Genomic DNA, 109,478 nt, shown 5'->3' on the forward strand with positions numbered 1-109,478 from the left:
TGCGATTCGTGTCTCGTGGTGAGTGTCAAAGCAAAGAATTCCAGTTTAGGGTGAAGAGGGAATGGGGACATCGTTTGCTAATAGCTCTGTGCGTTGGCTGACGGCTGCTGCCCAACCTCCCCGTGGCTCTGGGAGCCGACAGACTCGTGCTCTACCCCTCGTGAGTGGAGAAGGAGAAAAACTACTGTACAGTAAGACTAAGAAATTTCCTTACTTATTTAACAGGAGCACGGACCGAACACCCCTTCTGCGCTGCCTGCTGAGGGCTCTCACCAGGAACCTTTATCTCTGGGGGAACTGGCAGCAGAACTGTTCCTGGAAAGATGGGAGCTGTAAAAAGCTGATTTTCATTCGTGGGATCAAAACATAGAGGTCCAGAGGGGTCACATAGCATGTGGGCCACTGTTTTCCACCTAAAATCTGTTACCAGCCCCTCTGCTTGTGCATCCAGAGCCTTTTGCACAAGAGCATCGGGACTCTCGCATCCCTCCTGTGCTGTCATGAGCCTGCGATGATGGATTTTGCTTCCTGCCCTGGCTGGAGGTGTGGCTGTGATCTGGCACACAGGCATCCTCCTCCTGTCTGTCCTCCCAGCCCAACTTTAACATGTCCACATAATCTTGGCCGGGTTTTGCCGCGAGGTCGGTGCAGGGTGACCTCAATAAGTGCTTTGACGTTACAAATCTCCCCGACATGTTCTGTACTTGTATAGGCAGCCCCAAACCAGAAATAGCTAATAAAGGCTGTATTCTGTGTTTCGGGGGACTTTTAGCTGGTGGACATGCACCTCAGATACGGCTGCATTAGATGGCAGGGAAAAAAAGATTGATAGATTAATTTTGTGTTTTCATTTAAAATATCTGCAGGAATGAGGAAAGATTATAACAGCCGCAGTTGACTCACTGCACTCTCCCATTGAAGGAGGCTCGTAAGATGCTGGGAGGAAAAGCATGTGGTTTTTTTAAAGAGGTTGGTTTTTTTTTTCTCTCCTGGTATTCGGAGGCATGAAGAGCCTTTCCTTAAACGAGAGCTGTGATTTCAGTTTTGCTTGTGTGCCCTGCATCCCTCTACGAGTAGATACTAGAGACCATTTTGTGTATTGTATTTCCAGCCGACAAGCAGAGCTACATAAATAACCCAGCTGCTGCTACCGGGTGTCATGCATGACTTCCAGGAAAGGGCTGACAATGCCCCTTCCCGAAGGAAAGCTGGCAAGTGCGAACCGAAACGGTGGGAAAACCCCTTGGGAAGAGGCTGCCCAGCTGGCTCGGCGCTGCGTTTCTCGGGGAACGGGAAAACCAGCCGCCCATCAAACCGAGTGACCTTAGGTGACAGCGACAAGCGTACGCGCCCCGTGGGATTTAACCGCCCCTCTCGGATCGCATGTGGGTGGTGAGGCAGACTCCGTCTTTGGGGTGAAACACAAAAAGATATGACCGTGTGGTTAAAGAACCGGCGGCACCATTTCCCAGCACGCCCGTTAGCCGTTTGCCAGCTGATTGAACGCTGGGAAGCTTTCTGTGCCAGTGCACCGGGTATTTTAATGTCTCTGCTGCTGTATTGCTATTACTGCTACTAATGATAATCAATAAATTAAGGCCTGTGGGATTCCCCACTGAGACATCGCTCCGTTGCGCCTAGCACTTTACAAACGCCCGCTGGGAAAGCCGTTCCCTCAAATCGCTGTCACGCCAGCTGGGACAGCCCTCGGGGTGGGTAGAAAGTTGTAAATCATGGTCTTGTAGAGGCTGGTGTGGGTTTAGTGCAAGGGATAAAGAGCCCACAAAGGCTTTTGTCCGCTGAGCTGGATTGACACAATTCCTGCCCATGCCCAGGGATGAGAAATCGGGGCTGCCGCCCCTATTGAATTGGGATTTTTTATCTTGTGAAAGACGCGGGTTTGATCTTTGAACTTGGCCCATGGTGCATATGACTACATGGTGAGGTTGGCAAAGGTGAAACCATCTGAAATAATCCTCAGCCCAAGTGCTTCGCGCTTGTCCTGCAGCATCGACCAGCAGTTCTCCCAGCAGTGATTTGGGAAGGAAACCAACGGGCGCTGCTGAACGAGGCTGCGGTGATGCAAGACCTGAAGTTTCTTGAGTCATGTAGAAGTCAGCTCCAGCAAAGCCCAACCCCTCCAACGCTCAGCGTTGAGACCAGCCAAAAATCAGATTTTGGGCCGCTTTTTCCTAAGACACAGGGCCAAAGCACAGCTTACAGGGGGCCTCAGCAGCCGGCTGTGCGTAACGTCAATGCCGTGTCTTCCCCGTAAGCTCTTCACGGCTGGGTCTTACTTCTAGATGCTTTCCCTTCAGTCTCTTAAGACTCTTTAGCTCATGAAACACAATGAAGGTTGCTCGATGGCGTTGGAACAGAGTTTCTCTGAAGCCTGCCTGCCAGCTCTGATTTTCGGTGGAGATTTCCCCAGCTGTTAAGCAACACACTGCAGCATTTCACTTCCCAGCTGTAACTGTCCTAGAGGTAGGGAGAGAAGAGTTTATTAGTAAACCAAGAGTTACGGCTGGTTACGCCTCTGTGCTTTCCCAAGCTGCGTATTTCACAAGAATAATTGGGAACGGGGAAGCTCTCAGCAGCTTTCCTTCCCAAGGCTGGGTTTTAGGCTCTGCTTGTTGTTTCGTAAATGAGTGGGTTTGGTTTTGGTTTTTTTGTTTTTGCTTCCAGATGCAAAAATGCCACATGCCGAAGGGCAGCGAACTGACCGAATACAACAATTTTTCCCTACGTGTGCCCTTCCAAATCTCTGTAATCATGTATTTGATTTGCAAAGGATCCTTTTGCTAGTGGCTTCAAAGCTGACCCGCTTAGAGCAAGCCATAAAACGAACCGTATTCCTCTAATTCGTCTCGGTAACAGAGGTACGCAGCGGCTCGCGAGCCCTGAATGCTGCCACACAGCGATGCTTGCTGAGCGCATCCCAGCCGGCCTACGGTGCGTGCCCAGTAGATCACCAGGATCCGTGCCGAACATCAAATCCATGAATAAACGGCTCAAGGGAGGACAATGCGTTCGTCCCCATCCATCACTGAACAAAACGTGGGAGCTGGGCCCGGAGCGGTGCTTCGGCTGCTGGCATTGTCCCACCCACAGGTCCCCGCCGGTTCCCACGGCTGGTCGGCCAGACAAGCTCAGCCTTCCTCCCTCTGGACCGAGGCAGGATGGAAAAGGAGTGCTGCTGGTTTTAATTATATCACCTTTGTTTTCACAGATGAGCGAAAATGAGTTTAATTTATCACGGAGGGCGAAGGCGATCGCCGTTCGCTGTTTGCTGATCAGACTCTTGGCTTTCCGCTGGGCAAGCCAAATCAGAAAAACATCTCTTCCCAAATGATCTCATTGCTGTTTCCTTCCCCTGGATCCAACAAGCAGAGCGCACGGCAAAGTGGTCAGCAAGGTAACCGCTTCACCGAATTGCTGGGAAGCTCTGCAGGAGGTCCTGGTCAGGAGCTGCATTTTGCCAGAAAAGAGGTTCAAAAGGAGGTGGAAAGGCAGCGGTGACTCTGTGGGATGGAAATTAGTGATGGAGTCTGAGGATGTAAATGTCCTTCTCTGGAGAAGAAGGAGGAAAGGGTTAAGAGGAGTTAGGTCCCCGTTCCCACTGTGCCGTTGGTGGTTCCCTCCTCTCGCAAAGGAGGTGGGCAGCACTGGAGTGAGCGTGGGTGGGTGGGAAGCCACTGAAGACATTGGCATTGGCAGCATGAATATCTCACTTAAATGAAATGTTGGCAAAAGGAGATGAAAAGCTTAGGTGGATTTTCCCTTCCTGACATCCCTGGCCTTGTCAGCTCACAACCTTTCTGAGCCAGAAACCGTTGGAAGTTGGAACCAGGGAGTCCAAGAGAGCAAAACTCCAGATAAACAGAAATTCTGGCAGTTTTCTGGGAAAAGTGGTGGGCGCGAGAGGAAGGACAATGGTCTCAGAGAGAGAAACAGCTTCTGGCAGTCTATTTAGGAGAGGAAAACTGAGAGGAGAGGTACACCAGCACAGCATGGCTCATTCATATCTTCATAGAGCCTCTAAATTTTTCCAGTGTGATGCAAAGGAGGTAAAGTGAATATAAGCATGCTAACAAATTTGCTTTCTTAGTCACCTTCTGTGGGCCCCTTAGTAGGAGCCCAGAGCTCCCAACGACCACCAGCTGAGGAGCAATGCCGAATGTGGAGAGGCTCAGAGATGCTCTTTGACTACACATCGAGCCCTTGAAGACATTGCGTCGCCTGAAGTTGCAGCCTCTCACCAGCTTGATGGTGGAGGCTGACAGGTAGAGACTTGAGAGCGAGCTGGAGAGCTGTAAAATCAGATTCTGTTGGCTTAAATCATGTTTCAAGAAGTGTATCCCCAGGCAGCGTTGAGAGGAGGCTCCTGGAAGGGCGAAGCACAGTGAAGGGAGGGATTTGAGCCCCAGAGGAAGTGGGATGGGAGAGGTGGGAAGCTGTTCCTGGAGATAACGAGATGCAGGGGAGGCCACACAGCAAGCGCTGTAGGTCCTGGCTTCCTCCGTGCATCAGAGGCTGAAATTGCTTTATCAAAGGGAGGGAAAAAGGATGGGTGTAGGGCTGATCGCCTCCAAGAGCTGGTGGCCACCCAACAAGAGGACAGCTGTAGTGCTGAGGGTGGGTAGGTGGTGGCTCTGGGCAAGCACTTGGAGGGGAGCAGGTCCTTGGGAAAGCTTTAGGGTTTGGGGTACAGGGCCCAGGGAGGTTGCACTGTCTCCATCCTTGGAGGACCCTGAGCAACCTGGTCTGACCTCATCGCTGACCCTGCTTTGAGCAGAAGGTTGGAGTAGACACCTCCTGAGGTCCCTTCCAACCTGAATTTCCCTATGATCCTAAAACATATCCAGACTGTTCCCCAAACAGAACAAAGAGACCATCTGCAAACAGAACATCTAATAAACCTCTTCAAGTTCATAGTTACCCTCAGCCTCATCTCTCTCTTACCCAAACTCTTCATTTACAAAGGGCAGTAGCTATAAGAAAAAAAGTCTGGGTAACTTTGGGTCAGCACTGCTATTTTTGCGATACGTTTCTTGTGCTTGCAGGATCTCGGTGTGTCGTGTCTCCATCACCTCCTGCATCTCCACCCCGTGTTTCATGGGTGCACAGTGCCAGATTCACGGTGGTGTAAGCGTGCAGATCTCAGCTTGCTGGAGAACTAACTCGCCTTTTTATTTTCTTTGACTTTGAGGCTGCCTTTTGCCAGGAGAATAAAACAATAATTTATGGGTAGAGGAAATCTTAATATCTCTCCTCCCAAAATAGCACTTGAGAAGAACGAAGATCTTTTAGCCTGAAGAACTCAGATAAATGGAGTAGGAGGGGTTTTATTGCCATCCAGGTTTATTTTTTAATTTTCCCTCCCGAGGTAAAAAGTGGGAAACTTTTGTTAAGGTCTTGTTTTATCCCTGTCTGGTGCTATTCATAAATTTTTCATGAAGAGCTCTGCAGGCAGCAAGTTTGTTCTTGGTATGAACATCCGCTGCTCTCAGGACGCTGCCTGGAGGGTGGACTCTGCTGAAGCATTTATGGAATCCCATAAACACAACAGGATCCCATAAATCTGAGCAGAAGGGAGAAGAAACAATCCTTACGAGAAACAGCAGGTAACTACCTCGTTTGTCTACCGCGCAAGTACGGCAATGCTTTGTTTTTTCTCTCTAAGAGTCTGAATTATTTCCTTGAAAGTGCTGTTGCGGCGGGAAAATGGCTCGTTGTATTCTTGATGCTGCATGGGGATAAGAAAAAAAAGAATTGAAAGCCCCAGAAGATGGATCCTTGGCTCATAGGAAGCTGACAGTGGGATTTGTGTAAGCCATAACGCTTTTCTGTTTGTTTTTATTTGTAGCCGTTGTGCTGTCACTGCTGCCAGTTACCAGCTGCATCTCAGCTGTGCCTGGCACCATCACGAGAACCAGAGCTGGAGCTGTGACCTCTCGTTTCATTTCTGGGGTTGCCTCTGCCCGGTTGACCGTGAGGGATGGAGACAGGTCTTCCTGCTGGTAAACTGGGGTTCCACCATGCTAGAAGGTCCTCTAGGATGGCTCGTGCATGGCTCCTCGGCATACACCAGGTCATCAAAGCCTTCCCGCAGCCGACAAACCCAGCAGCCCATCGCCTTTCGCGAGGAAGGGTCATGCACGTGCCGGTAGCGTGGGACGTATGCATTAATTTTTTAATAAAACACGGCCTCCAGCCTCCCGAGTAGCTGCCAACCCAGAGTGAGAAGTTTAGGTGTCCCACGTGGGAAGGGGAATGGTGGAGCTCTCCAGGTGCACGTCTCGGGGTGAATAACATTTATTTTTGGCTTCTGTGTATCCAACATTGTTTTCTCCATCGGTGCAGCAGGGATTTACTAAAAATAAAAAGGTATTCATGGGAGAGGGTGCGAAGGCAGCTGTCTCCACAGGCAGATGCCAATGTTGAGGTACCCAAGCTGAAAGCACAGCGAGAGAGAGCCCTATCAGGTCAAGCGAACAGAGACTTAACCCAGATTTGATGGTTTACCGTTGGACAAGATCTAGGTCAGGAGGACCCACCAAGAAACATCAGCAGCAGCTTCCCCCCTTTTCCAAAGCACTCTGCTTTCCTTTTCCTTTCTTTGGCAATTGTTATGGATTTTATTCAGCTTTTGCAGCCTTCAAAACGTGGAACAATAGTGGGACAGCGAAGCTCAGGAAGCCGGGGAGCAGGAACAACAGTTGACGTGTCCTTTCCCAGCCATGCTGCCAGACATCCCTTCTCCTTCCCTCCTTCTCCAGGAAGTCTGACCTCTCTGTTGGGTCTTTTCCAGGCTGTTGATCTGCTTTTTCATCGCCCTGCACCCAAGGGAAATGCAAGTCTGCAGGTAACAGCCTGGCGTGGTGCACCAGTGGTGTAAAATGTCTTCCTTGTTGGCTGAAAGAAGCGCCCTGGGAGCAAATTTGCATTAACCTCGGTCCTGAGAAGATCCCTTTCCCCTCTCCTTTCCTCTCTCACCATCGCCTTGCTGTGTTTCTGGGGCTCCGGAGCTCTGCAGGCACATGAACACCCCTGTCATGGTGGATCATGGCCATCAGGGTCTTGGTTCCATGCCAAGGAGAAGATGGAAGGAGCCAACACACCACCCAAATGTTAAGGACGGTGCTTGTTGCAGGGAAAGGACAGCAGGTATGCGCTGTTAGGACACATCCCCTTCCCTACGTGAGCAATGGATGTGGAGGGAGCCTGGGAAAGCCTTTCAGAGGCTGGTGGTCCATGGACTAGGATGGGAACAACCGGCAAGAGCTCTGCAGGAGACTGCTCCTTCCAGCATACAAGAAGAGAGGCAGGAGGGATGCGTTTTAGGGGTTTTCTGGAGGGAAGCCAAGGGTTTTTTTGACAATGCTGACAAACACCAAAGGTGTCTGCTTTTCCTTTCGGTGCTTCACATCCCACCGCTGATGCTGCCTTAGCAAGCTCATTTCAAAGCATATCCAAGGGCTTGAAAAATAGGGAAAGCTCAGGACTGAGTTGGTGCCACCTCCCCGCCAGCACACGGGACGGGGCTGGGTGGTGTGACCCGTGGCTTAGGGACATCTGTACATCGAACCCATCTGAGCCAGCTAAAATGCCTCCCAGTTGCCCCAGGACAGCTGGGTCATGGCCCAGCATATTTATCTTGTCTTCTCTGCTCTGCGGCACTGAGCAAAGTCCAATTTGGTTTTTTGGAAACAAAAAAAACCAAACCACCAAAAGAAATAACACTTTGGAACGTGTTCTCACCTGCACTGAGCTAAGAGCGAGGTGTCCGTGGGGTGCGGAGCCCTCCATCGCTCCCCGCGTGCCCCCCCCGTTTGCACTGGGGTCCATTGCAAAGCAAAGAGGGGTTTGCTCGTAGCAGCCCCCGTCTCCGTCGCACCCAGAGGCTGCAGGTTTAGGGCTCCACGCTGCTCTTGGCAAATACTAGCATAATTAAAGTAGATGCAGATGAGCGGTCTTATCTCTCTCTCCAGGAGGGATGAGGAACCGGGGTGATTAAAGGGGACGGTAACGAGGGCAGAGAGCTCTGCCGTCACAAATTAACGTTGGGCTTTCTGGGGGGGGGGCGGGGGGAAGCACCACATGGAGGGGGATGAGAGCGGCGACAGCAAATTCGGATTTCCTTAATGCTTACTCAACCGCTCGTCATGCCATGGGCAGCTTTCCTTTCACCCGGGGGGTGATGACGAGGCAGGAGGAGGAAGAGGAGGAGGAGGAGGAAGAGGAGGAGGAGGAGGATCCCCCACAGCCAGGGGATGAGTGATTAACGGGTTTCAAGCCATGTGCCCCTGCGTGGATTGCTAAACCCCAGCTCCAGAGCTTTCCTTGCATCCTGTCGACCTCAGTCCTTTAATTTTAGATACTGGGAGGTGTTCGTGCGCGGGACCTAAAATCCCTGCTCTGGCATCGTGGTGCTGGAAGCTGGGTCTGCTGGCTTATTTTTTATTTTTTTATTTTTGCAGTGATGCCCAAGGGGATGGCAGAAAGACGCAGTAACAGTAAAATGGGAAAGACTGGGCGAGTCGGAGGCCAGAGGCTGGCACCCACAAACTGGGCAGGACGGAGGAGGCGAAACTGGGCTCTGTTTGCTGGGGGGGCCGGGGGCTCTGCTCTCCTCGCACCCCGAATTTCTGGTGTAAAGCGAATAAAAGGTGTCCGTGAGGGGGGCTGTGCTGGTACCAGGACACCGGGCAATGCACAGACGGGTGCTGCTTGGAAAGTGGGGGTGGTTTTTTTTTTTTTTGGGGGGGGGGGTGTAAGGAGAGAGGGGCATGGGAGATAGTGGGGGTGCTGGTGCCTCGGCCCAGAGGGGTGCCCGGACGGGGCTGCCCTGGTTTTGGGGCATGGCGGTGTGGGGAATGGTAATTCGGGAGGGGTTTACGTGGGGGGTTCAATGCTGGGGGAGCATGGGGGGGCCGGGGCGTGTTCACGTGCTGCAGGGCGTTTGGGGAGGGGTAATGCTTCGGGGGAGGCCGGGGCACATCGCACCCGTGTCACACCGCCCCGCGGGGTTCAGGGTTCCGTGGGGGCCGTGTCACACCGCCCCGCGGGGTTCAGGGTTCTGGGGGGGCCCGTGTCACACCGGCCCGGGGGGTTCAGGGTTCCGTGGGGCCCGTGTCACACCGGCCCGGGGGGTTCAGGGTTCCGTGGGGCCCGTGTCACACCGCCCCGCGAGGCTCCGGGGGGGATCAGACGAACCCACGCCACGGCGGAGGGGGCTGTGGTGGGGGTTGGACGCGCCCATGAGCGGCGGGGGAGGGGGGAGCGCTGCGCCGGGGGTGTGTGCACGGGGGGCAGGAGTTGGACGAGCCCATGGCTCGCGGAGGGGGGAGATACCCGTATCCCCCTCTGTGTTTGCTCCCAGCTGTTGTCGGCGGTAGAAGCCTTTCCGGCCCCGCTCCGTGTGAGACTCAGAGAAGCTGCAGGCTGAATTCTGCACGGCCGGCAAGGCGGAGAGCGCAGGCAGCAGTGCTGCCGTGCCGCTACCCCCCCCCCTGCGGCGGGGAGCGCGGTGGTACGTGCGGCGCGGCGCGGCGCGGGGCGGGGCGAGGCGGGGCGGGGCGGGGCGCAGCGGCCGCAGTGTTACCGGCTCCCTCCTCCCGTCGCCGCATCGCCGTCGCTATGGCGCTGTGCGGCCGCTCCGCGCTCCTCCTGCCGGCTCCGCGCCCCTCGCCGCGCCGCCCCCGGGCCGCCGAGGCCTTCGTCAGGTAACAGGGGGCGGTGGGGAGCCGCCGGGGAAGGGCGTTGGCGGTGTGAGTTGGGGGTGGGGGGGCGCTGAGGAGCTGACAGGGAAGGGCCGGGCAGGGGTTTGAGCTGCACTGAGGGGGCTCGTGGGGTGGGGCCGGGCTGGGTGTTGAGGGGGTACTGAGGGGCCAGGGGTGTGAAGGAGACTGGGGGCATTGAAGGGGCTGAATCGAGCGGGACTGGGGTATTAAGGGAGCTGGGGGCACCGAGGAAGGTGATGCAGAGGTTTTGGGGGAGCTGATGGGGAGGCGTTGGGGGCGTTAAGGGGTTTGGTGGGGGAGAAGCTGGGGTGTTTAGAGGAGCTGTGGGCACTAATGGTGGTGATTGGGAAGAAAATAGGATGTGGAGGGCGTTGGGTTGGGCTGGTAGGAAGGATGGGGGGCTTAAAGGCTTTGTAGGTGCTGAGGTAGGCTAGGGTAGAGGGGTTGGGGACATTAAGGAGAGGTTTTGTGCTGTGCAGGGAGCATTAAGGAGTTTGGGGGGGATTTGGAGTCATTAAGGAGATTGGGGTGGTTATGGGGGGCTGGAGCATTAGGAGCAGTATTTGAGGGGCTGGGGCTATGGGGAGAAGGGATGGGGCATCATGGGGGGCAGACTAAGTTTGCAGGCGGCTACTGGGAGAGAAGCGTTGATGGCCTTGACAGCATGGCAGGCAGGGGCCTGACTTGATCTTGCGGGTGTAGGGATTGGCGAGTCCCGCTGGAGGAGGGGGTGTGGGAGGCTGCGATGGACTGGGGGCAGGGGGACAGAAAGGGAGGTTTGGGGACCTTGGGGATGGGCTGGTCTGGGGAGAGTGGGCTTGGGGTGGTGCTACTGTGGGGAGCCAAGCCTGGGTCTGGTTTGGGGGGGATGGGTGTGGGGATTTCTTGGAAGTAGGGAAAAGGGCTTGTGAAAGGTAGGAAAAGTGAATTGGGGTAGGGGTAGCAGAGTTTTGGGAGGGGTTGAGGGATTGTGGAGAGGAAGGAGATTGGGTATTTGCGTGGGCACCTGCTGGGTGGCTTGTGGGGAACTTGAGGGTATGAAGGCAGTAACATTCTTTGAGTTTCAGAAATATGGAGGATAGACCTTGACAAGCGATGGGGCGTGGGGACTTGCTAGGTGATAGTGTTGGCTCTACAGAAGCTCGGGTGTCAGCTCAGGTATTGGTAGGTTGCTAGAGCTCTGTTTCCCTTTAAAGACTTAAGGTGCACCCGTGTATATGTGTGTGTATTAGGCTACAGTGCGTTATCTGAAGTGTCTGATTATCACAAAGAACAACTCAGGAACTGAAGTGCTTGATGCATTCAATAGTTATAGCACAATACATGGAAGCATTCACCAGCATGAAGTCAGATAATAGGGTAACTGGGACATTGCACGTAAATTGCAGAATTGCACATAAATCGCAAACAAACAGTTCGCCAAGCTACTTGGGTATTAAAGTGCTTATATGTTTGCTATAGTTTTTACATTTAAAAAAAAGGGATTTGATATTTTGTTCAAGGAGCGAAGAAAAGCATTTTTACTTTTCAGACAATATGCCTGTGAAATGAGAAATTCTGCACTGTGAGAGAGAAATGGAGATCGTTCTGTTTGCTTGAAACACATGAACATGGCTGTTCTGTGCTGGTTATGTTCCCTCTCTGCCTGCGGTTAGAAATTGAATTGGTCATAAGAGGGGAGGAAAAGTGACCTTTTCAAATATTTTTTTTCACTGAATAAATGAATCTTACTTGTTTAGAAAGAGCTTAGTAATTGTTTATAGCTGGAAGGAATCTAAAAATCCATGGTCAGTAACAAAATACCAAGATGGTAAAAAAAAGCTGAAAGAGAAAATGGTTTCCACTCAAGCCCTTCTCTTTATGAGTGATTTTTGTAATCTGAGATCCTGTTTTAGAGTTGTCATGAGAACATCGAGACTCTCTGTGAACATCTGCAAGCTTTTGAGCTCCACTGGGAGATCCAGACAGCATCTGTAATTTGGCGTGTTTGTAGGAGGCATGTCATCCGTTAATTTTTTTCCTCCTCAACATTCGTTCTTGTACATTTTTTTTTTCCAGGCCAGATGGAAGCAGGGAGGCCAGTGTTTGCAATAAATTTCCCAAGCACTCAGCAGATACCAGGCAGTTAATAAAAATAACTTAAAACAAAACAATCCGTTACCCTCCTCCCCCTGCCCCCAAGTCCCAAACAGGAATGGAAAAATTCTTAAGACTATATAAAGAATAGAGAAATGGCCAGAGATAATTCTTGGAGTTCTTCCACATGCTTCGGAGTTTTAGTCTGCTGTATGGTGTGTTGGGAGCTGGTGTTTACCAGAGCAACCCTTGGTGTTGTAACAACAAAAGCAAGTAAAGAATTGTTTTGTAAATAAAAATAAAAAATCCCTTAACTAAGAGATGAGTATTGCCCAAAAAAGGGTATGCCTTTTTTAGAAGGTGATGTCATGCTTCATGTGTCTGTGTTTAGTGGTGAAGAAGTGTTTTCCTTCAGAGTACATGCATTTCTGAACAAAATTTCTTTTAAATGCTTTTGTTAAATATCACCATCTAAAATCAGTGTGAATTTGTTCTATTTGGTAGGGCTCTAGACCCACCAATTTTGCATTACCTTTATGTAAAATAGAGCAGGCAAATCCTTGTTACTAATTATGCATAATTCAGATTAGTTCTTGCTGTGTCTGTGTGGGGAAATGCAAAATGAGTACTTGGGTTCATTTTTACATTGTCTCTGCCTATATGCGTAATATTATCATCCTTTGAACCGTTCTGGTTTTAATCACATAGCGGTTAACTATGTGGCTTTTTTCCTACAGCTTCAGAGGAGCAGCCAGTGGGGTGTTTGGGAGCGTGGTGCTGCAGGGATGCGAGTTGTGGTTTCCCAACCAGTTTTAGCAGGGGACGTATCTGTGTTGAAAGATTAACAGTTTGTATCCATGTGTTCCTTATGTAATTATGCCGAGGTTCAGGATTTTGTAATAGCACTGTTTCACCAAAAATTCTTTAAGGAATGCACTGTATTTTAGCTATGCAGAGAGAGAGCTAATTTAACTTGCTGGAGTAAAAAAAAAAAAAAAAAAAAAGAAAAAAAAGAAAATAGAGAAACAAAGCCTGTTCCTTGAACATGGATTGGTTTCTACCATGTTAGGAAAGTAAGACAGCTTAGGGTCTATTGAGTGCTAGGCTGTGGCCAACAGTAAGAGGGAAGTGGGACTACGTGGTTGATATGAGTAGAAAGGTGGAATAAGTACTTGGGAAGGAAAAGTTGCCAAGGAGAGGAGCAGAGCTGTTGGGTTAACTCAGTGGCCTGTGGAGCTTCAGACGAAGTTACCCCTTTGCGATCGTTCAGCTTGAACTGATGGCAAAAGCATCTGGCTTCGCACAGCCGTCTGGCTGCCGTGGTTGTGGCCCAGTAATGGGCTCTGAAAGTAAATTCAGTCTTAAGGCACTGTAGCTTAACATCTGATTTATGCTGAAGTGCCGGACGCTTGCCTTGTCTTTCTGATCAGAGATTGACTGATGGCAGAATATTTATGCTCAAGCTGCTAGTCTTTCCTCCTCCTTCAAATATTGTCATTTTATCAGGTGATAATGTTTTTTTTTTTGGGGGGGTGGAATAGTAGGCGTCCTCAACAACATGCTGCAATTTAAGAAAGTGAAAATACAGAGCTGGTGTTTGTAAATCAGCCTGTTAAACAGAGAATGCATCAAGACTGCAGGTCAAACTGGCACGTATGTGTGTAGGTGATGGGCAACCTGTCATTTGATTGCACCCATGGAAGAACTTCACTTCGTTTCAAGCCCATTAGCTCATGCTGAGGTCCAGTCTGTGAGTTGCTTACAGTAAACAAGTATGCCAAAGGACTGCACCATCCCACATGGTTATGGAAAATACCAGTATGAATATTGATGTGCATTCGTAATAAATAGTGCTACTGTTCAGATGTGCTGGAGTGCCAAAGATCCTGAACAAGCTTGTAATTTGGAAACGGCACCAGGTAGTCCCCAACGTTTAGTAAGGAGAGATTCATGCATGTTCCTACGTGCTTTGAGGTCTCTGAATTGCAGAACTGAATATTACTGTGCATTTAAAGTCAAGAAGCAAAGAATTTGGTCCTGTAAAATGCACCCAGAGTTAAAATTTCTTCCTTTACGTCCAGTTTTAATATTTACTACTTACTGTTGCTAAACATGCTAAGTGTTCTTAACATTGCAAGATGTCCTATTTCCAGTCAAGTTCCCTATGTTCATTGTAGCGAAACTTTCAAAATAGCTGGAAAACTGTCATGTATTTTAAGGTGGGTGAATGCCATTGCCCTTTGTGAGTGCCAAGCAGTAAAACTGTTTTTTATTTTGGTGAGCTAAGAAAAAAAAACAACAAACTGAGCATGTTATTGTTCAAATTCAAATAAACTGCTTTTGAAATTCTGAGAATCTTTAACTCAGTCTGACTTCTGGTTTCTGTTTTCACAAATATGTTAAGATGGTGATAATGTCAGACTGTGGGAAATCCAGAGAAATCCCGTACTGTAATATAAGCAGATGATAAAATGTTTTTGGTAGGAATTGTGAGGTCAACAAAAGGGCTATGAAAAATAAACTTGATTTTTAGGGGTAGAGTGGAAACATGGTAGCAGCAGCAAGTTAACAAGAAGCAAAATTTGGAAAAAAACCCCACTTTTATTTTTCCATTTTATTTATTTATTAAAAATCAAGCACTTAACATTAAACCCAATGTCTGTCATAGGTAGACAGCATGAGTCTATACTCAAGTCATTCCCTGAAGATGAACGTTGTTGACGTGAGGATTTGCAGGAGCTTGCCAGGGGTGTCTCAGATTGTTCCCCATGTTCACTGCTATCTATTAAAGCTTTACCACGTGTGGGTTTTTAAGACTGCCTAGCCTTTGTGGGGGTGGAGCATAGCATCTGCCAATATGAAGCAAAACATACTCAACACAGTGAAATCATATCCTTTGTCCGCTGAATTGCATGTTAACCCAGACGTTATAGTAAGCCAGCCCATGGGAATCAATCAGGGATCAATGCTAATATCATCACTGAGTTAGTACCACTGGATTACAACGTCAAGAACAGGAAGCTTGCACACAGATTAAATTCAGCTAGCAGCAAGGGATGCAGAAAAAAGTAACACATTGTGGAAACATGAATTACATAAAAATTAAAATACTGTGTGGCATCATTTTTAAAAAAATGCATTTCTTCTTCCTGATTGAGAAAGGCACAATTGTTAATACTTTCTTTATTTGCCAGCATACACGGCTTGCAGCACTGTGTCTGTTACTAAGTTGTGACAGGATAGACTGTTGTAAAGCAAGGTACTTTGCATAATTAGTATGAAGACGTGAACAGATGAGCACTAATTCTTAGAAGTTAATGACTGTCAATTATCTTCCCCCTTTATTTGGATCTAGTCCAAGATTAGCAGAATATCAAGTACCTCAACGTATAGTTTCTTAATTGGCCCAAGAATACTTTCTTGCCAGATGCCACCCCAAAATGTGACTTTGCCTTCTGACCCGCTTTCATCAGCAGTCAGATCAGCGTTATTTTTTTTTAATTCCTGGGCTAGAGTTTGTTTGGATCCGTAAGCTGATCTGACTTGACACATGGCTTCAAGATTGTTAGTGCAGATACAAACAAAGGCAGCGAGAAGGGCGAGACAGCCCCTTGCAGCACCGTAGGCTCTTCTACTGGCTTCAGCCAATGCAGAAATCACAGCTACTGTTGGAAAAATTCTCACTTCACCTACTTCAACTCTATCTGCTTCTAAAGCAATCTGGTTGTCTGTGGTTATCTCATTCAATATGGTTGGAATAGACCTAGTTTAAGTAGCTTGCAGCTCACGTCTTGTCCAAGTCTCATTGAAGTCCAGGAATTTGGGGTTCTTTAGAAGGGCTTCATGTAATTGTGTTTGTGAACATACCTAATACTGATTTTTCAGGATCAAGCTGCTGTAAAATTTAGTTGTAGTTACGTATGTGGGTGGATCCAGAGCTACATCTTCCAGGAAAGTGTCCTGAAACCCAGAGTGTTACGCTGTTGTGTGGAGCTTGTTCTTCGCTGCTTCTGTTTGAAACTGTGTTACTGTGGAGAAATGAAAAGGAGTAAAAGTCAGTGCCCTTGCTAGAGCATTTGCTTTGGAGGCGGGAAAAGTCATGGAATTTTGTTCCCAGGACGGTTTCTTTGGTTGTCAGATGACTGTTTAATGCAAAATGCACTAAAATGCCATCTTTTTTTCCCTGACTTTATACCCAGTTTAGCCTGCATTGTTTAAAAGCATGTAGTAAGAATTCTAATTATTCTCTTCACTATTTCTGAATAACGTCTTTCTTCAGACACAGAAGTCTTCTGTTTTTAATGTCAGCCTTTGAATGTAATGATTTATACACACTTGAAACGATGTTGAAAATAAACTACTTCTTTAAATAAGGCAAGGAAAAATACTCTGCTGAAGGCTGTTTAATATTAAGATTGAAATATCTCATACATCTCATTGTGAAATAATGAACCTTGAATCAAAACTTGAGGGGAAAAAATACCCAACCCAGAACAAACATGTAATTACTTTCCTCCTCCGTTTCCTCTTCCCCTTTTCGCCCCACCACAGTTTACTTGAACAGATCAAAAAATACTTTCACAGAGCTCAGGAAGCACAAAAATGTTGTGTATTTTGCTTTGTTCTGCTCTGGTCCTGTTGCACAGGCTCTTTATGTTTTCAGGTGATCAATGTATTTGATCAGGTCTCCCTTTTGTCAAAGTCTTGAATGTGAAGTTGAAATTTAAAGATCTTAGGAATAACTCACCTTATATCATAGAGTATTTTTTAATAAATAGGAGTATCTTCCCCCACGGTTTCTTACAAGGAGTTTCTGTACTTTGTCAAATCTATTTGCAACTGTTCCTTTCTCTTAAAAGTGATCTGTATAGGGGAAAAAATTGATAGCAAAACCAAGATATGTATTCACGCTGTGTTTATAGTGCATAAGAGGTTTTAAAAATGTTTTACAATCCAGACAAAACTGTCTTTGGCTGGAGAATTACTTAAATTTGCCATGAGAGCAGAAGTTGAACACTAGTAATAGAGGGGGTTTTGCATCTTGTTTCTGAGAGTTTATTGAAAAATTTACCTCTTGTGCCTTCAGTTTGGAAGCATTCTTAATTTTTTTCTGATGACAGTTTCTTTTCCCACTCTGAGCAGAAGTTGGAAGATGCATCCTCTGATATGGTAAATGTTTTATTAAAAGTCAGTCTGGAAGCTGCTTGTCGTGTCACTGCAGAAGTCCTCAGGCACAGTCCTTTGAGTCTGTCCTTTGGATCGTCTCAGGAAGCAAAAGTTTCTCTTAAACAGTAGATAAGTTGCGAAGCATTTTTGTTTTCATGCAGGCTTTGTCTGTACATAAAGTTGCTTCCATTTTCTTGTGTTTCACAGAAGCTCCAGCAATTCTACTTGCCTGCAGCTGGTCCTTAAATAAATGTAGTCAAATTTGTTTGTACCCATGGTGAAAAACAGTCTAGCAATTTTTTCTACTCTTGATCCTATGACATGGGAAGTATAAAAACACGAGCAGTGTATAGCTTGCCATAGAGTATTCCTCATCTCTCACCTACCTAGTCCAGGGTCCTGTTTAACGATGGGATGAAAATCTTCCAGAATAAGGTATAAAATTCTTAAGATTGGATAGCTGTGAAATTCAGTTTTAGGTTAGGTTTTAAAGAACTAATAATTAAAGTTGCTAAAATGGGCAGCATAAAGTTCAATGTTTCTTTCACAGACTCCATAGCATCACCTACATGGGCAACAACATGTGATTAGGTGTCTTTTTGCTGTCATCAGTGGCTTTAATTTCTGTTTCTCTATCTAAGACTAGATCAAAATATCTGTTCGTGCATACAGTAGACTGTGATACAGTGCAGCGTATAATATGAATTGGGAAGTTTCAGGCAAAAAGAATAATTGAGGTATTCAGAACTCAAATAGGCAACCTAAAACCAGCAAAAAATAAAACTAGAGTGTTTTGCACTGATTTTGTACTTGCTATGAAAGTATCTTCAGATGTTGTCTGTCTTCTGTAGTGGATGTTCGAATTGCACTTAGATTAGCTATAATGTAAACCTTTTGCATTCATTCTCTTTCAGAGAAAGTAGAGCATGGTAATTGTAGCATTACTGAAAAGATCTATTTGCTTTCTACTTTGCTTAAGTAACTATGAAAATAGGAATTCTTGTTTATTTGAGCAGATCATAAATTTATCTCTGTTGCAGTGTTGCTGTAAGAGACATTTGTTTCCTAGAGCCGAACAGCTCATAGCTATATAAACAAGACTATAAACAAGCAAACACATTCAGTAATACCAGCAGTGAAATGTCTTGCCTTCTATCTGTGTTAAACCAAGCTCACCAAATGTTGCCTAGAAGCAAAATTATGTTGCTCTCTGTGGCTATTGTAGCCGAGTTTTTTTTGCCTGACTTAAAGGTGCATATGGGACAACTAAATTAAACTTTGTATAATAAACAATTCATTTTGATTATGAAAATCTTGGCAAGACTTGGTATTGTTTCATTTCTTTTTCATGCAGACTATCAAAGATTATACTTTAGGTTTATAGTTTTCCCTAACTGTTCATTTTAGAAGAAAATCATAGGCTTAATGTAGAAGTCATGAGAGAGGTAACATGCATTAAAAGGATCTAGGTATTTCTTTGGGTATAGAGGGGAAATAGTTCCTGCTCTTATGATTCGCATTAAATATTATACACTTAGTTGTTTTGAGCTATGGTTTACTTTCTGACTGGAAACCCACGAGTATAAGTTCAATTTGTTAGTTTGTCTTGCAGAAAAAAAAATCTTTGTTAAAAAGTGACACTCTTCTGGAGTGCAGCTTTTGTTATGCTAAATGAGAGTATTTGCTATATATTTTTCCTTTATGGACTAAGTAAAATTCTGGAGAGTGATGCCAGATGCATGGAAGAACTGGAGTACCTGAAGCTTAAATTACAAGAGAAGATCTTCTGGTCAGGAGCTGTCTATCTCAGAGTGCTCACTAAAATTGTTTTTTCTGTTCAAAATTTCCCTCAGTTCCACATTTATGCTTATTATGTGCTTGTTTTAATGACAGGGTGACCCACTTGAGTCTTTGTGATACTGGTAAGCAAAAGCATCACTGGGATACTGCAGATAACATGACATTGATGCTTTATTAACTGAGGACATCATAGAATCATAGAATGGTTTGGGTGGGAAGGGACCTGAAAGCCCATCTAGTTCCACCCCCCTGCCATGGGCAGGGACACCCTCCACTAGCCCAGGCTGCCCAAAGCCCCATCCAACCTGGCCTTGAACACTGCCAGGGAGCCAGGGGCAGCCACAGCTTCTCTGGGCAACCTGGGCCAGGGCCTCAGCACCCTCACAGGGAAGAATTTCTGCCTCACATCTCATCTCCATCTCCCCTCCTGCAGCTTCAGGCCATTCCCCTTGGCCTGTCACTCCCTGCCCTTGTCACCAGCCCCTCTCCAGCTTTCCAGACGTGGATGAGACCCTGCAGGTTTACAAGAGGAGACAGAGTTCTCTGCGCCTTCCCTGCTTCTTCCCTACATGAATATCATGCTTTTCACTTTGATCTTGTAAGAGGCCTGGGATGTGTCCGTATTACGTCGTTACAAAGGGTAGAAGTGGTCTGATGGTGCTGCAAACTCCTTTTGGGGTGTAGAAGCTCCTGCAGTCCCTTCCCTTGTCAGCTTTCTACTTGGACATTGCCTGCCTCGTGTTGCTTTGCTCTCTACTTCTCTGGCAGAGAAGGCAGTGTTGCTGGCTTGGTGAGAGCAAACTTGAACAGCAGTTTTTGCTAGAGGTTAGAGATTAACAGGGCACTTGGTTAGAAGGGACAGTTATCAGTTCTAGTCTTCTCTCAGGGCTTTGTACTTCATCTTTTAGTGGGCAAAAATAAATAATCTGGGGATGGTTTGATATGAAGTCTAAATGTATCTCAAAGAAAAGATACCAATGTTGAAGTGTGTCCACTTAGTTTATATAATAAAGAAAAAAAGCTAGGTCAACTCTTTAGCCTGCCAAATTTGAGTGCTTCAAAACACTGACCTTAAGGACAAATTCTCTTTCTTTTGCAGCTGCAGCCGCCTTCGAAACATTCAGAGTATCCTGACACAGAGCAGCAAATCTCAACCTGATGGAATCCTTTGCATTTTGGGTTAGTTCTACTTCTCCTTCCCCCCTCCTTTTGTTCTCACTGTACTGATAAAGATACCATGAGTTTCATAAAAATGAAGATCATCTCCTTCCTGCCCTACGCCCCAGCCCTGTTTCTCAGGGAATGGACAGCTCTCTGATGGTTACACTCTTTTCTCCCTAAATAATTCTTAAGCCTGTTTACCAATTTCAGGCAAACTTACTACAACAGTAATAATATCAACAATCTTGCAAGCTTTATGAAAATTCAATGGCTGGAGGGAACAGAGAATCTTTGTTAATGCCCAAATTGAAGGAAAGATGGAGAGTATTTAATCTATGTCTATTTGGAGTAAACATTCAGCTGGCTAGGCAATGTTGGCTTTCTAGCTGGTGCTTGGTAGAAAAGCTCAAGGCTGAAGGCATGTGTGTTGCAGCTCATTTCCCCATGGAGATGGGGAAGTGGAAGGGATTAGAAGGTGCTGAGATGGAGTGGAGAAGAGCAGAGGAGTACCAAGGCTAGGGATCGTGATATGCAGAGGGGTTGAGCCCAGGGTTGGCCTTTAAGATATGCAGGGAAGGAGGGGAATGTCTGTTAGTTTTCTGATTTAATAAAACCTGAATTTAGGGGGAGGGAGGTCTTGCCTCAGGAGAAGAAATCAAAATGCATTTACAGAGTCACATGAGAAACCTGGGAAGCAGTTACAAGCTAAATGGTGGCATATAAACAGCATGTGGTTTCAGTGCTTTATTTCTTTTGGGGTTGGGAGAAAAGGGCAATATGAAATAAAGCTGCATGTGCAGGTATACTGTGGGAAGGTAACAGGATTTTTGTACTGCTTTAATATAATTTCTGTATGTAATATTGACTCTTGCTTCTTATTCTGTAATCAGTATCAAGATATTGAAGGAAAAAAATCAGAAATGATTATTGAAATTCCTTAGAGAAAAGGACCTAAGGAGCGATTGTTTAAATGATGTATTACAGTTAAAGATGGAGAAATCTAATGTAGCCCTAAAGAAGCTATGTGTAGTAACGGGCTTGCATTAAGTAATGATACAACAGCCTGTTTTTTTAGGGCTTTTTTGTTTGTTTTAAACGATGTAGCAAGAAAACTTGAAGAAGCTCATTTATTGAACCACAAAAACATTGTAAATGTGTGTAGCCTAGTTCTCTCTTGGTCGATGCTAACTGTGTAACATGACTCTTCTTATCCTACATTCTCTAGGGTAAGAGTTTAAGAAATCTCTGGCTAAGTAGTAACTTTACAGCTAGAAGGTCTATAAGGTCACCGCGTCAACCCTCCAATGAAACTTAATCATCCAGGATAATGTGCTTGCTTTTTGCCTTTGCTAGTGTAATTTCATAAAATACGTCAAGTTGTGCCATCTCGCCATTGACGCCGTAGTATTTTGTGACTATTGTTAACTCTGAAGCTGCGGTAAGTCCCAAGCAAAACATAGTCACTCAAAATGTTGTACAGCTTTAGGGAAAACATTACAGGCAAAGGAATTGCTTTGTGTAATCCTCAGCGTAATGTGGAGTATTTAAGTCCATGCATAAGACCATACCTCTTAATAAATAAGAATTTCTGTTATGGAAATATAGGAAGTGTGTTTTGTTATTAGACTTGTGCTTTGCACTAATCTCTTTCTGCACCCATAATGGCACTGTTGTTGTCTAATGTGACCTGTCGAATGTAGCCTGCCAAATTTCTCACATAACTTCTGATTAAGCAGGCATGTCATTCTGTTATAAATGCATTAAATCTGTCTTTAACTACAAGGTTCAGATGACAAAAAATATGTAGTCTTACATTGAGTCCTGTTGACTTGTATGGAAAGCAGATACTCTTATGGTTTGGTTTTTTTTTTTTTTTTTTACAGTTGGTGCATATTATATTTCACTTGGCTTTAATGACCTGGAGTTAATCATTTCCCTCACCCCGACTTTAATTTTACATACTGGGCTGTGAGATAAAAACAACATAAACTTTCATAGCTTTGCTTGAAATAGATTAATATTTATACTGAAATAAAAACAGTTTTGTGAGATTCCAGAGAGAGATGAGAACTGACTAATTATCAATACAATTATTTAATGTAGTTACAGCTGATTTTTTTAAAAGAATCCCTTCATCTTATTTTAACGTGGTTGAATTATAGCATTCCTGTGTTCTTTGCCAGGGAGAAGAGACATCACAACTGACAGGAAAAAAAATTTGGAGGTTGCAGTGTCAGATGTCTTTAAAAAGCTATGATGTCTCAGCTGGAGTGTGTTGCTGTTAAAGTTGCTAAGAAAACTGTATATCAAACTACCTAAATGATACTGTAAACTATTTTATTTTATTTTAACACTGGTGATTCTTGCATCTTACCTTTCAACAGAGATTTTCAGCTCATGGTTAAGTTGATCTGATTTCTGAGGATACATATTTAGTTTCAGTAGGGTGTGTCTATAAATCTGACTGTAGTTGTAGCTGTTCTGATGGTAGATCAAACTGTTTCACAGTTATGCATAGCTAGGCTAAATTTTTATACCTTGATATTTACTTTTTATCCTCCTTGAAGAAGACAGGAATACTTCAGAAGCTGTGCCAGGGAATCTTTATTTCATCTTGGTTTTGTTCAAGTATTACTACTTTTCTAGATCTCTCCCCCCCCCGCCCCCTCCATTATACCTGTCCTACACAGAGCTTTTGCTCTTAGGATGTGACCAGTACATTGCACTGGTTGTTCATCCCAGTCCCTTTCCAAACAGAGACTGTTTTAGTGATTATCGTGCCACTTGTATTAGATGGCAGTTCCACAAGTGCATGTTGGTTTTGGGCAGCTGTCTAAAGGTAATCTGGCCATTCTCTCCAGCCTCACCTTCCTGCCACCTACTTGGTGTCCCTGGAGCTCACAGGGCTGTTTAATGTGTTATGGGACAACTATTCTTTGCTTTGATACTCGGGGGTGTGTCAGAACTGCACGGCTGGGACAAAGAAAGCGGGACTTTTTTTACCTGTAGGCTATGTTTGTGTCAGCTTAGCAACTGTGAACTCACAGATACGAGAGATGGCTGAGCTCAATGCTTTTGGCAGCACAAAAGGGGAGTCTCAGCCTGTCCCTAGACTGCTCCTTTTCCCTTTCCTCTGCTTCCTCCCACATGCATTTTGCATCGGTGCTGGTGGTTGGTTGATATCTTACACCTGCTTCATCTTACTGAGCAGACAGATTATTTTTTTTCCCCTGCCCCGTGTTTGGCCAGACTAGTTTTCTGCCAATTTAGCAAACTGAATCAGCTCGCTGAGAGGTCAGATAAGCTCTGACTGCAGGAGAAGGAGCAGGAATGGCTCCTTGGGCAGCAGCGAGCTGTTGGACTAAGTCATTGTCTAACTGCACCCTTGTGATGAGTTGGGAAAAGGCCGGGAGTTACTAAACTCAGCTGGAGACAGGCTGGGGGTTTCCTAATTAACAGCCGTCCCCATTGTTCTGTTGAGGACTCCTGATAGCTTTCTGGAGGTATCTTATCTTTGTCATTGTTTCATTTCCTGTTTATCTTCCGCTAACTGTGTCTGTTCGTTTAACTCCATATGTTTCTGTAGAATTGTATTAAAGCCTCAGTATAAAAGCTCCTGTCTGTACTGGATACTTAAAAAACCCAAACCACAAACCCCAAGTATTCTGCAGAGTTAATGGTTTTATGGTAAGCTAATGCCTTCCCTGCTAGCCTGTCAGCATTCTGCAAGCAATACATTCACCCATGTTCTCTATTATAAGAGTTAAGCTTATCAGCTGCCCTCCTTGTTAACATCTTTTTGTCTTCTCTTTCCCTCCTTCTGTCATTAACTGAAAAAGCCTGGTTTTGGTGTTTGGCTTTGACGATCATCTCTGCTTCAAGCCTGAAGAGCTGGTGCACCCAGATAAAACCTCAAACTGTTCAAGTGTTGGCAGCATCTTAACTCTTTTTTCTTTGAGAACAATTTCTCATTTTTCTTCTGATCTTCCACACTTTATAATCATCTGTTCCTTTTTCTGCTTTGCTATCTGTTATTCTGTTAGCCTGTCTCTGAGCACACCACCTTGGCTATTTGGGCTTTGGAAACCCTAGCAATGAGCCTGATAAGAAAAAAGTCCAAATGCGAGCTGTTTGGCCTGTAGTTGAGGGTGATTTATTAGATTAATATTTGATATGAGAGGTGATGTTTGCTTGGGAAACATAAGGAATGCTGCTTGCAGAACAACTGATCTAACAGCTTGCTGCCACTGAAAGGAACTATCCTAACTCCTACCTTGTTCCAGATTATTGCTCATCTGATTGCCTTCAGAAGTTGCCTCAGGCGAGTAATCAGTAAGGCAGATTATCTTCAGGACATTGTGTGTGCTAGCTTTCTAAGGCTATAGCTGATTTCAGGGAGACTGACTACATTTAAACGGACTTTCCTACAACAATGGGGTGGTTGCTTCCCGGAAGAACGGTGTCTCCACACTTGATTGTAGTTAAAATCCCACCTAAAGACAGGGGCTTTGGCACTAATATTAGTATGTTGAGTCCCATTGAATTCTAGATTACATTGGTATGCCTGCTTTCATGGGGCTGGGAATGTAAATAAAATAAAAAGAGACAGTGTGTTCTCCCTCTCCTCCCTCGTTTTCTCCCTGTCTCTCTCTCTGAGTTCCCAGATTCAGAGCAGTTTGGTTATGCAGAAAATTATTGGCACAGCAAAGCCGGAGCATTGCAACGGGAGAAAAATGAGTGACTGGGTCTGAGCTTTCTTTAGCTGAGTCTTATCGATGCCATGACCCAAGTTATGGATTGGCTGCTGAGGCTCTTGATGCTCCCTTTGTCAAGGGATGTCTCCTAACATGCAGAATGGTGACTCATTTTAAAAAGAGCATGCTCCAAGGACATGTATATGAATGGGAGATCAGTGCTAGAAGGTAGATAGCAGAGGAATGAGGATTCATCCATTGTGACTGGAAAGATTTTTGAGTGCTGAGAAAGCTGGGGCAGGTGTGGTGCAGCATCCCCCTTTCCCAACACAGTTCAAGGAATGCAATGCTGTATGCTATCTATAATGTATTATTGGTGCTAATAACCATGAAGCCATGAGTGGGGAGCAGTATTACAGAGGTTCATAGCTTCAGCACAATTTGAAGTGATTGAATTTGTCTCTTCTGTAGCCTTACACCAAATATCTGATACCTTGGAATACATGTGAGCTATCCAAAGGCCAATTACTAATCAAACAAGGGAGTTTATTAAGATGTGGGATTCAGTAGCTGGATGCAGATATGTCATCTGGTTAGCACTTTAAAGCTGAAGCATGGCTTAAAAAAAGGGACATAATTAGGAGACCCTAGGGTTTATTCCGATTTCTGGTATGTTCAGGTGACTCCTGAGTAGTTTGATTTCCAGTGCAGGTCCTGAAACCCAGACATCCAGGCTGTGTTATTGCATTATCAGTGTACTGATCTCGCCTTTGGACAGTGGTAACAAATCTTTATTTGTTGGCCACCATCCAGCTGTATTCTAATATAACTTGGTAGGAAAACTTGAGATTAGTGTTTGAGGAATTTTGTAGCGGTTGAGGCTGGTGACCTCTGTCAAGTGTGGACATCAAGGATGTTGTTTTGTGCCGTTTTGCTTGTGGAGAAAACTTGATTTATTACAGTAGAATTAGAAATTATGACTATGACTGTAAGATGAAAACTCTTCCTAAATCTGTGGCCTGTTTCCTTTTTTCTTGTATTAATCTTAGATCTCTTCATGCTCCAGATCTTCAATTGTTTTAATTTTATTTTTCCAAGGACCAGAAAAGGCTTTCCTTGGAAGCTGTTTGTTTACCATATGTTTTGTCAGAGTATCTTTTCATGATTTGTTAGAAGTCCGTGTTGGCTTTCTGGTGACTCAGGGATTGCACTATAATACTGGTAAGATAATGTTTAATCATGTATTCTAAAGCAGGAGATTGAGGTCACAGGATTAGTTTGTTAGGAGGCTTCAATCAAGAACATATTAATTAGAATGCATTCTGCACACAGACAGATGTTTAAATTTGAATTACTAGATAAAAATTGAACATTTGATGATGCAGAGCACTACAGAAAACTAGAATTATTTTTTTTCTTTTTTTTAAGCAATGCCTGTGGATTTAGGTCAAGAGTAGAATGTCAGCACATGGCAACGAACTTGCAAAAATTTCTTTTTCCCTACCCTGTTTGCCCAGTATGTTTAACAGGCGTAAGTGCCCACTGACCATGTAAAGGAGTTAAGAAAACTTTAAAAAAGCAGTATTATTAGGGAAGAAAAAATTTTCTCAGGTGTACAATGTTAGAACATATAACACTTCTCATATGGTTTTGCTTTTGCAGGAATAGATAGCCGATACAATGAAGGTTGCAGGGAACTGGCAAACTATCTGCTTTTTGGCTTGTATAACCAGAGTAATAACGACTTTGAAAGAACTGGGTTTCCTGAAGAAGTTCTTGATGGTGAGTAACACAGTCAACATTTGAACCTATTCTTCAGGCTTTCTGGAGGGTGAGTCAGAAAAAGGGGTATACCTCAAAAAAAAAACAAAAGTAAATCTCTAATTGTGTTAATACACCTGAAAACCTGTTCTTAAAAATAGTGCTGAAGAATTTTTGTTCTTTAACACGTACCCTCTCCATACATTCCCCTGAGTGTTCTAAACCTAGACAAATACAGCCCTTATGAGGAGTCCTAGTTCAGTCTTGGTATGTATGTACATGTGTTATCAATTATTGTGTATATCAAGCCTCTGGAGTTCTAAAGTACTGGGGCTCTTTTTTACTTTAATGTATTAACTCACTTTTGTAATATTTGAAAGGTGACCAGTCACCATGATCATAGCTTATTATTCCCTTATTTGCATGAAACTTTGAATATCTAGCCCATAGGCTGTAGTGCTAGTTTTTAGTTGGAGCAACCTTCTGATGTAATATCAGGCAACAGCAACTATAGTTTACAGTTTTGTAAGTGCTCTGTGAAGACTCATCACTGACACTCTTGACTTTTCAAAGGACAGGCTGATGCAAGTTCTGTGCAAGACTTCAGAATAAACCCACAATTGTTCTGAACAGTAAGAAGTACTATTGTACTTGGAGCTGTGTATGGCTGCCAACTGTTTCTTTTTTAAAGAAGTGGGGAATGATTGTGTGTTCAAATAGTTAATTGATTTTCTTTTAATGACGTACATTATAGGAAAAATGTTTTCTGTTCAGTTTCTGTGGGAGTTTTCTTGTGCCCATATAATTCTTCTGTGCATAGAGTCTTGATGCTGGAATAATATATGTTCTGCTTGTTGCAGATATAATCATATTAATAAAACCTGACAGTGTCCATCTGTACTGTAACCCTGTGAATTATAATCATCTTTTGCCATATGTGGCATACTGGAGGAACTTGCATTTTCACTGTCTAACTGAAAATGAGGTAAGTGGAAAAGGAATGCAGATGAGAATTGCTCATGAGCTTGCTAATGAACTGATATTCAAAGTGGAACTTCTTTTTAACATTCCTTCCGGAAGTCTTTTTTCTTTTTCCTACTCAGCAGGGGAGTGATCTGCGCATATATGTGGGCATTAATCATTTTGATAATGTGTGCAACAAGAATATGTTTCTAATACTTTGTAGTTGTTGGAGCATGAAGATAAATTGCTCCCCTCTCCCACTGATTATTGTTGTTTTGACATGAGTCAGTGATCTTTTAATGAGGAAAAACATGTCGGTTGTGAGAAATGCAGAATCTGAATCAAGTACTACAGTCAACACTGAGATTTCCAATGATGGCCTTATTTGCTGCCAAAGCAGTGTTTTAATGTGGGGTTTGCCAATAGTCTGGAATATTAGAAGTTTGGCTTAGTAAGCCATTTAAAATCAGGAAACTTTATTATGTATTTTCATTTTAACTTTCAACTCTTTGTTTCAAGAGCTAGCAACCTCACTTTCATTGGACCATGTGAGTGATGTGAGTTTCATTTTGCGTTTAAAAATCCAGATATTCTTAGAAAAGCTATGTTTATCATAGTGAAGTATGATTAGGGGCGTAAAAAAATGAAGATGCCTTTTGTCTAGGTGTAGAATAAGAACCTTTTTATTCCAGTTGAGACTGGAAATGTTTCCTCCTAAATGCCATCACGGGAAGCTTTCCCCCCTGTTCAGTTCTGTGTAGTTCCTTTTCTAAACTAGGATTGTAGTGAAATCTGAAGGGAGTGTGTTAGGAGCCTGAAATGTCAATGGGTGAAGCTGGTGGAAGAATGAACGAGGAGGTCAGGGAGAGAAACCCCTTTGTTCCCTTGAGTTTCCAGCTTGAAAGTGATGGGACTTATGATAGATTGATTATGTTTTTATGTGGCTGTTTGATAGTTTAGATCACAGAATTATGAAATAACTCAGGTTAGAAGGGACCTCTGGAGATCATGATGTCCAACCTCCTGCTTAAGGCAGGGTTAGTGATGAGATCAGATCAGGTTACTCAAGTTTTTGCAGTTGGATGTTGAAAGTGTCCAACTGCAGAACTTCTCTTGGGTGTCTGCTCCATTACCTGACTGTTCTAATAGTGAAAAAATGTTTCCTTTTATTCAATCTGAACCTCTCGTTTTAAATCATGCCCTTTGGTCTGCTGCTGCAGACCACTGCAAAGAGCCTGGCTTCATCATCTCAATAACTTTTTTGTGGCTGTTGAAAGGCAGTGATGAGGTCCAGCCACTGCCTCCTCTAGGCTGAACAAGCCTGGGTCTCTCCTTGTAGGACAAGTGCTCCAACCCACTGACTATCATGGTGGCCCTCCACTGAACTTGCTCCACTTTGTCAATGTCTTTCTTGTACGTAGGTCCTAAAACTGTGTGCAATGTTCTAGATACAGTCCCATGAGTACTGCGTAGAGGGGGGTAATTACTTCTTGTTAAGATGCAAACAGCTGAGCTACAGGTTAAAGCATGCTATAGGAAAATCTAAAGCCTGGCTTCGTAAGGTTTTTCTGTTGCCAGAATCCCTACTGAAAGGGCAAATCTTGAAGCGTACCTGACAGTGGTAAAACCCATGCATTTTGGAATCAAGAATGGAGCAGTTCTTAACACTCTGTTGCTAGCACCACTGCAGTCTCTACTATTGAATTTTAAGCTGCATCTGCTTATGGGCTTTTATATGATTTATCGTGGTAAGTAGAAACCTTAATCACACAGTACTGGCTTGAAATAATGGCGTAACTAGAAAAGTAAACCGTATGCCTTGCTATTTCTGGAAATGAATGGACAAGTTTTGATTTCTGAAGTTGAAAATACAAGGTTTATTTTCATTGCTGTTTTGTGTGAATGAGCTGAGTGATGCATTTCCAGTCATGTTTCTAATGTATAAGAATTGCCAGTTTCCTAGATTACTTTTGAAAAAGAAACAAAAAAATGTTGCTGTGTCAGGCTTTAAGTGCATCCTGTTTACAGGAGGATTGCCTCTAGTGCCTTTTCAGCATTTTTTTTTCCATGATAGAAATAACTTGTGCTCGCTTTTATAACAATGAAACCAAAAAAGCTCAAGAGCTTTAGAAATAAAGCGAGCAGTGCTGTACCTGGCTCTGTGCAGCTCTTGATGAATCTGGCAAAACCTATAGCCTCTCCTTTCTTCCTTCCTGCTTGCCTTTAACTAGACCATAGGAATTTAAGTGAATATAGTAGTTATGGGAAGAAAAAAAGATATTATTAAAGAATACTCATTTTTAAAATGGCCAAATAAGATAAAGTACTGAAATTGGATGCATCCTGTATAAACTTTCTGGGTGTCATGACTGTTCTGTTTGTGGAACGGGCTGTATTTATACCTGCAAGAGCAGATAGTGAGCAAGCCTTTAGCACCCTGCCAAAAACCAAGTTCTTGTTCTAACGGCATTTTAAGTCTTGAGAAACTGGCAGTTGTTTGGGGCTTGGCTTTCATCTGAAACTTTGATCTGGCTTCCTGGGATTGAAGAAAGAACATGTTATGGAGGAACTTGGGCTGCATCTTAAATTCAGGCTTGTCTTAAAAGAACTTGTTCTTAAAATAAATTTGTTGGGTGTACCCTGAAGCTCACAAAAGTTATATACAAAAAAATCATAATCATGTAATTTACGTTGATATTAAGTTCAGAGCACTGTACATAAAAAAATGATAATGAAAAATAGACAAAACACCACTGCCTTCTGATCTTGCTCCAGAAAGCAAGTGACTCTTGAAGTACCCAATGGGGCTAGGCCTGTTGGTTTCAGACTTGCTGCTAAACCGTGCCTTTTCAGCTAAAATTCGGAGAGCATTTTTAGATTTTTAGCCTGTTATAAAAATGATTTTTGTGTGATTTGTCTCTTCAGTCTAGTTTTTATGCTTTTCTGAGCCATAAGTATGATATTTGTTCTTCGCTCCTGCTCTTCAGTCTGCTGAAGTCTTCAGACGACTTCAGTCTGCTGCTAGTGTGAAACAGCAAGAGAGCGTTGCATGGTGGTGTCTCCTTTTCACATCAGTTAGTATTCTCAAAATATCTGTTATTGTTTAAAAATTGTCCAGAATCTACTAGATGATGTTGAAAGACTTCACTGAAAGCTGATAATAAAGTATATAATTATGCCTTCATATTACCTTATTAAAAACCTTGCTCTGAAGTTTGATTTTTAAAGAACAATTTCCATTGGCTGCCATGATTGAGTTTCCAAAAGATAGAGACTAAAGAGGTTCTTTAGCTTCTGGAAGCTGTAGGTGTTATTTTAATGGATTATATGACATTTGCTATGGAATTAAAGCAGTAGAATACATATTCTCTTTAGTGCAAAACTAACAATCAAATTAGGCATGCCTAATCAAATTTTATTTTAAATGACTTCTTTCAGTATGAAGATGAAGAAGCTGCAGAGGAATTCAAAATTTCCAGCTTTGTAGACATGGTTCGAGATTGCAGTCGCATTGGTATTCCATACAGCTGCCAAGGTGGGTTAGCTTCTTGTATGCTTATAGTGTAAGTGTTTTGCAGCATGCAAGTTGTGCAGTTCAGGGAATGAAGATTTCCTTGTCTTGGGTGAGAAATAAGGATTAATATGTCAATAGTTTCCTTTTAGCCTCTTTTTATTTAAGAGTTGGATTTCTTTCTGAAAAATGTAAGCCCTTAGACTTCATTTGACGAGTGAATGCTCACAGCATGAGGCAAAGAAATAATTTGCATTCAGAGAAGTGTGTTCTGCCGCTACAGAAGTTCTCTGTTCAGATGGAAGCTCCAGATAAATACTTCTTTATGTAAGGAAAGAATAAACATTTCGTTATGCAAGTTTCCTTTTTTTAGCGCTGAAAAAACTGGAGTGCACGACTTCCTGTTATGATCTGTAGCCAGCCTTGCAGCCTGAACACTGTAATCTTACATTGTTCAGTACAGTGTACTTTGCAGTATCCCGAACAGTGAATAATGCAGAAGCGATACAGTGTATGTACTTCACTGCAGCATGAGCGTGCAGGGTTTTTGATCCATAGTACAGTAGGTGAGAGGCAAACAGCAAAGAAAGCAATTTTCTTTTTTTTTAATTCTGAACCATGTGAGTTCAAACCAAGCTAATTCAGTTTGGGGTGTTGGTTTTTTATTGTTCCTAATTCTTTGTTATTTCTCTTGAGGAAAGGATGATGTGCTTATTAATGGGTCAGAGCAGGGGGAAGGTTGGTGGTTCTTTGTTAGGAAGTATCTAAGGAAGACGTGCAGCTTAAGGATGAGAATTACTCTTCACTTCAGATGGCGTATAGCTTCACCAAGGAGTATCAGGCTCCGATGAATACCTCTCCTCTAACTTAAAATTCTGATTACCATGGGGATGATGTCAATGGTAGTTTACTTAAGGCCAAATATTTGAAGAAATTGGAGTAAGCAAAGCTCCCTGTTTATTATCTTGAATTTTAATGGACACAGTTTTGCTACTGGTCTTGGAATGAAACTTCTGAGGAGAGAGACATAATATCCTTTGCTAGACTGATAGCTGGAAAGAATTAGGGGTGTAGAGAGAAAGGAGTTTCCAAAGGCTGCTGTCTTCAGAAAAAAACATTTTTCAGTGACAGATTTTAAGTTGTACAAAGACAGGATAATTGAGATCCTTTATTAGAATCTCAGAACAACTCTTAAGATCTCACAGAAAGTTAAACTGCCAGTATTTGTGAGAGAATGTTTCTGTGAAACATTTCTTTTGCAGGTCATCTACAGATATTTGATATGTTTGTTGTTGAAAAGTGGCCAATAGTGCAGGCTTTTGCCCTGGAAGGAATTGGGGGTGATGGATTCTTTACGATGAAATATGAAGTAAGTAGTTATGTTTTTCTTCCATTTCCGTTCTGAAGCAGAAATTGAACCATGGAATTATTTCAGTTGGAAAGTACCTTTTGAGATCATCTAGTCCTGACTCATCACTCAAGTGAGCTTCTAAGTTCGATGAAGTTTTTCAGGATCTTAGGAAGCTAAGCTTTGATCATGCAAGGATGGGGACACCACAGTCTTGCTTGAGAGACTGTTATGAGCTATGCAGCACTCTGTCCTGGATAAACCATGATTGTTTGGTCCCCCCCAGCCTCCTTGTTTTGATTTACAACTTTTTTTCCTTCTTTTCTAGAGCTTCCTCTAGCAATCACAGAAAACACTTTTTTTAACTCTGCTAGATGGGTATAGAGAGAGTGCAAGAGAAGCTGGTGGGTGACAAATGCCTTGAAATGAACTGAGAAAATCAGAAGTGACTGTATTTCTTGGGTCACTGGTTTTGACACAAGAGATGCATCTACTTTTCTCACCAACATTATATATTCTTGGGTCATTGTAGCCTGCTGAATAGGGCAACAGTCAAGATTTTGGATGATGCTCCTAATTTTAATAATGATTTGCTGTTCCACTCTGAGCAACTTGTGTCATTTGATTTGCTTATTTATTAAATATACTCTAACAGCATCTTCAGAGGACAGCTTTGTATTTATGTACTTGTTTGAAGCTTCTTTTATTTAATTTTCTTGGACCTCTGCCACAGAAATGCAGATGTCCTATTTTTCTTGTCACTCCTGCATTTTTACAGCCAGAATGTTCTTTGTCTGACTTCTGACAACTGGAAAAACCCCAAGGAATTAACAGTACCATTGTTAAAGTCTCATCACATGTAGTACTGTACATGCTTGTTCAAAAATCTATTATGTGAGCTCAAGCGTGCCTTTCTCTGAGCACTGTACTCTTTCCATCGATACCTTTCTTCATGCTTTTTTTTTTTTCCCTCTTCGTTCCATCACTAGTACTGTAATCATCTTGTTGTGTGAGCCTGTCAAAATCATTAAATACAAAGTGCAAATAGAGGAGCATCTGTGTGGAGTTCTGCCTAAGGATCAATAGCCCCTCTTGATGCTTGAAATCAGTCAATGAAAATTTGCCCGTGAATTCAGGAGTTGTTTGGGTCTTTAATTACCCTTGCCAATTAATTTCATGAATCCGTAGAGGCTTTGAGGCAATGTGTAGACACAGTGTGGCAATCACCTTTTGAGGACAGAGCCTCTCCTGTTCCGTTGTGGGAGTTGATGCTGATTTTACAACACTATTGCAGTCTTGAAAAGGAGCAATGCAAATTCTCGGTATCTGTTTTTAAGAGTAGGCACGTTAGCTCTGGTGGTTCAGCCAGTTCCAGCTTGAGTTCTTGCTTTCTTCCTCCTCAAAGTCCTAAGAGGATTTCAAGTGGGAAGTGGCATTCTTAACTTTTTATGTAACTGTTATGCATGGTTGCCTGTTAGGCAGCTGCTGTATGTCACAGATGGGGAGGAAAAACCAATCAATGGGAGGTGGTACATTTGGGATCACCGTTAATGATCTATAGGTGAATACTTCTGTTATTAAAAGGGAGTGTTCATGGTGCATTTTTAGCTCCTCAAACTGACTTTCCCTCTGCTGTGCGTTCTATATACTGTTAGATTTGAAGATAATCAAATGATGATAACTTTATTAATATTTTTGTCAGTGTTTTAAGGGCAGTTGCTCTCTTACTACAGAGTTCCCAGTTGCTCAAGATGCTGTAATTCAGAGAATTTACTGTACCAATATATCAATGGAAGTGATGTCTGGGAAAACATTATTGCCATATCTAATAATATGAGTAACTGGAATAACTGTAAAGTAGTGGTTTAAGAAAATTCCAGTCAGAGTTGCATTTTTAATTAAGTAGGTGGTAGGGAACCCTGTAAATGCAGAAATTATTCAGATAAAAGTGTCCCTTAAGAATATATTTTCGAATAACATTCTCATAGGTATCATCTTACTACTTGGAAGAAGGTATTACTAATTGCCAAGCTAAACGAGCTTAGCCTAAATTTACATTACGCTTACAGCAAGAATTGGCTGGTGTGTAGGACGAGTAACCTTGGAATGTGCTTCTTGTCTGTCTTGTCTCCAGAAAACTGATTTTTTGGTTGCACTAGCTGATACTATTCTTTGCTATTAACTCAGTTTTTCAAAACTTTATTAAATGATTTGTTTAAAAGATGCAAGTAAAACTTTGCATGTACTTTCAACCCTCACTTGAGCAGATGTGTCTCTGAAGCACCCAGAACACTTGCATCTGGATTACAATTATTTTGTAACCAGTAGCATAAAAATATTTCCAAATTCAGCATTAAGGAGGACCGTTAGACTAGGCGGTGTGCTGCAAGTCTGTTTTAGTGTGGCTTAAACCTGAATCTGTGGCATTCTTCATGGTGTTTTTCATAGAATTGTGTTTAAAATCTTTTCCAGTTAATGGATGTCAGTGTTGATTTGTGGAAGACGTACAGTAAAATGGATCCTGTTTCCTTGGAGGACTTGCTCTTTGAGGTAATGCAGGTGAAATACTCTGAATCAACTACTGGTCTGTTAGTGTAGCCACAGAGCAAAATTGTTGTTATTTTGGTTGTTTTTAATAGTGCTTGTATGCTTAATCTACCAGCTCTGCAGACTGTAGCTTGCAGGGTCTCTTTCCTTGCTTCAGATCTACTGCAAAGTCTGCAAAACTTTAAAAGAACTTGTTTTGAATGTCTTGAATTTCTTAATTTGCCTGAAATTCTCCTGAAAGTTTATCTAAATGTATACGACTATTTTTCAGGTCGTAGGACTATGTACAAAGCACAGCAAGTTGGTATGTTTATGTGTGTTAATCCTCCTTTTGCAGCAAGGGGAGGAAAAATCCACTCTAACATACAACCATTCCTCCAAAATAAACCACTTTATGCGGGTAACAGTGACACACAGTGGCTGCTCTGATGCTTTGTGAAATACAAACAGTGTAAAGTGATTCCTCATTTTAATGCGGTGGTCTGATCTCAGCGCTAAAGAAGCAAGCAACATATGAGGATCGGTATACATTATTTTGTTGTTAATTTTTTCATCAGTTTCTAGTTTGGCAGCAAAGTAGGCTTTTAATATGTAGCAACTTCAGCAGAAAGTATCTTTTATTAATAAAAATATTGGTAGTTCACACCAATTCAGTTTTTTAATCAACTGCTGTAATGAAAATTAAAATGGCTTACAGTTTTCAAGACTGTCAGTCTAAATAGTCACTCTCTGATACTTCACTTCCCCTTTTCCTGTGGAAGTGAGATAAATGTTTGGGACTTTTCTTGTACTTGATAAGTCTGCCCTGAAACAGACTTATCTATCCTATTTTGAAGTTTTCAACCTGAAAGCTGTTGTTAAATTGACTTCCAGTTTTCTGAGAAAAATAATTGAGTGGGTTTTTTCATACAACTCTGGTTTCATAGAAATTGGTTATTTTAAAAATGATTCATTCCCTCAGTGAGAATGAGGTTAGGTGATCTTAAAGAGCATTTGAAGCTGGTATATGTTTATACTTTTTTTTGTTAACACAGCTTTGATTTTCAAAAAGTTCCGATTTGAAATCTCCTTGGGTTTTGAAAGAATGTTCTGTACAACATTGGCATGTTCCAAAAAACTGACAAAAGCACTTTTTAGTTTTTAGTTTCTATGAAAAGCTTATTTGAGACTGCAATATTCTCCAAGGATAGTTTCTCCTTCTAAATGTAAACCTTCATTTTAAACCTCTAGTATAGCCTTTATTATTATTTTGGCAGGTTTGTAAGATTTCATCGACATTCACTCTCTAAGTTTCATTCACTGCTGCATTAATGAAGTGGCTGAAGTAAAATACTGTCTCATACACTTATACCACTGCTAAAACCATAGTTCTGGTTTTGCCTGTTATATATATCTGAAAAACTACACTTTCTAAAATCAGGGTGTCTCTCAGCTTCCAAGTTAGTAAGTGACAAGGAACTGAAAGTAATCTTGAAGGGATTTTAGAATTGCCTAGTTCTTTAAGGTTCCTGCTTTATCAGCATGACACACTTTATTGATTTTTTTTTTTTTTTTTTTAGTTAATTTGAATGTAACACTTAAACTGTAGTCATCTTCCTTTTTTATTCTGCTTTAGTGGTATTTCCTTTTCCATTTACCTTTTTTTATTTTTACAAATGCAGATAAAGAAATGACTGTCTGCCACTTGCACATCATAAGTTTCCAGAATTCCCCACCCTGTTCCTCATTTTCTGTCTGTAAGCTTACTTAATGTCAGATACAAATTACTGCAGAACCATACACAGATTTAAAAATGGAAAATAAAATCTGTCCGAGCATTCAGTTTGGAAGTTTTATGGGAATTATGAGGTCTGAGTGATCTCAAAACAGATTGCTTCCTTAGGTTAAAAGCAGATAGCGAAAGGACCAGAGCCCTGCACTCTCCTGCCTCTTCTCCCTCCAAAAAAAAAAACCCCAAACAAAAAAGCCCCCACCCAAAAAAACTCCCCTGAACCCCAGCAGAAAGTCCTTATCTTTTTAGGTGATTTTTATTTTCTCGTACTTATTGTTTCATTGGGCAGGCTGTATTCCATACTGCATAGTCAAGTGTAATCTATGTTGTTGTGAAGTAATTTGGATTCATTCAGTAAAATCTGTGACTTCCTTTCTCTGGTATAACATTTGCCTTACTAAGTAATGTTGAATATTTTTCTTCTAGGATTTAATGATTTTTGAACACCAGTGGACCAACTTTTTTGCTAATTTTGGTACTGAAATTCCCTTCATTCTGGAACTGTCAGAATCTCAGGCGGGGGAGGTATGCCTGCTTCAGTAATCCTTTGAAATGCTGGTTTGAGGAGGAGAAACCTATTGATTTTGGGTGGGTTTTTTAAAGTTCACCACCCACCTCACCTATCTGTGGTATGATGGCTTAGGACTGCCTGGGGTAATTCACAGTTGAGTGTTTGTGCACTGATAATTGAACTTATTTCTGCACAACAGATCCCTATTTGTAGGTAGATTGACTTTAATTTTGGTGGAAGCTCTGGTATGTGCATTGCTGAACAAGTTGAGGTTGTACATGTCAAGTCTCAAACATAACTCATGGTAACATCCAGCGTGGGTAAACGCGGCACAGTGTATTTTGGTTTTTAAGCGTATATGAGGCTTAATGATGTTTGGGCTTGTTTATGATGGAGGTTGGAAGTATTTTTTGAGGGGTCAGGAGTTTTCTTTGAGAAGGGTAATTTAGGTTTGTTTTTAATGATAGTGAGGATATATCATTTTCTGGTCATTTATTTCTTAATCAGATTTTTTTTTCTTCTCAGCCTTTCAGAAGTTACTTCAGTCACGGAATGATCTCAAGCCATATAACAGATAACAGGTATTACTCATTATTCCCTGTGAAATTGTGGTGTCACTAGTACCTCGATACGTTATTTCCATATCTCTGATGCCATAATGCTTATAATTCCTTTTAAGACCATTTCTGTATGTCACATTTCATCTTTGAATATTTAAAAAAAACAAACATGCAAAGGCATTTCTGGGTGGTAAAAACTGAATTTTCATGGGATTTAATGCTGTAGTTATTGCATATAGAATGTCAATATGTTTGAAACCAACTACCTTGTGCATTTTAATGTGATTAATTTCTTCATGGTCAGATATCTAAAGTAACTCAAGAACTTATTACCCAGGAGAGTTATGTTTGAACATGTTGGTCCTATTTATATGATACTCAAAACCAATTAAAATATGAAGGTTGAAGAAATTGGTATACTTTTGTGAGTCACAACATTCACAAGACCAACACGTAAAGCAGGGCAATTAAAAACCCAAATCTTAGCCAATATAAGCTGGACAATACAGGTCAGCTTTAGTTTATTTCAGCATAGAATTTTAGCTGAGAGGGGAAGGTTGTTTGTCATGTGTTGCAAAACCAAGCCTTCTGCTTTTTTTGAGCTAAATAAAGGTTGCTTAGCTACTTGAAGGTCTCTACAGATTCTTCTTTATTTGAAATTAAACAGTGGAGTTCAATGTCCTTTATTGTTTTCAGCATTCTATGTTGTTTGCATTTAAATAACGAAAAGAAAAACCTTGACCTCTCCAGCTGAGTCTTTGGCCCAAAGCCAGAACTAAAACCAAAATAGTTTTGTTTAATTCCAATATAGTCATTTCAGGGTTTTTCAAGGTGGTAAGTTTTAAACTAGTCAGCTTTTCAAGGCAATGTACTTTAAAAAAGAGGAAAAAACCCCTTCTAATATAATTTGGGAAACAGCCCTGAGATATGCTTTTGTATATGAAACAGATCATAGTCTTGTTAATTCAAGTAAATTCTTCCTTTGGAACTTGATGTTTTCAAAGGGAAACTTTCCACAGCTGTAGTAAATATATATATATATTTTTTTTTGTCCTACTCTTTTAGTGAGAAATTCAATAATTGGTCCATCAGACTGAAAGCTTTGATTTCATGTGTTGTTTGCAAGTTTTCTTCAAGTATCTTGGCGGTGATATCCTCTTTTCTCTTCAGTCCTAGCCGGCAGCCCTTTGTTCTGTTTGGTAGCCACTCAACTAAGGAAAACTTGAACTCTGGTAACTTTAATTTTCCATCAGAAGGACATCTTGTTCGAAACACCGGCCTTGGTGGAAGCACTGCTAAGCATATGGTAAGGCTTTGAAGTAATTATCTGATCTTTTTAAGCAGTGCATGTTTTTTTCTTTGTATATTTTTTTTTTGCACCCTTAAAATGCTTATCTTCCATGAGTTAAATATCCAATTTTTAACATATAAAAACATGTGCTACCTTTACAGTCAATCAGGCAAAGGAACAAATTTCCTTTTTTCTCTCTCTTTCCAAGTCAAACTATGCTAGATGTTTAATCAGGGATTGCTGAGTGAGTTAAAAGTATTTTTCTCCTTTAAAAAGACAACTTTTTTTAACACTTGTGGTGTTCTAAATGTGTGGGGTAGGGGAGAGGGAAATGTTGTTTATGAGGACATTTGTCCTAGCCATAAAGTGAAAATTTTCCTGATGGTAGCATATGATGTACTTAACTCTGACACACAGGTTTTATTTTAATCAGTTCAGCCTTTTCTTAAAAAGAAATGGAAAGACACTTTTTTTGATAATGACTTTGTGAATAGACAAAGTGTATCCAAATCTCAGCGTATGCTTCAGTGATTGAACAGGTCATGAAAACTGAAAATCTTTCTGGTGTTCAAAGAATGTTAAGATCAAGTTGTAAGATTAACTTGTTTCCATTTTCAAGTAAAAGCTTAGTTTTAAAACATGTGATGAGGTCGATGGCTTGTTGCACTGCCGCGCAGGGGACGTAACTGGGGAAGCGACCCCAGGGAATTCAGATCCTCTGGCCGGCTGGGCTGGGTACATCAAGAAGGTAACTCGCAGCGAAGGAGGAGAGGTAGCGTGCAGATTGCGTTGTGTAGTTCTCCCTACTAGCCGATTTCTGTGGGCTCTGGGAGTGTCCGTCAGTTGTGCGAGTCCAAAGTCTGTGCTGTTGAGGAGATGGATGCGGTTGAGTACAGGTCATCGTGGAGTGGACGTATGATTGAGGGAATGCGTTTTTGATCTTGTCATGACAACATTTCATGCATAGCTGCTTTAGGGATGGATGGACGTGGGTATTCTGAACACATTGCGTGTGTCAAAAGCCTGAGAAAGGATTGTTTGAGCATCCCAGTGAAGTGTCATCCTGCATTTGCTGCTCTAACTCTGTATCTGTAAAAACACTTCCAATTTTTTTTTCTCCCCTTGCTAACATTCTCATTAAGACCATTTGACATCTTTCAAAATGCAAGTACAATTTTTTTCTGATGTGGTACTTGCTCCATCTCTTGTCCTCAGATTCTGACATTGTTCTTAAAAAGGTGGTTTATTTACAGGTACAGGTGATACTGTTTTAATAGGGTGTCATGAAAATAGTAAATAAGACCGAGTGCAAGCATAGTTATGGGACCCTGACACACTTTCCTCTTCATGAAAAAAGCAGTTGACATAGGAAAATGAAAACACATGCTTAACGCTTATGGAAGTCAGAGCTCATCTCCTTTCCAAAGTCTATCAACCATTCAGGTCAAGTCAAAAGTGAAATATATCTTTGAAAAATGTAAGTTGCTTTTTAAAAATCCGGTTAAGTCTGTGTTGTGCACTTCCTGTAGTATGTCAGTGGTTAGAAGGCTTAAGGGGAACTTAGCTTATTGTTAATTGTTGCACCAATTTTTTTTACTAAGGTCTTTTTATATCTCATTAATACTGACAACTAGGTAGTGCAGTGTGTATCTCCAAAGGGACCTCTGGCTTGTTCAAGGACCTATTTTTTTGGAACCACTCACACTCCATTCCTGGGTAAGTATGTTAAAAGTACCAAGCAGTAATTTAAAGTGGTTCTCATTGATTATTTAAAATTTATACCAATTAAAAGTTGGCTTGACGCTCATAAAGGAATCGAAACCGTGGAGTGGTAGATGCTGTGTAATTCTGTAGCCAGTGCAGGAAATCATAGAAGATCATTGTTCTGTTGCACATCTTACCTTCATGTGCAAAAATGTCAGGTATTTTCAAAGAACGATTCAAAGGTCAATAATTGTATTTGTGTTTGCATCAGAATGCCATGTGAAGGCAGAGATCACCTGAGTGGGCAGGCTTTTTACAGGTACTAGATACACATTGGAACAAGTTGGTGTTCCATACAGGTTGACAGGAAACCAGTCCCCAAAAATCTAGTAATTCAAAGTGGTAGTTGTCAAATAAGCCTCCTTTTTTTTTTTTTTTTTTTTTTTTTAAACAAAATAATTAAGGACTTTAAAAGGATAGAGAAAATTGTTTGACCTTTATCCTTCATCATCTGGTTTGGATCAAATAGTGTTATAATAGTTGCCTTTCCTGATAAAAACAAGCCATGTGAAATTTTTAAAAAACATTTTCTTACCCATTTTAAATGGTTACATGAGCCCATGGCTAAAGTCAGTCTCCTTAGGGTTACTATATATCTTGAAACCATATCCAGCTGAGAAAGTATGTGAGGAGGAGATGATTGGAGGCTTGCAAAATGGAAGGGATTGTAGCGTGTGTTTGCCCTAGTTATGCTTTTTCCTGGGCACTCAGGAATGGCCACTTTGGGAGACAGGATACAGCGTGAGAGCGAGCTTTGTTTGACCCAGTGCAGCTGGTTTTAGGTCTGGCCTTAGTATGGTCTAGCTGTGCTGATACAAGTTAAACCTGTGCTTTGTTCTTTCTTTTTTTTAATCTGTAAACAAACTGTGGTTATATAAAATACCGGATAAATGTCATGTAAGATATGTGGCAGAAATGTTAAGCCCACAAAGTTCTGTGTAAATGCTTCTGAAAGTGCTTAAAACAAACATTTTTGTTTTTAATACAGGAAATGACAATGAGATGCACAAGCAAGCTGAACAAGTGTAAGCTGCCAACTTTTTATTATTCCTTAACTCTTCACTCTTTCTGCCTTGTGGCAGTAGATCAAAACTGCTTTTAGTCAGCAGTGGCTGTTGGCATTTGCAGAGATACATTTTTATTTAGAATAACGTGAATGTCAGAGGGTTTCAAAGGCAAATTGCTTGTTGAGGATTTCGGTGAGCAAACTAGGAATTGTTAGTGTGACATCCCTTCTGCTCTACAGCAAAGTATAAAAGGAAATTAGTAAAGTTTGCTTAAATTTTATTAAAACTTTTTATCTTAACTGTTATTTGAATTGCTTTAAAATGAGCTTCATATACACTGAGGCGTGAAAGTATCTATAAATGAATGGAAGCCTGTCCCACAGAGAGAAGTAAAAGTGACTTTTAGACTAGTTTCATTAAGCTAAACAATGTGTAAGATTTATAAAGATTAGTGAACGTGCCAACGGGGAACACTCAGACTTGCAAACAAATTTCTCGGTGTGAAAGGATAGGTAAAAGTTAACTTCTGAATTTCTTTGTTGGTAAGTTACAAAGCGTCCGCACATTTTGACCTTTGCAAAATAAGATGTTGTTTCTCCATGTTGACGTCCACTTCTCTGCATGTTGTAGATACCTGTCACGCTTTAAGAACATGGTAGATAATCTCTCAATCTTGATAAACCAGACCTTTGCTTAGAGATTTTGTCCTCCTTGCTAGTTAGGATAGTTTTAGGAGCCTGTTCTTGCTTCTGCAGCGGAGCAGTTTGCAAGCCTGCGTAACATGTTAGCAAGATATTAAAGATGTGCCAGAGGGAGCCAGTAGCGGTGACCTTTCATGTTAAGTACTGTTGAATTTTAGTAATTGTGATTCAGTTCTCAAAGATGTAAAAGTCAGAAGATTTTTACTTTTTTTTAATACTAAAACTACAACAGGCAATTTTGCTTACATGTATGTTCTGCTCAAACATATAGACTATTTCTTGTCCTACTTCTGAAAGACTTTGTACTAAATACAGTTCTGAGATGGCTAGAGAAGTTCTAAGCAAAGCAGGAGTCAGTTGATAGAGGCAGTATTTTTAATGAGAATATTTTTTTTTTTTCTTGGAAGTGTCCCTGTATTGGATCAAATAATCTAGTTACAACAGCAGCGAAGTCAGCTTTTCTGGCAAACCTGACCTCATGATTTTGGAATTAGTTTGCAGTTGAGTCCTGTAACTGGTTCTTATATTTGTCAGTGTTTTCCAATGAAATAAAAAGTGGAAAAATATTTCAAAAGTACTATTCAGTACAAATTTGGCTGTATTTAGGAAGCAGAACTGCAACCTGGAGTACAGATTGGCTGGAGTGTGTAATCTGACTGTGTAACTTTCAGTATCCCTGGGGTAACCTTTGTATTTTTACTTTTTTTAAAGAAAATACCATTTTCTCTTTTGTGTTGTTAATGTTGAAACTTTAAAACGGGAAGAAGAGTAGGGTAACTGTGGCACATTAATGTAAAGCACAGCCCACTGTGAGGTGTTTTCTTGCACATATATATGTGAAATATGAGTGAAAATAGGAGTGGTTACAGAGTTAGGAAGAATTACACACATGTGTACTAAAAACAAGTTAAATGCACGTGTTGGTACATGAGATTACGTAGGAGAAACCTCAAAAAGTAGTAAGAAGGTTTGATTTTTAAAATCTCTTACTGTTGTGGGGATGAAGGTCAAAGACAAGCATTGGTGCATTTTGAGGTTCCTCCGTGTTGGGCCATGTTTGGGAGCTTCAGATGCTTTTTCCATCCTTCAGGAGCGCTTTGCATATGGCTTATATGCTGTAACCTTCTCTTTCCTCCTCCCCTTCCCTCCCTCAGCATCTAGCAGTTGCAGAGGAGTAATGAGAGGAGTTTTGGGGAAGTAGGACTGTTTTTTGTCGATCTGCTTATCTTTTTATTCCCATTTAGCTGGAAGACAGAGGCTGATGTTTCTTAGTTGGGCACAGGTGGTTTTTCCAAGTCTGAACAAGAACAAGTCTGTCTCTGAAGTCAGCTCACTCTGTTTTCCAGTTTTGCTTTTGCGGAACGTGGGGCTACCGTTCTATTCTTACTGGAATATTTAGGATGTGATCCTCAACACAACTGCAGCAAAAGGCAGCAATAAAACTTTTTTCTTTTTTTCCTTGACTGATGAGAGCAGGGATACATCTGTGCCAAGAGGTTTTTTCCCAAGATATTCTGTAATTTGAGCAATTTACTTGCTCTAATTTATTTTTTTTTAAACGGAAAGGTCAAGCATAAAGCTATTTCTATGCTCATTTGAACTAGGACCCCTTCTATATAAGGGAGCTGTGTTATGAGAGGAATAACTGCTCCTTTAAACAGAGGAGGAAGAAAACTATCTGTCTAGTAAATGTTGTGTTTGTATTTCTCTTCAGTACGCTGTTGTCGCAAATATATACTGCTGTTGTAGAGGCTGTGCTTGCTGGCATTGAGTGCTATGCTAAAACTTCCACTGAATCCAAGGTAAATGAAGCACTGATTCTGTACGCTGTAATTGTTGATTTGGATTGCTTGCAATATAAGATTACATGCAAACCAAAATAAAAAATAATAATAAAAAAAATGTTTCAGTCAACTACATAACGTTAATGAAGTTAATACCATGGCCTCCAACCAGTCTCTCTGAATTCTGTTTAAAAAAATGAAATTTCAGAGTATATCTAATCTTGTCCACCTACAACTGTTTTTCCATCTTTCATGAGTTTTCCTAACCTTATAGTAAGGAAAATCAGATATGTGAAAGAACAAATTTTAGCCTGGTGCATCAGTGTGTTGTTGTTTAGCGTATGGTCTCTTGTTTATCTTACGGGTGCTCCTGTAGCTGCTGGGATTTGGAAGTATGGGAAAGGATATTTTATTCTCAATTTCCTTTTTTCAGGCAAAGGAGGTAGCAGAGCAGATGCTCATGTCTGTGTTAGATAGTCTTCATTTAACGCAACTTAAAACTGCATTATGGTATGTATTTTCAAATACTTACTGATGTATTATGTCACTGCATTAGCTGCTTCTGGGGAAGAAAATATGTTAAATGTTCATTTTAAACTGAACTTGCATGACTGCCAAATTCCAAGACTCCGTAATGCATTCAGTCTTTTAAAATCTTTGTAATAATTCCGTTTTTCTTTTCCTGCTTTTTTTAATCACCTGACCAGTTCTTTTGCTTTAAATCTATTAGTGCTTATTTTTTTACCTGTAGAAGAAATATAAAACACATTTTTCACCAGTACAATTTCTGTTCTACAGCTCCAAAATCGCTTTTCAAATTCAGGCTGTGAATAATCATGGAAGGTTTGTATCACTGTCTTACACTACTTGTTATTAATTAGTATTTTTAATACAATAATAATAAGTTTATTTTTGTTGTCTTGGAACTTCTGAGAAAACACTGCATTTGATTATTTCATACAAGATGTACTAAATGCTTTTGTGTATGAGACAGTTTAATGATTTCATATCTGTAATTCTGTGGAATCTTAAAAACATTTTAAAAAAATCTAAAACAACTGGGCAGACCGACTTTATTAACTGTTAATGAGTAGAGGCAGCATGAGCCCATTAAGAGTTTTTCTTTTTTGTATCTCGCTTGGTTGATATCGCAAGCTTGTGCTTTTTTTAATCCCCGCACTAATTGACTGAAATGGCCTACACAAATAAGAGTTTATTTTAAAATTAAATAGCTTTTTTGGCTGCTGTGAAGTCACTCAAAATGATCCAATCTTTAAATATTTAATTATCATTATTGTTCTAGAATTACTCCATTAGATAATGAGGATGGCCTGAGTTTGATTAAAACGGTAAGTTAATTGTTCAGTATTCTGATTATACATTTTATTAGAAAATAGAGCTCGAGTGGCTTTTATGCTGCTATTTTTATCTATGTGAAGACAAATGTAAGGGGAGAGATGAGAGAGATTTCAGATGCTGAAACTGAGGTAAGATTGAGTTTTAACATGAAGTCAGACAGTGGAATTTGGAATAACGCATACAGTTATGATCTCAACTTTCCACCACAATGTAGAAGCGGTGGAGTTTTTTATGAGGTTTAAAACATACAGATTTTGCTACTTCAATTGAAATGTTTCACATTCTGCCTTCTCTTCCTTTCTGTCCAACTGTTTGATTGCTGTAGGCGTCTATGATGGTATTTGACATTCCAGACTCGCTCACAGGAAGAGGATGCTTGGGATCTGTTGTCTTTTCAGAGTCTTTTCTAACGTCACAGATACAAGTAAAAGAAAAAGGTAACTATTTTAAATTCTAGCACCAATGTTGTCATTCTGTTAGCTTTGGTGTGATGGAGGAGCAAAAGGGCTTCTGATGGATGTTAATACTGTTACCATTATGGTTTTAAGCCTTTGGGTTAATTAAAAACCTAAATGCTTTAGCTTGCTAGTAATTAATATCTTAAGTGTCAAGTTTCTTTAATCTCACTGAAAGGACTTTGAGTTTTATGGCTGCCTTGTGATACAGCAGGGTGGAGGTGTAAAAAATTCAAGTGTGATAGCACCCTTCCTAAATTTTCTTCAGTCTAGCGAATGTTTTCCATTTTATGAGGAAATTTGAGCAGCTCTCTTCCATCACTCATTTTATACAATATGTTTTAATTTCAGTTGCTCTTTGGAAGAGATGAAGCAAAACTAAAAAAATACATGATTTTTAGAAGACTGTTCCAAAAACAAGCTTTATATTTAAAATACAGGATACTGAGTAATTTCCATAACTTTAGACAAGTGCATGTCTTCCAGATTGTTTACATGTGACAAAGATAGTTATTGAGTTTGAACAATATTTATGAACTCTTGTATCCAGACAGGCTGTGGGTTTTTAACCATGGGAGTTGGAACACTTTTGGTGGGGAGGAGAGCAAAGGAAGAAGCCACGTAGTAAGACCAGAATAAAAGCAGAGTTTCTTTGGTACTGTATAGCAGCTCTGTGCATGTTACAGCACAAGACGACTGGGAGTTCGTCTGCTGTGAAAGCTTCACTTAAACGCTAATAAGTCCTTAAAATAATGAGGAAATTTTCATGTTTCCTAAAGAAATTTCAAATCGTATAAGTAACTTATTGAACAGTCTGAAGTATATGGATGGTATTATACTACTTTGCTTTCCATTTACTTCCCTGCAGATGGCAGCATTAAGTCGGAAACCAGCCACATAATACTGACTGCAGCTATCCCAAGATACGCTTCTTGGCTGGTTAGTACACAAAAACTTACTGAGTTTTTTTTCTATACATACAGATGCACAAATGAAAACTTGTTATAAAAGCATGAATGTATGAGGAAAAAGTATGGAACGTCAGCATTGAAAGAGAATATTAATATATTAATTCCATTCTCATTTTTTAATTTGGACATGAAGTGAAAAACTAATAAGTGGAAACAGGCTGATGGTTCCATTCATAACACGAGTTTTAAATTATTTCATTTTCACCACTTTGATTTTTTTAGCTGTGTAAAAGCCTGGGTGTTTTTCAAGTACACAGTGTGACTTAAAAATTCTGTTTATTGTGGGGCACTTTAGATGACCTAAATGTGTGCCCCAACAGAAAGAAAGGTCTGCTTCCAGATCTCTGATGTACTGCCCTGTGGAAGAGGTATAATTTCGGTGAATGTTATAAAGTTGGACAATGTTATGCCCTTTGGCAATCCATACTTCTTAAAATAAAAAGTCAGATTGAATGGAATACGCTACTTTGTGTCTATACAACACTATTTTAGTCTATAAAACGTTTTAATGTGGAGTATCCCCTTGAATGTGTTTCAAGGAACTATTTCAGTCCCATGGTAACACAATATTGAGGAGCACAAAGCTGCCTCTGAAGCACTCTGCTCTCAGGACTTTATCTACCCCTGGTACCTAAGGTTCTTGTTTGCCTTCAGTCTTTTTTAATGCCTTTTTATTTAACGTTAGATTTGCTTTATCTACTAACAATACAAATGGAAACTGTTTTTGGCTACAGGTTGAAGACAGTGATGTGAAACTGTCTGAAAAGGCACAGCATGTATTGAAGGTAAAATGAAACATTTTTGTTAAACTGTAGAAGTTACACTTTCAAGAACCAGTATTCAAAAAAATCTAAGCTGCTAGCAAAACTGGCTTTTATTATGTTTGTTACTCCTTCTACAAAAGACTCACCTTTTCTGTCCTGTCTCTTTCAAACTTTGGCCTACAAAAAAAATACATTGTGTGTAAAAGCTTGAGGTTTTCTTTATTTCAAAGAATGACAAAACTTAAGAGCAAAAAGAGTTGTAATAAAGCTATGAATTCATGGAAGTCTCACTAAGTATTACCCATGGAACTCATGTATTTCAAAAAACCCCCAAAACTCAATGCCACTTTCTTTTAACTTAATTGCTGTGCTAAATGTCTAAAGGAAAGCACTTTAAGCACTATGAAAAAGAAAAGAATTTGGGGTCTGGGAACATCTTAAACCACATGAGTTTCACATTTGTGGTTTAATTTGTGGTTACCAGAAATCTTCATTAAAAATAGATTTATTTTCCTGTAATATACTTTTAGTTCAGTAGATTGACAATCTAAAAACAAAAAGCTATGCCTTGTGCTTCTGACAATAACTTGTAACTTAATAGCTGCTGGCAAAACCAAAATGGAGGGAAGTACTTTTAGAAATTATACTCTTGACATGCTGTCTTTCACTAGTTCTTCAGTATCAATGCAGTTTAAAACTCTTTTAAAAAAGTTCTGACAGATGCTGTTTAAAAAACCCACTTTTTTTTCTTGAAGCAAAAGCATGAGAAAATATTCTTGCCTGGATCACAGTCCTTGATACAGTCTGTGATATTACTGTTTGTTTTTCCTGTTTAGGAAGACAAATCTTTTCTGGGCACTTTACTCACTGGAGGTGATGGAGCATATATTTATTCTAGCAATCCACAAACCATGCCTGCAGAAGGTGAGATGTGTTTTTTAAATTACTTGCAGAGTGGGTTTTTTTTCTTTTAAGAAACATGAGAGAGATGCACAGTTTCTGGGATTTACACATCTGGTGTAAAACCTATGCCATTGTCTTAAGCTTTTTTTCCATTTTCCTTTGCAACTTTCTCTTGTTAAACTCCACGTTTTACTTTTTTGTCCTCAACCTCTGCTTTAAACTTCTAGTCCTAGAAAAGGGATTGCTGTCAGAGCTGTCAGCTTGCTTTTGAAGCAGATGGGACTTGCCTCACAGGATTGAGAATGAGTCTTTGCAGACCTGGGAGGTGGCTTTCTCCCATAGTTAAAGTTTGAAAGCATGCACAAACTGGCTGCTTCTCTCATTTATAGATGGTGTGCCTTTTTTTGTGCTTTTTCTCTACCTATATGAATGTTAGGTTGGAAAGTTTGGGTGTTACAGTTGTGACAGTATCCTGTGGGCTCTCGACTCAAGAAGTGAAGGCAAATATGTACCTTTTGGACAATGTGGTACCCTGCCTGTGATGTAGGAGGAGATTGGAATGATTTGCTTCTAAATTTATTTACAGCCTTGTGTTCTTTGCTTCTGTTGAAGTGTCTTCCTGGAGCTGACAGGCTGTTCCAGATTTTATTTTTCCATTGTTATTTTTAAGCAGGAACTTCAGTGTTTTTTAGCACAGATGCTCACCATATTACAGAAAGATGCTCGATATTGGTCCTTTTCACGTTCAATCAAGTTACAGCTCTCTGACACAAGAATACTAGCAACAGTCTTAAATGATTCCTCCTCTTTTGGTGCTTCGCCTTCAAGAACTTAAGTAAAATGAATATCCCAATAATACAGATTCACAGATTGGTAGGGGTTGGAAGGGACCTCTGGAGATCATCTGGTCCAGCCCCCTGCTACAGCAGGATCACCTAGAGCAGGTTGCACAGGATCGCATCCAAGTGGGTTTTGAATCTCCCCAGAGAAGGAGACTCCACAACCTCTCTGGGCAGCCTGTCTCAGTGCTCGGTCACCTTCAGAGTGAAGAAGTTTTTCCTCACATTGAGATGGAACTTCCTGTGTTCCAGTTTGTGCCCACTGCCCCTTGTCCTGTCACTGGGCACCACTGACAAGAGTCTGGCCCCATTCTCTAGGCATTTTTAAGTATTGATGAGATCCCTCTCAGTCTTCTCTTCTCCAGGCTAAACAGACCCTGCTCTCTCAGCCTTTCCTCATACGAGAGATGCTCCAGTCCCCTCATCATCCTCGTAGCCCTCGGCTGGACTCTCTCCAGTAAAGTTCCCTGTCTTTCTTGAACTGGGGAGCCCAGAACTGGACACAATATTCCAGATGTGGCCTCACCAGGGCAGGGTAGAGGGAGAGGAGAACCTCCATTGACCTGCTGGCCACAATCTTCATGCACCCCAGGGCAGCATTGGCCTTCTTGGCCACGAGGGCACACTGCTGGTCGTGGAGAGCTTGTTGTCCACCAGGACTCCCAGGTCCTTCTCCACAGAGTTGCTTCCCAGCAGGTCAACCCCTAACTTGTACTGGTGCTTGGGGTTGTTCCTCCCTGTTAAATATGACTAAAGACAATTTGGAAGGACTGTTGGGAGGGGTTTCCCTCACTCCACAGTCTTGTGTTAATGTACCTTGCTTTGCCTTGAATCAATAGATACTTCTTGAGGCATAATATTTTTGTATTCCACTGTACAGCGAAGGTACTGTTGTCACAGTACTGATGTACAACAGAAGGTAACTAACACCTGACATCTAAGTGCTTACTATAAGCTGATGATCTTTAGGGGAAAATCTTTAGCTTAATTGTTTTTTTTTTTAGTTATGCAAAGAGTATTGCGGTTTAAATAGTGATGTACGATGCAATTAAACAGTGACTTTCACATAGCTGAATTTGCTTTTGTTCTAATTGGACAGATTTTAAAGAAAGAAGGTTAGTGCAGAGTAACATATTTAACTATTTTGCAATATAGTGCTGTGGGCGCAGGTTCACTCAGTAAATCACTAAGGAAAAGAATGGTGAATTTTTTTCTTTTTTTTTTGGCTTTGTGAAAACTGTCTGTGTCTGCCCCAGTGGAGCAATTTACTTTTTTCCCTTTTTTGGGGAGATTTGTGATAACTCTTGGGATGGAGAGTTTTAAGTAGGTGGTATAAGGACTATTATGTAACACTTCAACGAGTGAGATATTTTCTTAGGTGTCAAGTGAAAATGAACTTGATCTCGTTCCCTTTCATGTACACTGCAAGACAGTTTGCTGTGCTCTAATTTGGGCTCTTATGAGGTTGCAGCTATGTAGCCTGGCAAGATTAGGTGAGAAAAAGGTGCTGTCACACAGGTGCTCGTCTTCCCTCTCTGTCACTTGTGTTTTACTATAATAGGGTATACATTCATGACCAAAATGCATCCAAAAAGTTCAAGCTGTTAAACCTTTTCCTTTAGTATGCTAATGTAACTCCTGTGTTACGAATTTTTGTAGGATGAACTTAACTGAGTCAGTCTTGCCAATCAAACACTCGTTTGTGATTAATCACTTGGAAAATATACAAGTAGTGTATCAAGTCGTTCTTGATACAATTCACCGACTTCCATGTTAAAGGAAGCTCTTTTAGTTTGGATTAATTAGTTTGGATTAATCAGAGATGTTAATTCTTTTGTAACAGAAAAGCAAGCCAAATATTAATTAATTAAATTAAAAGCAAGCCAAATATTAATTAAATACTCTTTTTGGCTTGCTTTTCTGTTACAAAAGAATTAACATCTCTGATTTCCTTTCTTTCCCCATTGACACATTCTCTGTGAAGTGTGATATTCTGTGAGATTTGACAGAAATGTGCTTCAGGTGTTGTATTTCTCATTTTTCTTCCTTGACCACTCTCACGTACCTGTGCTGTGGCTTGTATTTTGTGAGTACTGGAAGCATCAGCGATCAACATCTTGTATATGTAAACTATAAAACCTTCACATCTGTGTAATTATCTATGGCTTTGCCTCCATTCTACTTGCTCTGAATTTGGACGTTGAATTTGTGATTGTAGTGCTTCCCAATTTAATAGTAGCTGTCTCCCCAGTGTAATTCTTCTGTTAACCGGTTTAGACTGAAGCTTCTAGTTATGTTCATAGTTAGCAGAGCCAGTATGTTTTTATGGTGATTTGATTTCGTATCAAGCCCTTTTTTATTAAAACGAAGCCTTAAGATCTTACTTTAAGTTGCTGTTTCAGGGGAGAACATCTTAGTTTCTTTATTATTTCTGCTCAGCATTGTTTAATAGATTGAGCTAGACGTGCAGTCATGTTTTAATTACTTTGCTGCTTGGCTTTGCTTTTTTGAAACATAACTCTGAGTAATGCTGGTTTTTTTTTTTTTTTGTCTTTTCTTTTTTTTTTAAAAGAGAATATTTAACCTTTCCCTTTTGCCAACTCACATGCTTCCCTGTACGGGATGTGAGCCTGCTTTTAAAGCATGGTCCAGCTTTTAATGGTGATCCTGCTGTAGTCATTTGTTCATGGTTTTCTTATGACTGTCAGAAATTAGCTTTTTGCTGAAGTGAGTTTCTAGCACTTTGGTGGAATTTTGGATTTATCCATTATACCATCTAGCCTTTCTGTTTCTCATTTTCCCGCTGCTTTCCCTGATCATGCAGGTTTGTTAAGAACCAAAGTGTCTGTAAAATGCCAAGAAAAATGGCAACAGAATGAATGCCATGTCTCTCTTGGCTGTCACTAGATTTTTAGCTTGCAGGGAAATTGCTAGCCTATTAACAGTTGTGTTTATATGCAAAATAAAATGCAAGTCTGCAGGTAAAGGGCTTTTCTGGTTTAAACTTTGTCTTGGTCAGGAAGTGAAAGGAAAACTGTCTTTTTTTTTACTGTCTGCATGGTATGTGTTAGTATATTGGCATTTTGCTGAAAATCTGACCAACTCGTTATGGTGTTTATGTTTTCAGTTGTTCTGAATATGTGGGCTCCAGGGGATAAGATTAAGTCAAATGCAATCATAGTCGTGATTCCTGCCCTTGATAGTGAGATCCAGTGAAGATTGAATGGTTGTGCTCTGAATGCTTTCTAGATACTATCCCAAATCTTTACTCAAACGTACTGCATGATAAACCTAACAAACTTCTGCAAGAACATAGATTTCTTCCTCAGAAAGAAGAGGCATTCAATACATGATGCTGAAATATCGATATATACCTAAAACAATCTTTTTTTTCTTTCAAATTCTAGGCAAATTGTACTTCTTTTCAGATGGCATTCTCTTTTCTGATCCCCACCATGGCAGCATTTCCATTTCAAAGAACCATATGAGTTCCATTTCTCTCTATGATGGGGTGAGTATTTTTCTTTCTTCCTACTGTCATAAACTTCTTATAAATTTTTAACAATGCTTCTGTAGGGTACCAGTACAAAGTTTTGATTTCAGTTGCAGTTTTACAAATGTGTGTGTAAAAATGTAATAACTGATGCTAATGTCTACACTTCTGGTATTGGTTAGCTAGCAATTACTGAGTAGCTAATCTGTAAGGAGAAGAGAATTTTGTATTAGACTTGAGTTATCAATATGGTCTTAATAGCATGGAAAATCGCTTTTTGTTAAAAGAAAAATTGCAGAATTGTAGCACTCATAAAACATCTAGCAGTCTTAAGTGATAGATAGAGAAAAATTCAAGGTGTTGTGAAGTCATATGGCGTATTGGAGGGTGAAATGCTGCCTTCTGTTCAAAATATATTTAACCTTCAGTCAAATGTTCGTGGCAGCGTACTGCTTATCTCTGGAGAGGTCACGAGCAGCGTCTGTCTACTGTCGTTGAGTGTTGTGTAACTGACAGGGTGAAGGGAATGACTGGTTCGTGTTTCCCAAGCTGAGAGGCGAGAAGGAAAGGCATGTTGCATGTAATTACACATAGTCTGAGTAATTACACCTAACATTGTGTCTTTTACTGTAGGCTTTTGCCATTCCTGTGATGAACTTATATCACTTCACTTGGTCAACTTGCTACGCTAATAGTTTTGCCTAGTGGGAATTGAGAGTAAGGTTAACGATGGCAACTCAGCTCTTTTTTTTTTTTTTTTTTTTTTTTTTCCTCTTCAAGGCAGACCTGCTCGGTTAACTATCACTTTTTCAGAATGGAAAAGAGATTATTTTGGTTGGTTATTGTTTCCTAAGCACTGAAAAAAAAAAAAAAATCTCAGTTTCCTTTAGTTTCTATTTTCCTCAGGTACAGTATTAGACATTTTAGTGACCTCCAGAAAGCATTGTGTTGCTGTGATTTCATCATATAATGGAGGAAACCAGTAAAATACAATAAAAGTGTGTGATTCAATTGAGATGAAAGCACAACAGTGGAGAGAATCTTACCTTAGCTGCCTTTTCTTGTATATGATATTGATTGCCCCTTAGTAGTTTAAGAAGCTATTTTAACACTGACCTTCCTTCTATTGTTTGAGTCAAGACACTCACTTTCATGAAACTAGCTATTTATGGGACCTGGCTATCATTCTTGAACAGATGCCAGATTTTTGTGTAAAGTTAAACCTTGACAGAGAGCATTTTATTGTTCTACTTGACTTGGCATAATACAAGGGTGGAGAGCTTAAAATGTTAAGAAGTGACAGGAGAAGAAGGGTAATTGTTAGTATGCTTTTTCCGAAAGTTATTGCAACAATAATATTGATGTAAAAGAAAGGGTAATGAAATGATAGGATTAAAATAAATGATACAAAGACTTTAAGTGATGCAAAGTACAGTTTCTTAGCAGCCGTATCGCCATGCCTGCTAGATGCTTCTCTTTCTAACTTGAAAACGTCTGCACTTTTGCCTCCAACACGTGCTGTAGGCTTCTCTGTTCTGAGATGCCGGGCACCTAGTTGCCACCTGAGCTCCTGAAGTCCTTGACGCTCATAGGCATCGAGTGCTGGAGGACAGGGCAGATTCCTCACAAAACTGTACTACGAAGGTCTAAAGCAGAAGCCATCCCAATCTTATCAGAGTCAAATACACATCTTCCATCTCGTAAGGCAGCATTATTCTAGCTTAGTACCAGCCATCAAGGGTGTAAAAGAAAACCCAACAGGCCGCACTGCCACACAGTCTCCAGACTCCAAGGTTTATTTCTCTTTTTTTCTGTTGCTGTTCAGTGTCTCGTTACATTGTATGAAGGCATCTTTACTGTATAGAGCTCAAGGTGCTATGTGCTTGGGTTCAGTCTTATTTAAGGCCAAGTATTGAAGCTTGTAAGTACCTGCATCCAACATTCCTTTTGGCCATTAATCAAGTGAACAAATATTAAGTAATACTTAGATTTCACAATAACATCTTGTAAAACTTGGAAATGGATTCTTTTAACCTTATGTCCGTGGGGATTATTGCTGCTTCTTTTCAGCTTTTTTCAATTTGTGGAACCCTAAACATTTTCCAGGAGGAGGAGCACATTCTGTTAGACACTTTGCGTGCAGATTGCAGCATGTTTGAGTTGGCCTTTTAGTCACTCTTCATGAAATCTGCAAGCTATCTTGCAGAATCCAGGGTCTGTGGACCGTGTTCCCAAAGTTGATTTCTCTTAAGGGAAGTTGGTTTTCTCTTAAGAGAAATTGTCTCTTAGAAGAACATTTTTGCATGTTCTTCAGTAACCTCAATGACTTTGGGAAGATTACTTTTATCATTAATCCCTCAGTAAAGGGTAGAGAGTCTGTTTGCAAATGTCTCTGAATTATCAATTCTTCTGTAAGTGTTCTCCAACTTGAACTTTTTCTTCTCAAAAATTAGTAAGTAAAGTTCTTTGCCCACTTCTGTTGAAAGGGAGATGGATGGTACTCAGTTTGTGATTTGAACCCTGAGTAGTGGAATTCGCATTTTCCAGGGATGTTTCATGCTGCTGAATTCTACTGTTTTTCTAATGGTTTGGTGTGAAAAGAGTTACAAGTCAAAGCTTGAGCATAAAACACTTCAGCATCCTGCAAAGTTGTACATAAATGCCTATCTTGCATTCAGAAAACCAGGAGTCAGGTGTTGTTTTATCACAACAAAAATTGGACAAGCTGACTTCAGTGCTTCTGAGGGAGACTGATCTTGAGGGCTTCAGCTTCCTGTTGGTGAAGACATAATTCAGGTGAAGAAGCAATAGATTTAGCAGAAGTCGTGCTCATTAAAGAATCTGAGAGAAACTTCCAATGTGCAAATGACCTATGCTTTAAATTGCAGGCCTGATAGCTGTATCTCTTTGCAGCACGGTTCCTTTCAGGTCAGAAACTCAAGAGTATGGTATAAAAAAAAAGTTTGGAATAGCACCATGCCGTCCTCCTAATCTTTTTAGCTGACATTTCATTCATTCTTCCAGGGTATCTGTGTCAGAGGAGATATGTAGCTATAGGTGAGGGTGGCTCTGCTGTGAAGCATTAGCAGAGGAAAGGGCTAAAGGTCTAGTGTCTGACAGAAGGGAAAGAGTAGATATTAAAATGCAAGCTTTTCTTTTCAAGACAAGACAGAGCTTAGGTGCTTAGAACAATCTCAGATGCTTTCTTTAAAGCTTATGATAACTCTAATAGCTGCAAAGTAGAAACTGAGGAGTACGGTAAGTGGCTGTATTTGATCCTTCCACTCCATACCTGCACTATGCATGCTAATGAATGTTCAGATCTTTACGTGTGCCTAGCTATGATGGTAGTAGTTCTCTCCTGATCTCCACTGTTCAATGTATTAAGCCTTTTTTTCCACTTTCAATAACTGTTAATTATAATTTGTTCTGTTTCTTCCTTTTCTAGGATTCAACCAGTGTTGTTGCAGCTCTCTTCATAGATATCAAAAGTTCCTTTCTTGCTCATCTACCAATTGAATTCCATACCCGGAACAACTTTTTGATGATTGCACTTTTCCCCAAAACAAAGATTTATAAAGCTTTTTATTCACAGGTAAAGTGGGGAAAAAAAAAAAAAAACCTGTTGGATTGGGGGAAAATCACACAATTATTCTTTGTGTTTCAGATGAGAGGCAAGGGTAAATTTGTTGATGTCTGTCTTCACTGATTAGATTTGGAAAGAAGGGGTTTATTTCTCATGTTGAGCCACTAAAGCTTGTCACCTGATAAGTAAATACAGGAAAGGTTAAAGTTCAAGGCCTTTCTTGCATCAGTCTTCACAAGCGAAACTTTTTCCTACATCTTGGTGAACAAGCACAGTTTAGAAAGGAGAAGGGGCAGTTAATACTGAGGGTGCATCAAATTAGGAAATACCTTGAAAACCTCCTCTATGAAGCTGGATGGCATTCACAGAGGGTATTAAGAGAGATGGCTGATGTGATTTTTGAGGCTACTTATCTTGTATATAAAATCAGGGTGCTGCAGTATGAAGGACTGTAACAGGTAACTTTTTCAGTGGTGGCAGATAACATAACAAGGGGCAGTAACCATAGATTGCAGGTTTGAAGATTCAGACTGGATCTTAGTAGGAGGTTGGTGCAGTGACTGGAACCTGTCACCCAGACAGTGAATTTCCACCTTTGAAGATTTTGAAAACTTGACTGGACAAAGTCATGGCTGAGCTGATCTGTAGTGCCAGCAATAGTCCTGCTTTTGAGCAGGAGGTGGGTCTGGAGACCTACAGAGGTTCTCTTCCAACCAGAAACTCTGATTCTCTGTGACACTTATGGCATCTGCCTTGCAGACTCGAGATTGTCATGCAGTGGACTGCCCTGCCATGTAGACCTTCCCAGGAGCATTATTACTCCTGATCTTAGGAGCTTGCGTGTGTGAGAAACTTGTGTATGCATTTCTGGTGATTGTGTTGCTCGTTAATGCTCACCATGTGCTTTCATTTTGTCTTCTGAAGGCAGTGAGGGCTCTAAAAGCTTGTTTTCTAGTAGTTGCTTTTTAACTGTAGCACTGGTGTATAATTGGCTACAGCAATTGTATGTAGTGGCAGAGGTTCTATTGTGGTTTTTTCTTGTGGTTAGACACATTTGGATCATGATCCTTAGGGAAGTTTTGTTAAAGTCTTTAAATATCCCATATGGCATTGTATTATTCTCTTAGTAGATTGGCTTCATGCATTGTAATGCAGAGGCTTTTACTAAACAAAACCTCTATAACAATAGCACTTTTGAGGAAATGAGCCTGGAGATTTTAGGACTTCACAAGGGTTTTAGTATGCGATCATAACACTGGACTGGAAAAGACCACCTAGCTCAGTGAGTAGTCCCCACTGGTAGTTTTAATGTTACCATAAAATTTCTCCTCCTTTTACCTTAAGTGTTTAGATTCCTCCCACTGTTCCACTATGTGAGTGGTTGGGAATATTTTGTTTGGTGTTGAATTTTCAGCCTATTTTATTAGGTCTGCTCTTATATCTGTTTTTTTTTGTCTCTTGCTCTACCAGTGGACATCCTTGAGGTATTCAGAAATTTTGGACCTATTCTTTCTGGCTTATTTGGCTTAGTAAAAAAAACCCCAGATCCTTTTTAATCTATGCTTATAAAAAGTTCTCTTTTCTTCTGATCATTGTAATACTTTTCTTTTGATCTGGTTTTTGGCTGTAGATACCCAAACTGCATGTAGTATCTGAGATGAGGGTATTTGTTTCTTGTACAGAGACAGTAATAGTTCTCTCTTCTAAGAATGTTCAGAGGTACCCTTCATTTGCCTTTACTTTTCACTGCTGCCTTGATTTAATAGATCATGCTTATTTTTTGAGAAACCTCTTCAGGTCCTTTCTCTTTTGCTACCTCCTGATACTCCAGCTGATTCTAGAAATGTTGTGTACTCATTCTTGCTTTCATACTTACCTTCCTCCTATTTTTCTTTCTGTTTCTTCCATTCTTACAATTTGATCTGTTTTTCTATGAAGCATCTCAATGCTGTGCAGACCGTCTCCCAGTTTAGTTCCCCAAAATGCTGTCAATTCACTTCAGTCTATGCCAAATTTATTGCAAAATGTGTCACGGGGCATTCCCTAAGCAACTCTGCTGGGGAATGTCCCCAGCTTTCTGCTGTGGATTTTTTGGTTGTTTGTTTTGTTGGGGTTTTTTTTAATTTATTTTGGTGCTATTTATTCTGATCTTCTCTTGAGTTAGCTTTTTGCCGAACAGTTCTATACTGAGTTTCAATTTCTGCAGTTTAAAAATTTCTCATCTGGCATTATACCAGTTGCTTTGCTCACGTTCAAGTAGATGAAATGTGTCTTTTGTTTTGAAGATGTCATCTCATGAATGAAAACTGTTCATAAGATCAAGCGTAGCTGATTGAGTAAGCCATGGAAACATATTATTGTATTTTGTTAGTATTTACTTTCAGGTATTTATCAATTCCCTCCAAAATTTTTTCTAAAAGTCTGCATGCCGTTGAAGTCACACAGACATAGTAGTCATTCCACAGACCTGTAGTTACAAAGATTCACTAAAATGTAGGTACTAGTTTTACTCTTCCACAATCACATGTCATGATACCTTGCTTACTGGACCTAGGCTTTAATTATGCCAAGCCTCTTTGAAATAGGGAGCGGCAATTACTCGCCCCTCCAGATCTGAATGTATTAAATTTCTTGCAAGTGAGACGGTTGTAAGATTTGGAGCACGCAGAACTGGCATCTGATTTGCAGATCCCACGAAGACAGGACAGTACCTCTCACATCCTCACTAACTGGTAGGGGAGGAAAATTTGCTTAGGCTTTGGGATATATTGATTTCTCTGGTTTTCTTCACCTTCTCTAATGCCATAGAAGCTCTTCTTTTAAATGTTCAGCAAGTTACACAAAAAGGACCAATTTATTTCAATTGAGTTCTGTCTCAGTCTGACCTGTGTTTTCACTTTAGAAGTCAAAGGGCTAGGAATAAAGAATACAATTTTCTGTTGACCGGTCCTTCTTTCCATCCCTTGTAGGCATTTTCCTTAGTCTCTTATATATGTTTTGAAGTGGTTGGTTGTTTGGTTGTGTGGATCTTTCTGCACAAGCAATATTGTCATTGTTAATATCAAAAGTTTATTTTATTTTGATGTTTTTTTATCTCGGTACCCTTGTGTTTTTAGGACGCCAATTTGTTAATGGAAAGCAGTCTTCCCCCCCAGTTGTTTTGTCTTGTAGCAAATTATTGTGAAAAATGACAATGGCCGTTGCCTTGTTAAAAGAAGGGAAATACCGAACACTTAAATGACTGTGTGATTCATCTGAATCTGATTTCTAGGTTCAGAGTGCCATTCATATTAATGTGACTTGGCTAGAGCAATAGAATGTGAGCCAAAATACTGTTCCCTAGAGAAACGAAGGGCTCCTTTTGTGAGGGAACAGAGCTGTTCTTAAATTTCTAGAAATGATTGCTGCAATCTTACCTCCTGAAAATTACAATACTACTTAAGAGACATATGAATTCAGTTCCTGCTGTACAGCAGTTGGACTATAAATACGTGGCATTTTTATCAGTGAAGTATGCTATGACTAAAAGGCACACGTGAATGGTACTGTTACTTTGGTGAGTAAATTTTTTTCCTAGGGTTTTTTCCCTCCATTTTCAAAGCTGGGGTAAACTGGACCATTTCAGTAAAGTTACTTCATAAAGCAGTTCCAGTTTAGCCAAAGAGAAGCTATGGAGACTTCTTCCATATTTTGAATTCTTGCAGCAAAACCAATGTTGTGAAATATTTAGTGGCTAGTTAAAATGTGTGTATTTTTTTAGGTGAACAAAAATAAATCCTAAATAAATTCAAAACAAATTTTGCAAAATAGTGACGCTTATTTGTATGTCTGGTTCGTTCCAGGTTTTTTCTTCATGGCAAAACCAGACAAACTCAGGATTATCTTTAAGGGTTGTCCAGGAAGAATTCCTGTCTGTGGAGCAAAAGAGACTGTAAGTTCATGCCACTTACTCCAGTACAATTATACATTAACTATGTGCTATAATCAGAAAAATCCTGTCACTCATTGAAGGTTTTGATAATGATTCAGAAAGGAATTGCTGCATTCTTAGTGCAACACTCCCTTTATTTTTTTGTACTAGTCACTATGTAGCCATTGGCTTTAAAGAAGGTAAATTTCTAGGTTTCTCCTTTAACTAACCACTACATTTGCTTGTTTTAGGCATTCCAGTGTTCAGAAGCTATTTAACGCCTTGTCTTTTCCTTCTGGGGAAAGATGCAGGGAGCTGAAAATATCTGCTGCTCTTCCAGAATTAGAGAGGTGAGAAATTATTTTTGTTTTCAAGGGATCAGTTTTGTCAGCAATAATACAAAAATATTTTGGTAGATGTAATACTGCTCTAAAAATTGCTTATTTAATAACTATGTCTTCACATGAGATATTTTTATTCTGAGATGAATTATTTCCTCTCTAGGAAGCCTCTGTGTGACATTTTAACAATCTTATTTTAGTAATTTCCCAACTATTTATATGAATGAAATCTTTTGGTCTTGATTGTAAGAAAAGAAAACTTTTCTTTTTGAAAGGTTTGTGCAACACTTTACAGTCAGCAGCGTCAGTCACGAGCCAATAATGAGAGCACATCTTCCTGTTTTATTGCAACAGTCAGAAATCATTCCTGACAGCAAAGCAGAAAGCGATAAGGTAAGGAAGCAACCCAACAGTACTTCCTACCCCTAGTATAGAATATTTTAGCAATTACTCTCTCTGTCACTAGTTCTTTTGCAGGTAATGTAGTAAGTACAGATGTATGTTTAGCTGTGCTCTGCCTCCTTCTCCAGTACCACCATTTCACACTGAACTTGCTTCAAGTCTGTTTCTTAGAATAAATCGCTCTGCCCTGTTTTCCTGATTGCATTACTTACTTTTTTGTTCTCATTTAAACAATCTTTTGGAAGCACTAATGGCCCTTCAGCCTGATAAGAGAAGCAGAAAATGAGACGTAGATCTTCAAGTGAACGGTTTTCTCTAATGTCCAGAAACAGTTAGCCCTAAAGCAGTAGCTTGTTTTTATGAATTGCTGAATAATTTAACTGAATTGTTCTCTGGAACATAGAAGTCCTTTAAATAGCATAGAGGTAGCACATGATGTTTAACATTTGCTGATATTATCTGTAGAACACTCAGTTCTCTATAGGGGCAATAACAACTGTCAAACTTAAGGAGTGCTTTAAATAGCATTTTCAGAGAAAATATTTCCTTGTAACTTTCCAACATTTGAAACCTGCTGTAAGCAGGAAAGTCAAAGCAACAGGAATATAGTCTTTCTCTTTGAATATTGCAATACGGTGGCAGACTTATTTCCTGGGATGTAATTCAGAGACCATACTGACACCTAAATTAAGTATTAATTAATAAACTCTTATTAATGTTTTTAAATCTGATTTTAAGGTTGATTTAGCTGTCTTTGTGTATGTTTAAAAAAGAAAAAGAAAGAAAAATCTTTTTACAATGTTCATACCCAGTTCTTTAGAACATGCACACTTAGTACCTCTGATTTTTCTGAGTTACTTCTCTATTTCTAATATCATGACTACTCATTTTCTGTGAGCATCCAAAAGTGATTTTTGAGGATAAGAAGCAAATAGCCTGCAGCTGGCTATCATGTAGTTAGAAACTGGAAGAGGTAATTTGTCTGTTAGTGGCAGGATGATATGCAGCGTGATGACTGGTTACCAATGTGACGTAATTTCTTAAGTCAAGTTCAGCACAGAGAGTTGTTTCAGTTGTGTTTCCTCCAAAGCTCACCTGCTTACTTCTGTAGCAGACTACAGTATATAGTGTCGAAATAGATATATACACACACTTTGGGGAGATGCTCTGACTGCTTTTCAGTGTTCCTTTGCTATGATCCCTGTCTAAATACCGCAAGAAACACATGTAATGGAAGCAGAGGTGCTTTATGCAGAAAAGCTGTTGGTATGTTAGAGCTGTTATTGTGCAGCCTCTTACCAACCCTACTCAAAATGCAGCTTTGCTGGAATAAATTTTGTGTATAGCATGCTCAGGTCAGTATCAAAAACCTAGAGTTACTCTTTGTTTGATGTACACCGTTGCTTTTTGAATGTTTTTGCTCAAATACTGTTCTATGAATGTGAACGTACCCTTTTTGTCATAGGAAACCTGTTTGTGTCTCTTGCAGTGTGTTGTCTGACATTTGCATTAATACTGCAGACTAGATTTTTAATGTAAAGGTTTTGATAATAGTTTGCTGTATTTGTTAATTATCCTTTCACTGTATTTAAGGTATGAAAACCAAGAGAAAAGGCATCTTTCTAAAATGATGCATATCCAAGTAATTGCATAAACACAATTACAGTTCTACGCTATCTTGCTCTTTCTGTGGTTAGTGTCACTTAATTTTGCATTTAGACTTAAGATTTTATCAAGATAGAAGCCTTATGTGTATGCAATTGTTGTAGCTCGTTTCTAGTCTTCAATTTGCCCTGCTTCTTATTTGTACCCTGTGTTTTAGGTGGTTATCACCATTATAACTGGTCTTCCAGGATGTCGTTGCAGCGATCTGTGCGCTTTTCTTGTAACTTTTAACAAGGAGCATGGAAGGTTTGTACAGTTCTGGTTTTACAGTCCAAAGCAGTGGTCATACTAATCACCACAGAACTGTTCAGCATGAAGGAAATTAAACTATCAGTGTTTCATTTTATTTATTTTAATATCCCAGTTTCTAATTTGTAAACAGATGTGTTATAAGAATAAATTCAGTAAATATTATGAGGCACCTTAACTAGTTCTACAGATCACACCGTAGGGTAGGGTATATTCAGTTCTGTTAGTTCAGGTATCTCATCTAACTGTGTTATGCTAGGTAGGTTTGCCCTTAGAATTTAGACATTTAGACAAGGAAAATAGCACAGGAGATTTCTTTGTTGATGTTCCATATTAGGAATACCACAGGTAACGCCAGAGATCTATGACATGTGTCTGGAACTATCATTGATGCTGCAAACAATTAAGAATAATCTTAGAAGGGCCAAATGAACCCTGCCTTAAGCAAGCATGAAGTTGACACAACTTGAAGGAAATGGGCGAAGAGCTTACTTTATTGACTTGTGGTAGTGAGTCTAAAATGGATTTTTCTTGTAGAAAAGACTATACCAACAGTCCTTGCTGCAGCATTGTTTTTAATCTGACCTGATTTCTATTCTACAATAGCAGGAGATATATTCAGGACATCTATTGTATGGCAATAAGATAAATCTACTGTAAGAATTTGCTATTCAGTGTGTTGATATGGCTTCTGGAAAATAAAAAGAAATTCTTATCCTTTTAAATCTTACAGCCAAACAACTTAGCATTTAATCTTAGTAATGTTCTGGACTGGGGTTTTTGTGTTACTTTTAACTCAGTGTCTTGCTATTAGCAAGTTGATTCAGAACACTTTTGTGGTTCTGTTTTTAGGGCAAACATGTAAGGTGACTTTTGAATGTTCTGTAATAATACATTTCATCATGTTTTCCTGCAAATGTCATTGTTATTTTTATTTTTGCAGTGAAATATTTTCATGCCCAGAGTCTTTTGAATTGGATTAATATAATTTTTGTTTACTGTACCACTAACAAAGATCAGAATTACTCATATGATGTGCAGCTTTGAAGAAGTTGGTGTACATTGTTTTATTAAAAAACAACAACAAAAAACCACAAAACCTTTTGGCAGTAATGTAAAGAATGTGCTTATGCTGAAATGATAGAAAGCCAAGTAAATTCCTCTTTCCCATGTGGTATGAGAGATGCGGAATCTTAGGGCTTGTCAATTTTATTTTTTGGTCTGTTGGTTCAAAATAAAAAGAAAACAGAACTATTGCGTCATAGAAAATTAACTTCTTTCCTTGTTTTCTGTTGTTTAGGTGGATAGTTTATCGGCAAACTATGGATAGTCCTGAATGTTTCAGTGCAACCCACTTCCAGCGTTACCTCTCCAGTGTCGTGGAGGCTCAACAAAACCACAGTGTCCGTCAGTCCACTTACGCTAAGAAGAACAAGCGTCTCTTAGTGGTCTTGCAAGGGTAAATGTTGGAAACCATTTGAACTATCACGTAGAATAAGGGATTTTCTGTTCCCTTCCTATTTCCAAGGCATTTTTAAACTTTCCCATCGCTCTGAAGCAGTCAAATTTATGTGCTAGTGTGTGGTACTCTGAATTCTGTTTTACATACGTACTAAACTCAGCTTTTCTGCAACCTGTTAATTTTATTGCTTGTTACTCCATTGGAAAAAAGGTGTCTGTAGTCTTCCTTCAGTCATATGGAAGGAAGGACTGCGTTTGGTTCTTCTTCCCTATTTAGAAGATTAACTGTGATTTTTGGCTTCTCAAAAGAAGTTTTCTTGTTCTTTCCAGCTGCATCTCAGACTGTTGTTAAATGGCATTTCTTTTATTGGTGCAGCTGTGTGTGGTTTGCTTTTGGGGTGGTTTTTTTTCTCCCCCCCCAGAGGTCTTGGAAAGAGAGATATTTGCCCTTCAAAGGCTGGTGAGACTTCTTCATGCTGGTTATCAGTCTTTAAAGACTTCAGCAGTACTGGTTGTGTCTTTAAAGGCATAGAAACAGATGAGGGCAACAGAGCACAGAGAGCTTGAGATTGTGTTGCAACTTGCACGCCAGAGCTGCAGATGAATATTACTGAATATTACCTGGGCTATCATAATATTTAGAGGGAGTGTTGTGTGTTGTAGTCCTTGTTAGTACACAAATGTATCATTGCTACTTTTTTCCCCAACAGACCTGTATTTTGCTGATAACAAAACAAAAAACCATGGAATAAATGCACAACTCTTTACAGAATGTAGAAAAGCATGTTAGCTGAGTTCTCGCCCTACCTTTCATGTATAATTTTCCTTGAAAGTTTGTGACAACGTTGAAATTGTTTTGATGAAAAGTGGGGGTGGAGCACCTCCCTATTTCTTTCAGAGGAAGATCCCTTGTCTTTAAGGCATTAGATGACTGAGCGCATTTTGGTAAATTTTAATTTGAGTTGCTTCAGAACAGAAATTAATTTTAGGAAGTGTGATGTGCTGTGACATAAAGGCTATAATTATATCTCTCAAGTGCTTTACAGTACCTTAAACTTTTGAAAGATCAGTGAGTGCTAGAAAGTCTTTAATAAATTCATAGTTTCCAGAATTAAATGGTCCATTCAGTTTGCAATATTTTTTCCTCCAAACAGAAACTTAAAAGCCTAAGCCACTGTGACTCTTATTGAATTTTCTAAGCAGAGAATGAGTGTGCTACAGTAAGCATAAGAACCAATTTTGGCTTTTTTGCAAGTATTTAGCATCTTTGTGTGCGTAGATGCTTGCTTTTTCTTTGCACTTCTGGTAGTCCTTGCTTTGATTCTTTGGCAATATTGGCTACAAAAAATGTGACACAAACTTTCAAAGTTCTGGTTGATAAAAAATAAGATGAAAGAGAGGCAATATTGCATACGAGTTGCTATCCAAATAAATATTTATGCAATTTATGCACATCACTTCTCATATGGTATGTTCTGATAACTTCTTAAGCCAAGTAATAGACTGCCCTACCAGAGGCGATGCGATACTGGACCTGTTGGTCACCAATGCATGTGAGCTAATTGGTGATGTCAAGATTGGAGGCAGCCTGGGCTGCAGTGATCACGTACTCCTGAAGTTTGCAGTCCTGAGGGATGTGGGTCAGGCAAAAAGTCATGATCCTGAATTTTAGGAAAGCAAACTTCCAGCTGTTCGAGGAATTAGTCAATAGGACCCCCTGGTAAACCACCCTCAGGGACAAGGGAGCAGAATAGAGCTGGCAGAGCTTTAAGAACTTTCATAGAATCCCAGGCTGGTTTGGGTTGGAAGGGACCTCACAGCCCATCCAGTCCCACCCCCTGCCATGGGCAGGGACACCCTCCACTAGCCCAGGTTGCCCAAAGCCCCATCCAACCTGGCCTTGAACACTGCCAGGGAGCCAGGGGCAGCCACAGCTTCTCTGGGCACCCTGTGCCAGGGCCTCAGCACCCTCCCAGGGAAGGATTTCTGCCTCACATCTCATCTCCATCTGCCCTCCTGCAGCTTCAGGCCATTCCCCTTGGCCTGTCACTCCCTGCCCTTGTCACCAGTCCCTCTCCAGCTTTCCTGTAGGCCCCATAGAGCACAATAGCTCTCGAACCCCAGGTTTAAGAAATCGGGCAAGGAAGACAAGAGACTGGCATGGCTGAGTCAAGACCTGCTGGTCAAACTAAAGGGCAAGAAGGAAATGATCAGGCAGCGGGAGCAGGGACAGGTATCCTGGGGAGAGTATAGGTATGCTGCCCAGTTACGTAGGGATGGGGTCAGGAAGGCCAAGATGTGAATGGAGCTGAACTTGGCCAGGGACGCAAAGAATAGTAAGAAGGGCTTCTACAGGTACGTCAGCCAGAAAAGCAAGGTCAAAGAAAGCGTACCGCCCGATGAGCAAGACTGGCAAACTGGTGACAACGGATGAGGAGAAGGCTGAGTTTTTGGCAGGGCCTGTTGTGATAGGACAAGGGACAATGGCTTTAAACTAAAAGAGGGGAGATTCAAACTGGATATAAGGAAGAAATTTTTTTATAATGAGGATGGTGAAACACTGGAACAGGTTGCCCAGAGAGGTGGTGGATGCCCCATCCCCGGGAGTGTTCAAGGCCAGGTTGGACGGGGCTTCGGGCAACCTGGGCTAGTTGAAAATGTCCCTGCTCACTGCGGGGGAATTGGACTAGATGGCCTTTAAAGGTCTCTTCCAACCTATACTGTTCTATGATTTTGGGATTATGAGCGCTAAAACTACTAGCAGAAAGCAGGCTGTCAAAAATACGCTATTCACTTGATACAGCAGGCGATATTGAAGTAAAACTGGTTAACATATTTCAGATAAATGCCAGTTTTCTTGTGGAATAAAGGTGAAGACTCTGAGCCATCTGTTTGACATTTCCATCTCAAGTGTAGCATTTGAGAACTAACATCATCTGCAGTATGTTTGCCCACTCTGTTTCTGAGTCATTAGCAGGTAATATAAACTAACTTGAGGGAAGTGCTACCCTAACCTGGCTGGAATGGTTTTGGTTCCAGGCTACCAAGTGTTCATCTTTTTCACTGAGGGCACATATATGGACCTTATTATTTTCTTCATTATGGTCCATAGTGCTAAAAAGCATAATTTTTTCCATGTTAGAGACAGATTATTATTTTTTCTTAAAGTTAGTAGGAGTGATATAAAGTCCAATGATGTGCAAAATAACTGTTATTCTGATAGCAGCACTGGCTTCAGGAATGGCTAATTATAGGGTTTCTGTTCTTTCTGGGTAGTTGAGTGTTGGTATAGACAGCTCTAAAGTAGCTGGAGTTCTCTAAATAGTCCACGAACTTGATAACTGACAGTACAGTTTTGAGAGAAGATTGTAACTGGCTGAGAAATAAACACCTGGAGTAAAAACTCAAGTTCGCCTAAACTTTGCTATCATACAGAAGTATAATACAGTAGTGGCTGCAGTACTGATTAAAAATGGACCTGTTGATTATAGAAGCATGCTTAAATTAGAATGCTGATAAGTGAGAGGTATTGCTTTTTAATGTCTTTTTTTACTTGAATCATACTTAGTGATTAATATGCTTGGCAGAAGGGATAACATGCTTGTATTACATTATGCTTTTTGTGCTTCCTGAAAGCTGGACTTTTCAGCTGTTTGGTGCAAAGTTTATACTGCTTTTCTCTGTAGTTGTCAATAGTTCATTTCTCATGTTACTTGCAGTCAGCTTAATTTATCGGGATTTCCCATGTTTTGAACTGCTTTATAACTATTTTGATAGACTTTTTTAGAAATCTAACCTTCTTGCAAGCAATTGATTTCTTACTGGATGTTGAAATATGCTGTTCTGTTTCCCTGAAACCCCATTTCGTTTTGTTTTCTTACAGATATACTGATGTTATTGATGTTGTACAGGCTCTGCAAACTCATCCTGACCCAGATGTGAAGTCGTCTTTCATCATTGGAGCAGTTAATACTTGTGTTGAGCCACTGAGTTGCTATATGGAACATAGGTATACTTTAAGATATTTTTACTAGTTTGAAAATAGATATGTAAGTTTGAGATCACTTTTATAATAATTAGAGATATATGATTGTTAAATGCCATTGAACAGTCTTAAATCTTATAAAACTACTACGTAATCCATCTTGGATGAACTTTGAAGTGCTGTTTGGTTTATAATGATGACACTTGGTTTCCACCAGGTATATAATTATATATAATATTAATAAAAGTTAAGCTTGTGGAAGAATAAACAAAGATTGTCATTAGCACACGGCTTAATTATGTATACTCTGGCTAAGGACTTTGTAAAATTTGGACAATCAGCTGTCCTGTTCTGTGTGCTTTATTTAAAAATTCTTTTTCTTACAATCTTTTTGTGCCTGTGACTAAAAATGGAGACGTGCATCTCAGTTTGGGTTATTGATTGTGTCACTATTTTTGGATGTTAAATGAAGACTTTACAGATTTAAAATACGGATCTTAGGGAAGCAGTCCCAAGTTTTGTTGAAGAGAATGACAAAGCACGGAAGCAAAAGCATTGCAAGTATTAAAATCTGATATCCTGGGTTACTGCAGAGACAGGGTGGGGAGGAAATGGTAGCAAAGCCAAGTCACTGACATTTTTAAATAGTGTGATTTGGTTGTTGTTTCATGGTGTATGTATGCGCTCTGCACTTCACCAAACATGGAACTAATTTCATAGACCTATCTGTAAAACTGTAATACTTAAATTTTGCAATTATGCCTTGCAGCTGGTTTGATAAAAGTAAGTTAAAGCAGTTAAAATTTTCAGAGTTCTTAGCATTGCTGCTATTGGTGATAAAACTCTGTGCATCACAGCTTAGAGGTGAACTGCCCAGTTGTTTTATAACGGTGCATTCCTTAAACTTCCTAGCTGTTTTTAAAAAACTAACCAATATGCTGCTTGTACTTTGCACTAGTCAATAAATAAACATTACCTTGCTGCTTCTTTTTGTCTCCGTGACAAAGATTGTAAATAAATAATAAAGACTACGTGAAATATTGGTGAATTGATGCCGGAGTGCTGTTTCAACTTGTCTTTCTTATAATTACAGAAAGAACAAGTTCCATTCCTAGCGGGGGTTTTTTTTAAAACTTACTAATGTGTTACTGGTCATGGTACTGAGTAGTATTTATAGCAGCAGTAGCCTGCAATCCTTTGACTAACATTGTTTGTCTCCTGAAGTGCAGTAGCAATTGAAGGAAGAGGCTTAGCCTATGCTGTAGACTATTTGTGTCTCGCTTTGAAGTTTCTTCTGATAAGAGCTTACGAGTAGCCATGTACTGCCAATGACAAATCTTTCAGTTGGGAAGCTTTGGCGATTTCACTGTGCGAATTGAGAAGAGTGATTTTAATGTCTGACTTGAAACTTCTGCAGTCGAGAAAATTAAAACTCTTCTCTGCCTTACAAAGTTCATGACTGTAGAAATCTAGCTCTTTCTAGCCTAGGGTGAAGCTTCTCCCCATGTTGAATAGTAAGCCAGGGCAGGGGAGAGGTAGTTGAAGGGGAACAGATAAAATACTATCTTTCCTCTGGAACTTTTTTTAATTGTTGCTTGTCTGACACAATACCAGAAATTGGTACGATATGTGCAGAAGTCATTATGTACATACAGTCTTTCCATGAAGATGTCCCGCCGTGTTTGGAAGGCACAATTCTTTAGGGCAAGCTTAAAATATTGTTTAAATAGGAATTAAAGTAATATTGAAGCCTTTCTGATTTTCTAAAATACAGAATAGATTGTGTGGTGGAAATTAGCTCTTAAATCCATTAAAGAATTAAAACCATCTGCAAAACTGATTTTTGGGGAAGAGTTCCTGAAAGACATAACCTATGGGGATGTTCCAGTTACATGGGTTGAAGAAAGAAAACATGAAAATGGGTTGGGATAGTAAGACTCTAGCTGTCAGTGTCCAAGTGAATGTAAATGCTTTACTTAAATAATAATATCCAATCTTCATATAAAACCTTCTGGTTTTTTTAGGCTTCTTTTTCCCAAGTTCTTGGACCAGTGTTCACAAGGTACGTGTCACTTTCCTTGACTTTGAGCTATACAGAACAAGTAGCTGAGCCATATGGAAAAATAAATGCACTGTAAATGCATATAGTCAAAGGGTCATGATAAACTCTTGGAGGTGAGAAATGTGAGAACAGTCAATCTCTCTCTGCCTACATTATTAAACACCACAGGTACCTGGAGGAGATGTAAGATTACGGAGCTTGATGTATTCTAGTTATTCTCATATGGAGGGTGGGTTTCCTAAGACCATGAGTTAAACTACTTACCTTGAACTGTTGGAACTCGTGCTGTGTTGTTAATCTAGGAGCAGCATGCGTTGGATTTTTGTTCCATCCTCTTCTGGGGAGGCACGAGGAAATGGAGCTCTCCTTTTTGCTATTTTAGAAAGGGAAAAAAGAGCTGGTTACCTTGTTCCCCCTATCCTCCTCTTAATTCCATGTGGAGGATCCTTGCAGGGTTCATTTGACCTTGCAGCAGACAAAAAAGCTCACTTGCAGAAGAACTGTTTCTTACCTGTGTATTGAGTTTTATATCTTGACTCTGACATGTATTGTCCTCCTTGTCAGGCTTGGAACTTAGAGCAGCTGCTGGCCTAAATGGGATCACATCCTTCCTGGCCTGCCATTGAATAAGTTCTTCAAGTTTCAAGAGCAGAAGCAAATTTGGCTGCAGCACCTTTACAGTTGTTTTTAACAATTGTATAGCTGATTTACAACATTAAGACCAGCACGTGTGGTGTGTGTATATATGAGATCAGATCACCCCAGTCAGATAATCCTTATTTTAGGCAGACTATAAGCTTAGCCTGAAATTGAGTAGACGAATGACAGCTGAGATTTTTTTTAAGTCGCTGTCGGACCATAGTTACTGCAGCGTGACTGCAGGAGGACTCTTAATTTTTGTGTTTGCGTTTAAATGCAGTTGTCAGAGTAGGATGCCACACTCTTCTTGTGGCTATTTAGACTCTGTAGAGCTTTGTTTTGCTGCCAGAATTACACCACCTCTTATTCATGTGCGAAGGGACCCCGAAAGAATGAAATCCAAAAGAACCCAAAGAATGAAGTTGTGAACAAGCTGGAAAGTCTGTAGGTGCTATTATATAAATCAGTATTTTATTCTTATTTGGAGAAAAATGTTGGTGCTACAAATTGGGGAAGTGACCGACTATCCTGATTATAATCATTGGTGAAGCTGAAGAGAGTGGGAGAATGTTAAGAATATAGCAAAGTATCAATAACTACTGAGAAGTTAAGAATGCAAGCATGCCTTTTTGTTTTATGACAGAATAAAAATAAAAATACTCAAAGCTATCTTTTTTTTAAAAATGTAGTTGTACAGCCCTGATTGGGTGAGAATTTGTCATTGTTCAAGGAGGAACTAGAAAATACTTAGGACAAGCATAGCTAATTTGCTTATGGTCCAAACACTGAAAGAAGGAAAAATACCAGAGGTTAGAAGAATGTTCGTCTGGCAGTGAATTATTTCTGCATGTTGCAAGGTTTTGTCATCTACTTTTCAGATACAAAATGTGACATTAGATGGCCTAGAGGTCTGTTCCTGTAAAGCAAATTGTTTCACATGAATAGGGGCAATTTTTGTGTAAAAAGTTTTAGGAGGAAAAGTATGCTTTGAACTGAGATGTGGTACAGTGTTAAACTTTCCAGACAAATGCAGAATTGTATCACATGTATAGTAGAGAATTCCCTTCTGTATAATTGAGAATTCGTTTCTGGTGCAACAATAGCAATATTTAATGAGGTGTTCACTTTGAGAGACATTTGTCCTACTTTTTTTGTGTCATGCACCCCAATATTATTGTTTGTGTTACTGTAGCATCAGTGGGCCAAGACAGTGTTGTATTGGGCGTTGTTCAAATCTGAAAACAGAAACTTGCAACGCAGGTATAAGATGAGACAAGTATGGGTATAGGCAAGTAGGAATTAATTAGACTTTTGGGTGGTTACCTTGTCCACATAACTATCTTGCAAATTTTGGGAGTGAGTAGGGTTACCCTTTGGCTGCTGCTTTCCAGGCCCCTTCTATTGTGTGGCTTCATCTGTAATTATAGAATTGTTTAGGTTGGAAAAGACCTTTAAGATCAAGTCCCACTGTTACCCTAGCACTGCCAAGCCCACCACTAAACCATGTCCCTAAGCACCACATCTACACATCTTTTAAATCCCTTCAGGGATGGGGACTCCACCACTTCCCTGGGCAGCCTGTTCCAGGGATTGACAACCCTTTCAGTCAAGAAATTTCTCCTAATATCCAATCTAAACCTCCCCTGGCGCAACTGGAGACCGTTTCCTCTTGTCCTATCACTTGTTACTTGGGAGAAGAGACCAACCCCCACCTGGCTACACCCTCCTTTCAGGTAGTTGTAGAGAGCAATCAGGTCTCCCCTCAGCCTCCTGTTCCCCAGGCTAAACAACCCCATTTCCCTTAGCTGCTCCTCACCAGACTTGTGCTCCAGACCCTTCACCGCTTGGTTGCCCTTCTCTGGACATGCTCCAGCACCTCAATGTCCTTCTTGTAGCGAGGGGCCCAAAACTGAACATAGTACTCGAGGTGCAGCCTCACCAGTGCTGAGTACAGGGGGATGATCACCATGCTGGTCCTGCTGGCCACACTGTTTCTGATACAAGCCAGGATGCTGTTGGCCTTCTTGGCCACCTGGGCACACTGCTGGCTGAGCCGCCTGTCGACCAACATCCCCAGGTCCTTTTCTGATGGGCAGCTTTCCAGCCACTCTTCCCCAAGCCTGTGGTGTTGCCTGGGGTTGTTGTGACCCAAGTGCAGGACCCAGCACTGAGCCTTGTTGAACCTCATACAGTTGCCTCGGCCCATGGATCCAGCCTGTCCAGATCCCTCTCTAGAGCCTTCCTACTCTCAAGCAGATCAACACTCCTGCCCAGCTAGGTGTCATCTGCAAACCTACTGAGGGTGCACGCGATCCCCATACCCAGATCATTGATAAAGATATTAGTGAGAAGGTACCTATGCATATTATCAACATGACATCATTTGACAACATGACAAGACGCTTTCTGCTTGGACAGCCGCAAGACTAACAGAAACAGAGGAAGGTCAGGGAGAACTGATAAAGTCTTGAGCAGAGTGACCAACGTTCACAGTTTTGTTTTCTCTCTCCCTTGCATGCTTGTTTAAACTTTTAAAAAAAAATCTTGCCACCATCTGTGTGCTATAATTTCCTTTTGTCTCACTCCTTCCAAGTATCCCTCTGTTTTATTTCTTGCACAGAAGCTGTAAGAGGACACCTTACTAGTCGAAGGGCACATTGGCATCTTTTATGTTGTATATAAGGTTGTTTTACATATTAAGACATCACCATTGTTAAATATGCCCATTGTACGTTTCGGAGCAAAGAGGATCCATTATTTTTGTAAAGCATACGTATTTTTAATCTATCCCTCCTATTTGCCGCTTCTATTGAACATGCTATTCCCCAGGCTGCAAAGGTATTATTTTTTGTCTTTAGATGAGTGCATAAATAAGGAATTAAACAAAACTGGGTGATCTTTAAAATGCAATAGAAACAGAGATGGCAGTGACAATTCAAATAGAAAAGGTCAACATTATTAGTTACTAAAGCTGTGTAGGCATCTTCCAGTTCTTAGAAAGCTATTTTTCTTCTGGATTACACTACCTGTCAGTCAGTTCAGTGTCAGGGACTGTTGCCTGTTAACACAGGGCCAATTTTTGTGGTATACTGGCACCTCCAAGATTTATGCATAGGTGTGTGCAGAGCCAACGCTTGCAGGCTCCTCGGGCTCTGAGCAGTCTTCTGTTACTTCCAAGGTTGCGTGGGAGTTTACAAGCAAGAATGACAGCTAGTGCCCAAAGGCTGTTCCCCTTAGACGAGCGCAAATGAAGCAGGGAGTGATGGAGAAAGAGTGTGGATGAGGAGCATGAGACAAGATGCATAGGTTTCTGATGTGCTGGATATTTTATTCTTTGAATCTCTCTCTTCTTAACTTGAAGCTTTGCCAGCTTAGCCTTTGACAATTACCTATTCTCTCCATAGCATAGTGCTTCTAACTGTAATATATGCTTCGTAGCATTTATGTTATACAGCCTTTTTTATTGTTCTGTGCCAACTTCACAGAAAGTATAACTATGCTTTTAATTAAACTTGACTTTTAAGTTCATATCAAGTTTGGGAATATTAAGAAAAAAACCCACTCACAATGTGGTGGTTATTGATTAGCTTATTCATACTTTTCATCTTAATTGCATGATCTACATAATAATTTCAAGCATGCATTCAACTTAAATTTCTAAGTGTGCTTGCTGTTCTCCCCCCCTGCAATCTCTCTCAAGAGTAACTGTGTGTTGGAGAAAACGTAAATGTTTTTGAAATAGGAGTGGAAACTTCTGTGGGGGATTAAAAAGAGAAATGCTAATGATGGAAATTTGCTTGGGCTATTATTAAAATTGTAACTTGAAAGGGTCAGTGATGTAAGTAACAGTGACTGGGAGCATATGGTATAATGTAAGTAGCCCAGAAACATTTGGTATAGAAATGTCTGTGTAAAGAAGCCTCTGCAAGGATTAGTGTGCTTTAAAGACTTCCGTAAAGATCAGGAATAACTGTAGGCAGCAGTTCATGGTGTGAGCTTCATTACATATTCTGCTTTAAATAGTGATGAGTTGGGGGCAGAGGAAATGCATCCTGGTTCAATTGTTCATGGATATTCTAGAGTTTACTGTTCTGTCTTAAACTCTATTTTTAGTTACAGGAAAGTGTCTGAAATGAGCTGCACACCTAGAGCAAAGAAAATAGCATTCCTTACACATTCCAGACAATAGTGACATCCTAGGGAGCCCTGAAGAGTTGGCACTGCAATCTCTTTGAGGAACTGGGCTGAAATTCATTCTGATGTAACTCCTTCTTGATATAACTGGAAAGCAGAGATCCTGTAACACCGAAAGTAGTCGGATGATAAGTGAGATATGTCATCTCGCATTTTTTCCTTAAAGAAATCCCTTCTAGTGCCCAAGACTTGGTGGCTGCGATGGTCGGTGTGTTCTGATTGCCTTCAGAGGCGTCTGCAGTAGCAGCAGTATGTTCTCATTTAACATGAAACTTGTCTTATACCTGGCAAGACAGCAGAGATAACATGAAGACTCTGTTGTCATCTTCAAATTTTGGAAAGTTTTTGCTTAAGAAGAGTAACTGCTTCTTGAGTGAAATTGGTGGCACTAGGTACGAGGTGAAGGGACACTTTACGTCTGAAAAAGGAATTGCTTTTCTGGTGACACAGCTGAGTCTTTTTGGGAATCTGGGCTCGGGAGAACTATTTATCCTATTATTTCTCTCTGTTATCTTTTTTGATGCCTTGAGGGTTCAGGCTTGCTGTTGGAATACCATTTTGGGGTCTTTCTTTAAATACAGAGTCAAAACAACCCAACCCAAACCCTTTTCTTGCTTTTGGAAGCGTCCAAAATACTGATTTTTAGCTATTTGGCCTATCTTTCTCCACATTGAATTTGCCAAAAGGCTTTAAACATTAGTATTTTTTATTAAACTAGTCCTTCTCAAACTGATTCTTGTATGAATTTATTCTTTTAATTAATTGATTCTTTTGATTAATGGAGTCTAAATTGCTTCCATTACACGGCCTAATTGAAAGAAAAATGTCTTGACCTGGTATAGCTGTTTTGGCAAAGCAGGCCTTCCTCATTAGTCGAGTCATCTTCAGTGACTGGCGCTGTACTGGTAGGCTCATGTTCTTAATTTTTTTTTTTTTGGTAAGATTGTTTTCACTGAATCATGCGAACCCACAGATTACAACATTCTGCCTCTTTCCCCTCGAGTCATTGCAGTGACTGAAAAGGGTTGTCTCCTTCGGGAGGTATCATTCCTGCGCGTCTACAGGTTGTGACAGAATGGGCTTCTGAGCTGGCTGCCCTCTAAATGCAGTTACAGAATAAATAGTTAACGATAATTCTGCGTTTGGTTATTCCACATTGTTCGTGTGTTAAGTTAGATGGGCTTCTGGGTTTTTGCTGGGCAGGGAAGAGACAAAAGGCTCCTTGCTTGTTTGTTTTTGTGTGTTTTGTTTTGTTTTTTCCTTAGGAATGTTAATGTAGTGAGATAGAAGGAAAATTGAGAAGGGTGGTTGTTACATTAATTGTTTATTATTCACTGTTGCATACTGTCGTCTTCTGTAAACTATCCTCTGATTTCCTTACACAGGACTAGTGAGTAACGTAGTTTTCACAAGCCATGCTACGGAGCAGAAGCATCCGCTCCTTAGGCAGCTGCAGAGCCTTATCCGAGCGGCAAATCCTGCTGTTTCATTCATCTTGGCAGAAAATGGAGTTGTGACTAGGTAATGTTAATCGCTGTCCAGTACTCGTCACTTTTGGCAGGTGGGACACATGCACTTAGAAATTTGTATTCTCTTGTTTTACGCTGGTAACTTATACAAAGGAGATACAGATTTTTCTTAATTGCTTCTCATGCGAAAGACATCTTACCTTTACATTTATGACCGTATAAATATGGGGATTAGGAAATGTATGCTTTTGTTTGCAGAGTATGACTTATGTTACCGTTACTGTCATAGTAAGGGAACAATACTCTTAATTTTACCATGACTAGCATTCTGTTTTGTGTAAGTAGCATACAGATAGTGGCCATTTTATTGAACTTATAAAAATCTTCATCTTTATCTCTTTATAGGAATGAGGATATTGAATTAATTCTCTCAGAAAGCAGTTTTTCAAATCCGCAGATGATGAGAGCTCGATATTTAATGTATCCTGGCTGGCAAGTATCTAGACTGAGAAATATTACAACTATTTTTCTAATTAACTTGAAGATTCAAAAGTCTTGCTAACTTAATTTATATTTTTTTCAAGACTACTCATTTGGAACAGGCAATAGCTTTGTAAATCATTTTTAAAAGAGAGCTGATGAGTATTCTTAGTAGATACACGATTGCTGTCCTTTTATGGGGAAAAGGATCCTTTCTGGACACCATTTAAATCAATGGCAAGATTACTGTTGCTTTTCAGAAGAATAGAGAAAAAAACCCTCTGGGAATAAGCTGGGAAGGATTGGGATGGGTGAGGTCAATAATGACTAGAGTAATTTCATTCTGACAGCTATTCAGCCTTACTGGAATGAACTTGCTATGTCAGTCTGGCTATTAGCAGCACAATTATTCATAACAACCAGCAACCTTATTGACAGTCTTGGCAGAGACTGAGAGCACAATAATACATGGTACCAAGCTTTCTACTTAATACTAAGGGATATTTTTCATGGTTCAGGGTTCTTTACACATCTTGTTGCAGTTATCTCTGCTGCTCCTATTTGGCAGAAAATGTAAACCTGTCAGCCATTGTAACTCCTGGCTGACTGTTTTCTAGTTACGTTTATGGTGTTGGAACCACAATTTATTTACCATACTTTGCCAGTCTGCTTTGTGTGTGTATCTTTTTATTCATAATTCTTGTTCTAAATTGGACGCAAGTAAAGCTTCTAAAGTAAACTGACACAAAGCTTGGGATGTCAGAGTTGCTCGTGGTTTGCGTGGAGCCAAAGGTAGAGAGAGGAAGCAGGAAAAGAAAGTATTTAAAACTTTTGGACAGCTGGTAATCTATTTGATGATAGTATGCAAGAATAGTATGTAATAGTATGTAAGGAAAAAAATTGTGGCAAGAAGAGCATCAAAAGAAGTCTTGAGCTCTCTGAACAACCTAATACTGTTAATACCGCCTTTTCATGGATGTCTTAGAGAAGAAAGCTTAGTATTTTTCTTCCTATGAGTGAGACTTACCTGTGGTGAAATAATAGATGTTCTTTTTAAGAAGCCTGTTAGATGAAAAGCACAGGCGTGTGCATTTCCTGTGTGTTGAAGCTATGTGTTTGTTTTTTGTCTTAAGGTATGAAGGTAAATATGGAGCTGGGTCTGTCTTCCCTCCAATGGTTCAGATCTGTGTATGGTTTAATCGTCCTCTAGAAAAAATGCGATTTGTGACCAAATGTAAAGGTACAACTGAACTTTGACTGACTTGATTTAAATCCAAATTTGAAATACTGAGGAATAGAGGGGAAGGAAGGCACTGACGTAGCACAGTTATTTAATTACTGCTGAAGTAAACTTTTACTTGAAAATTCAGCTTTCCTTCCTTGAAGTACAGTAAATTGTCTTCTTTAGTGTCTGCTCTGGAAAATTGACCCACAATTTTGTTCAAATTAAAATCTAATTTAATTTTTGGTTTTTAGAGACTGAGACACTTATCTTCATATGTTTGCTTTTTATTTTATGTTTAATTTTATTTAGTAGTGTCGAAATACAGTTTATAAGTAACCATCAGCTTCTACTTTTTATGCCAAACAATTCTTTGTAGTTACTAGAAAATAGGCTGAACTCTGTGTTAGGCTACTAGAGTAGATATATAATCATGCCTTTCCTTCTTTCCTTAGCAAAACAGTGTTAAGGAGCACCATTTTACTTTCCACACACACTGTAAGCGTTCATTATGCCAAGCACATGTTATTTCCCACCTACCCCATAGCAAAGAAATGAGAACATAGAGAAATGTTATGTAGTGGGGCTCCTGGGGACACTGCAGCTTTTTCCCCTGAAGCACTAGGATGTGCATTAGAGACCTGTAGCATAGGTCTGACCAGAAGCTACACCAAGGATAAGAACAATAAGTGAGATAATCTGTTTGTCTTTTATTTCAAACAGCGATTAAGTCATTGCTCAAGCCAAGTCCTTTTTCTGGAAACATTTATCACATCATGGGCAAAGTTAAGTTTTCAGGTAAGGGCAAATTACTGCTTATGCATTGTCTTGTGATTGCGCTGCACTTATGTGTTTGGAAACTTTTTAATGTACTGTATTCTGTCTACACCAATGTGTTGATGTTAAATTAGATTAGGAATTATCAGGACGTTTCTTTCTTCTGTCTTCTCCTTGTTAGATTCTGATAAAATGATTGAAGTCTGTCACAACACATCATCTAATTCACTAAGCCTTGTGCCTGTTCAGGAGGGGCCAACTCCTCCTGATTCAAGAAGCGATAGCAGAGATTGCAGCAGTCAACAGGAGTGCTTCCTTGTGTTCATTGGCTGCTCCCTTAAGGAAGAGGATATAAAAGACTGGCTCAGAGAAACAGCAAAACAGGTTCGTGGGCATGTTTACTTTTGTTCAGTGTGATCTGTTTGGCATTTCTTAACAACAGGAGGAATCAGAGTGTCTCATGAAACTTTTTTGGGTGGGTTTTTTTTTGTTGTTGTTGTTGTTAATCTCCTTTCTCTTCTACCAAGGTGTGAGCGTTCCAGTGTGTAAATGTATTTCAGACAGAGGACTAACAGTTTTCAAATATGTATTGTAATTTATGTATTGTTTTAATATCTGCTGCAGCTTATTCATGGATTGATCTGCTCTTGAACACTTGAGCAAATGGAGTATGTCCACAATAAACACAAGATCATTTAACTGAGACATGATTGCCAAAAGCTAAAGTGTAGCATGGAATAAATCTTCTTGAAGTACCTGAACACTGCAAAGCTGAAAACTTGTTTTGATTCACTAAATTAAACCTCCTTGGAAGTAATCCACTGAAATGGAGGGTATAGTTTTTTCATTCTGTCTTGCTTAATTTGTCAAGTGCGCAGCTATATAAGACTTCACATATTTCTGCATGGCTACATACCTATGGATTAGAAGTTGGAGTAGGGAACGGGGAAGATGCACATCACAAGAAGCCTAGAAGGCACATTTTGCAGTTGTGGTGTCTTGCTAATTTTGCACAGTGACTGGCCCGACCTGGCCAGGAGTGCAGGACAAGATGGTTCACTGCTATATAACCAATAATACCAGCAGGTATTACTTTTACCAGGCTGCATATCAAGGTCTTAGGAAGCGAGTCTTGAGGTTTGATTCAGAAACATACTTGGACAGAAACTGTTCAACCATACAAGTTGCATATTTTAGCACTCTAGTTGGAACCTGAGCCTATAGTTCCAACTGTGCTCTTTCATGATGCCCATTTTGGAACATTTGTTAGTTAAAAATACTTGTGGTTACTTCTTTATGGATTAGAATTTGCATAGTATCTCCAAAAAGTTGTGTAGGAAGGGAAAGAAGTTTCCTACAGTCCATTGTTGGAACTGTTTCTAAGGATCTTCAGGTTCTCACCTCTATTCTCCTAGCAGGTTGTGTTACTTCAGGGAAGTATACATTTTCTGTGGTGATACCTCATGCTCTGTACATATCACACGGGTAATATATGGAGACAAATGCTTTTGACATGTAAGAAAGCACTCTGTGGAGTACTATTTTAATTTTATGAAAACTTGGAACTTAAATGCTATCTCAGGTGCGAAGTGCTTCCTCTGAGCAGTTCAAGACTACAAATAGTCTTTGTACAGTCTTACTAGTCAGTCGTGGCTTTTTAGGGTTTCAGATAGTTCTAAGCGTTACTGCATGCTGCATGAAAGAAATGAATTATAAAACTTTTCAGACTAAAACTAGATTGTTTTTCTGTTGCTCTGCCAGTTTTCTTTTTTTTTTTTTTTTTTTTTTGCAGTAGAGCTGTATTTAAATTGTATTATTTAAAATACTTTTAGAATTTGTTATTTGTAACAGTGCCTTATGTGAAATCACTTAATTTTTACTTTTCTTTATGGAACATTGTTGCGAGTGCCTCAATACAATTGAATAATTCTGTCTGTAAATTAATTTTTAAAATACATGCTTCTAAAAGGAGTATTTCTGTGTTGGGCTTGGGCATGATAGCATGTGATTATAGATTTCACTACCATTATCCACATTTTCAAGAAGGAACCTTTCTGTTTTGTGGTTTGGCTTGTTTGGTTTTCTTAACATAACTAAACTGTAGTATCACATTGTCACTCAGTAGGTGTATAACTGGGGTCTAATTCTTCATACAGAAACCTCAGAGGAAAGCCCTGAAAACCAGAGGAATGCTAACCCTTCAGGAAATAAAAAACATTCACGTAAGTAGAAGTGATTAATAGCAAGTCCTTCTTTTGGCTGATTTTTTTAAAATAACCATTCGTATGATAGAGCACCTCCCATACTTGCCACAACAAGTGTGCTGAGCACTAAATTATTGTGGCACTTACTGGCTTTTTATATACTCGAAACATAACTGAGGCTGTCCAGGAGGGATTTGTGAGATAACACCAAGAGTTATCTCAGGGCTTCAGAAAAGCAGGGGGAGGTGTGTGGTATTGAACAAGCACACACTTTCAGTTACTGTAATGATCCCTCCCCACCTTTTCTCCCTCGTCTGTGCTGTGCAGGTTGCCACTTGCAAATTGGCATCCCAAATGCCTAATCCTGCCCTCATCAACTACCTTTAGGTTGTAAGTGCTCTCTCTGGACTTGGGCTAGTTATTGCCCAACTAGTGTTGCCATAACTAACTCCACTAGTCTACGTGGATGTCGTAGGATCGTGCTGTCTTCTCAGAGTGCTCCTTCGTAGCCAGGAGCCATACGTTCCTGGCTGCTAAGTTCAGGAGAAAGAATTTTTCTTTTATCTGTTAGGACTGTCTCTAAGCAGTTTTGAGTATTAAATGTTTAATATATGATATATTCTTTCTTGATGTAGGTGAAACGCCACTTGGATCCACTTCCAGCTGGTTATTTTTACAACGGGACTCAATTTGTGAATTTTTTTGGTGACAAAATGGATTACCATCCATGTATCCTTTAAAATGTGGATTTTTTTGGTGAAGGTTTTAGGCAGGCAACGGGCTATGCAAATCTGAAATGCAGACTGTCAGAGGAGATGATACAGTGAAGAACCAGTTTGATTTGCAGGTAGTAATACGAAGTGAAAAGTTTTGTTCCTTAAATCTGTGCATGGCTACTTGCCATTGAAAGCTTACTGTTAAAACACTTTTTTCAGAGATATGATCTAAGAAGCAGAATAGAACCAACAAAACAATCCCCAAACTGTACATGAGCTCACGCAGAGAGTAATTTATGGACCACAGCTTGTCAAAGAAATATTTTGCAAACCAAGTAGTGCTGTAATATTGCTTAATGCCTGGTCATGACTGATAAAACTTCCAAATGAATATAATTTTGTGTGCATGCATGTGCGTGCACACACTCAAGTAAGAACAATCGGGGTGTTTCAGACTTTACTACAGTGTCCTTTTTCTGCCGCATATCTTTGTGGTGAAGCTGATGTTAAATGATTGCTCTCATTTTGTAACTCTGTATGAGAAAAAAATGGATTGGATGCAACGTAGTAATATGTACAAGGTGTCCAGAATTAGGTGTGGAGGTGTATTTTTTTGTAATTGCTTTTTAAATTCCCTTAAGCAAGTAAAACCTTATTTTAAAACTACTTCAGCTTAGCAAGCAATATGATTTACTTACTAAATTGTGGCATATACAGATTTGTAAATGTACTGTCCTGGCTGGTCTTGTTTGATATCAGTTATAGAACATGGACTACAAATCCAGGTCCTCTGGATTTCTTTCCAGAAGTTATTTTTATTTTTTAATTTAAACCTGATCGTATTTTTGTCTTTGGCAAGAACCACTAGAGTAATACTGATGTTCCAGTGTATTCTTGTTCTTCTTGCTTGTTTTCATAACTTTCTATTGCTTTTTGTCTTTGTTTTACTACCGAAATTTCAAATTTGGTTTTATATTCCTATTTTACTTTTTACTTTAACTTTGACAGACTTTACAAAAACCCAAGTGGGTCTGTGATTCTGTTTTGGAATAAGAACAAAGAGTTATTTTCTATGCCCGATGGGACAACTTTAACATTTGAAACCAGCAGACTTCTGTCTGCAGGGTAAACTCCTAGTTAGGGTATAGTGGCAGGAAATAGCCTAACAGCAAACTTGGACTTCAGTATTCACCGGACCTTCACACCACCACCATCTTGGTGTTGGGCTCGAAAAGATACAGGCACTGGTTAACCGCTTCTGGGTGATTTGAATTTTGGGCAGAGTTCTTTAGACTTCCACTTAACCAAAATAGCTGTAAACATCTGCAAACCTGCTGTAGTTTTGCTGTTCTTATATTCTTCCTCATGATTGGGAAATGGCTATTGTGCAACTCCTTTATTCCCCACTACTACAGAGTAGCTGTGGTTAGGTCTGAGTGCGGGACTCCCAGAAGGTAGTATATTGAATTTCTGCTTTCTGTAAGTGTCCCTGAACTGGCACATCCTTCAAACCTGTATGGTCTTCACTAATGAACACTATTAGCACAAATGTTTTTTCCTTAGCTTTTCAACATCAGTAATGGACCAATTCATGAACGATTACTTGGAAGAAGCCAACAGGGAAATAGAGAAATACAACAGAGAACTAGAAGAACAAGAGTATCATGATCTCTTTGAGCAGAAGACATAAGCACGTGCGTTCTGTGCATTTCTGAACCCCACCTACTGTCAGTAACCAAAAATGCTGTTGTCCTTGCTGGTTAACTAGAAAATTAAGTGAAATGTCAGTTTTCAGAACTCTTTTTAAAACTAAGAGATCATTCCTGTAAGGTTGGCATTTTAATAGGGTAACTGCTTAGCTGTTTGTACTGTCAGGTTTGCTTCCACTTCACCTTAATTCCAGACTGTAAAAAGCATCACCTGGAATCTCTGACTAGTAGTGGAAACTTATTTAAAAGAAGAAAAGAAGCAAAACTATATTTCTTAGCAGGTCAGAATGTGATCATGGAATTGGTCCATTGTGCAGATAATCAAACCACTTTAATCTCTGGATGTCCCTTGAAACTTGTTGCACAGGAGCATTGATGAGCAGTGATATACTTCAGTATGTGGGATTGGGGGACGTTCCTAAAGCGAGAAATGGGGGAACGTTTCAAAAACTCGGAAGAGTACCTAATCCCACAGCTGTTGGGGTGTTCCCAAAGCGAGAAATGGGGGAACACCTGAAAAACTCGGAAGAGTACCTGGTCCCACAGCTGTTGGGGTGTTCCCAAAGCGAGAAATGGGGGAACACCTGAAAAACTCGGAAGAGTACCTGGTCCCACAGCTGTTGGGGTGTTCCCAAAGCGAGAAATGGGGGAACACCTGAAAAACTCGGAAGAGTACCTGGTCCCACAGCTGTTGGGGTGTTCCCAAAGCGAGAAATGGGGGAACACCTGAAAAACTCGGAAGAGTACCTGGTCCCACAGCTGTTGGGGTGTTCCCAAAGCGAGAAATGGGGGAATATTTCAAAAAACTCAGAAGAGTACCTAGTCCCACAGCTGTTGGGGTGTTCCCAAAGCGAGAAATGGGGGAACACTTAGGCATCTACTTTTTTTCTGAGGGGACAGCATATCTCATAACCTCTGCACAGTTTGAATCTGCAGTTGAAATTTTGACTTTTCTATAGAAAAGACGTTTATACATTTCAGGGTGAAACGAGATAAGTGGAGATGTCTTGCTTTCTTCCCAGTGTTGTTATTGGTATTCTAGAAAATATGACATGAATGGCAGGTAATCTGCAACTTGCTGTTGCTTAAAAGATTATCTCTGAAGGATTCTTATTTCAGTACTAAAAGAGAAGAGGGAGATTCTTTAGCTAAAGAATTCCTTTTCATGAAAATTACTTATTTCCAAAGGTAAAAAATATCAAAAGATATACTTGAAATATGAAAGAACTTGTTTGTGAAGCTTTCAGAAGAATTTGCACGCTGTAACGTTTCACTAAACTGATACACCAGGTGTTAAGTATTTGCAACAAAACCTTCACAGTTACATGATAGGAATTCTGGCAAGTTGTTCTTTAACTTAATTTAGTACAATTTTAAGTGAAACTTCATAGATCCCTGACTGAAGGATTAGAAGGTACCCTAGCAGCTACTTAAACGTAATTATTGAAGCTTATTTACATAAGCGGATTATTGTAGCATGCTGTGTGTTCAGAATTTAGTCAAGTGAAAACAGTCCAGGAGGAATTTTTCATTTCCATATTCCTTTGCCTTAGGAACAGCTCAGTCTTCTAATACATCTGCAATGTTGCTTTTTGGTCAGATGTAGGTAATGCAGTAAGAAATTGAATGAATAATTTCTTACAGTACACTTAAAATACTTGCAGCATGTCTCTTTCTGTGGCAGGGAAATGAGATTTAACTCCTGCCGTCAAACCTAAGGCTACATATAGTTTTATGCCTTACTTAAGAAATATATTTTTTACCTTTGGAATCTGAAATAGCTGAAACTTCAATAAGCTGGTCCAAAACTGAAACACCTTTTAGGTAGACTTTCAGTACACGTTGCTACTAGCTGGCTCGGTGCCTGTGCCGTGGTGATTATACAGCGCAGAGGTGGAATTCCAGGTGCTGCAGATTGGGATATAGGTGTTGATAAGGTTTCGTTACTAGCTTTCCTACTAGATTTAAAAAGCTCTCTGAATTTTAATTTTTTTTTTCTTTTTTGCACACCACGAGACTTTATAAACGACTTGTATCCTGTTAAAGTACAATAAAAGCCAGCGATTAGTTTGTGTTTCTAGGCTTTCTGGGGTAACCCGTGTTACAGGTATAGAGCATCATGATAAGGCTCGTGAGTTTATCTATGCATGGCTATACTTTAGTCTTAATATACTGTAGTGCCTGGTAGAGTAAACGTAGCTAGCAGTGCGTTTGGGGGGCTAGCGGGTGTTTACAAACTAAGTACAGTTGGTTGCATGAAACTATTTATCAGACCAGAATTATTAGAGTACAAAATTCTGGTTGTAACACTGCAATAAAAAGGGGCATTAGAAAATTCTTAACAAATTATAGTTCTTTGCCAATAAACTTAGTGTAAACCCGGTGTGCTCCTTTTCAGTACGAGTTATCTAATCTGCAAAGCCATATTTCTAGATTAGTGGTATGACTGCGTACTGTCAGAAGAAATACCAATGCCTGAGACGACAGGCGCGTCGTTGATGCTTTGTCTCAACTTGTAAGTCAATAACAGTAGGTTTAAGTGCAATTGATGGAAGGATAGATGAAGATACTATAGCTTATTTTGCTCTGCTGAACTCTTTTTAAGAACTCCAATTTGTGCAGCTCTCGAAAACAAATGTCGACGGGGTTAATTCATCTGGGGTTGGCGTAGCGAGTTGTAATTACAAGTGAGATGCCCTGTGAATGAAAAGGAAATAAGTATTGAAAATTGGCATGCTACGGTGCAAATTGAGCTGTTCCTTAAAAACTGAAGCAGAAGAGCTCAGAACAAAGGCCTAGTATACTTATATACTGTACTGCATGCTATATGGTAATAGCTGTGTATTATGAAGACCTTTCACCATACTGGTACTATTTCAATTAATATTTTTTGGTATTGAAATAATTTGATTACCTCAATTTATTACTTTTTTTTAATCTTTAACTGTGACTTTAAAACAGAAAAAAATACCGAAATAGTGAAACTGTGACAATAGTATCCTTTAAACGTAGTAGTGCCTTGCAGATGACACCATTTATTCATGAAGCATAAAATAAATGGATGTCGTGGGTTGTATTGCTTGCACCCTCTTTTTTTTTAAAGGAAAAACGGTTTTGGTGAAAGGACTTAAAATTAACCTAGTGAAGAATATTAGCACAAATGGTTAAACTGTTTAAAAGAAAACTCTTTGAGGACTAAAATGTGTAAATGCCTGATGCTGCTGATAGTTTCATAGCAGTTGCTGATTATTTTGGAGTTACTTCTAACAATCAGCAGCACTTTTTTTTTAGGAGAAGAGCGTTAACTTTTGTACTCTGGTCAGAGATGTTTATACTGTATCAAACCCCATCCGTAGCGCAATCTGGTTTCCTCACTCTTTTGAAGTCGAGGTGAGGATTGAGATGCTTCTAAGGATCTAGTTTTGAAAATTTTTTTAGCTACTGTAAAATTAAAAAAAAAAAAAGCACCATTTCTAAACCACCAATGTTTGGATACAGAAAAAGTGCCATTACACTGTTCCTTTATCTTTTCCTGTATTTTAAAAAATTGGTAACAGTGACTTTGTGTCCAGGCATTTCTGATATCGTGAAGTGCTGAGAGTCCTCAAGGGGTTTACGTGCTTTGCTGACCTTCATGTTAGCAGCTTGTGGTGGTGGTTTTTTTTTTTTTTCCCTCACCGAGAATGAGTGTGATCAGAAGTTACTGAAGTTATAGGGAGAAAAATGTGATAAACTTAGGAGAGGAACGTTTGCAACTTGAACTGCGCTGCAATCTCGGAGTATTTTATATTAAGCTGTGCAATTTGGTATTAGTCCACTTCTACACTTTGCAATTAACAAAACTGATTGCAGGGAGGATTTAAGTTGCATGTAAGAGTTCCCTAATAAGTGGTTTTTATGATTATTTTTTAATTGAAACTTCTTCTGAATTTGCACAGATTTAAGCTCTGGAATACTTTGGTATTCTTAAAAGGGAAAAATTGTAACTAGTATAGTGAATTGTGAACTGTGAGTTGTTAGAACCACGTTGTTGATCTAATTTTAGATTGTTTAAAATGTACCTCAGAAAGCTAGTGAGAAATCGCTTCGTTTTTACACAACGGTCAGATACTAATGTAACACTTCTCACTTTACAATGTGCCAAAATTCACTTTTATACTAGTTCTCAATGCTTTAATATTTGCAACTTTAAGTTAAAAACTTGTATTTACAAACACTACTGTAACTTCAGTTAAACTGAATTGTGTGATTGAAGCTTTTTGCCTATTGTATTTATTACACAACTTGATTCAGTAAATATAAAATTACCTTTCCATTTATTTTTGTATTGTTTTACATGTTTATACCTGCAGTTTGTGTGACTTTTACACCTGTAACTCAGATGCGACGGAAAGAACCAATAAACAGTATCCATCTGTTGCCTGTCTTTGGCTTCTTTAATAAACTTAGTATTTCCTAGACTTGAATTTTTAGGCATTGAGCAGTTTTCTTCTTTTAAAATTTGTTAGTTTTCTAAACTAGCAGAAAGGTGACAAGTTTATATTCAAAGAAAATGTATAAGATTTAAGGAAACTGGTGGTTTGGGGTTTTCTTAAGCTGCTATTTTAGGTTTAGACCTTCTTGTGTGGGCTTCTAATTGGGTAAAACTTAAAACCGGTGGTAGGACGAAGGACCTTAATTGGTTTCCCGCCCGCCACCTCTGCCCTTCCATGGCTGTATGTAAGTGTAACTTCATCGTTGCATATTCACAAATGCAGGAGGTAAATCCTACTCCTTGTAGTCATGTTAACTGAGGACACAGTTTCAAGATCAGCTTCTGTTGGTCTAAAACCAGGCTGCCATCGAGAGGGCAATCCCACCTTAGCCTCCTTTTTCTGCTTCGGTCACCGAGAGGGAGGCTGTGCGTGAGTCAGAGCAGTTTGCCGATTAAACTGAATCTGCAAATTATTTCTGTCTCAGTTTGACAGTGCTCTTGCTTTTTTTTTTTTTTTTCACTTGATGGGTTTTCATGAACTGTTTATGTAAAAACAGCATGTTAAATTCAGCCTGTTTTGCATACTCCAGGTATGAGCACAAGAAATAGCAGCTTCTGATGCAGACTTTTGACTGAAATCCAGGAATTTTTGCTTGCTATGCAGCTAGTTTTGGAAAGCATCTTCCACTTGGAAATGCACTTAGGCTGCAAGCACTGCTTTTCAATTGCTGAGTAGTTTGACAATACAGAACTGGGAGGAGCAGCTGATACACCAGAAGGTTACGAGACCTGGACAGGACAGAGGTGGGGGAGAGGAACCAGATGAAGTTCAATAAGGGCAAGTGTAGGGTCAGGCACCTAGGGAGGAACAACCCCAAGCACCAGTACAAGTTAGGGGTTGACCTGCTGGGAAGCAGCTCTGTGGAGAAGGACCTGGGAGTCCTGGTGGACAACAAGCTCTCCACGACCAGCAGTGTGCCCTCGTGGCCAAGAAGGCCAATGCTGCCCTGGGAGGCATGAAGATTGTGGCCAGCAGGTCAATGGAGGTTCTCCTCTCCCTCTACCCTGCCCTGGTGAGGCCACATCTGGAATATTGTGTCCAGTTCTGGGCTCCCCAGTTCAAGAAAGACAGGGAACTTTACTGGAGAGAGTCCAGCCGAGGGCTACGAGGATGATGAGGGGACTGGAGCATCTCTCGTATGAGGAAAGGCTGAGAGAGCTGGGTCTGTTTAGCCTGGAGAAGAGAAGACTGAGAAGGATCTGATCAATACTTAAAAATGCCTAGAGAATGGGGCCAGACTCTTGTCAGTGGTGCCCAGTGACAGGACAAGGGGCAGTGGGCACAAACTGGAACACAGGAAGTTCCATCTCAATGTGAGGAAAAACTTCTTCACTCTGAGGGTGACTGAGCACTGGGACAGGCTGCCCAGAGAGGTTGTGGAGTCTCCTTCTCTGGGGAGATTCAAAACCCACCTGGACGTGATCCTGTGCAACCTGCTCTAGGTGATCCTGCTGTAACAGGGTGCTGGACCAGATGATCTCCAGAGGTCCCTTCCAACCCCTACCAACCTGTGAATCTGTGAGTACGTGCAGTTTCCTTTGACTTTGTGTAATGCACTGGCAACACAACACTAAACAACTTCCACATTGTTCTATAGCGATCGTCTGAGAGAAGCAGGCAGTTACTGCTTCACTGTTGGAAACAGACCCCACAAAATCATTCACGTGTCAGCTTTGCCAAGAGCTTCGGGTCCTGTTGCTACTCACGTGTGGGCACGTGTTCTCAATACGCGCCTTTGGGCTTGATCTTAGTGCTGGCCAAGGCACTAGGAGGGTTTCCATCATCCCTCAGGTCCTTGAGTAGGGAAATCTGGTGTCTTGGCTCGTGGCTTTATTCATGTCTTGCCATGTGGTTATTCTTAAGGTGCCCTTCAAATGCAGCTGAGTTACTGAAGGTCAGTGAAAGAAAAGCGACTTCTTTATTACTGGTTTGTTTTGTTTTTTTTTTTTTTTTTTTTAAGCCTGCCTGGATTATCTTTCAAGTGAGAATTTTGCTCTTTTTCTCTGGTGCGTAACGCTGCTCACTGCCTTTGTGCCCTGGTTTCTGCATGTTCTGTTCACTTTGGATTTTCAAGATTTAACCTGAGATTGGTTGCTAGTTGATTATTAAAATGTAAAAGTCATCATCTTACTAGGATTTTAAGAGACGTTCTTTGCAAAGAAATGCTTTTACAGGAAATTTTGTGACCGCTTACTAACACTGCTTCTGCAACCCAGAGGGATTTAAGGTGTCTGTGACAGTATGAAGTTACATCAACAAATCTTACAAGAAAGATGTAAGACACAATTTTTTTTTTTTTTTTTCTTTTGGAGGGGGAAATTCCTGATTCAATTCAGGAAACATCTATTCTGTAGTTGTGTTACAGGATCAGAGGAAATATCCTTACGTTTGGGCCGTAGCAAAAGTAAAGAGCGGTAAAAGCTTTGAGCAGGAGAGTAGATAAGTGTGATCATTTTATCTGCAGAATCAAGCTTTCCAGCTAATGCATATATATTTACTTTCTCACACCGCCATTTCGTTTCAAAGGTATGGCTCCCATTCCTCCCCAAATCCTTGTTCCAGTCCCCCTCATCTTGAGGACTTCCTTCTTTCCTCCCCTTCCCGTCAAAGGAGGATCTCAAGCCATAGCTGTGCATCTCCCTGCTTCCATCTCCGTCCTTTCATTTTCCTTCCAGATGGGTCATCTCATCTGGTGGGATCTGCAGGCAGAGCTAAGATGGATCTTGGGTTGCCTAACCCATGGCGTGGATGGTGGAAGCTGAGCCCCAGGTTCCAAATTTGGAACCAACTGCTTCCAAATTTGGCCAACTGAGGGATGTTTGTTTACATAATGTGTCTTATACCTCCTCCTTAGCGCTGACACAGGGAATGTAACAGGTAAAATCTGTGTTTCGGCAGCTCGGGCAAGATCAAGCTGACACTCAAGATCTTTTCTGCCTTTAAAAATTTAAAATTCAGTTTGGTTTCACTTTGGTTTTCTTTTGATCCAAAATAACTTCTTACTGCCTACAGGCACGGGTGGAAGGGTTTTGTAGGAGCTGCAAAAATCTCGGTTGGGAAGGACCTCATGAGGTTGGCTGGTTTGTCAGACTGTTCCCTATGAACTTGAGTTTCTCCTTCGATAACTCCTTTTCTAGCCAAAGGAAATGTGGAAGATCTCATCTACCTGGGCTTGGGCAATATATTTCGTATGTTTTCAAAATGGGAAGCCGTTAATTTGGAGACCAGGGGATTGGTGGAAGAGTCACAAGGTCAGTCAGGAATTGGCTGAAAGTTTGGTGTGAGTGGTCAGTGTTGCAAGGAGAATTGGGCTGAGGGAAGGTTCCATGGTAGAGATCATCATGTGAATACTTTTATGAAAATTATCTTAGTTACAAGAGTAACATGGGTACAATAAATCCATCAAGGATGTAAAGTAGAGAGGACTTTGATAGACAGAGGAGGGTCAAGAAATGGTGGGGAATTAAGTGGAGGACCTAGGGCTACCACTGAAAATCAAATAATGAAGATATTGAGAAAGCGATTTGAGCTCATATCCCTCAAAGGACCGAGGAAGAAAAGCTGAATGTGAGGCTGGCGCAAAAGCATCTCCGAAAAATGCAAATAGGTTCTGGGATGTGAACGGTGCCAGTATTTCCAGTGTGGTAGGGGACGACCTAGACGCTCATGGATCACTGGCGTAGCCTGTGCTTTTCAGGTCGCTTGTGCTCAGAAAACAAATACACCAAAAATGTCTAAGCAAGAGTGACCAGGGTGGATGGAGCTCCTGTCTCATCTGGAGATGCTAAAAATGAGCCTTGCTCTGGCCTGACAGCCAAGGGGACATGCAGCAGCCAAGGGAAAATGCAGATTAGATGCTGGGAGGAAGGTCTCACATGCATGGCGGGAACATTGTGCTCCCTTACTAGCAAGAGCAAAACCCTCAACTAATGTAAAGCTTAAAATGCTTTGAAAAGGAATAGATAATGGGGATGCCTACTGTACATGTTTCATTTCCTAGGAGAGATGAGTCAAGTTTTCTAGATAAATCCGAACATATCCCTTGAGTCAGGGGTTTCTAGCCCCGTTCCTCACTCTCAATTATCTCACTTTGGAGAGTCTGGTAGTATCTGCAGATGTTTCCAGTTCTGCTTAGTTTTTCATGATCTCCTCTGCCTTCCAATGTGAGTTGATCTGGAATTTCTTCGTCTACGTGTCCACAGACAAATGGTGCCTTGTTAGCTTCATAAATTGCTATCCTAATTAAAGTAATGAATTCACAACAGGAATTGCATGAAAATGGAGCACTTGTTAATTGAATAGCCCTGGGTTCGGCTCCCATTGTACACTTTCAACAAGGTGCTTGTGTGATCCCTCCTATTGAATTTGCTTAAAATAAACCTTCAGGGTAGTTTGATGTCTTGGTAGGAAAGAAAACACCCAATGGGCAAGGCCCGGAGGATTTCAATAGCTTTATTGCTCCAGGATAGACAAAAAAAAAAAGCATGGAAAGTAAAATCTGAGTGACCCATTCATGGCTAGGAAATCATTAGGCACACAATGTATTGTATAGATCACTGTAAAACCGCCCGACACGAGTAAAACAGGAAATTTATAATAGTTAAAATTGAGCCTTCAGTTAACCCCACCAAAAAATCTTCTATTTTTCTGTGTTATCAAAGTTGGTTCAATATTTGCTTTATATACATCCTGTTCCGGACTTTGATTCTTCTATATAGCGCACCTTCCTGCCTTCTAATATCTGATTTATTACATAACCGTTTTTCTTCCGACGCTTTTGCTCTGCCTGCTTTAACTCTTTATCTTGTCCACCCCAGAGCTGGTTTTGTCTGTGGTCTTTCCTTGTGCCTCTGCTTGCTTTGTGAAGCCCTGGAGAAAGAAGAACTGAGGAACTGGCAAAGAGGGGAGGATATAGGGGATGTAAGGTAAGGATGGGTCACAGGATCATCCGGAGAGAGATACAGAATATCTAAGGTGGCTTGTGTGCATCAAATCAGAAGGTGGGTGGGTTTGTCCAGGTTGTCTCTGAAGTCAAAGGGTTGCAAACATGCAGGATGTGCTCAGTGTCCTGCTGCTGGAGCTTGGACTGTACGAGTACAGGAAGGAAAGCAGGTCCTAGCCTCATGTGCCCACTCTCTACATTGGTCTCCTCTTTCCTAAAACCCAGCATAGGATGTGGAGGCTTCTCGCACCCTTCTGGCTGTGGTGGTGGGTTGGGGATCGCTGCCGTCCCAAATGCTCTGAGGTTATTTGCAGGCTTCACCACGTCGTGGGGAAATGGAGAGGAAGTGCTTTGCTCAAGGTCAGAAGAGATGTCACCAGCAGACAGGGAAGGTCCCAGAGGCAGTTTTGATGCTGAAGACTGTTGAAAGATGTGTTTCCTGTGCAACAATAGAGATTTTTGTTGTATTTCCCTGTGGAACCTCTTGAGATAAGGGCTGAAGTTCATCCTGTACCAGCAGACACATCCCTTCTCCCTTTGTTGGCACGAAGAACACCACAGAGACAGAATTACAAATTACGGTGCCTCTTATATGCCTTGTGCTGTCAGAGGTGACCTGCCCCTGTTCAGTGTATTCCATCCTGAACCTACCACCAGGATGACATGCGTGTACCTAACACACATCTTCATGTGCGCTAGTGACTACAGATGCTATTAACAGTTGCCTTGGAGAGAACACAAGACTTCTGCTTTAAATTTCAGGAAGAAAATGAAGAAATTGCTTGCCATTCCTGAGTACAGCAGGAAGAGGAGGCAGCAGCCATCCTGCTTGCAAGGAAGCATCTTCACATCTTCCCACACCTCTCAGCTGCTGGTCCATCCTGGGGCAGAGATGCAGGTGGCTGGCTCCAGCTTTCTGATGCTTAGTGATGCATCCCCAGTGGTGGGCACGGCTCAGATCTCTTTCTTCTGCAGAAATGGCTTAGCTATGTGAGCCCTGAGCCCTTCCTTCAGACCCAGTTCAGGTTGGCCAGGAGCTCAGAAGGTGTTAATGGAGAGTGGCAAAACTACAAACCACTCCCTTTCTTTAAGGAAGAAATTTTTTACAAAGAGGGTGGTGAAACACTGGAGCAGGTTGCCCAGAGAGGTGGTGGATGCCCCATCCCTGAAAACATTCAAGGTCAGGTTGGACGGGGCTCTGAGCAACCTGATCTAGTTGAAGATGTCCCTGCCCATTGCAGGGGGATGGACTAGGTGGCCTTTAGAGGTCCCTTCCAACCCAAACCATGCCATGATTCTGTGATTCCCTGCAGTCCCTGCAGCTTTGTTTCTTCAGGAGCTGGGGTTAAAAAGCTCCATGAATTGTGCCTTTTTTTCCCCTTAAATCAAATCTGCTAAAAGGTTGTGTTGTGCCCCCTGCCCAAGGATCTGCTCCCTGGCAGTGGGATGTGGTCATGACAGAGTGGGGCTGATAAGAGATTTCTCTTCTCAAAGCAAAGGCCTACAACTTTCCTCTCCCTCTGGCTGCAAAACTGGAAAAATAAGTAGAATCCCTAAATTCACCTCCCTAAAATGGGAGAGGGAAGCAGGGAAGGGATGACTGCGCTTGCTTCATCTGTGCTGCAGATTAAAATCGTTGCTGCAAAGCAAATGAAACACAAACATTTTAGGTTTGGCTTGATTTGGGAAGGGTGTCCCTTCTGCTAGGAGCTGTTTGTTCAACTAGGTTAGGTGAACGCAAGCTCTAATAATAAACTTTCCTGGGAACATGATGGCTCACAGAAAGGTCAAAGCAAAGGAGCAAACCAGGAGCAGTCCTGGGACGGGATGCTGTAGGGAGTGTGGGATGATGGGGTGGGTGCAGAAAGAAGCGTGATGTGCTCCTTCCCATCGTCCCTGTGCGTTGTCTGTCATCTTGCCGGCAGTGATGAGCATTGCTTTGGCTCTCGAGTCCTTTCAGCCTCATCTCCCAAGCTAAGTGGTCATTAAGGGGCTTAAAGCAGTGTAGAGGGAGAGGAGAAGGGACGAAGAGAAGGATGGGAAGACCCATGAGAATTCATCTTGTTTATCCCCGTTGTTGCCAGAGAAGGTCACTGCTGCTCCTTGGGGCATGCAACCATGGAGGTTTTTCCACCTGAACTGAGTATTGGCTTATTTCTCCCTGTAAAAGCTTTTTCTTGGTGTCTGACTCACCTCTCTTGAATGGTAGACCTGAATGGGGACGCCAGGAGGAGGAGGAGGTGGGGGGACTTTAGGTATAGCCAAGCAGTCTGACTCCGAGCTCCCACCGCCTGCAGCAGCGCAGCTCCTGCGAACTACTAGCAAAGCCTTCGTGCTGCTCCTTGAAAAACACCCGTAGATCAGTCCTGGGGCAATATCACCTGTGTAGGTTGGGGAAGGGTGGTGTGACCCCCTCTGAGCCCCCAGTGATGGGGCTGTCAGGTTTTGCTGTCCTTGCTGGGGACCCTGAGGAGCTCCGTGCCTCTGCTTCCCACCGACTTTGGCATGAACAAGCAAACTATTGTTTGGTTCAGCAACGAAGTGGAAATACGCTCCAGATGTGAGAACATGGCGCAGATCTGCCAAAAGTAAAAGATGAGAGCGGCATCCTTGGAGTGAAGAGGGGCAGACTGGCCGTGGTGGGTCACGTATTGCTAGGATTCATTGGAGTAATGTGAGATATGGAGGACCAGCGTTTTTGTGGTCTTTCCCGGACATGACCTTCTGCATAACTGCATCTACCCAGCGCTTTGCAATGATGTTGGGTTTCTTTCTTTCAGCTTCAACCAGACTCAAACTGCAAGTTTCCTTCCTTACAGATCTAGATGGCAGCCCACTACCCAATGCCATGGGACGTAGTAACAGAGGAGGGACAGACCAGTGACATCCAGAATATGTTAAACTCTCGTCCTGAACTCGCCAGTCCCTCTGGGACGCACGGAGGAGTTCACTTCTCGGAGAGCTTCTGATTCAGCTGGCTCACAGACAGCGCTGAGTTCACCCATCTGCCGCTTTCTTGGCAGCTGGTGAGGGTAGGAAAATAACGATCGTTTTCAATCAAAGTTTAATGTGTGCAAAAAGCAGCCCAGAGGATTCCTTTGGCAAAGCCTGCCGTGGGGGAAGACAGCTGCTGGAGTGGGCTAGGAAGGCATTTTCTCCCTAGCCCTGGGTCAACCTCTGTGTTGTACGTGAACGTTTCTCATTGTCTGTAGCAAGTCTGCCATGGCCAAGCGTCTCTTGCTCGCCATGGAGGTATTCTCATCCCTTTTCTGCCTGCAGTAGTCCTGCCCATCTGATGTTTCAAGCACAGCTTGTGCACTCTTGCAGACAGCCTTCAAAGGATGAGCCACGAAGCTGCTGGTTGTGGGGCTTACAGTCTTCTGTCTGGTCTTCCCCCATTGCATTCCCATTGCTGTCCAGGCTAGCAATCTACACATATCCGACTTACAGGATGGTGAGGAGCAAATCGGTATTTTCTTTGTGATCTGGACATTTGAGAGGTTTTGTAATTGTTTAATTCCCTGTTTTTCAGCTCTGGATGTGCAGTTGTCCATGCAATTCTGTCCCTGCCCATGTTCTTCTTCCTAACCATTGCCCCCAAAGTCCCCTGCCATGAAGCATGGGGGTTGCTGGAACTGGCTGTGCTTGAAGGCGAAAGGGAAGCTCAGTAAATGAGAAGGATGCTCTTAGCTTTACCCAGGGAAGGCATTCCTTAACGCATTGCTGTCAGTCAGCCCTTGAAGAGTTAACTGATACCTGTAAAAGAATCCAGCTTGCGGAAAGCTGGCCTCAACCTGTCAACTAGGGCATCACACCACAGATTAATTTTTGTAACTTAATTGAATTGGCTTTTTTTTTTTCTCCTTTTGTCCCTGTAAGTCAGAGTCTTTCAATTAATTACATATCATATGCAGCCAGATTTCCTCTTTCATTTCCAATGGAAGAAAAGGGAGCTGGTGAACCCTGTTCAGAAAAAAAAAAAGCTGCTGGGGTTCAGGGGAAATGGTGGTTGCTGATTCAAAGTACAACCCTGGCGCTGAGGTGTTTGCACCTTTGCTTCATCACCAGCTTTTTGCCGCTGTATCATGCCTGGTTTGCACAGCTTGCCTGGTAGCACCGGGGCTGCTGAAGGCTGCCCTTGGCTCGCACGGCTTTGCCACCCTTTGGCTTCATCCTTCCCTCTCTGCTTCCCCCCCCGCATCTGCGGTGCACAAGAAGACTTATCCTTCTTTCCGTGGATGTGTTCAGACAGCCATGCCACGCAGAGATGACTTTGATCACTTCTGCTGTGTTAGAAATAATATGCTCTGAGCCTGAACGCTGTGGTAGAGCTGCCTCCTGTAGCAGGAAAGCAGGAAAGAAAGCAAAATAATGAGGTAAAAATGTTGAGCGAATCTCCTCTCTGACTTGGAAGGAAAAGCTCAGCTAAAGAAGACTCTGAGCACCAAACCTCTGCTTTCCTGCTTTCTAGTTGACCCTACAGATGATGTAAGGAGGGGGATAGCCTTTATTCGGTGTGATAAATCCAGGGCAAAGCGCTTGAGAGCCCCTTGCATGTGTCTGAAGTTCGTGTGGGGCTGCAGATCCCTGCGTGGAGCCCTTCCCCCAGATTAGCAGAGTATTGCAAGGCCAGGAGCAGAGATTACTCTGTTCTCCTCTCAAGTGACAATAAAGACAAGGTGGGAGAAAGAAAACAAAGTGCACAGCTGTTTCCGTGCGTCTGTGGTGCCTCTTTGATCGCAGCTATTTTTGGGATCTGAGCTATGTTTTGTTCCCATTTTGAGATGGATTTTGTCTTTGGCAAAGGCTTAGGGGAAAAAAAAAAAAAAAACAGATTAAGCACAATGCTAGCAACGAGATACTGAAATAAAACCTGAACTTATATATTAGAGAGGAGCTGGGACTGTGACAATAACATGACCTGAAAATGGACCCCAAGCCTGAATGTCCCATCTTGTGGTGCCACCTTGACCACAGGGGACCAAGTTCTCCAAAGAAAAGAGTATTTCTGGAGAAGAAAAACCTAACAACTATGATTAAAAGAAAAAAAAAAAGTCCTTTCTGCTGTGTTTACAAAGCATAGGTGAACAAAAGGTCTGTGTGCAGAAGCTGGATGTTCCCTCATGTCCTGTCTCAGCTCTTGGAAAGGCGAAACCAGACACATGCTTGGGTGTCCTTGGAGTCTAAGGTTAGAAAGGGTCCATCAGCGTTAAAGAGCCTAACGAAGAGGTTTGCTCACCACTGTCTCCCTTGTTGCTGCTCGAGATCTGCCAGCCTCTTCCCATGAGGTTCACAGGTGCGTTAGTGGCTAGATCGCACTCGGCTGTGTGGAGCCGAGCACCGTTACTACCCTAGCTCATTGTCATGCTGAGTAACGAGAATGCAACATACCCTCCTCCAGGCAGATAGTCAGCATTGCCATTAATCCATCATTACATGCAAGGACTAAGTCAGTTCTTACTGTTCCTCGCAGCAGGAACTGTCTTGAGATGAGAAGACCTCGCTGCGGTGGACCTGCGGAAGCAGCGCAGTATTTCCCAGCAGGGCTGGGTTTAGCTACCGGGATCCTCTTTGGAATCTCCTTTGTGCCATCTGCAATTCAGCTCAGGAACAACTTGCTATGTTACACAAAAGTATAACTAGATCCAGAAAGCCTGTTTTGCAGAAGACATGTTCCATCAAGAGTAATTAAGCAGAATAATGGAGAGACAAACTTAGTGTCTGCCAGGGTGGGGACTGCAGATTGCTGGAAACCAGAAGGGTAAGGCAAGGTGACCATCGCTGCATGGCTCCGGTCTTTCCCCTAGCTCTGGTTCTGGCTCCTGCCTGGCCTTGGTGGACCCTCAGTCTGATCTAAGACAGCTATTGCATCAAAAACTCCTCAATACTGAAAGCTAATTAGCGATACGGCCGTAACAGTCCAGGTGTCCTTCTGCAAATGCAGGTACTGGGAAGAATTGAGAAGACTTTCCCAGGGCTGTGACACTGTTCCTGGAGATGTTGCAGCAGAGTCTGGGGGACAGCTGGGACAGCTTAGTTTGTCCTGGAGGTAACTCTACCCAGGAGGCACTGGCCTCCACAGCCACCATGTGAAGGCTGCTAACCCATGGAGCACCTCACCCCAGAGTAACTGCTTATTTCTTGGTCGCTAGGTCTGTTGGGGGGGGGGGGCATCTTCTGTGCTCAGGGTTTAGTACAATGGAGCCCTGTTCCACCTGAGGAGTTGCTGTCAGTGCACCACCAAAAGGAGAGTACGTCGCTTTCTCTGGAACAAAAAATCACAGGAGCAAAACCCGAGTAACCTTGGTTACCACAATTTTATTCATGGTAAACAGAACGGCTGATAGCAAAAGTCCTTTTCTTGTCTGTACTGAGTACGCAGTGTACCCACGGATGGAAAACAGCAAAGCCAGGGCAAGGAAGACGTTGGTAAAGCAAGCGAAATGTTGTAAATATGATGTCATGGTTTTCTCATCACTCCAGTGCTCTTGGCAAGTCTCAGCTAAGGAGGTCCGCTCTTTGGTACAATGGGAAGTTGTTCCCTCTGTCTTTTGTTCTTGCCCAACTTATGTCCCGTGGTGATTTGTTTTTGCAGCTCCTAGAGATGAAACAACTTTGGCTGCACTCACGAAAATGCTAACGAGGTGTCCATGGTCGGATAGCTTTGTAAAATGGGTTTGTAGCTTAAATCCTTAATAATGTGGGATTTGGGAGATATGTTTGCCCAGCGCTTAGCCTACCCAGGAGATAATCTCTCGGTTCCGTTGTTATAGAAATGCCCTTTGCGGCTTTCCCACCAGCCTTCGGCTCTGGAAGGTCTCTCTCCTGCCGTGTGCAGAAATGCCTGCTCATCATTTCCTCCCTTTCTCTGTGAAAAGTGGGACTTCCACAACCGGAGTCACTTGTGCTATATCCTCGTACTCCTCTCCAGGGATTTTCCGGATTCATCTTTTCTGTGTTATCAATATTACATTGCCAGTCTGGAGAGCAGGATGCTACCTCCAGCAGAAGTCTGTTTATCTCCAGTCCCTCTTGTACGCCAGCCTGCGGAGACGCAAGCTGCAGCCAAGCTTTCTCTGAAAAATATTTTTAACCCTTCCTCCCTCCAACTCGTCTTCCCAGCCAGATCCCCAGGGACTTGCTGAACAAGATTGATCTCACTTACATGTCTCTTGTGACTGTATGAAAGAGCTTAGCTCTGCTTTGAGAAATACACTTCTTACATATATTCTTCTTGTCTATACCTATTTTTTTCTTGCAACTTTGCCATGAAATCCTAGTTGTCAGGCCAAAGAGGAAAAGTTTGAAATCTGCTTGATTTTTTTTTTTTTTTACTTGAAGTAGATTTTTATTTTCATCTTTCCATATTTTGAAGACATTTGGGCAATGTAAGGACTGTTTTTCCTAGCATATTCTCTGACCGGATTGGCCGAAGTACAGCAGATTTTGTGCTGTTCTCATACTCGTTGTGGTATTTATTTGATCATGTGCAGACATTTAATCTGGTCTGGTCTTTCAAAGTCAGCGAATCCTACCCCAGTGCAGATATCCCCACTGATGGATCCTACCCTCCATACCCAAGCCGTAAGAGCAGCATGGCATGTGAGGACATCCACTCCGGAGCTGAGCCCGGCTGGTTCATGACATGCATGAACATGCAGTGCACCTGTAGGCATACGTGTACAGCCATGACCTACCCCAAGGGTAGAAGAACCGTCGCTGTATTGCCACGCTGACTTGCAGTCCTGTGGTCTTGGCATGACCTCCTCATGTAGAAAATGTGTGGACACATATGGACAGGGCTGTAGTCTGAGCATACAAATTCATCCCAACTGTAGCGTGCAAATGGAAAGACTTTGACTCCTGTCCTGCTGTCTTACTGTTCGTTTACTGCAGTTGGACAGCTAACTACACATCTTCGTTTGTTTCTGCAAACTCCAACACCCTTGCTCCCCATCCAAGAAACTCAATGAATTCCAAACACAGGCTGGAAAGGATGGTCATCTCATGTTTTAATAGCCTTGAAAAAACATTACAAGAAGCCAAAGAAAACACTGCATGGACATCTCAGTGACACAAACTCATTGGATAAACTCAGCCTAAACAAGTATTAATGTAATTTACACTAATGACAAGATAAACGCAGGCATAGCACAGGGAAATGTGTAAAGCCAAGGAGTGTGGACACCACATTTGGTGGACATCGGGTATGGGTCCATAGAGGAAAATAAAAGCTCAGTCCAGTTGGTGACTGCCATCTTACCTTTCTTAGGAAAGATATGCATTTTTCGTATGCAGGTTTCTGGTTCAGCCCTTCCTGGTCTCACCTGTTTTGACTCTGGTTGTGAAGGAGCCTCCTAGCCCAGATGGCTTGTAGAGTTGTGCACAGCCTCCTGTTTGGTTTTTGTCCACCCACAGCTTGATTCATGCCTGGAGGCCTCCTAATGACTTTTTCAACTAAGTTTACTCAGCACTAGGTGTGTTTTATAGCTGCAGGTATGTGCTGTAATCTATGTATATCTAATTTAATCCTGCTGGGTAGAGGGGGGGAGAGGAGGAGAGACTTACGGATTTGTTGTTTTCCTTGTTGTTGTTTTTTCATGAGTGACATTTGCCCCAGGGCTGTTATTTTTGGAGAGCTGGTGCTCGTGTTCATTGCGAAGGCTTTGAGGTATGTAAATCTAAATAAGAATGACATTTAAAATAGGTTACATGCTATACCCAAGTGTGCACAGACAGGAAATATGAGGAGATTGACTTCAGATCCTTGAAGTAAAAAATCCTCCGTGGGAGTATCATTAAAGTTCTCAGCACCTCCAGGTAATTATATTCTGACATAAGTTGTTCGGACCCCAATTCAAGGTAACTCTAATCTGGACCTCGTTATGATGGATAAAGAGGAATTAATCACTGATCTGGAAGCTGGATTTTCCCTGGAGGCATGTGATCATGACCTGCCTACTTAAATTTGGGCAAAGATGGGACAGTTCCAGCTAACAACGTGTGTACACATAGATACGTGGAGTGGCCCAAGGGGGTCAGAGGGGCACAGCTGAGAAAAGTTAACAGCACAACTGACTGGAAAGGAAAAGGACACGGAGAGGAAGACGGCAGTGGGAACTGAGAGTCATTTCGCTTGTCTGTCATTTTTATTTGCCAAGCCAAACTGCTTCCACAAAACACAAGGAAAAATAGAGTCTTTGGGAGCCTGCTGGGTCTGCAGATATAAATTCACTACCAGTGCTGCCTGTGGACAATGCACAGGTTGGGAAGCACCAAGGAGCTGTGGAGAATTACACAGCAGCATCCTCATTGCTCAGGGAGTGCAGCGTGGTCAGAAGACCGCTGGTCATGGAAGGTGCGTGCAGAGGTACGTGGGTAGTGGGGGGAGTTCGGAGGACAACACCGACTGCCAGCAGCTTTCCAGGCTCTGACTTTTGGGGCTGGGCTCTGGATTGTCTGCTCAGTCTCACAGGGAGCAGAATTTTTTTGTCTAAGGTTATTCTGAAAGTCACTTAAGGGAGCTGAGTCACATTATGCTTCTCTTTCTCATATCCATCCAAATGGATGGCCCAATGTGAAGAAGCCAAGAACATGGGTCAGAAGAGAAGATCCAGGGATCTGTACTTCTTAAACTGTTCTCTAGCACCACAGGCAAGGGTTTAGCCTATGTCTACCATAGCAAGTGCTTCCCTTAATTTCAAGTAGACCTTGTACTTCATTCTTCAGGGGAATCTTCCAGCACATCAGCACGGTTCCAGCAAGTTTGGTGTGAAATGCGGATCCTGACGCATTAGCTGCATTAACTGATTTTTTCAGGCCCGAAAAGGTTCGAATCTACCTGAACTTTTGCTACAAGGCAAATTTAAATTGCTGAACTTGAAGAAAGCAGATCGTGGTCCCCCACCATCTTTTGCGCAGCATCCAAAAATAACCCACTTTTCTTGTTATTCGTTATTGCAACCAGAATCCTCATTTCAAGCATCAGTCCAGTGCAGGCATGGAGAAGTATTTCCACTGTGTATCTTCTAGCCCATGGTCTTCCACGAAAGTATGAAAATCAAGTTTGCTTTCAGTAAGTCAGTGTTTGTGGTGCCTGGCAGTATGTGTCAGAGTTTATGAGCAGAGTTGCTTGTGCTTTCTGCTCAACATTTAGATGCTTTGGCTACAGAGCTGCTTCCTTGCCTGCTCCCTCTCTTTGTTTCAAGCCCTCAGTGCTCTTAAGTATATATCTACATGTCATCCTTGATAATAAAAACCTGAAAGATATTTTAAAGACATAGCTATAAAATACAGCATCTCTTTACTTCCTTTCCCCTTTCCTCTGCCCGAGCACAGAGTCCCTCTGCAAGGAGGTCTTACTTGCTTTACTATATATTTATGTTTTAAAAAGTGTGCTACCATCTGAAGCTGTTGGCTCCAGTTTGGGTGCTTTTTTTCCTTTTCTTTTCTCTTTTTTTTGTTTGTTTTTTGTTTTGTTGTTATCCTCTCAAGAGAAAGAAACTATGTGGGTTTCCAAGTTCTTGAATAAATGTCAAATAAAACATTCCAAACAATTATTCAAGCTGGTAATAAGCAATGAGACATCCTTCCTGTAGAGAAGCTGAACAATGGTTTCCTCTGACAGAAGCAAAATATTAGGAGCCTTCCATATGTTGGTGCTGATTTAAATGACGGCAACATCTCCAAGTGGGATAGGAGGCCCCAGCAAGTATCTGGATATCCTGCGGGAAGAAAAGCTCTGCGGGTAACACCCAGACTCCCCCCGACGTGCCATAAAATTCTGGGAGTTTTGTCCATGTCTCCTCAACATCCTCCAGTTTTGAGAGCGTTTGCTTCCTTCCCTGGCTTTTTTAATCCTTCCCAGCACGTCCATCACTTCTCCGTGGCTTACCCCGAACACCCCAGGGAGGCAGGTGTGCCGCCCCCCACCTCAAATGCCAGGATGACCTCCAGGGAGGAGCAGTGCTGGCTGACCTTGGCTGCCAGTTTGACCTGCATCCCTGCAGCCCCGGTGAACACATCCCCTTCCCAGACCTCGTTGGGGGTCCGCTGCAGCACCGTCTTCTCTTGCCCGAGGATGACAACTTGGTAGACTTTTGGCACCTTGACCCGGAACCGGGCCCAGCTCTGCTCTTGGAGCACCCCTGTGCGTGGCTCCAGCAACACACACCCTCTCCTCCAAAGGCTGTACACCCTGGGGAAGGGTGGCCAGCTGGGATCGGAGAAGCAGCTTATGACATAGTCACAAATATGAACAAAGTCCTTGTGGTCCTTGCTTCTCCCAAAAAGCGCCACTTTGTAGATGCCCGACTCGGGGAGCACAACGCACACGCTGACTTTAGTTCTCAGGTGGGTGACCAGGACATACCTCTCCAGGGGGTACTTGGCGCTGATGACTTTGTCCTTACTCAAGCTGGCGGTCACCTCGACGTCGGTGGGTGTGTGGAAAGTGATGTTGCACTTCCCCAGCTTGGTGGTGATGATGGGGGCAGAGTGGCTGGGGTTGGAGAGGCCATGGCCGCTGGAGCTGATGCCGCTCCCGCAGTGCATGCTCAGCCCCGAGGGGAAGAGCTCGTTCTGGTTGACGGGCCTCAAACAACGAATGAGGAAGTTGGCTGTGTTCCTGAAGGTGCTGCCTCCTAAATCTTTCACAAACACGGAGAGCCGGTAGTAACCCTGGAAAGGGCAGAGCACGTGGCAACTCAATTTCTCCTCCTCAGCTTGAGCGACCAGGCATTTCCTGCTCAGAGCAGCATCTAAATCTTTATTAACCAGCTCATACATGGCAAGCAGGGGTCGGGATGTCTGGAGAGTCACAAGCAAAGTTCCCTGTGGAGCAACAAGCAGCTCCCCTTTGTGGCTGCTCTCCTTGATGCCGAAATCTCTTGCCTTTTGGTGAAGGCCCCAGAAATGAAATGGGTTTTCAGGCAGTTTGTCTCCATTGCGTGGCTCCAGACATTGGATCTGATAGGAGCACACCCAGTTGTACGGGTCCTGAGAGTCGACATGGCGTGCGAAGATCATGAGGTCAAACAAGCCCTTGGTTGGGGGAGTCACCTTGATGGTCATTTTGTTCTCGGACACCATCATCATCCCGTGAACTGCGCCTACATCCTCTCCGGTTGTGGTGCCCTGGAGTTTGGAGAGTTGGTAGGTGAACTCTGTTGGGTGGGTGCTCCTCAGCATCACTGACACCTCCCCATGGGCTGTAGGAGGGTGAACAAAACACCTTTTACAACCTTTTCATTAGCAGTGTAACATGTTCACTTTTGCAGCATGGACCCAAATCATCTGCATGAGAGACAGAGACCTAATTCTCCTTCTCTTTTTTCCTCTATGGCTGAAGGAGCTTAGCAAGACTCATCTTCACCTTTTACCATTTTTCTCCCCTTTCTGAAAGAGAAATTGTTATACCACTAGATCTGGAGATGAAGAGGATAGGTACAAATAGTTATCCTTTGGCCCCTGAGACACCCAAAACTAAGCTAATGATGTCCCATATGGGGGTAATTCTTGCGTGGCTTCTTGAGCTGGAGTCATTCCTCTAAGCTGCAGGAATATACTGTGGTGTCAAACCAGCAAAACAGCTGGGACAATCAAAATATCCCAGCCTGGCTGGTAGGAGATCCCACATCACTGCCACATTTTAGGAATGAATTTATTTTTTCCCATTGTTATTATTATTATTAAAGTACTTTTTCTAAATTTTGTCCTCACCAAATCACAAAAATCCACAAACTTTTGGCTTGGAGTGTATGCTAACTGGGGAGGAGGGGCGAGCGGGAGGTCCAAAGGAGAGGTGCATTGTTACAACTATCTGGTGGTGGTACCGTGGTTGGTGGACAAGTGCTGGGGCTCTTTCTGAATGACTTTTGCTCCTTGGTGGGCATAAGCAGTCTCCTGCTCAGGGCCACCACACACCACCCAACACCTCCCCAGCAGCAAACCAGCCTGCTCCCCCAGGCAGAGCACAGGGGGTGGCTTCAAAGCCAGTCTGAACCCACTTTCACACCCAGAAACAAAGCACCTCCAGGGGAGGTCACCATGGAGGAGAAGAGTCGCGGTGGCCTTGGTTTCACCCCCACCCTCCATGTGCCATGTCTTGCTGCTTGTAAAGCCATACCGCAGTAAGAGAGAGCACTTCTCAGTGCAACAAGCCCTCCCAAGGGATTTCTGTCTGCTCCTGGGCAGAAGGGGCGATTGGTTGATTTTGCAATGGAGACAGGGCAAGGTTTCACAAGTCCTGAAGTCTTGGCCCTGAAGAAGACAGGAACATCTAACCAGCAGACAGCAGGCTGCTTTCAGCACGTGGTGAGCTACATCATCCCATGTGAAGCCACAGGTACTGGGGCAGCCTGCGTAGAAAATCCTGGTTTAATGGTATTTTACACCTTTTTTTTCCCTTCAGTTAGAGATGAAAAGATGAGAAAAATGGCCCCAGAGAACAAGGCTTTGAGACCTTTGGCCCCTGAAGGATCCCAGGCTGCTTCACAGAGCCTGGCACTGGCACGCAGATGTACTGAGAGGCGTACTTAAACCCACCATCCTCAAGGTCTGTGGAAATTAAGTCTGCTCTTCATTACTCAGGGTCCCTAAGCGTCCAAGGATGGCTTGTCTCACGTCCAGAGTGCGGCTGCTCTGCATCGTCCCATCCTCACCGCGTTTTTGCTGGAGAGAGGGGAGCGCCGAGCAATGGCACTGCAGGAGCCCATGGCCGGTATCAGCACCCGCACTGTGCACAATGTTCATTTGTTTTGGGTGCTAACACAAAATGACAAAAGACTCCAGATTCATGCTGAAATAATTGTCCCTTGTTAATTATTAGATTATGAAACGTGTTTCATAATCTAATGAATAATGGGGGGGGATGACTTTTCCCCCCCCCCCCTGTTTGAATCTGGATTTTTTCATTGTTTGCCCTACAGTTTTTGTTGGTAGGTTGAAACAGAGATGTGAAAAGAATGGGAAGGCTGGGTTTTATTTGTGCCTTGCCTGTTAAAGCTGTGACTTGGCTCACACAGTAAGTGCAAACAATTCTCTCCTGGCAAGTGTTCAGTGGAGACATTACTGATGACAGACTTTATTAACTGCAGGTTTGCTTGTTATTAAATTCGCTCTATGCTAGTTTCCGAAGCTGCTGGCCTGGCCGGCTGCATCGTATTAGGATCTTTAGGAAGAAAGAAAAGAACAGAACATTGTATGCAGCGAAGCCAGCGATGATGAGATAGGGAAGCCAGCAATGCATTTCACTTTGGGAAGGGGACCCAAGGAGATAATTAATGGCTACGTTTAAAACAAACATTTGTTTGTTTTATTGAGTTAATTCAAGCCATGAGCTAAAGATTGCTGGTTTTCAGGGAAGCCAGGTGAAGCTGGGGATGTGTTCCCATGTCAGCACGCTCAGTGCCGCAGGAGGTCAACGTATGTTTCAATAATTGTTTGGGGGGGGGGAAAACCCACCATTAGAGTACAGGCATGTTTCTCATTTCTCAAAGCCTTGTTTAAAAGGCTTCCCTTCCCCTCTCCCACCCTAGCTATTGTGTCTGCAGCATGCCACCAATGACTGCCTTTCTGTAAAAAAACCCCCAACCTTATAAAGTCTCAATTCCATAGGACTGAGCGCCCTTCATCACTTTGGTTACCAACCTTAACGCCCAGGCAATGTTAGCAATCAAAAGGGCTGGGTTTTCAGAGGATGGGTGCCAGGTATTTCCTGAAAATCAGGTCCCTTTGCAAGGTGTCACATCTTCAGCTCCCATCAGATAGTGATATGTAGGAGGAATCTTGGCTGAAAGCTTTTAAGCACTTTAAACAGATGGGAGCTGCTCGAATAGAATAGAGCAGGAATTGATCCATAGTAGCCAGGGCGGGAAAATAAGCAGATTTTGCACCGAAGATCTTGAGCGTTTTTGCAATGAGATTGCCTTAGATGCTTAAGCGTACCCTGTAAGGTGTTGGCTTCCTTCCATCAACCTAGATCAATATAACCATAATTTTGCATCAACAAAAGCAGACATCTGGTTTGGTTCACAATCTGGGTTTGCAATTTGGTGTTTTAAGCACAAGTCTGATATGAGGTTGGCTGTTGAGGCTAATTGCAGTAGTTAGTTAAACTGTTCAGGTTGGGTCCAGGAATACAGTTCTTTCCCTCCAGAAGATAAGAAATTCACGGGGGTGGTGGTGGTGGAATTAGCATTTTTTTTCTTGTTCTAATGGAAAAATCTCCTTTCATCTCAGTTTTGGAGGAAAAAAGAAAACTGTGCCTGTAGCCCAGGTCACCCAGTGAGTTTTGGGGTTGAGGGACAGGAGTTCCTCCAGCCAAGGGAGTGCAAAGAGTGATGTAGCTGGGATGTGGAGGCAGGTTCACTTCACTAACATCTTTCCCCAGGTCTGTTTTGGCTCATGGCAGCTAGTGGCCAGTGAGGACCCAAAGCCCTGAGCTGCTTCTGGGCTCCATCCCTATGTCTTTTGGCTATCAAAAGCTAGGGGAGAGAGAAAAGACAATAATGAAATACTTATTTTTCCTCATTCCTCCCTTTGGGCTTTTGTACCACCACTAATAATATTTAGTAGGAGTCTATGTTTTGCAATTTATCGCTTTGGCAAGCAGATGAAGGGACTGGTTGGACTATTGAACTCCTGTTTTTCCTCTAAGACCGCAAACGTTGTGGTGTTTGGTTTTATGCCTTGGAACCTCCCTGGTGGCCTGAACCTGAAAGGGTTTTTTCCAAGTCTCCAAAGATCTGAAGGTGCAGAAGCTCAGAGCATCCTGGGAAGGGGACTTTGTCTGCCTCGACCCAACGTCACTTAGCACCTACGTGGCAAAGCCCCCATAATGCTGCACAAAAGGCAGCATCGACCTTTCAGTTGTTCCCAATTTAATTTGATTTGCAGAGGCCACTCACCGCTCAAAAGGTGTGTGATAGCTCGTCTCGGCAAAGCCTCAGTATCCTGGAAATACTGGAAGAGTGTGATTTCTAGGTA

The 109,478-nt window shown here is 41.4% G+C and overlaps 1 protein-coding gene across 3 annotated transcripts; it reads left to right on the forward strand.

The window, feature by feature from the left end:
* Nucleotides 1–9,568: 9,568 nt before the first annotated feature.
* On the forward strand, nucleotides 9,569–88,433 carry DNAAF9 (dynein axonemal assembly factor 9). 3 transcript variants are annotated; one of them, XM_054823186.1, is made up of 37 exons: nucleotides 9,569–9,725; nucleotides 19,885–19,964; nucleotides 26,303–26,422; nucleotides 27,262–27,386; nucleotides 30,803–30,899; nucleotides 32,138–32,244; nucleotides 34,696–34,773; nucleotides 36,968–37,066; nucleotides 37,578–37,633; nucleotides 38,783–38,918; nucleotides 40,538–40,619; nucleotides 41,656–41,692; nucleotides 44,090–44,177; nucleotides 44,593–44,669; nucleotides 44,958–45,002; nucleotides 45,463–45,508; nucleotides 45,844–45,955; nucleotides 46,842–46,912; nucleotides 47,679–47,729; nucleotides 48,545–48,632; nucleotides 52,858–52,961; nucleotides 56,392–56,538; nucleotides 60,372–60,460; nucleotides 60,691–60,789; nucleotides 61,056–61,173; nucleotides 63,005–63,093; nucleotides 64,397–64,555; nucleotides 68,441–68,566; nucleotides 70,567–70,604; nucleotides 76,823–76,958; nucleotides 77,312–77,398; nucleotides 78,520–78,626; nucleotides 79,332–79,406; nucleotides 79,567–79,769; nucleotides 81,542–81,607; nucleotides 82,225–82,318; nucleotides 83,883–88,433. In XM_054823186.1, the coding sequence occupies exons 1-37, from the start codon at nucleotides 9,640–9,642 to the stop codon at nucleotides 83,993–83,995; spliced, it is 3,531 nt and encodes a 1,176-aa protein (XP_054679161.1). In that variant the 5' UTR covers nucleotides 9,569–9,639; the 3' UTR covers nucleotides 83,996–88,433. The 3 variants fall into 3 exon arrangements, with proteins under 3 accessions (XP_054679161.1, XP_054679163.1, XP_054679164.1); XM_054823188.1 differs by lacking the exons at nucleotides 9,569–9,725; nucleotides 19,885–19,964; nucleotides 26,303–26,422; nucleotides 27,262–27,386 and adding an exon at nucleotides 27,398–30,438; XM_054823189.1 differs by lacking the exons at nucleotides 9,569–9,725; nucleotides 19,885–19,964; nucleotides 26,303–26,422; nucleotides 27,262–27,386 and adding an exon at nucleotides 27,398–29,112.
* Nucleotides 88,434–109,478: the final 21,045 nt, after the last annotated feature.

The sequence above is a fragment of the Grus americana genome, chromosome 4 (genome assembly GCF_028858705.1).
Source record: "Grus americana isolate bGruAme1 chromosome 4, bGruAme1.mat, whole genome shotgun sequence".
Taxonomy (NCBI): domain Eukaryota; kingdom Metazoa; phylum Chordata; class Aves; order Gruiformes; family Gruidae; genus Grus; species Grus americana.

What these genes read in the sequence shown, in the direction of transcription:
- DNAAF9 (XM_054823186.1), top strand. Translation starts at nt 9,640, where the DNA reads ATGGCGCTGTGCGGCCGCTCCGCGCTCCTCCTGCCGGCTCCGCGCCCC. An exon ending in GCTGTGAATAATCATGGAAG is followed by an intron (nt 45,003 to 45,462) that starts GTTTGTATCACT and finishes TTATTGTTCTAG; the next exon opens with AATTACTCCATTAGATAATG. An exon ending in GCAAAGCAGAAAGCGATAAG is followed by an intron (nt 61,174 to 63,004) that starts GTAAGGAAGCAA and finishes CCTGTGTTTTAG; the next exon opens with GTGGTTATCACCATTATAAC.